The following is a 144,179-nucleotide window of genomic DNA, read 5'->3' on the forward strand; positions in this document are numbered from 1 at the left end:
TTTCTTGCTTAGGTCAGAACCGGCCATTCCTGATGTAGGTGAACATACCCCTTCTCCCTTTCCAGATGCTGCCTGATCTGCTGACTATTTCCCTCAAACACACCTTCCAAATAGTTGATTTTAGGAACCCAATCGCATTTTCTGGGGCACAAGAAATTCTGCCGATGCGGGACGCCACTCAAAGTGCTGGAGGAACTCAGCGGGGCAGGCAGCATCTGGGAAGAGGTCGACGTTTCGGGCCACATTCCTCCAGCATTTTGTGTGTGAGGCATCTGGTGGGGAATCACCTCAGATTGGGGGGCCCAATTAAATGTTCACGATGTTGACAGCTTAGTGTTCTAATTCCCACTGCTTAGCCTTGCACGCCTATTTTTTTAAAATATACTGTATAATTCTTCTCTTGCTACTTACCTTAATCCCCTTCTTCCCAGGTATTAAAGCCGCAGGAGAGGATTTGGGACGCATGCGTAGGTGTAAAGCCACTCTTTCGGCAAGGGTCGCCCCTCTTTCCCTGCTGTGGTCCGGGGTTCGTACTCTGTGCAGATTTGGGCGAATGGCGGGGAACGGGGGAGAGAAGGAACGCAGCCCAGCATTGGGAGAAGGAAAGATTAACCAGCAAACGGTAGACGCACTAGAGGAAAGCCAGGATCTTCAGGAAGGCACTGCGGTCAGGTTACCCCGCAACCCTTCAGAAGAATCGGAGTATCAAGTCTCTTTGTTTGTTAAGGTACATTCGCAGCAGCTTCCATTCCGCGTCGAGAACTAATTAATTTAAAATCTTAAACCTTCAATTTTGCACAGAAATATACTGAAGTATGTTTAGGAGGCTTTGCAAAGATTTAAAAGTCACTGGGGAATTTCCCGACAGATGTACTTGAATCCACTTTAATTTTAAGTATTTGCATTCTGAACGGAGCATATTCAACCCTGAGTGTTTGTATTGAAAACCCAGTCCCCGCGTTTTGTGTGGTAGGTTATGCGTTATTGCAAATATCAGTTTGCAAAAGCATGTTTCGACTCTTCTGTTTGCTGCATCGGCTTGTTGGCACATCCCGCCCCCCCCCCCCCCAATCATTTTTTTTTGGTGACCTCGTTGTAAATTGCAAAGTCGTCTGTCTGAAAGACAGCCCGAACACCTACAAGCCCCCCCCCCTCGCGAAGGCGGCCCCGCAGCATCAAAGGGGACAAATTAAAAGGTCACTTGACAACTGGAACATTTGTGTCAATGAAATGGTTTCCTGTAGCGTCTACAAGTCGCAGAAGAAGGAGAACATTAACTCTCAACTTCTGTTAAACTTGAGAGCACTGTTATACGACTGTTGCACTGTTTCCTAATCTGACAAGATGTACTCTTGACCTCACAGTCTACTGTGTTATGGAATCACACCTGACTCTGGGAAGTGAACTTTATCTGGAACTGTAACACTTTATTCTGCATTTTTCATTTATACTTATCATCTGTTATGAGCAGAGAGACAACATCTGCCGGAAGTAAATTCCTTGTATGTGTACAGGTACTTGGCGATTAAAGTCTGATTCTGATTCTGATTTTCTTATTGTCCTTTCCAACCTGGACACACTCCTGTTTTGATGGCAGTCAAGATAAGTTTTCACTCTACCTGGTATATGTGACAACAAGGTTAATTGTCATTTAACCATCACTTGGAGTGGTGGTGTGTCCATTGTATCCACTGATGACAGGAAGCCTGTGCAGGAGAGTTTTGAAAGTAGAAGAGCTGTTGAACTGGGGCAGTTCCACTCTCTTGACCTCAGGGGTTTGGGTCCAGTGGTACCAATAAGCATCACAAACTAGGCTCGTCCTTGGTTGCGGTAGATGACCATGAAGCCCTCTGTGCTGTGTCAATCCCTTCGCTTTCCACGGAGTGTTGCGGTACCGCCTTCCTGGCCGTTGGATCTCTCTGTAGAGCTCATCCGTCCAGTCCCCCGTAGCTGACTTTGCATGCTGGGACAGGCGTGTCCCTAGCTCACTGGGGCCTGAGGCCACCAGCTATCCTCACCAGATTTAGCCTGCAAGTTGAAATTATGTACCAGGGTGTGGTTGCTGTCAGATGCAAACAGCTGCTTGGAGCCACAGGTGAGAGCTGAGTGTCCAGTGGGGACCAAAGGTGAATGAGCTGCCTCAGAATGGACATGACAAGCACCTTCACCATTGGTGTTACCCCTCCCTGTACACCCCTATACACGCCACCCACAACAGTACAGATCCTCTGGGGCCAAGGTGCAAAACATAGTATCAATAGTTGCACACAGCATATATAATTATGATAGCAGAAAAATATACAGTTACAAAAAATGTAGGCTCAGAGCGTCCTGGCCCGTAGATTGATTGATGGTGCATTGATATTGTCCTGGAGCCATGATTCTGCAGGAACAAGCCTGCAGCAGTTCCTCATCGTGCGCAGTGCTGCTGCAGGCTAGTACAATCCAGCCTGTCTTCCACTGAGTGAACACTGGAGGGTAGCACTGATGGGGGGATGGGGGGGGGGCATCACCCAACATGGCATGGAATCCAGTAGCACACAGCCAGCTCCAGTGTCTACTTGCTTGGCAGCTGAGGCATGAGGGCACAACCAAGGCCACGCAGCTCCCTTGCCATCGGTCTTGTCATTGAACCAGTGAATCGGACTTGCAGTATTCTACATTACCGATGTCCAACAGGGTCTTGCAGTCACAACAAAAATGCCCAAGTCAGTCACTTGCACTGTCCATTGGACTGCGCACTGCCTCTGAGGCCTTCTGCCTTGGATGAAACAGATCGCAATAAGTCCATTTCCACAGCTATCAAGCTACTTGCTAGTGGGGTAGACTTGCAGTACTTGATGTTATTGATAACTAGCAGCGTCTTGTGATTGTGGACAAAGAATAACCAATTACACCGTTGGCTGGATCCAGAGAGGTCCCTGCATCTGAGTGTACCACCATCTCTCTGGAAATCAATTTACCCATTTACCAAATTAGAAGTTGGGACTGAGATCTTCCTTTAAGAAAAAAAGCAATTCTATAGTTTTTATCTAGTGCAGCAATCTCCTGATAATCTGCTTTTGCACTGTATGTAGATCCTATAGTTTGGCATCGGACTGACTGGTAATAATTGTTGCCCTCCCTTTCCACTCACTGGGACTCTGATCCCTCCCAGTTTACTTTCTTAGAAGTTTGCATTGGTTTGGCATGTCACAAAACTTTAGACAGACTTCTATTGATGCACAGTAGAAAGTATCCCAAGTGGTTGAGTGACCGCCTGGTACAGAAACACAAATGCCCAGAAACAGAGAATTCTACCAAATGTGGTGGATACAGCCCAGTCCATCACAGGTAAAGCTCACCCCACCATTGAATATATTTACATGGAACCCAGTGGCAAGAAAGCAGCATCCTTCATCAAAGACCCTCACCATTTGGGCCTTGCCCTCTGCTGACCACTATATTGGGCAGCAGGTATAGAAGCCTTGGGTTCCACATCACCAGGTTTAGGAACAGTTATCATCCTGCAACCATTAGGCTCCTGAAATGATGGGGATAACTTTATTCACCACTGCTCTGACCTGCTTCTATGACCTACAGACTCACTTTCAAAGACTATTTACAACTCGCGTTCTCAGTTTTAGCTTAAACCCATCATCCCTACTACAGCATAGGCTTCTGACAGCAACTTGTCAGTCCTCTGTCCTGGGCCAATCTTTCAAGTTGATCCCAGGTGTAGCCCATCAGAGATCCTCCCTGTCCCAGCAATGAAGTATTTTAGAGCTGCTGTTGGTATTTCTATAGCTCTGGGTTTGTAACGGGATGGGGTTGCTAGCCTCCTGCCCAACCCTCTTTCTTTCACAGTCAGGATTTGGACTGTCCATATTCTCAGTATTACTATATTATTTGCACAGTTTCCTTTCTTTTAAACATTTTTTGTCAGTCTTTGACAGTTTATGTAAAGTTTTTGTAAATTATGTTTCTTATTTTTTACCTGTAAGTGTTTGCAAGGAAATGAATTTCAAGGTAAGACATGCATACTTTGAGAAGAAATTTACTTTGACTTTGACGGTTGCTTGGCGCTTGGAAAATTTATCTTTATACTGTGTAATATTCTACGTGTGTATTAAATGTTATGATACTAATAAAAATAGCGTCCAATAGTCGTAGAGCACAGCAGCACAGAAACAGGCTCTTCAGCCCACCTACTCTGAAAAACTATCATTCTGCTTGGTCCCACCAACTTGCATTTAGACCATGACCCTACAAACCCCTCCCATTCATGTATTTATCCCAACTTCCCTTAAATGTTGCAATCAAATCCACATCCACTATTTCTGCTGGCAACTCGTTTCACACTTGTACTACTCTCTGAGCGAAGAAGTTCTCATTAAATATTTCACCATTTACCCTAACCTTTGACCTTTACTTTTAGTCTCACCCAACTAAAGTAGAAAAGGCATACTTACATTTACCATATCTATACCCTTCCTAATTTTGCATACCTCTTTCAAATCTCCTCTCATTCTCCTATGCTCCGGGCAATAGCATACTCAACTTTTCCCTATAATTCATGTTCTCATGATAACATCTTTGAAAGTTTTCTCTTGTGCTGTTTCAATCTTATTTATGGCTTTCCTGTATTTAGGTGACGAGAACTGCACACAATACTCCAAATTAGACCTCACCAATATCTTCTACAACTTTAAGTTAACAATGATTTATGAAGGCCGATGTGCCAATGGCACTTATACGAGCCTATCTACCTGTGACACCACTTCCAAGGGATTATTGATCTGTATTCCCAGATCCCTTTGTTCTGCCGCACTCCTCAGTGTGTACCGTGTTCACTGCCTTATCCTGGTTTGGCAAATCTAGTGTGTTCTGCGCACAAAGGTCCTGGGTATAAACAATTACCAGAGATGTACAGGCAGTACTATTCTGCAGGTCTGCATTGAAGGTTTTAAGACCATAAGACATAGGAGCAGATTTGGGCCATTTGGCCCATTGTGTCTGCCCTGCCATTTCATCAAGGCTGATCCAATTTTCCTCGCAGCCCCAATTTCCTGCCATCTCCCCATATCCCTCCATGCTCTGACCATTCATGAATCTATCATTCTCCGCCTTAAATATACGTAAAGACTTGGCCTGCACAGCTGTCTGTGCCAAAGAATTTCACAGATTCACTACACTTTGGCAAAAGAAATTCCTCCTCATCTCTGTTCCAAAAGGACAGCCCTCTATTCTGAAGCTGTGTCATTTGGTCTTAGACTCTTCTACAATAGGAAATGTCCTCTCCACAACCACTCTATCAAGGCCTTTCACTATTCAATATGTTTCAATGAGACCACCCCTCATTCTTCGAAATTTTAGTGAATACAGGCCCAGAGCCATCAAACACTCTTCATATGACAAACCATTCAATCCTGGAATAATTTTTATGAACCTCCCTTGAAACCTCTCCAGTTTCAGCACATCCTTTCTAATATAAGGGGCCCAAAACTGCTCACAATACTCCAAGTGAGGCCTCACCAGTTTTTTATAAAGTTTCAACATTACATCCTTGCTTTTATATTCTAGCCCTCTTGAAATGAATCCTAACATTGCATTTGCCTTTCTCACCACAGACTCAACCTGCAAATTAACCTTCATGGAATCCTGCAGAAGGACTCCCAAATCCCTTTGCACCTCAGTTTGTTGTATTTTCTCTCCATTTTGAAAATAGTTAACCCTTTCATTTCTCCTACCAATGTGCATTACCATACACTTCCCAACACTGTATTCCACCTGCTATTTCATTGCCTGTTCTCCTAATCTAAGTCCTTCTGTAGCTTCTCTACTTCCTCAAAGCTGGTTGCCCCTCCATCTATTTTCATATCATCTGCAAACTTTACAACAAAGCCATCAATCCGTCGTCTAAATCATTGATATAGAAGTCAAAAAGAATCGGTCCCAACGGAGACCCCTGTGGAACACCACTAGCCACTGGCAGCCAGCCAGAAAAGGCTCCATTTGTTCCTCCTCTTTCCTTCACGCCAATCAGCCACTGGTTAATCCACGCTAGAATCTTTCCTGTAATACCACGGGCTCACAGCTTGTTAATCAGCCTCATGTGTGGCACCTTGTCAAAGGCTTTCTGAAAATCCAAGTAGACAACATCAACCGATTCTCCTTTGAATATCCTGCTTGTCATTTCTTCAAAGAATTCCGACTGATTTGTCAGGCAAGTTTTTCCCCTGAGGAAACCATGCTGTCTATGGCCTATTTTATCTGTGCCTCCAAGTACTCTGAGTCCTCATCCTTAATAATCAACTTCAATATCTTCTCAACCACAGAGGTCAGACTAACTGGCCTATAGTTTATTTTCTTCTGCCTCTCTCCCTTCTTGAAGAGTGGAGTGACATTAGCAATTTTCCAATCTTCTGGAACCATTGCATAATCTTGTAATTCTTGAAAGATCATAACTAATGCCTCTGCGATCTCTTTGGCCACCACTTTCAGAACTCTGGGATGTACCCCATCTGGTCCGGGTAACTTATCCACCTTCAGCCCTTTCAGGTTCCCAAGAACCTTCTCTCTAGTTATGGTAACTTCGCACACTTCATTCCGACACCTGGAACTTACACCCTACTGCTTGTGTCTTCCACTGATGCAAAATACTTATTCAGTTTGTCTGCCATTTTGTTGTCCCCCATTAATACTTAGTGTTGGAGCATAAAGCCACTTCAATTCCACAGACCACTCCCACTCTGATATGTCTGTCCATGGCCTCCTCTACCGTCAAGATGAGGCCACATGCAGGTCGATGGAGCAATACCTTATCTCCTGCCTAGGTAGCCTCCTACCTGCCGTCATGAACATCCAACTCACAGACCTCTGTTGATACCCCTGCCCCCCCTTACCCCATTCCTATCTATAATTTTAGTCTGGTTCTCTTTCTCTCTTTCCCCCCTCACTACAATCTCCCCCTCAGCCCTACCTTTCTTTCTCTTTTATTTCCCATAATTCTCCACCTTCCCCTAGCCCATTTCCCTCCAGCCTATCACTTCCCAGCTCTCTACTTTATCCCTCCCCCCACTTCTTATCCCCCCCTTGACCATCCCATGTTACTTCACTCCAGATGAAGGGTTTCGGCCCGAAACGTCGTCACTACCTCCTCTCATAGAGGCTGTCTGGCCTGCTGAGTTCTGCCAGCATTTTGTGTTTTTATTTAATTCTTATAATATCTGTGAATGACTTTTTCATCATCTATTGTTATAAAAGTTTTGTTTTATTTCATAACCTGACGTCAGCCTTCCAGTAGTACCTTCTCAGATGCTGATGCATAGGAAGCAAGTCAGGGACAAATGGAGACACAAGGATTGGTACTGGTTTACTATTGTTACGTGTACCAGGATACAGTGAAAAGCTTGTTTTGCATACTGTTCATACAGATCAGATCATTGTACAGTGCATTGAAGCAGAACAAAGTAAAACAATAACAGAATGCAGACTAAAGTGTAAAGTTAACTGCGAAAGTGCAGTGTAAGTAAGCAATAAGGTAAAAGATCATCAGGAGATAGATTGTGAGGGCAAGAGTCCAGCTTCTCATATTTGGGAACTATTTAGTAGTCTTATAACAGCAGGATAGAAGCTGTCTTTGTGCTTTCAGGCTTTTGAAGAAATCATTGAAAAATTGAAACTAGATTTTTAAAGTTTTGTAGTGATGTGCTTGTTTATGGCGTTCCCCTTTTAAAATCTGCTAGTGTTTCTAAAAGCCCGCTTACCATCTGCTCCTTTGTGTTAACTTAATCTGGATTGCGACAGGGCATCATGCTGCACTCCCTTCCTGGTGACTTATAAAGAGAGACTAGAGATGACCTTTATTAGTCATATTTACATGGAAAAATCGAAACAAGTAGTGAAATGCGCATTTATGTCAATTAAAATCGGTCAGGATGGTGCTCCGGACTGTCCACAAATGTCACCACACTTCCGGCACCAATATAACATGCTGACAACTTGCTGACCTTAACCCATGCATCTTTGGATTGTGGGAGAAAACAGGAACACACAGAAGAAACCCATGTGGTCAAGGGGAGAATGTACAAACCTTACAGACAGTGGTAGAATTGAACCCCACACATGGTGATTGTTAGCAAATGGGCTAACTGCTACTCTCCTGTGCCGCTCCTGATACACTTGTTCCATGATTTTGTTTTAAATTTTATTTTTCCAGAATGAGAAGATGTAACCAAGATGACACTTTGAGAAGTGTCTCAAAAACTGTTTCTTGGCTTTCAGTCATTTACACTGTATATTAATAGCCGGAGGAAGAGGCAGAGGATAAATTATCCAAGTTTGCTGATGATCGGTGAAAAGTGGAGCAGTGATGAGGCCACGTGGGCTCATAGATAGCTTAAATGAGTGGGTGAAAGTTAGTCATGGTATTGATTTATTGTTGTAAAGTGCACCCAGATAAGAGTAAAAAACTGTCTTGCTGACTGCTCACACTGAGCAACATAGGGCATTGCAATATGTCAGGGGTGTCAAACTCATTTTAGGTCACGGGCCGGATTGAGAAAAATGCGACTTCATGCAGGCCGGATCAGTTGTGCACACGCACGTGCTCCCACAGCTATCATTGCCTTCATTTTTTCAACCTGCTCTCATGTGTCTCAGTCTCTGCTATATCTAAAATTGTTTCACTTTACGAATTTCGTTTTTTATGAAGCATTCTTTTTATGATTGGTATTAACTTACGGACGTAGATTACAAGAAAGTAGGCAACGACATGCTATTTCGGCTAAGATTGCTTTAGGAGCCATACCTTTTCCATTAATAAACCGTTTGAAATCAAGCATTAGCAAACACAAATGTAGACGTAAGGCAAGCGGGAGCAATGCACTGGCAGTGCATTGTGGGATTTGTAGTATTAGTGGTGCATGCAATATACCGGCGGGCCAGCTCTAATAGAAAAAAAATATTCATTAATGATATTCAGGAAATAAACCAGGGAAACCGAATAAACACTAAAAACCCTGAAAACCTGGTACCTGAATAAACTCAGCATTAGCCATATCCTACGCCAGGGGTCAGCAACCTTTACCACTGAAAGAGCCACTTGGACCCGTTTCCCACAGAAAAGAAAACACTGGGAGCCGCAAAACCCGTTTGACATTTAAAATGAAATAACACTGCATACAACGTTTTTTTTGCCTTTATGCTATGTATAAACAAACTATAATGTGTTGCATTTATGAAATTGATGAACTCCTGCAGAGAAAACGAAATTACATTTCTGCATGCAACAAAAACATTTTGAACTCCGAAAAAAAGATGTTGGGTTGAAAGTTACTTTTAAGTAAAATACTCAATGTCTATTTGAGTCCTTCTTGTATTTATGAAAAACGCCGAACTTAAATTTTCCGCCAGCAGCAAACCAAAAATAACGTCAGCCAGCTGTCATCCTGAAAAATGAAAGGACTATTTCACTGAACAATGAAAAAATATGAATATAAGTAAAATAATAGGCAATTAAAATATTTATCATACTTGGTTAATGGGATTTCTGCTCCTGGACCTCAGCGCACAGCGTCTGCACATCAGGGCTGTATGATGTCACCTTCATCTTTACACAGGATCGCAAGCTGTCATCTGTGAGGTTTTCAATATCACTCCATTTGTGTTTCTGAGCAAGAACGGCCTTCTGACGGGCAACATCTTCAAGGTCTGCTGTCAAGCGTCTAAACTTGGACACCCATATGTCTTTGTCGGCTATGTCGGCCAGTTCCATCTCAAGATCAGGTTGACTCACACCTGCCAATGCAGTCGTATTCAGTAGGGAAGGATCGATGCTTAAGGGAGTGACCGGGAAGGATAATGTGTTTTTTTCCTCTCTGAACTCACAGAAGCGTTTCCCAAACGATGTTTGCATTGCGATGATTGCAGAATGTAAATACTCCGAAATTATCATGTCGTGACCTTGTTTGAACTCTCAAATTGGGGAAGTGAGACAAAGTGCCTTTCTGTAAATCTCTGGCAAGCACTGTCAACTTGCGCTCGAATGCCAAAACATCCTCCAACATGTGCAGGGCTGTACGTCCTTTCCCCTGAAGAGCTGTGTTCAGCGTGTTCAGGTGCGCTGTCATGTCTACCATGAAGTGTAGCTTTTCCAGCCACTCTGGCTGTTCCAGCTCAGGAAAGGTGAGCCCTTTGCTGCCCAGGAAAGTTTTCACTTCTTCCAGACACGCGACAAAGCGTTTCAGCACCTTCCGTCTGGACAGCCAGCGATAAAAACACGTTGTAGCGGTGTCAGTAAACTGCAGTCAAAGATAGCTTTATTCGAACTAAACAGCCTTGCTTTTAAGCCTCCCTCAACCCAGCCCCCATGGACGCAGATGCTGCAAAAGACGCGTACTCACAAACCCCCGTAGGCTATCTCCCTTAGCCGGAATGCTGGCTAATTGTGAGCCGTTTCGGATGTGGCAGGAAATGTGTCGCTACACTTAGGTTGTACAAGATCACCATAATTACATTTCAAAAGCTAACAAACTAACATAAAATACATTTTAATTAAATACTGACCAATTATTTCCCAAAGCCACAGGGAGCCGCAGCACAGAGGTGAAAGAGCCACAAATGGCTCGGGAGCCGCAGGTTGCCGACCCCCGTCCTACGCCATAGGCGCTTCGATTACTGGGGCCAGCTTTAATAGTAATTAGATATTATCTCGTGGGCCAAAGATAATTCCACCGCGGGCCGGATTTGGCCCGCGGGCCTTGAGTTTGACATATATGCAATATGTCAATCCATGGCCTCGTCTACTGTCGTGATGAGGCCACACTTAGGTTGGAGGAACGACACCTTGTATTCCATCTGGGTAGCCTCCAACGTCATGACATGAACATTGATTTCTCAGACCTGGTAATGTCCCCCACCATCCCCTCCTTAACCAGTCTGCTTCCCCATTTTCTTCTCTCACCTGATCTCCTTGCCTGCCCATTGCTTCCCTCTGGTGCTCCTGCCCCCTTTTTCTTTCTTCCATGGCCTTCTATCCCCAGCTATCAGAGTCCCCCTTCTCCAGCCCTGTATCTGTTTCACCAATCAACTTCCCAACTGTTTACACTGATTCCTCCCCCCACCCCCCAGGTTTCTCCTATCGCCTTGTGTTTCTCTCTTCCCCCAACGCCCATATTTTAACTCTACTCCTCATCTTTCTTTTCCTCCAGTCCTGCTGAAGGGTCTCGGCCTGAAACGTCGACGGTACATTTTTTCCACAGATGCTATCTGTCCTGCTGAGTTCCTCCAGCATTTTGGGTGTGTTGCTTGGAATTGTACAGGATGTTTGTTGAGGCTCTTCTTGGGGTACAGTGCAGAGTTTTAGTTCTAGTTTGTAAACTAATTCCCTTTTTTAAGAAACGATGTACCAGCACAAGAGGTAGTCTAGAAGAGGTTTGTTACATACGCACAGAGCAAGATAATGGAGCAGTAGGATTAAACATTTTTACCGAGTTCTGCTAGCCTCTGTACAGGCTGGGCAATTTAGCACTGTGGGAGCTATGAACCAGGCCCACCGAGACAAGAAGATGTGCACTCGAAATCCCAAGTGGAACGAGAGAGCCATCAGTGCAAGGGAGGCCCAATTGCTTCACTACGCGATCAATTGGCTGCACGTGCACTTACCATATTCTCGCAATTAATCTGATACACTTACAGATTCACTTTGCTAAACCCTGAGATTGAAATGTCCTGTCATGATTTAAAAAGAAATGTAAACCTGTGTTCTTTGGAGTTTGAAAGAATGAAGGATGACCTGAAGAGACCCTAAGGGTTTAACAAGGTGGATGTTGAGATGTCTTGAATGAGGAGACATGATTACCAGAGCAGCATGTTATGGTTAGCACAATCACCGCTCGGGTTTCGATTCCACCACTGTCTGTAAGGAGTTTGTACGTTCTCCCCATGACCTTGTGGGTTTCCTCTGGGCACTCTGGTTTCGTCCTGCATTCCAAGGACCTATGGTTAGGCACAGTGAGTTCTGGGCGTGTTATGTTGGCTGTCCAGTCCTTGGACTGTGTTGGTCGTTGATGCAAAACGATGCATTTCATCATTTGCTTCAATATATGTAGCAAGTCTTTACAAGCAACACACACAAAATGCTGGAGGAACTCAGCAGGCTAGGCAACATCTATGGAAAAGAGTACAGTCGACGTTTTGGGCTGGTGAAAAAAGGTGAGGAATCAGAGTAAGAAGGTGGGGGAAGGGAGGAAGAAGCACAAGGTGAGAGGTGAATCTGGGAGGGGGGGAAGTAAAAAGCTGGGCTAATGGTGAAAGAGATACAGGGCTGGAGAAGGGGGAATCTAATAGTAGAGGATGGAAGGCCATGGAAGAAAGAAGAAGGGGAAGGAAAACCAGAGGGTGGTGATGGGCAGGCAAGGTGATAAGGTGAGAGAGTTAAAAGAGGATGGGGAGTAGAGAAGGGGGATGTCATTACCGGAAGTTCAAGAAATCGATGTTCATGCCATCAGGTTGAAGGCTACCTGGACAGAATATAAGGTATTGCTCCTCCAATTTGAGTGTGGCCTCATTTTGGCAGTAGAGGAGACCATGGACTGACATATTGGAATGGGAATGGGAAGTGGAAATAAAATAGGTGGCCACAGGGAGATCTTGTTTTATCTTTAAAGAGAAGTAATTGAAGTGTATGGGGAATTTCTTCTTGGTGAATCTAAGGAATTCTCTAAGCCAGGGTATTGTAAAGATTAATGGGGGTAATGTGGATGTTGGAAATGCTGTTCGGAAGTTTGTAGATGACAGAACTGGTGGTAGTGTCATTGAAGAGGAAGGTAGTCTTCAGCTACAGAGTTAAATTTATGAGTTGGTACGATGGGCAGAGCAGTGGCAGATGGTGAGGCATTTTTGGGAGAACCAAGAAGGCTAAAACATACACAGTGAATGACCATAATTCAGGAAAAACAGAGTTCCTGAAGACAGCAGCACTTTTAGATAACAAAGTAATTAAGGCATTTGGGATACTTGCCACTTGTAGCAAGGTACAAAGTAAAATTATTATCAAAATACATACACAGTATGTCACTGGGTGGAGATATGACTCTACCAAAGGTGTGTAAGGTGCTCCTTCCCTCCACTAGCCTACAGGTCACCCTTGGGCAAGGTATAGCACCTTATGTAGCTCCCCCACCCCGATCAGGGTCATGTCAAGTCATGGAGCAGCTGGTGCTTATCACGTCCTGCTTATGTGACTACTGACGACAGGCAGACACTCTCTGAAGAGTGTTAATAATGGCTGTGTTGCAAAGATACTGTCCAGAAGACGATGGCAAACCACTGCTGTAGAAAAAATTGCCAAGAACAATCATGGTCATGGAGACCACAGTTGCCCACGTCAGTATGAAACGGCACATGATGATGATGATATGTCACCAAATACTACCCTGAGATTATTTTTCTGGCAGGCATTCAAGGGCATAAGATATAAAGACGAGGCAGTGGTAGAACTTCAGTGAATACAGGGGTCTGTGTTGGGGCCGCTTCTTTTTACGTTGTATATCAACGATTTGGATTATGGAATACATGGCTTTGTGGCTAAATTTGCCGATGATACAAAGATAGGTGGAGGGGCCGGTAGTGCTGAGGAAACACAGAGTCTGCAGAGAGACTTGGATAGATTGGGAGAATGGGCAAAGAAGTGGCAAATGAAATACAGCGTTGGAAAGTGTACGGTCATGCACTTTGGTAGAAGAAATAAACCGGCAGACTATTATTTAAATGGGGAGAGAATTCAAAGTTCTGAGATGCAACGGGACTTGGGAGTCCTCGTGCAGGATACCCTTAAGGTTAACCTCCAGGCTGAGTCGGTGGTGAAGAAGGCGAATGCAATGTTGGCATTCATTTCTAGACGAATAGAGCATAGGAGCAGGGATGTGATGTTGAGGCTCAATAAGGCACTGGTAAGACCTCACTTGGAGTACTGTGTGCAGTTTTGGGCTCCTTATTTAAGAAAGGATGTGCTGACGTTGGAGAGGGTTCAGAGAAGATTCACTAGAATGATTCTGGGAATGAGAGGGTTAACATATGAAGAACATTTGACTGCTCTTGGACTGTACTCCTTGGAGTTTAGAAGAATGAGGGGGGACCTCATAGAAACATTTCGAATGTTGAAAGGCATGGACAGAGTGGATGTGGATGTGGATGTGGATGTGGATTGTTTCCCATGGTGGGGGAGTCTAGTACGAGAAGGCATGACTTAAGGATTGGAGGTTGCCCATTCAGAACAGATATGCAAAGAAATTTTTTTAGCCAGAGGGTGGTGAATCTGTGGAATTTGTTGCCACGGGCGGCAGTGGAGTCCAAGTCATTGGGTGTATTTAAGGCAGAGATTGATAGGTATCTGAATAGCCAGGGCATCAAAGGTTATGGTGAGAAGGTGGGGGAGTGGGACTAAATGGGAGAATGGATCAGCTCATGATAAAATGGCGGAGCAGACGATGGGCTGTATGGCCGACTTCTGCTCCTTTGTCTTAAGGTCTAATATTAGGCCACAGTTAGAATGCATCTCTGGTCACTACACTTTAGGAAGGATGTGATGGTCTTGATAAAGGTACTAGGATGTTATCTGGGATGAAGCATTTCACCCAGCAGGAGAGGCTGGGATTGTCTTCCTTGTAGAGGAGGGGAGGGGAGGAGACTGACTGAGGTTTGCAGAATTTTGAGGGACATAGGTATGTAGTTCAAGATGGTGAGAACAGTTTTTCGTCTGTGGAGCTGAATCAGCTGCCTTGGCAGCAGAGCTGTGGGTATAGGAGGTGTTGTCAAAACAGCCTAGCCGAGTGATTGCGGTACCTTTTATCCTTTATTCTTCCCGCTAATTGGTCTGTTCCTTTGCCTGAGTCAAGGAGCACTGGCAAATGATTAGTGAGGTGGCACCCTGCCCATGTCATCATGACCACTCTTCAACTGTGTTCCCACTAATGAAGCACAGGCAAGTGTTTCCTGGTAAATACAATAGATTAGCTTATCAACTCTATGTCAAAGAAACCGGCTGTTTGCAAATGATTAATAGGTGCCAACACAGACAGGATGAAGTTATGGCGCCTGATTTGCCATGTATTGTGAATATTGTAGTCAGCCGTTCACAAAGTGGGAGATAAATTAAGCAACTATTTTGTATCTGCTGCAGGAATAAGACATAGAAAACTTTCTCTAATTAGCGGAAAACAGAAGACAAAATTGAGTTTAATGTCATATATCAACGGTAGCAATACACTCACTGGCTGCTTCGTTAGGTACAGGAGTGGAACCTGGTGTGATATGCTGCTGCTGTAGGCCATCCACTTCCAGGTTCAAAGCAACACTCACAAATGCTGGAGGAACTCGGCAATCAAGCAGCATCTATGGAAATGAATAAACAGTCGATGTGTCAGGCCGAGACCCTTCTTCAGAACTGGAAAGGAAGGAGAAAGACACCAGGATAAATAGGTGAGGGAGAGGAAAGATGTTAGCAAGAGGTGATGGGTGATGCCAGGTGGGTAGGAAGGACTTGGGAGGAAGGACTCTGATAGGAGAGGAGAGTGGACCATAGTTGAAAGGGAAGGAGGAGGAGACCTAGGAGAAGTGATAGGTAGTTGAGAAGAGGTGAGAGTGGGGAAGAGAAGAAGAGGAGAGGAGGGAAGCAAATTTTGTTTACCAGAAGGAGAAATTGATACTAATACTATCACGTTGGAAGTGACCCAGATGGAATAGAAGGTGATGCTCCTCCACCCAGAAGGTGGCTCCATCTTGGAACACGAGGAGGCCATGGACCAATATCTCGGAATGGGAATTGGAATTAAACTGCTTGGCTACTGGGAAGTAACGCTTTTCTCGGATGGAGTGGAGGTGCTCGTTGAAGCGGTGCCCCAATTTACGACGGGCCTCACCAATGTAGAGGAAGCTATGTTGGGAGCACCCGAACACAATAGATGACTCCAGCAGATTCACAGGTGAGTATTGCCTCACTTGGAAGGACCGTTTGGGCCCCTGAATGGAGGTGAGTTGGCAGGTGTAGAACTTGGGCTGCTTGCAGGGGGAGATTAATGGGGAGGGGCAGATGGCCAAGGGAATTGCAAAGGGAGGGACTGCTGTGGAAAACAGAAAGGAAGGAAGTAAAAATACGTTGAGAGGTAGGATCCCTTTGGAGATGGCGGAAGTTGTGCAGGATGATGTATTGGATGCAGAGGCTGATGGAGTGGTAGGTTAGAACAAGAGAAATTCTATCCCTGTTAAAGTGGCAGGAAGATGGCATGAGGGCGGATCTTCAGGAAATGGAGTAGATGCAGCGCCAATAGTTGAGGGAGGGAAACCCCACTTTTTTAAAGAAGGCATACATCTCTGATGTCCTGGAAAAGAAAGCCATGTCCTGGGAACAGATGTGGTGGAGGTGAAGGAACTGAGAAAAGGGAATAGTATTTTTGCAGGAGATTAAGTTAGGAAAAGGTGTAGTCAAGCTAACTGAGGGAATCGGTAGGTTTATAAAAGAAATTGGTTGACAGTTTGACTCCAGAGATGGTGAAGGAGAGATCAAGGAAGAAGGAGGAGTGTCACAAATGGACTAAGTGAATTTAAAGGCAGGGTGGAAGTTAGGGGCAATATTGATGAAATTGAAGAGCTCAGCATGGGTGCACGATGCAGCATTAATGAAGTCGTCAATGTAGCGGATGCAGAGTTGGAGAACATTACTGGGAAAAGCTTGGACCATGGACTGTTCCACATAGCCAACAAAGAGGGAGGCATAGCTGGGGTCCATACAGGTGTACATTGCTATCCCTTGAGTCTGGAGAAACTGGGAGGGGCCGAAACAAAAATTGTTGAAGGTGGGGACCAGTTCTGCCAGACAGAGAGAGTGTTGGTAGAGGAGAAGTGATCGGTTTTGATACTGAGAAAGAAGTAGAGAGCTTTGAAGCCTTCTTGATGGGGATAGAAGTGTATAAGGACTGAACATCCATGGTGAAAATGAGATGGTCAGGACTAGGGAACCGAAAGTTGCTGAGGAGGTTGAGAGTGCGATCAAGGTCACAGATGGGAAGGGATTGAACCAAGGGGGATAGAATGGAGTCGAAGTATGAGAACATGAGTTCTGTGGGGCAGGAGCAGGCAGCAAAAATAGGCTTATCCAGACAGTCAGATTTTTTTGGATCTTGGGGAGCAGTGCGGGGTAAGGGAACTATGAGCTTGGTGGCAGTGGATGGGTGTTCTCCAGAGTTGAGGAGGTCAATGATGGTGTTGGGGTCAGTTTTCTGATGGGTCTGAGTGGGGTCCTCCTCACGAGGTAGGTAGGAGGAGGTGTCTGAGAGTTGCCACCTGGCCACAGTGAGATGGGATCAGTGTGCCATAGTACAGCAGCACCCTCTTTGTCTGCAGGTTCAATGGTAAGGTTGGGATTGTCTCAGAGTGGAAGGTTGGAGGGAATGGTGAAGACAGGGCAAGAATTAGAGCTGGGATCAGAGGTGGGGAAAGAGAGTTGGTGTTGCCCAAGCAGAGAGGAGGGTTGGGGTGTTCAGGAAAGGTGGCGTGGGAAAAAAATGGAAGCTCCAATGACCCAAGAAGTGACAGTGGAGCCTGAGAGTCACAGGGTTCGAGAATAGTGGTGGGAGAAGGAGAGCCTGGGGAGCCAGCAGCAGTGAGTAAAGTCCCAGCCTAGAAATGTTGACTGTCCAGGCTGGAGCCGGAGCCAGGTTCGATGTGTTGTGTGCTCAGAGATGCTCTTTTGCCACCATTGTGGTTACTGTTGCCTTCCTGTCAGCTTGAGCCAAGCGGGCCATTCTCATCCTACTTCTCTCATTAACATTTTTGTCCACAGAACTGCCACTCATTGGAAGTTTTTTTATTTGTATTTCACACCATTCTCAGTAAACTCTGCACTGTAGATGTCCAAAGTAAATATGTTATCAAAGTCCTAAATGATGGATGCTGCTTTTCTGCGAAAGCACTTCGCGGAAATGTGCTCAGTGGTGGGGAGGGCTTTACCTGTGATGGACTGGGCCAGATCCACTGCTTTTCAAGGGCATTAGTGTTCCTATACCAGGCTGTGATTTGGCCAATCAATATACTCTCCACTATATGAATGTTTGTAAAGTTTTGGATGTCAGACCGAATCTTCACAAACTTCTAAGGAAGTGGAGGTGCTGCCGTGCTCAAAATCAGATTTAATATTACTGGCATATGTTGTGATTTTTGTTAATTTTACAGCAGCTAGAGAGTGAAATACATGATAAATATAGAGAAGAAAAAGACTGAGTATATGTATTAGTAAAATTAAAATATTTAGTGCAAAATAACAGAAATAAAAAAGTAGTGAATGGTGTTCATGGGTTCAGTGTCCATTTAGAAAATCGGATGGCAGAGGGGAAGAAGCTGTTCCTGAGTTGCTGAGTGTGAGTCTTCAGGCTTCTGTACCTCTTTCGTTTTAGTTTTAGTTGACAAAGCAAATCTCCTCAGACTCCTGTACTGTCTTGCCTTCTTTATGGCTGCATCAACATGTTGCATCCAGGTTAGTTCCTCAAAGATATTGACTGCCAGGAACCTGAAATTGCTCACTCACTGCACTTCTAATTCCTCTGAGGATTGGTTTGTGTTCTCTGTTCTTACCTTTCTGACGTCCACAGTCAGCTCTTTGATGTCTTACTGGTGTTGAGTGCAAGGTTGTTTCTGCGACACCACTCAACTAACTGGCATATGTCGCTCCTGTACGATCTTTCAGCCAACAATCATTGTATCATCAGCAAATTTATAGATGGCATTTGAGCTATGCCTAGCCACGCAGTTATGTGTGTAGAGAGAGTAGAGCAGTGGGCTAAGCACACATCCCTGTGGTGCACAGGGTTGATTATCAGCGAAGTGGAGATGTTCCTTCCAGTCTCCATAAATTGTGGTCTTCAGGTTAGGAGATCAAGGATCCGGTTCCAGAGGGAGATAGAGGCCTATATTCTATAGCTTTTCGATCAGGACTGTAGAAATGATGGTGTTAAATGCTGAGCTCTAGTCAATAAACAGCATCCTGACATGGGTATTTGCATTGTCCAGATGATCCAAGGCTGTGTGACCAAAGTTGCTGACCCCATCTTCCTCTGGTCCCCCTGATGATGACTGGCACGTAGACCTCTGAGTTCCTCATCCTGAAATCAATAATCTGCTCCTTGGTCTTACTGACATTCAGTGAGAGGTTGTTGTTGTGGATCCACTCAGCCAGATTTTCAGTCTCCCTCCTATATGCTAATTTGTCACCACCTTTGATTCAGCATGCTTCAACATGCCGTTGATTAGATATTTACATTAACAAGGTGGTGTGCCTAATAAATTAATCACTGAGTATGTGTTATATTATCACATCAGACCGAGATGTGCTGTCATGCTGAAAATTGTGGGCATGGTATATTGGCGCCAGAGTGTGTGGCAACTCTTGTGGGTCGCTCCCAACACATCCTTGGGTGTGTCGGTTGTTAAACAATACATTTCACTGTATGTTTCGACGTACATGTGATAATTCTGAATCTGATGAAGTCATGCTATGGTCACAGTTGCAGATCCTGCTATCTGCCAGGGTCGTGGGGGAGCTGTACAGATGAGTGCTGCACCAGTTACCTCCACCTCTCACAGTTGCGAGCGAGTGTTTGGGTTGCGGCAAAGCTTTCTCTGGTCCACTTGGCAATGTTGTCTGCCCCTTTTTCTTTTCCCCTGCATTTTGTCACGTGGCCATACCATCTCAGGTTCCTCTTCTTTACTGTGGACAGTAGATCTTCATAGTGTCTCGTGCTGGTTGATGGTTCTTCGTACTTCGCTGTTTGAGACATGGTCTGCATAGGAGATACCAAAGAGCTTTCTTTTTATTAATATCAACATATTAAAAAACAGATATTGATAAAGAATTATTGGGATTATATTGTCAATAGTTTACATACATGAATATATACTCAATTGGTGCAAGGGAATTAAGTCTCCCAAAATCATACATAGTACAAATATGATAGGCACAAAGTAAAGAGAATTGGAATAACAATAAGAAAAAAAGAAAAAAAAAAACAGAAAAAAATTATATATATACCCCCCAAAAAACTAAACTATCCAAGGCTAACCACTAACAAAAAAAAGGAAATGAAAAAGAAACTTGGGCTGTTTATAATATCTCAAAAAAAGAAAAAGAACCTTAAGTGTCATCAGCTCCGTTCCCCGAAGAGCTTTCTGAAGCATCTCTTTTCTACTGCCTGGATCTCCTTTTGCCATTCTACTGTCAAAGTCCATGATTCACGTACATGCAAGAAAATGGAGAGCACAAGTGCAAGCAGGAGTTCCAACTTGGATCTGAGAGCGAGGTTATTGTCTCTCCGGATGGTTTTTAGTTTAGCTAGCATTGCTGGTGTTTGGGCTATCCTTGCAAGGACTTCAGGCTTTGATTCACCAAGATACTTGAACCGTTTAACAGTTTCTCGTTCTTGCCCGTTGACTGTTTATCATCAGCTTAATTTTCTCTGGGCTGATCGCCATACATCTGGTAGATGTATCATTCAGACAGTTCACAAGGCAGGCCAACTCATCCTCACTTCCTGCCAGCCTATCAGTGTCACTGGTGAACCTGAGGTTGATTATGATCTGTCCACTGATGCTGACAGTGTCTTCCAGGGTATCTTGTACTATTTGCTGTTGAACAGCATGGGTGAAAGGAGGCAGCCTTGTTGGATTCCATTTGATGTGTGAAACCACTCTCCAACTGTGTCTTGAGCAAGTACCGCACTGCTAGCTTTGGTGTAGAGCTGCTCGATGGTTTGGATTATCTTCTGGCCCAGGTTGTATCTTCTCATCATGGCCCAGAATGCATCATGCCACACCCCATCGAATGCCTTCTTGAAGTCGGTGAACACACGGAAGATGTCCTGTTGATGTTGGCTGTATTTCTCGCAAAGTACTCGGAGGTTGAATATCTATTCTGTTGTACTTCTTCCACTTCTGAATCCAGCCGGCTGCTCGGCGATTGTCCAGGGTGTTGGCCATTCCCCGGTCTGACAGATTTTGTTGCAGATATTGGTGAGAATGTCTATCAATGTCTCTCCTCCATGTTTTATCAGCTCAGCCAGGATGTTGTCTATTCCTGTAGCTCTCTCTTTCTTCAGCGATCTTGTGGTTGCTTCTACTTCCCACAGAATTGGAAAGTCATCATCGTTTGATGAGTCCGGCTTGCAAGTACGCTTGGGTCTCCTTGGTTAGATGGTTGTAAGAATCACCTCCATCTAGTGCCCTCCTTCTTCCCTTTCTCCCGTGGTCCACTCTCCTCTACTGTCAGAGTCCTTCACCTTCAGCTCTTTATTGGACAAGTTGCACAATCCACGTCAGGGCTACATAAGAAGGGCTATGTTTTAATCGGGGGTGGGGGTCGGGGGGGGGGCGATCGAGATGAGTTTTGCGGCAGTTTCTCTGAGTTGAGGAGCGACCAATCAGCAAGAGGGATTCATTAGAAAGAGCCATTAAGAATAATTCAAGTACAAGCAGAGCAGCCATTCTTGTGAGTGCGCCAGTGTTTAGAATAGCTTTGGCTCATCAGCCTAAGGTAAGATCAGGCTTTGGTGAGGTACAGTATCTCGGAAGTTGCTCTCTCCCTGTCCTTGTTTGTTCATTCCTCATCTGTAGGGTTTTTTTTTAGATGAGTGAGAATGGCCCCAGGGGAAGTGTTTTGCACTCTGTGTGGGATGTGGGAAGTCTGGGAGATCTTTAGTTTTCCAGGTAAACACATCTGCCGCAGGTGCACCGAGTTGCAGTTCTTGAGAAATTGTATTAAGGAACTGGAGCTGCAACTTGATGACCATCGACTCATACGGGAGAATGAAGAGATGATAGACAGGAGCTACAGGGAGGTAGTCACCCCTAGGTTGTAGGAGACATGTAATTGGGTGACTGTCCGGAAAAGGAGGGGAAATGCACAGAGAGTGCAGAGTACTCCTGTGGCTATTCCCCTCGATAATAAGTGTACAACTTTAGATACTATTGAGGGGAATGACCTGCTTGGAGTGGGGGGAGTGAGGGTGAGTCACTGTGACACGGTCCCTGGTATTGAGTTTGGTGCTGTGGCTCAGAGGAGCAGAGAGGTGCAGAGGACTGCAATGTTGATAGGGGATTCCTTAGTCAGAGGAACAGAGACGAGATTCTGCGGGTGCGATTGAGTCATCCGGATGGTATATTGCCTTCCTGGTGCCAGGATCATGAATGTCTAGGATCAGGTTCATGCATTCCAAAGGGTTAGGGTGAGCAGCCTTGAAGTCTTGGTGCATATTGGCACCAATAGCATAGGTAGACGAGATGAGGAGGTCCTGAAGAGAGATTAAAGGGAGCTGGGTAGAAAGCTGAGAAACAGGACCTTCAGGGTAGTAATCTTTGGATTGCTGCCTTTGCCATGTGCCAGTGAAAGTAAGAATAAGATGATATGGCAGTTGAATGCATAGCTGGGGAACTGGTATATGGGACACGGGGTCAGATTTATGGATCATTAGGATCTCTTTTGGGGAAGGATCACACCTGCATCCGAGGAGGACCAATATCCTTGTGGGCAGATTGCCTAAAGCTGTTTGGGTGGGTGTAAACAAATTTGACAGGGGGATGGGAACCAGAGTGATAATGCTAAAGATGAGGTAGTTGGTTTACAAACGGGGGTAATGTGCAGTGAGACTCCGAGCAAGGAAAGACTGATGACAGAGCAAAGCTGCTGTCAATAGGATGAGTTGCAATGTAAAAGGTGGACAAAATCGAAAAGAGTGAATACGGGACAAAGGTATTATATTTGTGCTCAATATACAGAATAAGGTTGGAGAACATGTGGCACAGTTGCAGATTGGCATGCATGATGTTGTAAGCATCATTGAATCATGACTGAAAGAAGAAACGGGGATGGTGCCGGAGGATTGGCGTATTGCTGATGTGGTTCCATTATTTAAAAAGGGTTCTAAGAGTAAACCTAGCAATTATCAGCCTGTAAGTTTGACGTCAGTGATGGGTAAATTAATGGAAAGTATTCTTAGCGATGCTATATATAATTACCTGGATAGACAGGGTCTGATTAGGGACGGTCAACATGGATTTGTGCGTGGACTGTCATGTTTGACAAATCTTATTGAATTTTTTGAAGAGGTTACTAGGAAAGTTGATGAGGGTAAAGCAGTGGATGTTGTCTATATGGACTTCAGTAAGGCCTTTGACAAGGTTCCACATGGAAGGTTAGTTAGGAAGGTTCAGTCGTTAGGTATTAATATTGAAGTAGTAAAATGGATTCAACAGTGGCTGGATGGGAGATGCCAGAGGAGTAGTGATGGATAACTGTTTGTCAGGTTGGAGGCTGGTGACTAGTGGTGTGCCTCAGGGATCTGTACTGGGTCCAATGTATGTCATATACATTAATGATCTGGATGATGGGGTGATAAATTGGATTAGTAAATATGCAGATGATACTAAGATAGGTGGAGTTGTGGATGATGAAGTAGGTTTTCAAGGCTTGCAGAGAGATTTAGGCCAGTTAGAAGAGTGGGCTGAAAGGTGGCAGATGGAGTTTAATGCTGATAAGTGTGAGGTGCTACATTTTGGTAGGACTAATCAAAATAGGACATACATGGTAAATGGTAGGGCATTGAGGAATGCAGTAGAACAGAGCGATCTAGGAATAATTGTGCATAGTTCCCTAAATGTGGAATCTCATGTGGATAGGGTGGTGAAGAAAGCTTTTGGTATGCTTGCCAATATAAATCAGTGCATTGAGTGTAGGAGTTGGGATGTAATGCTAAAATTGTACAAGGCATTGGTGAGGCCAAATTTGGAGTATTGTGTACAGTTTTGGTCACCGAATTATAGGAAAAATATCAACAAAATAGAGGGAGTACAGAGGAGATTTACAAGAATGTTACCTGGGTTTCAGTACCTAAGTTACAGAGAAAGGTTGAACAAGTTAGGTCTTTATTCTTTGGAGTGTAGAAGGTTGAGGGGGGACTTGATAGAGGTAATTAAAATTATGAAGGGGTTAGATAGAGTTGACCTGGCTTGGCCTTTTCCACTGAGAATAGGGGAGATTCAAACAAGAGGACATGAGTTGAGAGTTAAGGGGCAAAAGTTTAGGGGTAACACAAGGAGGAACTTCTTTACTCAGAGAGTGGTAGCTGTGTGAAATGAGCTTCCAGTAGAAGTGGTAGAGGCAGGTTCGATTTTGTCATTTAAAAAACATTGGATAGGTATATGGACAGGAAAGGAATGGAAGGTTATGAGCTGAGTGCAGGTAGGTGGGACTAGGTGAGAGTAAGCGTTCGGCATGGACTAGAAGGGCCGAGATGGCCTGTTTCCGTGCTGTAATTGTTATATGGTTATATGATTATAGGGTTAGTAAAGAAAAAGAGCCCATTTTAAGAGAAAAGTCTAAAGTGCACGTTTGGAGCTCACAAATATGGCCATTCATCAACCATCGACCTCCTCCGAGTGTTGCCGACCTTTGGACCCCCGCTCCCGGTCCACTCCGCCTGGTGATCTCCCAGCTCTCTCTCCACATGCGTCTTCCTTCTCCTCTTGCCAACCAAAAGCTTGTGAAAATCTCTCTTCCAGAATCATAAGAAACAACAACATTTCTCTCATTGGATGCCTCCCCCAACATTCCAGACTCTGTTAACTCCAGTCACAACACAAACACTGCTGCTACAGATAGAGCATTAGATTGGCAGTGAAACCTTATAGCACGTTACAGATGGAATACAGTGTCGGGAAGTGTATGGTCATGCATGTTGATAGAAGAATGAAGGGTTGACTATTTTTTGAATGGAGAGAAGGTACAAAAAACTGATGCGCAAAGGGGCTTGGGAATCCTTGTGCAGGATTTCATAATGGTTAATTTGCAGGTTGAGTCTGTGGTGAGGAAGGCAAAGGTGATTTTAGCATTCGTTTCAAGAGGACTAGAATGTAAAAGCAAGAATGTAATGTTGAGACTATAAAACACTGGTGAGTCCTCACTTGGAGTATTATTTTGGGCCCCTTAACTTAGGATGTGCTGAAACAAGAGAGGGTTCAAAGGAGGTTCACGAAAATGATTCCAGTTTTGAATGACTTAAGCGTTTGACAGCTCTGGGTCTGTATTCACTGGAATTCAGAAGAATGAAGTGTGACCTCTTTGAAACCTATCGAATGGTGAAAGGCCTTTATAAAGGGGATGTGGAGAGGACATTTCCTATTGTGGAAGTGTCTAAGACCAGAGGACACAGCCTCAGAATAGAGGAATGTCCTTTTAGAACTGAGATGAGGAGGAATTCTTTAGCCAGTGAGTGATGAATCTGAGGAATTCATTTCCACAGGCAGCTGTGGAGGCCAAATCTTGATGGTATATTTAAGGCAGAGGTTAATAGATTCTTGATTGGTCAGGGTATGAGTGGATACAGGGGTGAGGGGGTGGGAGGCAGGAGATTGGAGCTGAGAGCAAAAATGGATCAGCCATGATGAAATGGCGGAGCAGACTTGATGGCCAAATGGCCTAATTCTGTTCCTATGTCTTATGGTCTTTACCTCTTCCACCTATCGCCTCCCAGCTTCTCATTTCAGCCTACCCGCCACCTACTTAACCCCAGACCTGGTCTCATCAATCACTACCAGTTTGTACTCCTCCCCCTATTCTTACCTCCTTATTCTGAACTTTGCCCCCTTCCTTTCCTGTCCTGATGAAGGACCTCATCCCGAGAGATCAACTTTTATTCCTCTCTATACATGCTGCCTGACATGCTGAGTTCCTCCAGCATTTTGTGTGTGTTGCTCTGGATTTCAAGAATCTCCTGTGTTTAAAAAAAAATTGTATAACATTCTCCTGAGTCAAATACATAAGGTTAGGTGTTGGCACAGTGATACCTTGCTGAAATGGTCACAATCTCACTTGGGCTGCATTCTTGAGAGTTTATGTGCCTGTGCACCGGAAGACAGGAAGTATCTATTTCTGTAATTCAGTGTCACTATTTATTAATGATTGGGGGTTTTCTTTGCAACCCCACTGAACTGGATTGGTTATGAGTTCCTTTCTCAATAGGAAATGTGTAGAACACTGACCCCAATATCTCACTTGGTGCAAATTACTCATCCAAACCTCATCTTTGTTTGCAAAAGATCTCTCGACGATATTTAGAAGCGGTGAATCAGTAATAAATTGAAGTTCAACACTGATTTCAATGTACATGGGAGAATTGTAATCAAGCTAAACTCGATGTTGGGTCTTGGAGATGAGGGAGCTTCTAACTGAAACACTGGATGTTCTTCAGTCATGGAGAATTACAGCACAGAAATGGGATCAGGTCCTCAAGCTCATCTAGCCCATGCCGAACCATTTACTGCCCAGTCTCAGAGTGGGATGTGAAGGTTAGGGATATCATCTAGTTGTTGTTTGTCCCCAATCCTACAATGCGATATGCACTCAGTGGCCACTTTATTACGTAGAGGACTGTACCTAACAATGTGGCCATAGGACAGTGTGGTCTCCTGCTGCTGTAGCCCATCCTAATCAAGATTCGATGTGGTGTACATTCAGAGATGCTCCTTCTGCACTCGTTATTTGAGTTACTGTCCTCTTGTTAGCTTGAACCAGTCTGGCCATTCTCCTCTGAACTCTTCTCATTAACAGGGCGTATTTACCCACAGAACTGCTACTCGCTGGATTTTATTTTTGTTTTTCGCGCCATCCTCTAAGCTCTAGAGATTCGTGTGTGAAAATCCCAGCAGATCAACAGTTTTTGAGATGTACAAACCACCCTCTCTTCCACAGTCAAAGTCACTTAAATCACATTTCTTCCCATTCTGATGTTTGGTCTGAACAACAACTGAACCTCTTGACATATCTCCATGCTTTTATTCATTGAGTTACTGCCATATGACTTGCATTAATGATCAGGTGTATTTAAGGTGGCCACCGCTTGTTCCAGAGACCCCATCCTATAAAGATGAGTTCCTTTGGTTTCAGGGTATTTGAAGAGGGGCAGTTTTCTGCTCTCCCTGGTCTCTGAGTCCTTTCAGCATTATTTATTTCTAGCCTTATTATTTATTAAGACCATAACGCCATAAGTTATAGGAGCAGAAGCAGGCCATTTGGCCCATTGAGTCTGCTCTGCCATTCAATCCTGGGCTGATCCAATTTCTTCAGTCATCTCCACTCCCCTGCCTTCTCCCCATACCCTTTGATGTCCTGGTTAATCAAGAACCTACCTATCTATGCCTTAAATACACCCAATGACTTGGCCTCCACAGCCGCTCGTGGCAACAATTTCTACAGATTTACCATCCTCTAACTAAGTATTTTGTTCGCATCTCTGTTCTAAATGGATGTTCTTCATTCTTGAAGTTGTGCCCTCATGTCCTAGACTCCCTGACCATGGGAAACAACTTTGCCATATCTAATGTGTTCAGGCCTTTTAACATTCAGAATGTTTCTATGAAATCCCCCCTCATTCTCCTGAACTCCAGGGAATACAGCCCAAGAGCTGTCAGACGTTCCTCATTCATTCTCGTGAATCTTCTCTGAACCTCTTCAATGTTAGTATATCCTTTCTAAAATAAGGAGCCAAAAACTGCACACAGTACTCCAAGTGTGGTCTCATGAGTGCCTTATAGAGCCTCAACATCACATTCCCACTTGTGCACTCTATACCTCTAGAAATGAATCCCAACATTGCATTTGCCACCTTCACCACCAATTCAACCTGGAGGTAAACCTATGGGGTATCCTGCACAAGGACTCCCAAGTCCCTTTGCATCTCAGAACTTTGAATTCTCTCCCCATCTAAATAATAGTCTGCCCGTTTATTTCTTCTACCAAAGTGCATGATCATACACTTTCCAACCTTGTATTTCATTTGCCACTTCTTTGTCCATTCCCTTAAACTATCTAAGTCTCTCTGCAGAGACTCTCTAAGTCTAATGCTCTCTGTTTACTCAACACTACCTGCTCCTCCACCTATCTTTGTATCATCGTCAAAGTAGCCACAAATCCATTAATACCATAGTCCAAATCATTGACATACATTGTGAAAAGCAGCAGTCCCAACACTGACCTCTGTGGCACTCCACTCGTAACCGGCAGCCAGCCAGAATAGGATCCCTTAATTCCCACTTTCTGTTTTCTGCCAATCAGCCAATGCTCCACCCATGCTAGTAACTTCCCTGTAATTGCATGGGCTCTTATCTTATATGCCTTATGTGTAGCACCTTGTCAAAGGCCTTCTGAAAGTCCAAGTACATCACATCTACTGCATCTCCTTTGTCTACCCTGTTTGTAATTTCCTCAAAAGTTTGCAGTAGGTTAGTCAGGCAGAATTTTCCTTTCTGGAAAACATTCTGGCTTTGACCTATCTTGACATGTGCCTCTAGGTACACTGTAATCTCATCCCTAATATCTATAATTAACAAACAAAACACAACATTTGCACTTGGGATGGAGCCTGCTGTATTTTCAGTTGACTTTGAGAGGTTTAGAGTTGAGGAATAAATCTCAGCTTTGATATAATATGTTTCTTGATAAATTTAGTTTATTTGTGTTTGATGCTAACCCCACCTACATTGCCTGTTAGCCTCTCTAAACAGATGTAATTAAATTGTAAATTGACCAATATATCCAAGGATTTTCTTAATATATAAGTTATGGACATGTCTACCCATCGCATCCCAAATTATGAGCAGGAATGATCCAAGGTTCAAGAATATTGATTATCAAAGAATGTGTAAATTATACATCCTTTAGATTTGCTTGCTCACAGGTAGCCACAAGGCAAGAAACCCAAAAGAATACAATTTAAAGAAAAGAAAGAATAAAAATAAAAGACCACTTGATGCGAAAGAGAAGGAAAAAATATATAATTCTTGCAAACATTTGAAGCAAACAACAGCAGCAGCATTCTGAACCAAAACTGATTTTGGATATTCTACAGAAATGTGATTTAATAGAAAATTACTTCACTGTACTTTAAGGACAGGAACCCATTAAAAAAAATTAAATCATTAAATAGATACACCTTCAATTATTTTGCCTTCTCCATGATCAGAGGGCCCTGATGAAAGAACGAGATAATGAGATACGGTCCCGTGCAAAAGTCTTAGGCACATTTATATAGGTAGCAGAGCGAGCTTGTAAATCTGGCAGGAGCGAAGGATATTGGGAGGGCATTCACTTGGTCCCAGAGGCTGAGTGGTCCACCAGAAATGTACTAACTTTTGCAGCTGGTAGAATTGCCTTCCAGCAGCACCAGAGGCCTGGGTTTAATCCTGACCTGATGTTGTTTATGTGGATTTAGTGCACAGGTTTCCTCTGGGTGCTCCAGTTTCCTTCATAATGTAAAAACGTGTGGATTGGCAGGTTAATTAGTTACTGTGAGTTTCCCCTATTGAGTAGATGAGTGGTAGAAGCTATAGGAAATTTTAAGTTCAGTTTATGTTAGTTTAGGTGGCAGGGTGGGGATGAGTCTCTGCCAAATAGGGGTGTGAGGCACTCCTTCCCTTTGTTAGCCTGCAGGGTACCCTTGGGCAAGGCGTGGCACCTGCTTGCCACCCCCCCCGGTCAGGGGCATGTGGATGAACAGCTGGTGGATGGTTGTATGAGCAGCTGGCGCAGATCACGAGTCCTGGTGATGCGACCACTGCCGCCAGGCAGACAGTCTCTGAAGAGTATCTTAATGACTGGGGTCACCCATCTTGTACAGACACTGCCCAGAAGAAGGCAGTGGCAAACCACTTCTGTGGAAAAATTTGCCAAGAACAATCATGGTCATGGAAAGACCATGACCACTCACATCATATGACATGGCATGGCATATAACGAACAAATGATGTTACTGTGTTGCTCCTCAGTGTATGTGGAGTAAAATAATTGACTCCAGTGTGGACAAGAAATGAAAATTAAGTGGCTTTTTTAATCTCTGTGAAGATTAGAAGATCAGCCAGCTGGTGGTATAATGGCATCTGCACCAGACTTGGGGGTGAGTGGTCCTGAGTTAGAATTCAGCTTCTCCTTCCATCCGTAGAGGCTTGAACGTTGTGCTCGCCACGTGGCCTCAAATGGTGAAGAAATGACAAGGTTGCCACCCAATATGCCATAAGGTGTGGAAAGGAACAACAAACAGGATTAAGCAAAAGGTGATTGTAGATGGGTCATATTCTGCATGGAGGTCGGTGACCAGTGGTGTGCCTCAGGGATCTGTTCTGGGATCCTTACTGTTTGTGATTTTTATAAATGACCTGGAAGAGGAAGTGGAGGGATGGGTGAGTAAGTTTGTTGATGACACAGACTTGGAGGTGTTGTGGATAGTGTGGAGAGAGAGGTCAGAGGTTACAGTGGGACATTGACAGGATGCAAAACTGGGCTGTGAAGTGGCAGATGGAATTCAACCCAGATAAGTGTGAAGTGGTTCATTTTGGTAGGTCAAATATGATGGCAGAATATAGTATTAATGGTAAGACTCTTGGCAATGTGGAGGATCAGAGGGATCTTGGGGTTCGAGTCCATAGGACACTCAAAGCCACTGTGCAGGTTGACTCTGTGGTTAAGAAGGTGTATGGTGTATTGGCCTTCATCAATTGTGGAATTGAATTTGGAGCCGAGAAGTAATGTTGCAGCTATATAGGACCCTAGTTAGATCCCACTTGTGCTCAATTCTGGTCACCTCACTACAGGAAGGATGTGGAGGCCATAGAAAGGGTGCAGAGGAGATTTACAAGGATGTTGCCTGGATTGGAGCATGCCTTATGAGAATAGGTTGAGTGAAGCTGGTCTTTTCTCCTTGGAGTGATGGAGGATGAGAGGTGACCTGATAGAGGTGTACAAGATGATGAGAGGTATTGATGAGAGGTGGATAGTCAGAGGCTTTTTCCCAGGGCTGAAATGGTTGCCACAAGAGGACACAGGTTTAAGGTGCCGGGGAGTAGGTACAGAGGAAATGTCAGGGGTAAGTTTTTATTTTTTATTCAGAGAGTGGTGAGTGCATGGAATGGGCTGCTGGCAACGGTGGTGGAGGTGGATATGATAGGGTCTTTTAAGAGACTTTTAGATAGGTACATGGAGCTTAGTAAAATGGAGGGCTATAGGTAAGCCTAGTAATTTCTAAGGTAAGGAGGTGTTCAGCACAACTTTGTGGGCTGAAGGGCCTGTTTTGTGCTGCAGGTTTTCTATGTTCTATGTTTTCTATTCGAAGATGGCAATAGCAGAAGAACTTCTAAAGAATGGCATTCGTGTAGGATTAGGGTAAATAGGTATTTAATGCTCAGCTTGTTGTTTGCCCAAAGGGCCTGTTTCTGTGCTGTATGTCTATGACATTGTAATCTAATCTGTTTGTCAGTCACGTATGACTGAATCAGCATACAGCAGGGAGATTGGAAACTTGGCTGAGTGGTGTAATACCTCTCAACCAAAGTCAATAAGACCAAGGAACTGATTATAGACTTCAGGAGAGGGAAACCAGAGGTTTATGACAGTATTCATTGAAGGTTCAGAGGTAGAGAGGGTCAGTAAGTTTAAATTCCTGGGTGTCACTATCTCAGAGGACCTGTCATGGACTCATCCTATAAATATAATTGCCAAGAAAGCACAACAGTACCTCGACTTCCTCAGGACTCTGTGGAGGTTTGACATGTCTTTGAAAACTTTGACAAACTTCTATGGATGTGTGGTGGAAAGTGTGCTGACTGGCTGCATTACGGCCTGGTATGGGAACACCAATGCCTTTGAGCAAAAAATCCTATGAAAGGATAGAACCCTCCCAACGATTGAGCACATCTACATGAAACGTTGCTGTAGAAAAACAGCATCCATCGTCAAAGATCCTCACCACCCAGGCCATGCTCTTTTCTTGCTGTTGCCATCAGGTAGAAGATACAAGTGCCTCAGGACTCACACCACCAGGTTCAAGAACTACCCCTTAGCCATCAGGCTCTTGAACAAAAGGGGATAGCTACACTTATTTAAAGACATTGTTATATTGTTATTCCATGCTCTTTATTGCTATTTATATCTGCATTTGCACAGCTTGTGTACAGTTAACAATTCCTGATGTTTATAGTTACTGTTACAAAGTATGCCTGCTGGAAAAGAATCTGAGTTGTATGTGGTGACATGTATGTACTCTGATAATAAATTTTACTTTGAATTTGTATGACCTAGAGATGCTGGCAAGAATAATACTTGTAACATTATAATATCTATTTGCATTTGAATTCATATACTGTATGTGTCACACAATTAAGATGATTTGGGTGACATTTAACATCTTGGCTGCTTGGACTACATAACCCACAGGATGTTCAGGCTTGAGTGAGCTGCAGTCCTGTCGCAGCTTGTTTGTTCTGGGTGCTCCATCATCATTCTGTCGTGTACAACATGAACCTTCCTTTGTTCTTGAAGCAGCACGATGCTTGCTTTTCCTTTGGAATAATGTAATGCTTACAGAGCGTGAATTATGATGACATGCCAGGGTAGGTTCAATGCATTTGTGACAGTATTTCTTTTGTAAGTGTGTGAGGACTATGTGATGTGGGAGATCCCCCTGTGTTTTACACAGGGCACTTCACCTGAGGGCTAGAAGTTTCCCATTAAATGTTAGAAACTACAAACACTTCCTTACCATAGGAAACATCTACATTACCAAGAACTTTCAACATTTGATGGGTTTCAGTGAAATCCAACACCCCCCCCATTCTTCTGAATTCCAGTGAGAACAGGCCCAGAGCCCTCAATTGCTGCTCATACGGTAACCCTTTTATTCCCAGAATTATTCTCATTAACCTCCTCTGAACCCTCTCCAATGTCAGCAATCTTTCTTATTAAGGGGCCCAAAACTGTTGACAATTCCTCTAAGTGAGACCTTTCCAGTGACATTACACCCTCACTTTTAAATGCCAGTCTTCTAGAAATGAATGTTAACGCGGCATTTGTCTTCCTCACCAGCAACTCAAACCTGCAAATTAAACTTTACAATGCAGACCATTTGTAGGATGAAGAGAAATCAAAAGGACTTCCATTAATTCTAAGGTGAAAATATTCCTTCACTTTTATGTTTTGTTTTATGCTTAACGTTTCCCCACAAAAAAAAACTTCAGAATTCTAGTTACTAAAATTTTCAGAGAAAGAAAAGCACACAACAGTTAAAAGTGGAAGAAAGGCATTATTCAGAAAATCATTATTTCACCAGCTAGTTATGTTAACAACATGGCTGTTAAGCTTCTGAATACAAAGCATATAATAGCAGTTTTTCATGTTTTTAACCTACACCGTGAGGCTTAAAGTCAGAAACAATCATTGCTCTCATCGAGTGTGTGTGGGAAGAGAGCTTGATAGACATTTAGTTTTGGAAGCATGAAAGAGAAATACAGAATGAGGCACTTTAATTGAGATAAATAAGGCTGGCAGTAAATCACAAGTTCTTCAAAGACATTTTCTTACACAGAAGGAAAAGTACATGAATATATTCATATTGGAATACTTTTGAACCTGGTTGTTGGAAATCACATTAGCAACTCGTGTTTGTTCATTGTTTTGTTTGACCTTTGAATTTTTTGTTCAAACCAATTGCATTTTTCATTGTGTGAGAGAATGCCTTGTAGATACTCAGTGGCCACTTTATTAGGTACCTCCTGAACCTATTAAAGTGGCCACTGAGTGTACAGTATTGTTTAAAAGTCTTGGGCCTACAATATGACCTAAACTCCAAAAATCACTCTAACATATGTGTGTGTGTGTGTGTGTGTGTGTGTGTGTGTGTGTGTGTGTGTATATATACAGTTTTAGATGATATGGCCTCCACAGATCCCTGATCTCAACATCATTGAAGTTGTCTGGGATTACCTGGAAAGACACAAGCAAGTAATTCAGCCAAAGTCGGAAAAAGATCTGTGGCAAGTTCTCCAAGGTGCTTGGAACATTCTACCAGCCGATTTTCTTATAAAACTGCATGACTGTGTACCTAAGAGAATTGATGCAGTTTTAAAGGCAAATGGTGGTCACACCAAATATTAATTTAATTTAGTTTCTTAATGTTTACTGTTTATAAAAAATTTTTGAGACTTAAAAGCTTTTCATTATTTTGAAAGCATCTTTGCTTTACAGATTTTTTTTCTTCACAAGTGCCTGAGACTTGCACAGTGCTGTGTATTCATGGCCTTCTGCTGCAGTAGCCCATCCACTTCAAGTTTCAATGTGTAGGATGTTCAGAAATGCTCTTCTGCACAGCACTGCAGATGGTTACTTGAGTTACTGTTAGCTTGAACCACTTCGGCCATTCTCCTCTGATCTCTCTCATTGACAAGGTGTTTTTGCCCACAGAACTGCTGCTCACCGGGTGCTTTTTTTTTGCATCATTATCTATAAACTCTCTAGAGGCTGTTGTACATGAAAATCCCAGGAGATCGGTAGTTTCTGAGATATTCAGACCATCCCATCTGCCACCAAAAAAAAATCATTCCACAGTCAAAGTTACTTAGATCACATTTTTTTTCCCACTCTGATGTTTGGTTTCAACAACAACTGAACCTCTTGACCATGTCTACGTGCTTTTATGTGTTGAGTCTCTGCTGCATGATTCATTAGAGTCATAGAAAAGCATGGCACAGGACAGGCCCTCCTGCCTATTCAGTCTGTGTAAAGCCATTTAAACTGCCCAGTCCCATTCACCTGCACCCAGGCCAGAGCTGTCCATACCCCTCCCATCCATGCCCCTATCCAAACTTTTCTTAAATGTTGCAATTGGGCTTGCATAAGCCATCTGCACTGGCATCTCAACTGATTAGATATTTGTATTAATGAGCAGGTGTACCTGGTAAACTAATTGTTAATTAACAAAGTAATAGAAAGCATGCACTCATACCGTGCTTCTCTTCATGGTGTTAGTGCATGCTAATTGGTTAATCATGCATAAAATAATGGGAGCCAGATAGCTTCTTTTCCCTTTGACACTAATTCAGGAAGCATAAATTTAAAATGAGCGGTGCAGTACTTATAGATATTGGCTTGGAGCAGCAGGAGGAGAGGATTCAGCCTTTTGAGTTTGTCATCAAGAAGATTATAGTTAATCAGACTGTAACCTCAGTTCTGCATTGTTGGCTACACTCCGTAACCTTTCACTTCCTTGCCTCTCAATTGTGTATTTAGAATATCCCAAGAATCTGCTTACTCTGTCTTTTGAGTTCCAAAGGCGCTCAATCTTTGAAAGCGTCAATTTTACAATATCTCAGTCACAGATGCGTGACTCCTTATCTTATAACAAGTGTTCCCTTATTCCAGATTCACGGTAGGAATTAATTCTCTCCACACTCGTCCTGTCAAGACTCTTCCGAATCAGGTTTAATATCACTGACATATGGCGTGAAATTTAATTTTGTTGTAGCAGCAGTACTGTGTAATACGTACAAGTATTATAAATTACACTAAGAAGTATATGTATATAATTAAGTAATGCAAAAATAATCAGGTAGTGTTCAAGGGTTGGTTCATTGTCAGTTGAGTAATCTGATGTTGGAGAGGTAGAAGCTTTTGCAAAAAAGTTGAGTGTGTGTCTTCAGGCACACACTCAATGGTAGCAATGAGAGGAGGACACATCCTGGGTGATGAGGGGTGGGGGGTCGTCGGGTTTAATGAAGGATGCTGCCTTTTTGAGGTATTGCCTTTTGATGCTGTCTTTCTTGCACCCTTCTAAACTCCAGTGCATGCAAGCAGGGGAAAAAGAACAAATTGCTGAGGGAACTTAGTAGGTCAGGCAGGACCTGTGGAAATAAATGGAAATGGGCGGCACGATAGTGTAGTGGCTAGCGTAATGCTGTAAGTTTGGGGTTCAGTTCCTGCTGCTGTCTGTAAGGAGTTTGCCCGTTCTCTCTGTGACTGTGTGGGTTTCCTCCTGGTGCCGCAGTTCCCTCCCACATTCCAAAGGGGTTAAAGTTGGTAACTTGTGGGTGTGCTATGATGTGTTGGTTGCTGATGCAAATGTAGCATTTCACTGTCTGTTTCAATGTAGATGTGACAAATAATGAAGCTAATCTCAGGTCTGGCAGCACTGTGGAGGAAAATGGACAGTCTACATTTCAAGCTGAGACCATTTATTTCTTTTTGGTCCAGATTCCAGCATCTGCAGACTCTTGCTTCTGTAGAGCCGGGGTTCCCACCCTGGGGTTCATGGACCCCTTGCTTAGTGGTATTGGTCCATGGCATAAAAAATGTTGGGAACCCTTGTTCTGGTGGGCGTAAGCTTTACCTGTCCACCCCTTCCTCAAAAGCAAACTGCTATTCCATGTATTAATCTAGTAAACTTTCTCTGAATGGTTTCCAGTGCTTTCACATTCTTCCTTACATAAGGAGGTCAAGAACTATTCACAACTCCAGATATGGCTCAAATATAAGACCATAGACATAGGAGCAGAATTAGGCCGGTCAGCCCATTAAGTCTGTTTATCATTCCATCATGGCTGATTTATTATCCCTCTCAACCCCTCTTTTCACTGTAACATTTGATTCCCTTACTGATCAAGAGCCTATCAATCTCTACTTTAAAAATACCCAATGACTTGGCTTCCTCCACCATCGATGGTCCCAAACACATCTCATGGCCAGCTCTGACAGTGGGCTATGTGCTCTTGGGTTCATCTTCAGGCTGTTGCAATGGCGAGAAATAAGCAATTAAACCTCCATGAGATTTTGAACCCTTTACATCTATATTTGCATCATTTTTTGCTATAAGATTGGCTGAAGACCAATAATTGACATCATCATCTCCACCGATTCAGCTTGACACCCACACACATATTTTATCAAGTTTGCTTCAGGTCTTGTCCGTTGAATGCTGCTCTGTACACTCAGCAACTGTGTGTCTCTTGAAATATGATGGCAATACAAATTCACATGCATCTCCATATTTATTTGAGGGAGGAATGAAGGTGACGGAAGTTGCAATGAGTCTTCCTTGATGCTGACCACTATTTGAGCAAAAAGAGTTTGAGAGTTACAGTTTGATAAGCCTGTTTGGTTTATTTAGCTGTGCTTTCCCACAGCATGGCTGCATCTAACTCGATGGCAACTGACTACACCTATCCGGAGATTGAATTGTTTGTCAAGGTAAGTCTTGATAAATAAAAAGCAATTTGAAATTGTTTTGATGTATGTGAACTATTTTATGGAATTTTGTTTCGAGTAGGTTCAAGAACAGTTACTATCCCTCAACCATAAGGCTCTTGGGGGAAAAAAGGGGATAACTACACTCATCTATTGAGTTATTCCCACAAGCTATCACCTCACTTTAAAGACTTTCTCTTGTTGTTTCATGTTCTAGTTATTTGTTGCTATTTATTTATACTTGCATCTGCACAGTCTGTTGTCTTCAGCACCCTGGTTGATCTAGCATTGAGTCTTGTTATTATTCCATAGATTTGCTGAGTATGCCTGCAGGAAAATGAATCTCAGGGTTGTTTGTAGTGACATATATATATCCTGCTAATAAAATTTACTTTAAACTTTAAATGTCATGCTTTGTTCAAACGTTAGCAATGTCCATCAGCGACTAACATGCTTACAGAAGGACTAGTTGGCTGTTAACATACCTCAGTGCTTTAGTTGCTAAAGGAGTTGACTTTGGAGAAAGCATAAGGATTACTTAGAGCAACAGTTTAACGATGGACTTCCTCCTCGCCTGTCATCTGCCAGCTTGTACTAGTTCCCCTCTCACCCATATTTTTATTCTGGCTTCTGCCTCCTTCCTTTTCAGTCCTGGTGAAAAGTCTCAGCCAGAAATGTCAACTTCTCATTTCGCTGCATAGATGCTGCCTGACTTGTTGACTTCCTGTGGCATTTTGTGTGCGTTGCTCAGGATTTCCCAGTACCTGCAGACCCTCTTGTCCTAACCTTGCCTTGTTTTATTTCTGAGATGATAGCACGGGCTGCCTTGGTCATTGACACTTGTATTTGATCTCAAATTGCATTTTTGTGATTCCTTTTAATTTGAAGTTTAATTATAATCTTTTTATTGTGAGTCTTCTCTTTGCAAGGAACGCCAACTTATTTTAAGGATCATTTGTGAGCTTCACAGAGATCTAAAGCAGAGGAAGCTTTAAAAAGTCATGGATATGTTGACTGGAAATCCCTGCCATTGCATCTAAACTACCGTTCAGTTATAAATAGACCTGATCAAAGAAAGGCTGTGGGTTTTATTCCCCAGGAGAACATTGACAAACCAGATTTTAAATGGTAAACTGGTAATTTAATCACAATTGCTAATATACTAATTAATTAAGGTGATATAACTCCCTGACGCCACCCAGGTCTCATCAAGTGTAAAATGTGAGTACCTTCATGCAGTTTCCTTTTTAACTTGTGTTATAAGTGCACCTTATTATTTGTCAGTTTATTTGTGGTGACAGTACTTTATGTGGTGTGTGTGTTTGTTACATGTACTGTGATTATTTATTTATTGTGATACAGCACAGAATCGGCTGTTTGAGAAAACCCACTTCCCCTCCCCCGGCCTAAATATGGGACAATTTACAGAGTCCAATTGACCAACTAACTGGTATGTCTTTGGCATGTGGGAGGAAACAGGAGCACGTGGAGGAAACCCATGGGGTAATGGAGAGAATACAGCCTCCTTAGAGACAGTGGTGGGAATGCACCTTGGAGTGTTGTTTCGTTTGTCAGCATGCGTGTGTAGGGTTGAAGGACAATATATTGAACTTGAACTATTTGCTAGAAAGGGATTGGTGCTGCAGATAGTGCAACTGTGTTACAACTTTAGTGGCATGGGTTCGATCCTGATCTCAGGTGCTGTCTGTGTGGAGTTTGTCTGCTCCCCTTGTGCCCATGGATCACACAATGTGGAAAAATTAACTGGAAATTCTGTCTGAAATACAGTAATATTTCCAGAGATGACTGGACGACCAGCAACTTACTCACTCAGCAACATTTTCCATTTTAATGAAATTTTCCTAGAACTGCAAGCCTCCATTTTGTATTTGGATGAATGTTAAAAATTATTTTTCACAATATAGACTTTTCAGTCCATTGAGTCAAACCATTGAGCCATCCCACCTTCCCATTTATCCCTTGTATTATATTCACAATTGGTCCTGAATCCTTTGGCTACTCATTTACACCAGGGGTAATTTGAAGTAACCAGTGGATCTGCACTGTGGGATACAGGTGCAAACTGGAACGAGCAGAGGAAATGTGCACACAGACCACTCCAGCACACAGCAGAGTGCAGGATTGAACCAGGTCTCCAAAGCTGCTACACCACCTTGACTTATCACAATCAGAATCAGGTTTAATATCACCAACATACAGTAGGTCGTGACATTTGTTAACTTCGCGGCAGCAGTACAATGCAATACAGGGTAAATGTAGGAAAAAACTGAATTACAGTATATACTGTATGTATAATAAGTACTTTCAGTAAGTATTGCAGAAATAGAAATAACAAAGTAGTGTAGTGTTCATGGGTTGAATATCCATTTAGAAATCGGATGGCAGAGGGGAAGAAGCTGCCCCTCAGTCATTGAGTGTGTGCCTTTAGGCTTCTGTTCCTCCTTCCTGATGGTAACAATGAGAAGCGGCCATGTCCTGGGAGGTGGGGATCCTTAATGATAATTCCTTAATGACTTATTAGTGAGTTCAGCTGAATTATTTAAGCTTTCTTTTGTAAAGACAGCACAATTCTACAAAACAAGAGACTTGATGCTGGAAATACTGGGACACAAGGGACTGTAGATGCTGGAAATGTGGACCAGTGCACATGGTGATACTGGAGGTACTCAGCAGGTCAGGTAGCATCGATTATACTGATCAGGTATAATAGTTCGCAATGAACTTCAGGCTAAGTTGTGTTATTCAAAATCTCTTTTTACACTAGCCCTCAAAAATGACCATGTATTCTAATGTAGGAAGGAGTGGACTTCAACATTCTTGTAAGACATTGTGAAAATGAATTTCTGTCTATATTGGCAATTTGAGATTACTACATGTGTTATATTTTTGACAAAACAGGCAATGTCCCTACATTCAGCAGCACTGATTTTTTTTTCATTTGTTTTTAACACAGTTAGGTATTCTTTGTTTGTCTAGGTTTGTCTAGTCTTAATGAAGTGTCCTGGCCTGAAACATAGTTTGCTTGTTCCTCTCTGTAGATGCTGTCTGTCCTGCTGAGTTCCTCCAGCATTTTTTAATTTGTTACTCTGGATTTTCAACATTCACAGAATCTCTTATGTTCATAAAATACTTATTTTGGTAGAGCTACACGCCATGGCCACTGTTGTTACTGTGTACGAGAGACAGTGAAGCTTGGTGGATATAGAAGTATTTATTTAATCAAATGAGCAGACATCAGACTGAAGAATAAGCCTCCCTGATCCAATATCACACAACATTTTTATATGCCAAAGATCAAAGGTAACAGTCAGGCAACTCTATAGTTACAAGGCTTGCCTGCAGAAGGCAGAGGGTTGTGGTGGAGGGAGTACATTCAGATTGGAGGGTTGTGACTAGTGGTGTCCCACAAAGATCAGTTCTGGGACCCCTACTTTTCATGATTTTTATTAACGATCTGGATGTGGGGGTAGAAGGGGGGGTTGGCAAGTTTGCAGATGACACAAAGGTTGGTGGTGTTGTGGATAGTGTAGAGGATTGTCAAAGATTGCAGAGACATTGATCGGATGCAGGAGTGGGCTGAGAAGTGGCAGATGGAGTTCAGCCCAGAGAGTTGTGAGGTGCTACATTTTGGAAGGACAAACTCCAAGGCAGAGTACAAAGTAAACGGCAAGATACCTTGGTAGTGTGGAGGAGCAGAGGGATCTGGGGGTACATGTCTACAGATCCCTGAAAGCTGCCTCACAGGTAGATAGGGTAGTTAAGAAAGCTTATGGGCTGTTAGCTTTCATAAGTCGAGGGATAGAATTTAAGAGTTGCGAGGTAATGAATGCAGCTCTATAAAACACTGGTTAGGCCACACTTGGAGTACTGTGTCCAGTTCTGGTCACCTCACTATAGGAAGGATGTGGAAGCATTGGAGAGGGTACAGAGGAGATTTACCAGGATGCTGCCTGGTTTAGAGAGTATGCATTATGATCAGAGATTAAGGGAACAAGGGCTTTACTCTTTGGAGAGGAGGAGGATGAGAGGAGAGATGATAGAGGTGTACAAGATATTAAGAGGAATAGATAGAGTGGACAGCCAGTGCCTCTTCCCCAGGGCACCACTGCTCAATATAAGAGGACATGACTTTAAGATAAGGGTGGGAAGTTCAAGGGGGATATGAGAGGAAGGTTTTTTACTCAGAGAGTGGTTGGTGCATGGAATGCACTGCCTGAGTCAGTGGTGGAGGCAGATACACTAGTGAAATTTAAGAGACAACTAGACAGGTATAATGAGGAATTTAAAGTGGGGGTATATATGGGAGGCAGGGTTTAAGGGTCGGCACAACATTGTGGGCCGAAGGGCCTGTACTGTGCTGTACTGTTCTATGTTCTACATGTAAACACAACACTTCCCTATACCGAGATCATCACACCAACACTCCAGACACCCAAAATCACCCCTGTCTCTGAAATGCATTCATGCATATGCAGACATCTCAGGCCAATGAGTCTTTCTTTGTTTCCAATCGACCCAGTCTGCAGCTCCAAGAACACCATTATACTGAGCTCCATTTTAAACTCTTATCTACAAACTACATTCAGATCTGAAGATTGATTGCTGTTGAAATTAATATTTGCTCTATTCCATATCTCCAGAATACATGCTAACAGCCACTTTATTAGGTATTTCCTGTACTTAGTGCAATGGCCGCTGAGCATATATGTTTGTGGTTTTCTGCTCCTGTAGCCCATCCACTTCATGGTTCAATGTATTTTGTGTTCAGAGATGCTCTTCTGCACAACACTGTTGTAATCCCTGGTTACTTGAGTTACTGTCGCTTTCCTGTCAGCTTGAACCAGTCTGGCAATTCTCCTCTGACCTCTCTAATTAACAAGGTGTTTTTGCCCACAGAACTGCCGCTCACCGGATGATTTTTGTTTTTCGCACCATTCTCTGTAAACTCTAGAGACTGTTGTGCGTGCGAATCCACCGAGATCAGCAGTTTCTGAGAAACTCAAACCACCCTGTCCTGGCACCAACAATCAATCCATGGTCAAAGGCAACCAGGTCACATTGCTTCCCCATTCTAGTGTTTGGTCTAAACAACAACTGAATCTCTTGACCATGTCTGCATGCTTTCTTGATTGGTTGATTAGATATTTTCATTAACGAGCAGGTGTACATCTGTACCTAATAGAGTGACCACTGAATGCAGAACATAGAGCATGCAAAGGGCCTTCAGCCTTCGATGTTGCACTGAACTAATTAAACTAGTAATTAAACTCCTAACTAAATGATGCACCATCAATAACTCTCTGAGACGTGAGGCAAGATATCAGCTTTTATTGACTGGAAGAAAGAACAAGCAGTGAGTGACCACCATACTACATCCTGGAGACTGAGGGCCGGGCTCAGGCCTCAATCGCCTTTATACCGGGGTCTGTGGGAGGAGCCACAGGAGCAGTCAGCAGGGGGCGTGTCCCGACAGGTATATGTAGTTCACCACACTAAACTAACCTCTTCTATCTACAGAAAGCCCATATTCCGCCATTCTCTGCCCATTCATATGCCTATCGAAGAACACCTCTTTTGTACCAGCCTACACCAGCTCCACTGGCAGCGCATTCCAGCGACCCACCAAAAGAAAAGGCAACTTGCTTAGATATTTGTATTAATGAGCAGGTGTACAGGTGTGCCTAATAAAATTAGCCACTGAGTGTACAAGTGTTGCTTGAACAGCTTCTGGTTGGCGAAAATATCAAGCATTGAATGTTGATTTGCTGTAGGCTCCTTAATTTTTCTGTTAGTTACCCAATTGACAGGCATTCAGAAAATCTCCAAAAAGGAAACTTCCTGACCCATTTTTTTTGTTGTTGTGTTCTATAGGCTGGTGGAGACGGTGAAAGCATTGGAAACTGCCCATTCTCCCAGCGGCTCTTTATGATCCTTTGGCTTAAGGGCGTGATATTTAATGTCACCACAGTCGACCTGAAGAGGTAAATGTCTTATAAGTATTCAGACCAATTTATTCTCCCTGTAAATGCCAGTTAGGTTTTAACAGAGTGGATTCAGAACTAAATCAACATTTCGACCATATAGTTATATAAGAGCAGAGATGTGCCATTCAGCCCATCAAGTCTGCTCTGCCATTCCATCATGGCTGATTATTATCCCTCAGAACTTCATTCTCCTGCCTTTTCCCTGTAGCCTTTGACACCCTTACTAATTAAGAAACTATGAAACTCCACTTTAAATACACCCAATAACTTAGCAATGAATTGCACAGAGTCACCACTTTCTAGATGAAGAAATTCCTTCTTATCTCTGGTCTAAAGGGACATTGTATGCTGAGGCTGTGCACTCTGGGCCTAGACTACAGTACTATAGGAAACATCCTTTTTCAATCTTTCTATTAATATCAACATACTGAGATAACAAAACTTGATACATAATTATTGGGATTACAAAATTAAAATGAACATAGAAGGATACATAAACAATAAGTACAATAAAATTAAGTCTCCCAAAATCATACATGATACGAATATAATATGAACAGGACAAAAAAAACAATCTAGGTATAACAATATGGAAAAAACAGAAAAAGAAGGAAAAAAATTACCCCAAACAAACCTTAAAAAAAAGAACTACTGTAACAGCTAACCACTAACTTAAAAAAAAAGAAAATGAAAAGAAACATGGGCTGTTTATAATATCTAAGAAAAGACAATCATCAGTGTCAGCAACTTCGATCCTCTCTACATGTATATAATCAGAAACAGAAAGAAATAGGTTTAGAAAAGGGTCAAATTACATCATATGAAAATATTGAATAAATGGCCTCCAAGTCTCTTCAAATTTAATAGAAGGATCATGTATGACACTTCTATTTTTTTCCAAATTTGAACATAACATAGTTTGAGAAAACCAATGAAATGTGGTAGGGGGATTAATCTCTTTCCAATTCAACAAAATAGATCTTTTAGCCATTAATGTAAGAAAAGCAATCATCCGACAAGCAGAAGGAGATAAATGAATTGATTCTATCATTGGTAAACCAAAAATTGCGGTGATAGGATGGGGTTGCAAATCAATACTCAATACCGTAGAAATAATATCAAAAATATTTTTCCAATATTTTTTCAAAGACTGACATGACCAAAACATATGAATTAGAGAGGCTGTCTCAAAATGACATCTGTCACATATAGGATTTATATGGGAATAAAAACGAGCCAATTTATCCTTGGACATATAAGCTCTGTGCACAACCTTAAATTGTATCAACGAATGTTTGGAACATATAGAGGATGAATTAACTAGTTGAAGAATTTTTTTTCCCCATTTCTCAATAGGAATAGTAATTCCCTTTCCCAATCATTCTTAATTTTATAAGAAGCCTCTGAACGTATTTTCATTATTATATTGTAAACATTTGATATTACACCTTTCTGAAAAGGATTTAATTCTAGAAATTTCTCCAAAATACCCATAGAATCCAGATTTGAAAAGGTAGGAAGTACAGTGTTTAAAAAGTTCCTAATCTGTAAATATCTAAAAAAAAGGGATCTGGGCAAATTATATTTATTAGATAATTGTTCAAAAGACATGAAACAATTATCCAAAAATAAATCGGAAAATAGCAGTATACCTTTAGTCTTTACAAGTTAAATAGGCTTGGTCCATAATAGAGGGATGAAAAAAGAAATTAGATACAATAGGAATTGCTAAAACAAATTGATTCAACCCAAAAAATTTCCGAAATTGGAACCATATAGGTAGAGTGTACTTAACTATCGGATTGTCAATTTGTTTATGCAATTTAGAAAAAGCAAAGGGAAGAGAAGTCCCTAAAATAGAACCCAATGAACACACTGTACAGATTTAGTTTCCAAATTACCCAATGAGGGCTTAGAGATAAATCCAAATCCCAAAACCAACAATTCAAATATCGGATATTAATTGCCCAATAATAAAATCTAAACTTTGGCAATGCCAGTCCACCTTTTTTAGACTTATGTAAATACCTTTTACCTAACCTAGGATTTTTATTCTGCCATATATATATGAAGAAATTTTTGAATCGACATTGTCAAAAAAGGATTTGGGAATAAAAATTGGTACTGCTTGAAATATATATAAGAATTTAGGTAAAATAATCATCTTAATAGCATTAATCTGACCTATCATTGATAAAGACAGTGGTGACAATTTAGTAAACAAACATTTAATCTGATCAATTAAGGGTAAAAAAATTAGCCTTAAATAAATTCTTATGTTTTTTTGTAATTTTAACCCCTAAGTATGTAAAATGATCAGTAACTAATCTAAAAGGTAAATTTCCGTAAATTGGAACCTGCATATTTAGGGGGAACAGGTCACTCTTAATAAGATTCAATTTATAGGAAACATTCTTTCCGTACCCATTCTGTCTCGGCCTTTCATTTATTCTTATGGAGATGTATTTCCTTGCAATATCTGAAATGATTTGTGGAAAACTTAACAGGATCCAAGTTTATTTACTTTGTGAAGCATTCAGTGATATATGTCAATTGAATTAACAATGAACACGTTCAAGGGCGAGTTGGGGACAGCTTCCAAATGTCACCACGTATTCCAGCACCTGCATCGCATAGCCAGAATGCTTAGCTGAACAATACAGAACACAAAACAGAATACAACAAGTAGCAAAAGCAAATATTGCTCTCTCCCTTCCACACCCATACACAGTCCTCTAACTCCAAAACAGTCCATATTCTCCAGCTTCCAGTGGACCCAGATTTGATGTGGACGTGCAGGCATTGAGCCTTCGACTGCCCCAGCAGACTCGCAGAGGTTCAAAGTCTCAGGGCTTCCGGCCTCAATTTCTGGATCTCCGATTCAACCCATGGGCCTCGATTCCTGTTTGGAGATGCTTTTTGCACAGTATGAGTATAGCTGACTGCATGGTGTGGATTGAGCTCCTCCGAAGTGCTCTTCAGCGTAAACAAGTTCCACTAAATTTGCTAAGTGTTCAGTACAAAATGTATGAAAATTACTTCTTTGTACTTCTTGACTCAAGCCTTTTAGAACATAGAACAGTACAGCACAGGAACAGGACCTCGGGCTCACAATATTGTACCGAACCAATTAAATTAGCTATCAAATGGCCAACTAAACTAATCGACTTTGTCTACACAATGTCCATAGTCGTCCATTTCCCTCACATTCATGTGCCCATCTAAATATCTTGTAAAAAATCCCTCTGCCACTATCCTAGGCACCCCCTCTTAGTGTAAAATCTTGCCCCTCACATCTCCTTTGAAATTACTTCATCTCACTTTAAATGTATGCCCTCTGGAATTAGACATTTCAATCCTTGGAAAAAGATATTGTCTACTCTATCAATGCCTCCAATAATATAATGAACTTCTATCAGATCTCCACTTGTCCAGAGAAAACAACCAAAGTTTGTCTAAAGTATATACCCTCTAATTCAGGCAGCATCACAGTAGACTTCTTCTGCACCCTCCCCAAAGTTTTGACATCCTTCCTACTGTGGGGTGACCAGGACTGTCTGCAATACTCCAGATGTGGCCTAACTGGAGTTTTATAAAGCTGTAGCATAACTTCCTGACTTTTGAACTCAATGCCTTGACCAATAAAGACAATCATGCCATATGCCACCTTAAGCACCTTATCAACCTGTGTAGCCACTTACAGGAAGCCATGAACTTGGACCCCAAAATCAGTCTGCTCAGTACACAGTTCGGGATCTTGCCCTTAACAGTGCACTGTGTCCTTACATTTGACTGACCAAGGTGCAATGCTTCATCTTTGGCTTGATTATCTCCACCTATACCTTCAACTGATCTGTCTGGAGATTGTTTGAGCGATCCAGTGAATCGCTGTCTTCAAGAAGATTACAGCAAGCAAGTGCGTACTCACATGGTCTTAAGGTGAAGAAACTTCAAGATGAGCACGAGTCAATGTTTAACTCAATTTTGCCAATTAACGTGTCCATTATTGGTGATGAAACTGTTGAGGAAGATTTGGGGCAAATGCTGAAGGTGAATGAGAGTACAGAGCTGACTGCCTTCCCTTTGTTCACTGCTGCGAAGGTGTCTTTGAGCGGCCTATCACTGCACGGCGTGCTGTGGCAGATGAGTAGACCTCTGTGCTTGTGGTGTCTCTCTCTTTCATTGATGAAGGAAGATGTTACTGTGGTTCTGCGTTATGGATTGGACTATTGTGTTTATGGACTGTGGACTTTCTCAGACTTAATGTTTTTATATACTTCATTTTTTGCCCGTTTCTTTCTGTTTTGTTGTGCGAGGGGAGGTAGTTTGGGGTCAATGTCCTTGTTGCATTTCATGTGGGGGAGGTGGAGTTTGGCGGATAGTGGGCTTGATGCTTCTCTCTGAATGAGTCTCATGTTCTTTCTTTGTCTCGTCGCTATCTGGAGAAGATGAATCTCAGAGTTGTTCTTCTCAATAAAATCAATTAAGTTAGTAAGACATGATTTGCACCAAGCAAAACTGCACTGGCTCTCCCTAATTAGGCTATGTCTATCCTTGTCTCTTGCTACCCTGAAGCTTCAGGAGTTGTGGTCACAGTTCTCTAACTGCTCAACCACTGGAAGGTCAGTGACCAGGCCAGGCTCGTTACTAAACACCCAGTTCAGTATAATTCCTCCTTTTGTTGGACCATCTACATATTGATTTAAAAAACCCTTGTGAATGGACCTACCCACAAAGACTCATTATGTCCAAAATGTCCCCTCTGAATGCAGTTGTGTTATTGTTCCTGATTAGTAGTGCAACTCTTTCTCCCCCTCCACGTCACCTCCCTCTCTGTCTTTTCTAAAACATCAAAAGTCTGGGACATTAAGCACTGATTCCTGTCCCTTTCTCAACCAAGTCTCTATAATGGCCACAACATCGTAGTTTCAAGTACTGATCCATATTCTATGTTCATCACCTTTACCCATAATACTCCTAGTATTAAAATACACATACTTCAAACTATCTGTTCCATCGTATCTAATACTTTGTTCCTGCCCATTTTTACTGGGCCTGTCATCTATCTTCTCCATCCCTCCCCCTTCTGACCTGCTTCTCTGGTTCTCATTTCCCAGTCAAACTAGTTTAAACCTTCCCATGGAGCACTTGCAAACTTCCTGGCTGGGATAGAGTCATAGAAAAGTACAGCACAGAAACAAGACCTTCGGCCCATCTAGTCCATACTGAACCATATAAGCTGCCCACTCCCATCGACCTGCAGCAGGAACACAGCCTTCCATACCCCTCCCATCCATGTACCTATCCAAACTTCACTTGCGTGTAGAAATCGAGCGTGATTTCGAAGTTGGTTCCCCTCCGGTTTAGATGCACCTATCCCTCTTGTACAGGTCACCCCTGCCCCAGAAGACGTCCCAATGATCCAAGAACCTGGAGCCCTGCCCCTGGCACCAGTTACTCAGCTGCTCATTCATCTGTACTGTCATCCTATTCTTTCAGCTTTAATTTTTGTCGTGCCCGGCTCTGCTGAGGGTTAATGCATTGAGACAGGTGGTTATAACTTGTCAACAACTAGTAGAAGGCAAGATAGATGTATAATGTTGAGTTAAATATATATCTGTTCTTCTTTGGCCTGAACTTATGAGTTTGATGATTCTGGCTTGTGGAATGTGACAGATCTGCCGACGTGGGTTTGGCATGTTGACTAGAGCATAGAACACTGAGCACGTATAGCACGGTACAGGCCCTCTTGGACCACAATGTTGTGCCAGCCTTAAAACCTACTATAAGATCGAGCTAACTCTTCAATATTCCTCCTCAATATCCCTCCATTTTTCTTTCATCCTGTGCCCGTCTGAGAGTCTCTTAAATCTCCCTAATGAATCTGCCTCTACCACCACCTCCGCTGGTACATTCAATGCAGCCACTACACTCTGTTCTTAAGAAAAAAAAACCTACTTCTCTTCTGATAGCCCCTCTGTACTTTTCTCCGCTCACCTCAACACTATGCCTGACAATATTAGCCAGTTCTGCTCTGGGGGAAAAATCTTCTGCTGTATACTCTAGCAGTGTCTCTTACCATCTTATACACCTCTATCAAAACACCTCTCATCTTCCTTTGCTCCAAAGAGATTAGTCCTAGCTTCTCCTCATGTGACATGTTCTCTAACCTAGGCAGCATCGCAGTAAATTGCCTCTACACCTGAAATTATCATTTAATGATTCTGGCTCGCAGAAAGCTTCTCTCTAAAGCTTCCACATCCTCCCTATAATTAGGAGACCAGAACTTCAAGTGATCTAGCCAGATTTTTATAGAGCTGTGAAATTAACTTGCAGCTCTTGAGCTCAGTCCTCCGACTAATGAGGACCAACACTCCATACCCCTTCTTACGCACCCTATTAACTTGCATGGTAACCTTGTGAGGGATCTGCAGGTGTGGATGCTAGATCCTCCTGTTCCTCCACACTGCTATAAATTCTGCCGATAACCTTGTACTTTACCTTAAAGTTTGACTTTCCAAAGTGAATCAGTTCACACTTTTCTGGATTAAACTCCATTTTCTACTTCTCAGCCCAGCTCTATATCCTGTCAATGTCCTGCTATAACCTCGTACACTGTCCACAACACCACCGCCATTTGTGCAATCTGCAAACTTGCTAACCCGCCTTCCCACTTCCTCATCCAAGTCATTTAGAAAAATCGCAAAGGGTCGAGTGGTCGCGGAACAGATCCCTGCAGTACACTGGGCTCTAGGCAGAATATGCCTCGAGACTGGTTTGTATCAGAACTAAATACAGTCTAATGTGTTTAATGAACTTGATTTCCAACTTTAAAAGCTGAAGAGCAACAAGTAAAATAAACATATGGAAAGATGCAAAGCTGCAAGCCAATTCCTCTTGCCTGAAGCGCAAAGACCCGAAATGAAAAGACACCGTATTTGTCTCAGTATCTCCAGACAAATTCTTGTTGTGTTTGATGACATGGCTTAGAAGGGGGAGCACTTTTCAGACAAATGCAAGCGTATATTATCGTGCTTTGTGAAACAGAGTGCAGGAAATATGTTGTATCTTGAATAGTCACAGGCAAATTAGAATCGTTACTACTTTTAAATTCTGTTGTTTAAATTGACTCTTCTTTTGAAGCATAATGTATTCCAAGTCACTTGAAGTCACTTTTTTTTAAAGCGTTAGTTAGATTTGCCTCTACAAATATGACAACACTACAAGAAACACTTTCATTAGTATAATCGAACTTGTGCTGTATTCTGGCTTCTTCCCCCTTCCTTTCCAGTTCTGATGAAGGGTCTCGGCCCGAAACGTTGACTGTTTATTCCTCTCCAGAGATGCTGCCTGACTGGCTGTTTGTGTGGACTATATTGAGAAAATAGCCCCATGCCTTTCTGTAGCTTCTCAGTCACTCTTGCTTTGACTCTTGTGTCTCACTCCCAGCGGTTTGGGTTGCAGGTCAGAACTTTGAGAGCAGTGGTTCTCAAGGGGCATGGTAGTTGAACGGAAAACGAGGTGCCTCTTATTACCACAATCAGGGATAAGGTACAGGAGCCAGAGGACACATCCTCAATGCTTTAGGATCAGTTTCTGCCCCTCCCATCAGATTTCTGAAAGGGTAATGATGCATCCCATGAACACTACCTCAAAATTTTTGCTGCCTTTTGCACTTATTTAATGTATTTTTAATATATATTTCTTATTGCAATTTATAGTTTTTAACATATGGTACTGTAATGCTGCCGCAACACAGCACACTTTACGACATATAGCAATGATATCAAAGCTGATTAGGATTCTGCCGTCTGTCAGCAAAAGTTCATCTTTCTTACAAAGGAGAGTAGTGACACCTAGCGATGGTGTCTGGTAATTGCTCTGGTCGAAGTATTTTGTTTGGTTTCCCAAAGCCCGGACATGTTCCTACCCGTTCTCTTGAATTATCCTTTAAGCTGCTCTTTATCATTGAGGCCACTGAGTCAATACAAGTTAAAACTTTATTTTGAATTGAGCAAAAATGTTGTTAAAGAAGGTAATTCTCCAGACTCTCTGCACCTTAATGTCATAATGGTTTTCTGTTTATGCATTTGAATGTGTGGATGTAGAATTTCATTTGGAAAGGATGTTCAAATATTGTGCAGTGCCTTTCACTCATCATAATAACATTTATGTGTGATTCTTACAGAGGCTTGGTCTAACATTTCTCTAATCTGGGATAAATTTGGGCATGGAAATCACTGTTAAGACCAGTGTAAGATTTTGTGGAGTTTCCAAAAATGAAACTGTTTAAGTGCAATTTGAAAAGAATTGGTTAATTATTGACGGTTATTGTTGGGTTTACTGAAAAATCCTTGTAAGTGCATTGATTGCTGATTGGAGTTACTGGACAGAGACTCCCAGAGTTACACAGCCCCTTGGCACAGTTCATCCATTCTAACTGAGTTTCATACCTGAGCTGCCTGATCTGAGTTTGTGTGTGAGTGGCTAGTCCGATTTGCCTGTGTTTGGTCCATATTCCTTTATACCCTTCCTATCCAGGCACCCGTCCAATGTAGGAATTGTACCTGCCTCTACCACTTGAACGTGTCTGTTCATTCTACATCCTCAGAGTGGAAAAAATTGCTTCTCAGGTCCTTTTAACCTTTCCCCTCTCACCTTAAATATATACTCTCTAGTTTAGACTCCCCTCCCTGGTGAAAGGTTCCTTAAGGTTGTTATAGTTGGGGGTGATAATGGAGACAAGCTCCCTCTACCTATTAAATGCTCCAATGGCGTGCGCCTCAAATAGTCTAGGACAACCAAGTCCAACTCTTGGCCCTCATGTGTGACTTAGAACCATTTCTACTGATAGGAGAAGGAGGTGATGGCGGGTTACTGGTGCCTTAAAACCAGTTGCTTAGGGCAGATGGGGCTCGTCAGCCCTGGTTAGCAGCTCATATAGGGGAAGGGAGACCCTAACTTCAAACCAGCTATACTCAGTCCTGGAGAAGGCTTTGGGAGTAAACCCCGAGGGGAAAATCCAGAGCTGGAGTCCCTAAGGCAGTTCAATGTTGACTGGCAACTCCTGCGATGCTGCTCTTACCAAACTGTATTGTCACTACCGTTAGAACCACAGAACATCACAGCACAGAAACAGGCCTTTTGGCCCTTCTTGGCTGTGCCGAACCATTTTTCTGCTTAGTCCCACTGACCTGCACCTGGCCCATATCCCTCCATACACCTCTCATCCATGTACCTGTCCAAGTTTTTCTTAAATGTCAAAAGTGAGCCGCATTCACCACTTCATCTGGCAGCTCATTCCACACTCCCACCACACTGTGTGAAGAAGCTCCCCCCAGTTTTCCCTTTAAACTTTTCCCCCTTCACTCTTAACCCATGAATTTTTTTTCTCCCCTAGCCTCAGTGGAAAAAGCCTGCTTGCATTCACTCTATCTATACCCATCATAATTTTATACACCTCGATCAAATCACTCCTCATTCTTCTATGCTCCAGGGAATAAAGTCCTAACCTATTCAACCTTTCTCTGTAACTCAGTTTCTCAAGTCCTGGCAACATCCTTGTAAACCTTCTCTGCACTCTTTCAACCTTATTAATATCCTTCCTGTAATTATGTAACAAAACTGCACACAATACTCCAAATTCGGTCTCACCAATGTCTTATACAACCTCACCATTACATTGCAACTCTGAAACTCAATACTTTGATTTATAAAGGCCAATGTACCAAAAGCTCTCTTTATAACCCTATCTACTTGTGATGCCACTTTTAGGGAATTTTGTATCTGTACTCCCAGATCCCTCTGTTCTACTACACTCCTCAGTGTCCTACCATTTACCTTGTATGTTCTATCTTGGTTTGACCTTCCAAAGTGCAGTACCTCACACTTGTCCCCATTAAACTCCATCTGCCATTTTTCTGCCCATTCCTCCAATTGGTCCAAATCTCTCTGCAAGTTTTGAAAACCTTCCTCACTGTTCACTTACACCTCCAATCTTTGCATCATCAGCAAATTTGCTGATCCAACTTGCCACATTATCATCCAGATCATTGATATAGATGACAAATAACAGTGGACCCAGCACTGATCCCTGTGGCACACCACTCGTCACAGGCCTCCACTCAGAGAAGCAATCCTCCACTACCACTCTCTGGCTTCTCCCATTGAGCCAATGTCTAATCCAATTTACTACCTCTCCATGTATACCTAGTGACTGAATCTTCCTATCTAACCTCCCATGCGGGACCTTGTCAAAGGCCTTACTGAAGTCGTATATACAACATCCACTGCCTTCCATTCATCCAGTTTCCTGGTAACTTCCTCAAAAAACTCTAATAGATTGGTTAAACATGACCTACCACGCACAAAGCCACGCTGACTTTATCTAATAAGTCCCTGTCTATCCAAATACTTGTAGATCCTATCTCTTGGTATTCCTTCCAATAATTTACCTACTACCAATGTTAAACTTACCGGCCTGTAATTTCCCTGCTTACTTTGAGCCCTTTTTAAACAATGGAACTACATGAGCTATCCTCCAATCCTCTGGCACCTGACCCGTGGATATCGACATTTTAAGTATTTCTGCCAGGGCCCCTGCAATTTCAACACTAGTCTCCTTCAAGGTCCGAGGGATTACCCTGTCAAGTCCTGGGGATTTATCTACTCTGGTTTGCCTCAAAACAGCAAGCACCTCCTCCTCTTTAATCTGTATGAGTTCCATGACCTCCCTACTTGTTTGCCTCATTTCCATAGACTCCATTCCAGTTTCCTTAGTAAATACAGATGCAAAAAACCCATTTAATATCTCTCCCATTTCTTTTGGTTCCATACATAGCCGACCACTCTGATCTTCAAGAGGACCAATTTTATCCTTTACTATCCTTTTGCCCTTAATATACCTGTAGAACCTCTTGGGATTATCCTTCACCATGACTGCCAAAGCAACCTTTGGGTTCCTTTGTTCCTTTGGGTTCATCAGATGCGTGGAGAGGGAACTTGCTACATGAGCAGCAGCTTGTTCCCCATATTGTACTGCCCAGGCTTGGTAATCTGGACAGCTAGGACCCAATATCTGGTCAACTCTGACCAATTGGGGCCCTCACCTAGTGAAAAAGATAACCATCCTCCCTCTCTCTGCCCCTCATTCTTTATAAGTTCTACAAGGTCACCTCAGCTTCAGCATATCAATGGGTCAATAATGATAGGTCAACAACTTGTAGATTTGTAAGTTCTGAAACTTAATCACTAGTAAAATCTTAGTATGCAACTCTAACAAAGATGTCATAACACATGGAGATACACGAGACTGCAGATGCTGGAACTGTAGCAAAATAAAGTTCTAGAAGAACTCAGTGGGTCAGTCAGCATCTGTGGAGGCAGAAGGATATCTGATGTCACAAGAGAGCCTATAGAGAAGAGGTTTAACACACTGACACAGTGGTCCCAAGATAACAACCTCTCCTTCAATGTCCAAAAAACAAGAGCTGATCAAAGATTACAGGAGGACACAGACTCAGCCCCAATCAGCATCAATGGGATTGCAATTGAGAGGGTGAGTAGTTTCAAGTTCCTCGGTATGCACATAGAAGATCTTACCTGGACTGTACACACTGGCTGTGTGGTTAAAATAAAAGCAGGACAGCATCTCTTCCACCTCAGGTGACTGAAGAAGTTTGGCATGTGCCCCCAAATCCTCAAGACCTTCTACAGGGGCACCATTGAGAGCATCCTGCCTGGCTGTATCACCTCCTGGTACGTGAACTGCACCAACCTTGATCTCTGGGCACTGCAGAGAGTGGTACAGATAGCTTAGTGAATCTGTGGATGTGAACTTCCCTCCACCGAGGACGTTTACGGCAGCAGGTACATAAAGAAGGCCTGGAAGACCCTCAGAGACACCCGTCACCCCAGCTATATTTCAGCTGCTTTTGTCAGGTAAACAGTACCCCTGCATTAAAGCCAGGACCAACAGGCTATGGGACAGCTTCTTTCTACAAGCCATGAGACTTATAAATCTACATGTCTGTACATTGTGACGGAGTCATAACGCAAAGGTTTTTACTCCCTCCCGTTGTGGGACGGATGTAAGATTTAAGTAAGTTCAAATTCAAACATATTAATTAATATAGTTCAGGGATTTCAAACCTTTTTTATGCCATGGACCCCTACCATTAACCAAGGGGTCTGTGAAGCCCAGGTTGGGAACCCCTACATCTTTCAAATGATTTTTGGTGGGAGTTTTATAAAGAGAAGTGAGAAGCAAGTTCCTTGGCTCAGGTTCAATTTCCTTCTGCCTCTTTGGATCAGCAAGAGACAATTTTCTGTACGAACGAGGTGACGTTGGCCTCTTTGCTCATGTTTCATTGATCACAGTCATATTAGTTATGTAAGTGAGAGTAGAGAGACTTTGTGCAGTAAAGTTGAGAATCGCATTGTTTCTCATCAGGAAGCCTGCCGATTTGCAAAATCTGGCTCCTGGCACCAATCCTCCATTTCTGACCTTCAATGGAGAGGTGAAAACAGATGTTAACAAGATAGAAGAGTTCCTGGAAGAAAAGTTGGTGCCACCAAGGTGAGTCTCCATGCATTTCAGATTCAGGTTTGTTTATTTATCATGTACATCGAAACATACAGTGAAATGTGTCACTTGTGTTAAAGGCTAACACAAGCTAACAATGCGATGGACAAAGAAAGACCATAGTAGAGAGGCAGGACATTGAAGCTTCGGTGTTTGTTTGTTTATTTATTTAGTGAAATACAGTACGGAAAAGGCCCTTCTGGCCATTCAAGCCGAGCCACCCAGCAACCTCTGATTTAACCCTAGCCTAATCACAGCGCAATTTACAATGACCAGTTAACCCACCAACTGGTATGTCTTTGAAAGTGGGAGGAGATTGGAGCACCCAGAGGAAACCCACGTGGTCACGGTGATAACATATAAACTCCTTACGGGCAGTGGTGGGGGTTGAACCTGGGTCACCTGTACTGTAAAGCATTGTGCTAACCACTACACTACTGTGCTTTTTCTGCAATTAAGTGGGTTTAGTGCTCCAGTATACCACCCCCACCCCAAAAATTGTGACTTAGCAGATCAAAAATAGTACATGGTATAGCACAGTGCAGATCCTCTAACTCAGGGGTCAGCAACCTTTACCACTGAAAGAGCCACTTGGACCCGTTTCCCACAGAAAAGAAAACACTGGGAGCCGCAAAACCCGTTTGACATTTAAAATGAAATAACACTGCATACAACGTTTTGTTTTGCCTTTATGCTATGTATAAACAACCTATAATGTGTTGCATTTATGAAATTGATGAACTCCTGCAGAGAAAACGAAATTACATTTCTGCATGCAACAAAAACATTTTGACCTCCGAAAAAAAGACGTTGGGTTGAAGGTTACTTTTAAGTAAAATACTCAATGTCTATTTGAGTCCTTCTTGTATTTATGAAAAACGCCAAACTTAAATTTGCCGCCAGCAGCAAACCAAAAATAATGTCAGCCAGCTGTCAACCTGAAAAATAAAATGACTATTTCACTGAACAATGAAAACATATGAATATACGTAAAATAATAGGCAATTAAAATATTTATCATCCTTGTTCAGGTTGACTCACACCTGACAATGCAGTCGTATTCAGTAGGGATGGATCGATGCTTAGGGGAGTGACCGGGAAGGATAATGTGTTTTTTTCCTCTCTGAACTCACAGAAGCGTTTCCCAAACGATGTTTGCATTGCGATGATTGCAGAATGTAAATACTCCGAATTTATCATGTCGTGACCTTGTTTGAACTCTCTCAAATTGGGGAAGTGAGACAATGTGCCTTTCTGTAAATCTCTGGCAAGCAACGTCAACTTGCGCTCGAATGCCAAAACATCCTCCAACATATGCAGGGCTGTACGTCCTTACCCCGTTGAAGAGCTGTGTTCAGCGTGTTCAGATGCGCTGTCATGTCTACCATGAAGTGTAGCTTTTCCAGCCACTCTGGCTGTTCCAGCTCAGGAAAGGTGAGCCCTTTGCTGCCCAGGAAAGTTTTCACTTCTTCCAGACACGCGACAAAGCGTTTCAGCACCTCCCCTCTGGACAGCCATCGATAAAAACACGTTGTAGTGGTGTGCTACATGCAGTCAGTAAACTGCAGTCAAAGATAACTTTATTCGAACTAAACAGCCTTGCTTTTAAGCCTCCCTCAACCCGCCCACCATGGGCGCGGATGCTGCAAAAGACACGTACTCACAAACCCCCGTAGGCTATCTCCCTCAGCCTGAACGCTGGCTAATTGTGAGCCGGTTCGGATGTGTCAGGAAATGGGTCGCCACAATGTCTTATTTAGATTGTACAAGATCACCATAATCTTCAAATTTAGATTTACATTTCAAAAACTAACAAACTAACATAAAATACATTTTAATTAAATACTGACCATGTAGCGGTGTGCTACACGCAGCGCTAAAATTATGACACGGAGTCGGTAACTGCAGTCGAAGGAAAAAACTTTATTCGAAATCTTCAGCCTCACTTTTAAGCCTCCCTCAACCTGCCCCCCATGGCGCAGAGGCTCCAAAGCTCTGTGCTCGCAAACCCCCGTAGGCTATCTAATTGTGAGTCGGTTCGGATGTGCCAGGAAAAGGGTCGCCACAGCCAATTATTTCCCAAAGCAACAGGGAGCCGCAGCACAGACGTAAAAGAGCCACATGTGGCTCCGGAGCCGCGGGTTGCCGAACCCCGCTCTAACTCATGATGTTTTGCCAACCTTTTAACTTCAAGGTCAGAAAAGAAGTGGCCCCAGTAGTCTCAGTCAGTGAATCTTCTGTCTATGCTATTATCTCCTGTAAAACATAGGCTCTTGCATTGTTACGCAGCCCCATGTGTGGCAGCAACTCAAACTGCAGGTTAACCTTGAGGGAATCCTGTGCGAGGTCTTCCTCATCCCTTTGTGCCTCCGATTTCTGAATTTGCTCCCCACTTGAAAGAAGCCCGTGCTTTTTATTCCTTCTTCCAAAGTGCATGGCCCTACACTGGAAATGCAGACAGACAGCTACATGGCAAAGGCATTACAGCAAAAGGAATGGGAGAAGGGTGGACCACTCAGCCCTTCGTACCTGTACCTCCATTGAATGAGATAAGTCTTGTCTGTAAGCTGAATGCCACCTTCCGACACCATCACTGGATCTCTCGATTCCCATAGTTCTCATAAGCACCACTGTTTAACTTTCAATTTTATCTTCTCAAGAACTGAGAAAAGTTGCCCATGGACATAAACTGTAAAAACAAAAGGTGAAAGAAAGAATAGGTAATTATAAGTGCCATGACATCTCAGGGCAGGATTAGATCATTTGGCCCATCAGGTTTGCTCTGAATACAGTGGTGCTGAAGACACAGAGAGAAAGAACAGAGATGCTAACGAAAAATGGTAAGTGGCATTTTTTGTCTGAGAACAATTGCTCGATGCAAAACGCAAAGTATTTCAATCACCACTGTGTCCAGTGGTTCATGGGAGCTGGAAGGGTAATATATCGGTGACTCTTCCTGAGGACAGGTGGAACTGAACGGGTGATGTCTCGGTGACTCTTCCTGAGGACGGGGGAGCTGAAGGGGTAACGTCTCGGTGACTCTACCTGAGGACGGGGGAGCTGAAGGGGTAATGTCTCGGTGACTCTTCCTGAGGACAGGGGGAGCTGAAAGGGTGATGTCTCGGTGACTCTTCCTGAGGACAGGGGGAGTTGAAGGGGTGATGTCTCGGTGACTCTTCCTGATGACAGGGGAGCTGAAGGGGTAATGTCTCGGTGACTCTTCCTGAGGACGCGGGAGCTGAAGGGGTAATGTCTCGGTGACTCTTCCTGAGGACAGGGAGCTGAAGGGGTAATGTCTCAGTGACTCTTGCTGAGGACAGGGGGAGCTGAAGGGGTGATGTCTCAGTGACTCTTGCTGAGGACAAGGGGAGCAGAAGGGGTGATGTCTCGGTGACTCTTCCTGAGGACGCGGGAGCTAAAGGGGTAATGTCTCAGTGACTCTTGCTGAGGACAGGGGGAGCTGAAGGGGAGATGTCTCGGTGACTCTTCCTGACGACAGGGAGCTGAAGGGGTAATGTCTCGGTGACTCTTCCTGAGGACAGAGGGAGCTGAAGGGGTGATGTCACGGTGACTCTTCCTGAGGACAGGGGGAGCTGAAGGGGTGATGTCTCAGTGACTCTTCCTGAGGACGGGGAGCTGAAGGGGTGACAAGGGGTGATGTCTCGGTGACTCTTCCTGAGGACAGAGGGAGTTGAAGGGGTGATGTCTCGGTGACTCTTCCTGACGACGGGGCAGCTGAAGGGGTAATGTCACGGTGACTCTTCCTGTGGACAGGGAGCAGAAGGGGTGATGTCTCGGTGACTCTTCCTGAGGACAGAGGGAGCTGAAGGGGTGATGTCTCGGTGACTCTTCCTGTGGACAGGGAGCAGAAGGGGTGATGTCTCGGTGACTCTTCCTGAGGACAGAGGGAGCTGAAGGGGTGATGTCACAGTGACTCTTCCTGAGGACAGGGAGCTGAAGGGGTGATGTCGCGGTGACTCTTCCTGAGGACAGAGGGAGCTGAAGGGGTAATGTCACGGTGACACTTCCTGAAGACAGGGGGAGCTGAAGGGGTGATGTCTCGATGACTCTTCCTGAGGACAGAGGGACCTGAAGGGGTGATGTCTCCGTGACTCTTCCTGAGGACAGGGAGCTGAAGCGGTGATGTCTCGGTGACTTCCTGAGGACAGGGAGCTGAAGGGGTAATGTCTCGGTGACTCTTCCTGAGGACAGGGGGAGCTGAAGGGGTGATGTCTCGGTGACTCTTCCTGAGGACAGGGGGAGCTGAAGGGGTGATGTCTCGGTGACTTCCTGAGGACAGAGAGCTGAAGGGGTGAATTCTCGGTGACTCTTCCTGAGGACAGAGGGAGCTGAAGGGGTGATGTCTTGGTGACTCTTCCTGAGGACAGAGGGAGCTGAAGGGGTAATGTCTCGGTGACTCTTCCTGAGGTCTGAGGGAGCTGAAGGGGTGATGTCACAGTGACTCTTCCTGAGGACAGGGAGCTGAAGGGGTAATGTCTCTGTGACTCTTCCTGAGGACAGGGGGAGCTGAAGGGGTGATTTATCGGTGACTCTTCCTGAGGACAGGGGGAGCTGAAGGGGTAATTTCTCGGTGACTCTTCCTGAGGGCAGGGAGCTGAAGGGGTGAAGTCTCGGTGACTCTTCCTGAGGACAGGGGGAGCTGAAGGGGTGAAGTCTCGGTGACTCTTCCTGAGGACAGGGGGAGCTGAAGGGGCGATGTCTCAGTGACTCTTCCTGAGGACAGGGGGAGCTGAAGGGGCGATGTCTCAGTGACTCTTCCTGAGGACAGGGGGAGCTGAGGGGGTAATGTCTCGGTGACTTCCTGAGGACAGGGAGCTGAAGGGGTGATGTCTTGGTGACTCTTCCTGAGGACAGAGGGAGTTGAAGGGATGATGTCTCGGTGACTCTTCCTGACAGAGGGAGCTGAAGGGGTGATGTCTCAGTGACTCTTCCTGAGGACAGAGGGAGCTGAAGGGGTGATGTCTCGGTGACTCTTCCTGAGGACAGGGAGCTGAAGGGATGATGTCTTGGTGGCACTTCCTGAGGACAGAGGGAGCTGAAGGGATGATGTCTTGGTGAATCTTCCTGAGGACAGAGGGAGTTGAAGGGGTGATGTCTCAGTGACTCTTCCTGAGGACAGGGGGAGCTGAAGGGGTCATGTCTTGGTGACTGTTCCAGAGGACAGGGAGCTGAAGGGGTAATGTCTTGGTGACTCTTCCTGAGGGCAGGGAGCTGAAGGGGTGATGTCTCGGTGACTCTTCCTGAGGACAGAGGGAGCTGAAGGGGTGATGTCTCGGTGAATCTTCCTGAGGACAGGGAGCTGAAGGGGTGATGTCTCGGTGACGCTTACTGAGGACAGAGGGAACTGAAGGTGCGATGTCACAGTGACTCTACCTGAGGACAGAAGGAGCTGAAGGGGTGATGTCACAGTGACTCTTCCTGAGGACAGAGGGAGCTGAAGGGGTGATGTCTCAGTGACTCTTCCTGAAGACAGGGAGCTGAAGGGGTGATGTCTCGGTGAATCTTCCTGAGGACAGGGAGCTGAAGGGGTGATGTCTCGGTGACGCTTACTGACGACACAGGGAGCTGAAGGGGTAATGTCTCGGTGACTCTTTCTGACGACAGGGAGCTGAAGGGGTGATGTCTCGGTGAACCTTCCTGAGGACAGGGAGCTGAAGGGGTGATGTCTCGGTGACGCTTACTGACGACACAGGGAGCTGAAAGGGTAATGTCTCCGTGACTCTTCCTGAGGACAGGGAGCTGAAGGGGTAATGTCTTGGTGACTCTTCCTGAGGACAGGGAGCTGAAGGGGTGATGTCTCGGTGACTCTTCCTGTGGACAGGGAGCAGAAGGGGTGATGTCTCGGTGACTCTTCCTGAGGACAGAGGGAGCTGAAGGTGCGATGTCACAGTGACTCTTCCTGAGGACAGAGGGAGCTGAAGGGGTGATGTCACTGTGACTCGACCTGAGGACAGAAGGAGCTGAAGGGGTGATGTCTCGGTGTCTTCCTGAGGACAGAGGGAGCTGAACGGGTAATGTCTCGGTGACTCTTCCTGAGGACAGAGAGCTGAAGGGGTGATGTCTCGGTGACTCTTCCTGAGGACAGGGAGCTGAACGGGTAATGTCTCGGTGAATCTTCCTGAGGACAGAGAGCTGAAGGGGTGATGTCTCGGTGACTCTTCCTCAGGACAGAGGGAGCTGAAGGGGTAATGTCACGGTGACTCTTCCTGAGGACAGAGGGAGCTGAAGGGGTTATGTCTCAGTGACTCTTGCTGAGGACAGGGGGAGCTGAAGGGGTGATGTCTCGGTGACTCTTCCTGAGGACAGAGGGAGTTGAAGGGGTGATGTCTCGGTGACTCTTCCTGTGGACAGGGAGCAGAAGGGGTGATGTCTCGGTGACTCTTCCTGAGGACAGAGGGAGCTGAAGGGGTGAAGTCTCAGTGATTCTTCCTGAGGACAGGGAGCTGAAGGGGTCATGTCTTGGTGACTCTTCCAGAGGACAGGGAGCTGAAGGGGTAATGTCTTGGTGACTGTTCCTGAGGATGGGGGAGCTGAAGGGGTAAGGTCATGGTGACTCTTCCTATGGACAGGGAGCTGAAGGGGTGATGTCTCGGTGACTCTTCCTGAGGACAGAGGGAGCTGAAGGGGTGATGTCTCGGTGACTCTTCCTGAGGACAGGGGGAGCTGAAGGGGTGATGTCTCGGTGTCTTCCTGAGGACAGAGTGATCTGAAGGGGTAATGTCACGGTGACTCTTCCTGAGCACTGAGGGAGCTGAAGGGGTGATGACTCGCTGACTCCTACTGGGGACAGAGGGTTGAAAGGGTCATGTCTCGGTGACTCTTCCTGAGGACAGAGGGAGCTGAAGGGGTAATGTCACGGTGACTCTTCCTGAAGACAGGGGGAGCTGAAGGGGTGATGTCTCGATGACTCTTCCTGAGGACAGAGGGAGTTGAAGGGGTGATGTCTCGGTGACTCTTCCTGAGGACAGGGGGAGCTGAAGGGGTAATGTCTCGGTGACTCTTCCTGAGGACAGGGAGCTCAAGGGGTGAATTCTCGGTGACTCTTCCTGAGGACAGAGGGAGCTGAAGGGGTGATGTCTTGGTGACTCTTCCTGAGGACAGAGGGAGCTGAAGGGGTGATGTCACAGTGACTCTTCCTGAGGACAGGGAGCTGAAGGGGTAATGTCTCTGTGACTCTTCCTGAGGACAGGGGGAGCTGAAGGGGTGATTTATCGGTGACTCTTCCTGAGGACAGGGGGAGCTGAAGGGGTAATTTCTCGGTGACTCTTCCTGAGGACAGGGGGAGCTGAAGGGGTGAAGTCTCGGTGACTCTTCCTGAGGACAGGGGGAGCTGAAGGGGCGATGTCTCAGTGACTCTTCCTGAGGACAGGGGGAGCTGAAGGGGCGATGTCTCAGTGACTCTTCCTGAGGACAGGGGGAGCTGAGGGGGTAATGTCTCGGTGACTTCCTGAGGACAGGGAGCTGAAGGGGTGATGTCTTGGTGACTCTTCCTGAGGACAGAGGGAGTTGAAGGGATGATGACTCGGTGACTCTTCCTGACAGAGGGAGCTGAAGGGGTGATGTCTCAGTGACTCTTCCTGAGGACAGAGGGAGCTGAAGGGGTGATGTCTCGGTGACTCTTCCTGAGGACAGGGAGCTGAAGGGATGATGTCTTGGTGGCTCTTCCTGAGGACAGAGGGAGTTGAAGGGATGATGTCTTGGTGAATCTTCCTGAGGACAGAGGGAGTTGAAGGGGTGATGTCTCAGTGACTCTTCCTGAGGATAGGGGGAGCTGAAGGGGTCATGTCTTGGTGACTGTTCCAGAGGACAGGGAGCTGAAGGGGTAATGTCTTGGTGACTCTTCCTGAGGATGGGGGAGCTGAAGGGGTAAGGTCATGGTGACTCTTCCTATGGACAGGGAGCTGAAGGGGTAATGTCTCGGTGACTCTTCCTGAGGGCAGGGAGCTGAAGGGGTGATGTCTCGGTGACTCTTCCTGAGGACAGAGGGAGCTGAAGGGGTGATGTCTCAGTGACTCTTCCTGAGGACAGAGGGAGCTGAAGGGGTGATGTCTCAGTGACTCTTCCTGAAGACAGGGGGGAGCTGAAGGGGTGATGTCTCGGTGACTCTTTCTGACGACAGGGAGCTGAAGGGGTGATGTCTCGGTGAATCTTCCTGAGGACAGAGAGCTGAAGGGGTGATGTCTCGGTGACTCTTCCTGAGGACAGAGAGCTGAAGGGGTAATGTCTCCGTGACTCTTCCTGAGGACAGGGGGAGCTGAAGGGGTGATGTCTCGGTGACGCTTACTGACGACACAGGGAGCTGAAGGGGTGATGTCTCAGTGACTCTTCCTGAGGACAGAGGGAGCTGAAGGGGTGATGTCTCGGTGACTCTTCCTGAGGACAGAGGGAGCTGAAGGGGTAATGTCTCGGTGACTCTTCCTGAGGTCTGAGGGAGCTGAAGGGGTGATGTCACAGTGACTCTTCCTGAGGACAGGGAGCTGAAGGGGTAATGTCTCTGTGACTCTTCCTGAGGACAGGGGGAGCTGAAGGGGTGATTTATCGGTGACTCTTCCTGAGGACAGGGGGAGCTGAAGGGGTAATTTCTCGGTGACTCTTCCTGAGGGCAGGGAGCTGAAGGGGTGAAGTCTCGGTGACTCTTCCTGAGGACAGGGGGAGCTGAAGGGGTGAAGTCTCGGTGACTCTTCCTGAGGACAGGGGGAGCTGAAGGGGCGATGTCTCAGTGACTCTTCCTGAGGACAGGGGGAGCTGAAGGGGCGATGTCTCAGTGACTCTTCCTGAGGACAGGGGGAGCTGAGGGGGTAATGTCTCGGTGACTTCCTGAGGACAGGGAGCTGAAGGGGTGATGTCTTGGTGACTCTTCCTGAGGACAGAGGGAGTTGAAGGGATGATGTCTCGGTGACTCTTCCTGACAGAGGGAGCTGAAGGGGTGATGTCTCAGTGACTCTTCCTGAGGACAGAGGGAGCTGAAGGAGTGATGTCTCGGTGACTCTTCCTGAGGACAGGGAGCTGAAGGGATGATGTCTTGGTGGCTCTTCCTGAGGACAGAGGGAGTTGAAGGGATGATGTCTTGGTGAATCTTCCTGAGGACAGAGGGAGTTGAAGGGGTGATGTCTCAGTGACTCTTCCTGAGGACAGGGGGAGCTGAAGGGGTCATGTCTTGGTGACTGTTCCAGAGGACAGGGAGCTGAAGGGGTAATGTCTTGGTGACTCTTCCTGAGGGCAGGGAGCTGAAGGGGTGATGACACGGTGACTCTTCCTGAGGTCAGAGTGAGCTGAAGGGTCGATGTCTCCGTTTCTCTTCCTGTGGACAGAGGGAGCTGAAGGGGTGATGTCTCAGTGACTCTTCCTGAGGACAGAGGGAGCTGAAGGGGTGATGTCTCGGTGACTTCCTGAGGACAGAGGGAGCTGAAGGGGTGATGTCTCCGTGACTCTTCCTGAGGACAGAGGGAGCTGAAGGGGTGATGTCTCAGTGACTCTTCCTGAAGACAGGGGGGAGCTGAAGGGGTGATGTCTCGGTGACTCTTTCTGACGACAGGGAGCTGAAGGGGTGATGTCTCGGTGAATCTTCCTGAGGACAGGGAGCTGAAGGGGTGATGTCTCGGTGATGCTTACTGACGACACAGGGAGCTGAAGGGGTAATGTCTCCGTGACTCTTCCTGAGGACAGGGGGAGCTGAAGGGGTGATGTCTCGGTGACGCTTACTGACGACACAGGGAGCTGAAGGGGTGATGTCTCAGTGACTCTTCCTGAGGACAGGGGGAGCTGAAGGGGTGATGTCTCGGTGACTCTTCCTGAGGACAGAGAGCTGAAGGGGTGATGTCTCAGTGACTCTTCCTGAGGACAGAGAGCTGAAGGGGTGATGTCTCGGTGACTCTTCCTCAGGACAGAGGGAGCTGAAGGGGTAATGTCACGGTGACTCTTCCTGAGGACAGAGGGAGCTGAAGGGGTTATCTCTCAGTGACTCTTGCTGAGGACAGGGGGAGCTGAAGGGGTGATGTCTCGGTGACTCTTCCTGAGGACAGAGGGAGTTGAAGGGGTGATGTCTCGGTGACTCTTCCTGTGGACAGGGAGCAGAAGGGGTGATGTCTCGGTGACTCTTCCTGAGGACAGAGGGAGCTGAAGGTGCGATGTCACAGTGACTCTACCTGAGGACAGAAGGAGCTGAAGGGGTGATGTCTCAGTGACTCTTCCTGAAGACAGGGAGCTGAAGGGGTGATGTCTCGGTGAATCTTCCTGAGGACAGGGAGCTGAAGGGGTGATGTCTCGGTGACGCTTACTGACGACACAGGGAGCTGAAGGGGTAATGTCTCGGTGACTCTTTCTGACGACAGGGAGCTGAAGGGGTGATGTCTCGGTGAACCTTCCTGAGGACAGGGAGCTGAAGGGGTGATGTCTCGGTGACGCTTACTGACGACACAGGGAGCTGAAGGGGTAATGTCTCCGTGACTCTTCCTGAGGACAGGGAGCTGAAGGGGTGATGTCTTGGTGACTCTTCCTGAGGACAGGGAGCTGAAGGGGTGATGTCTCGGTGACTCTTCCTGTGGACAGGGAGCAGAAGGGGTGATGTCTCGGTGACTCTTCCTGAGGACAGAGGGAGCTGAAGGTGCGATGTCACAGTGACTCTTCCTGAGGACAGAGGGAGCTGAAGGGGTGATGTCTCAGTGACTCTTCCTATGGACAGGGAGCTGAAGGGATAATGTCTCGGTGACTCTTCCTGAGGGCAGGGAGCTGAGGGGGTGATGTCTCAGTGACTCTTCCTGAGGACCAAGGGAGCTGAAGGGGTGATGTCTCGGTGACTCTTCCTGAGGACAGAGGGAGCTGAAGGGGTGATGTCTCGGTGACTCTTCCTGAGGACAGGGGGAGCTGAAGGGGTGATGTCTCGGTGTCTTCCTGAGGACAGAGTGATCTGAAGGGGTAATGTCACGGTGACTCTTCCTGAGCACTGAGGGAGCTGAAGGGGTGATGACTCGCTGACTCCTACTGGGGACAGAGGGTTGAAAGGGTCATGTCTCGGTGACTCTTCCTGAGGACAGAGGGAGCTGAAGGGGTAATGTCACGGTGACTCTTCCTGAAGACAGGGGGAGCTGAAGGGGTGATGTCTCGATGACTCTTCCTGAGGACAGAGGGAGTTGAAGGGGTGATGTCTCGGTGACTCTTCCTGAGGACAGGGGGAGCTGAAGGGGTAATGTCTCGGTGACTCTTCCTGAGGACAGGGAGCTGAAGGGGTGAATTCTCGGTGACTCTTCCTGAGGACAGAGGGAGCTGAAGGGGTGATGTCTTGGTGACTCTTCCTGAGGACAGAGGGAGCTGAAGGGGTGATGTCACAGTGACTCTTCCTGAGGACAGGGAGCTGAAGGGGTAATGTCTCTGTGACTCTTCCTGAGGACAGGGGGAGCTGAAGGGGTGATTTATCGGTGACTCTTCCTGAGGACAGGGGGAGCTGAAGGGGTAATTTCTCGGTGACTCTTCCTGAGGGCAGGGAGCTGAAGGGGTGAAGTCTCGGTGACTCTTCCTGAGGACAGGGGGAGCTGAAGGGGTGAAGTCTCGGTGACTCTTCCTGAGGACAGGGGGAGCTGAAGGGGCGATGTCTCAGTGACTCTTCCTGAGGACAGAGGGAGCTGAAGGGGTAATGTCACGGTGACTCTTCCTGAAGACAGGGGGAGCTGAAGGGGTGATGTCTCGATGACTCTTCCTGAGGACAGAGGGAGTTGAAGGGGTGATGTCTCGGTGACTCTTCCTGAGGACAGGGGGAGCTGAAGGGGTAATGTCTCGGTGACTCTTCCTGAGGACAGGGAGCTGAAGGGGTGAATTCTCGGTGACTCTTCCTGAGGACAGAGGGAGCTGAAGGGGTGATGTCTTGGTGACTCTTCCTGAGGACAGAGGGAGCTGAAGGGGTGATGTCACAGTGACTCTTCCTGAGGACAGGGAGCTGAAGGGGTAATGTCTCTGTGACTCTTCCTGAGGACAGGGGGAGCTGAAGGGGTGATTTATCGGTGACTCTTCCTGAGGACAGGGGGAGCTGAAGGGGTAATTTCTCGGTGACTCTTCCTGAGGGCAGGGAGCTGAAGGGGTGAAGTCTCGGTGACTCTTCCTGAGGACAGGGGGAGCTGAAGGGGTGAAGTCTCGGTGACTCTTCCTGAGGACAGGGGGAGCTGAAGGGGCGATGTCTCAGTGACTCTTCCTGAGGACAGGGGGAGCTGAGGGGGTAATGTCTCGGTGACTTCCTGAGGACAGGGAGCTGAAGGGGTGATGTCTTGGTGACTCTTCCTGAGGACAGAGGGAGTTGAAGGGATGATGACTCGGTGACTCTTCCTGACAGAGGGAGCTGAAGGGGTGATGTCTCAGTGACTCTTCCTGAGGACAGAGGGAGCTGAAGGGGTCATGTCTCGGTGACTCTTCCTGAGGACAGAGTGACCTGAAGGGGTGATGTCTTGGTGACTCTTCCTGAGGACAGAGTGACCTGAAGGGGTAATGTCACGGTGACTCTTCTTGAGGACAGAGGGATCTGAGGGGGTAATGTCTCGGTGTCTTCCTGAGGACAGGGAGCTGATGGGGTGATGTCTCGGTGACTCTTCCTGAGTACAGGGAGTTGAAGGGGTAATGTCACGGTGACTGTTCCTGAGGACAGAGGGAGCTGAAGGGGTGATGTCTCGGTGACTTCCTGAGGACAGGGAGCTGAAGGGGTGATGTCTCCGTTTCTCTTCCTGTGGACAGGGAGCTGAAGGGGTGATGTCTCGGTGACTTCCTGAGGACAGGGAGCTGAAGGGGTGATGTCTCCGTGTCTCTTCCTGTGTACAGGGAGCTGAAGGGGTGATGTCTCGGTGACTCTTCCTGAGGACAGGGAGCTGAAAGGGTCATGTCACGGTGACTCTTCCTGAGGACAGGGAGCTGAAGGGGTGATGTCTCCGTGACTCTTCCTGAGTACTGGGAGCTGAAGGGGTGATGTCTCGGTGACTCTTCCTGAGGACAGTGGGAGCTGAAGGGGTAATGTCTCGGTGACTCTTCCTGAGGACAGTGGGAGCTGAAGGGGTAATGTCTCGGTGACTCTTCCTGAGGGCAGTGGGAGCTGAAGGGGTAATGTCTCGGTGACTCTTCCTGAGGACAGGGAGCTGAAGGGGTGATGTCACCGTGACTCTTCCTGAGGACAGAGGGAGCTGAAGGGGTGATGACTCGGTGACTCCTACTGGGGACAGAGGGAGCTGAAGGGGTGATGTCTCGGTGACTCTTCCTGAGGACAGAGGGAGCTCAAGGGGTGATGACTCGGTGACTCCTACTGGGGACAGAGGGAGCTGATGGGGTGATGTCTCCGTGACTCTTCCTGAGGACAGGGAGCTGAAGGGGTGATGTCTCGGTGACTTCCTGAGGACAGGGAGCTGAAGGGGTGATGTCTCCGTGTCTCTTCCTGTGGACAGGGAGCTGAAGGGGTGATGTCTCGGTGACTCTTCCTGAGGACTGAGGGAGCTGAAGGTGTGATGACTCGGTGACTCCTACTGGGGACAGAGGGAGCTGAAAGGGTCATGTCTCGGTGACTCTTCCTGAGGACAGAGGGACCTGAAGTGTTGATGTCTCGATGACTCTTCCTGAGGACAGGGGGAGCTGAAGGGGTGATGTCTCGGTGACTCTTCCTGAGGACAGGGAGCTGAAGGGATGATGTCTCCGTGACTCTTCCTGAGGACAGGGAGCTGAAGCGGTGATGTCTCGGTGACTCTTCCTGTGGACGGAGCTGAAGGGGTAATGTCTCGGATACTCTTCCTGAGGACAGGGAGCTGAAGGGGTAATGTCTCGGTTACTCTTCCTGAGGACAGAGGGACCTGAAGGGGTGATGTCTCGGTGACTTCCTGAGGACAGGGAGCTGAAGGGGTGATGTCTCGGTGACTCCTACTGGGGACAGAGGGAGCTGAAGGGGTGATGACTCGGTGACTCCTACTGGGGACAGGGGGAGCTGAAGGGGTGATGTCTTGGTGACTCTTCCTGAGGACAGGGAGCTGAAGGGGTGATGTCACCGTGACTCTTCCAGAGGACAGGGAGCTGAAGGGGTGATGACTCGGTGACTCCTACTGGGGACAGAGGGAGCTGAAGGGGTGATGTCTCCGTGACTCTTCCTGAGGACAGGGAGCTGAAGGGGTGATGTCTCGGTGACTCTTCCTGAGGACAGGGAGCTGAAGGGGTGATGTCTCGGTGACTCTTCCTGAGGACAGGGAGCTGAAGGGGTGATGTCTCGGAGACTTCCTGAGGACAGGGAGCTGAAGGGGTGATGTCTCCGTGTCTCTTCCTGTGGACAGGGAGCTGAAGGAGTGATGTCTCGGGTGACTCTTCCTGAGGACAGGGAGCTGAAGGGATGATGTCTCCGTGACTCTTCCTGAGGACAGGGAGCTGAAGGGGTGATGTCTCGGTGACTCCTACTGGGGACAGAGGGAGCTGAAGGGGTGATGACTCGGTGACTCCTACTGGGGACAGAGGGAGCTGAAGGGGTGATGTCTTGGTGACTCTTCCTGAGGACAGGGTGAGCTGAAGGGGTGATGTCTGGGTGACTCTTCCTGAGGACAGAGGGAGCTGAAGGGGTGATGTCTCGGTGACTCTTCCTGAGGACAGAGGGAGCTGAAGTGGTGATATCTCGTTGACTCTTCCTGAGGACAGAGGGAGCTGAAGGGGTGAAGTCTCAGTGATTCTTCCTGAGGACAGAGGGAGCTGAAGGGGTAATGTCTTGGTGACTCTTCCTGACGACAGGGAGCTGAAGGGGTGATGTCTCGGTGACTCTTCCTGAGGACAGGGAGCTGATGGGGTGATGTCTCCGTGACTCTTCCTGAGGACAGAGGGACCTGAGGGGGTAATGTCTCGGTGTCTTCCTGAGGACAGGGAGCTGAAGGAGTGATGTCTTGATGACTTCCTGAGGACAGAGGGAGCTGAAGGGGTAATGTCTCGGTGACTCTTCCTGAGGACAGAGGGAGTTGAAGGGGTGATGTCTCGGTGACTCTTCCTGAGGACAGGGGGAGCTGAAGGGGTAATGTCTCGGTGACTCTTCCTGAGGACAGGGAGCTGAAGGGGTGAATTCTCGGTGACTCTTCCTGAGGACAGAGGGAGCTGAAGGGGTGATGTCTTGGTGACTCTTCCTGAGGACAGAGGGAGCTGAAGGGGTGATGTCACAGTGACTCTTCCTGAGGACAGGGAGCTGAAGGGGTAATGTCTCTGTGACTCTTCCTGAGGACAGGGGGAGCTGAAGGGGTGATTTATCGGTGACTCTTCCTGAGGACAGGGGGAGCTGAAGGGGTAATTTCTCGGTGACTCTTCCTGAGGGCAGGGAGCTGAAGGGGTGAAGTCTCGGTGACTCTTCCTGAGGACAGGGGGAGCTGAAGGGGTGAAGTCTCGGTGACTCTTCCTGAGGACAGGGGGAGCTGAAGGGGCGATGTCTCAGTGACTCTTCCTGAGGACAGGGGGAGCTGAGGGGGTAATGTCTCGGTGACTTCCTGAGGACAGGGAGCTGAAGGGGTGATGTCTTGGTGACTCTTCCTGAGGACAGAGGGAGTTGAAGGGATGATGACTCGGTGACTCTTCCTGACAGAGGGAGCTGAAGGGGTGATGTCTCAGTGACTCTTCCTGAGGACAGAGGGAGCTGAAGGGGTCATGTCTCGGTGACTCTTCCTGAGGACAGAGTGACCTGAAGGGGTGATGTCTTGGTGACTCTTCCTGAGGACAGAGTGACCTGAAGGGGTAATGTCACGGTGACTCTTCTTGAGGACAGAGGGATCTGAGGGGGTAATGTCTCGGTGTCTTCCTGAGGACAGGGAGCTGATGGGGTGATGTCTCGGTGACTCTTCCTGAGTACAGGGAGTTGAAGGGGTAATGTCACGGTGACTGTTCCTGAGGACAGAGGGAGCTGAAGGGGTGATGTCTTGGTGACTCTTCCTGAGGACAGAGGGAGCTGAAGGGGTGATGTCACAGTGACTCTTCCTGAGGACAGGGAGCTGAAGGGGTAATGTCTCTGTGACTCTTCCTGAGGACAGGGGGAGCTGAAGGGGTGATTTATCGGTGACTCTTCCTGAGGACAGGGGGAGCTGAAGGGGTAATTTCTCGGTGACTCTTCCTGAGGGCAGGGAGCTGAAGGGGTGAAGTCTCGGTGACTCTTCCTGAGGACAGGGGGAGCTGAAGGGGTGAAGTCTCGGTGACTCTTCCTGAGGACAGGGGGAGCTGAAGGGGCGATGTCTCAGTGACTCTTCCTGAGGACAGAGGGAGCTGAAGGGGTAATGTCACGGTGACTCTTCCTGAAGACAGGGGGAGCTGAAGGGGTGATGTCTCGATGACTCTTCCTGAGGACAGAGGGAGTTGAAGGGGTGATGTCTCGGTGACTCTTCCTGAGGACAGGGGGAGCTGAAGGGGTAATGTCTCGGTGACTCTTCCTGAGGACAGGGAGCTGAAGGGGTGAATTCTCGGTGACTCTTCCTGAGGACAGAGGGAGCTGAAGGGGTGATGTCTTGGTGACTCTTCCTGAGGACAGAGGGAGCTGAAGGGGTGATGTCACAGTGACTCTTCCTGAGGACAGGGAGCTGAAGGGGTAATGTCTCTGTGACTCTTCCTGAGGACAGGGGGAGCTGAAGGGGTGATTTATCGGTGACTCTTCCTGAGGACAGGGGGAGCTGAAGGGGTAATTTCTCGGTGACTCTTCCTGAGGGCAGGGAGCTGAAGGGGTGAAGTCTCGGTGACTCTTCCTGAGGACAGGGGGAGCTGAAGGGGTGAAGTCTCGGTGACTCTTCCTGAGGACAGGGGGAGCTGAAGGGGCGATGTCTCAGTGACTCTTCCTGAGGACAGGGGGAGCTGAGGGGGTAATGTCTCGGTGACTTCCTGAGGACAGGGAGCTGAAGGGGTGATGTCTTGGTGACTCTTCCTGAGGACAGAGGGAGTTGAAGGGATGATGACTCGGTGACTCTTCCTGACAGAGGGAGCTGAAGGGGTGATGTCTCAGTGACTCTTCCTGAGGACAGAGGGAGCTGAAGGGGTCATGTCTCGGTGACTCTTCCTGAGGACAGAGTGACCTGAAGGGGTGATGTCTTGGTGACTCTTCCTGAGGACAGAGTGACCTGAAGGGGTAATGTCACGGTGACTCTTCTTGAGGACAGAGGGATCTGAGGGGGTAATGTCTCGGTGTCTTCCTGAGGACAGGGAGCTGATGGGGTGATGTCTCGGTGACTCTTCCTGAGTACAGGGAGTTGAAGGGGTAATGTCACGGTGACTGTTCCTGAGGACAGAGGGAGCTGAAGGGGTGATGTCTCGGTGACTTCCTGAGGACAGGGAGCTGAAGGGGTGATGTCTCCGTTTCTCTTCCTGTGGACAGGGAGCTGAAGGGGTGATGTCTCGGTGACTTCCTGAGGACAGGGAGCTGAAGGGGTGATGTCTCCGTGTCTCTTCCTGTGTACAGGGAGCTGAAGGGGTGATGTCTCGGTGACTCTTCCTGAGGACAGGGAGCTGAAAGGGTCATGTCACGGTGACTCTTCCTGAGGACAGGGAGCTGAAGGGGTGATGTCTCCGTGACTCTTCCTGAGTACTGGGAGCTGAAGGGGTGATGTCTCGGTGACTCTTCCTGAGGACAGTGGGAGCTGAAGGGGTAATGTCTCGGTGACTCTTCCTGAGGACAGTGGGAGCTGAAGGGGTAATGTCTCGGTGACTCTTCCTGAGGGCAGTGGGAGCTGAAGGGGTAATGTCTCGGTGACTCTTCCTGAGGACAGGGAGCTGAAGGGGTGATGTCACCGTGACTCTTCCTGAGGACAGAGGGAGCTGAAGGGGTGATGACTCGGTGACTCCTACTGGGGACAGAGGGAGCTGAAGGGGTGATGTCTCGGTGACTCTTCCTGAGGACAGAGGGAGCTCAAGGGGTGATGACTCGGTGACTCCTACTGGGGACAGAGGGAGCTGATGGGGTGATGTCTCCGTGACTCTTCCTGAGGACAGGGAGCTGAAGGGGTGATGTCTCGGTGACTTCCTGAGGACAGGGAGCTGAAGGGGTGATGTCTCCGTGTCTCTTCCTGTGGACAGGGAGCTGAAGGGGTGATGTCTCGGTGACTCTTCCTGAGGACTGAGGGAGCTGAAGGTGTGATGACTCGGTGACTCCTACTGGGGACAGAGGGAGCTGAAAGGGTCATGTCTCGGTGACTCTTCCTGAGGACAGAGGGACCTGAAGTGTTGATGTCTCGATGACTCTTCCTGAGGACAGGGGGAGCTGAAGGGGTGATGTCTCGGTGACTCTTCCTGAGGACAGGGAGCTGAAGGGATGATGTCTCCGTGACTCTTCCTGAGGACAGGGAGCTGAAGCGGTGATGTCTCGGTGACTCTTCCTGTGGACGGAGCTGAAGGGGTAATGTCTCGGATACTCTTCCTGAGGACAGGGAGCTGAAGGGGTAATGTCTCGGTTACTCTTCCTGAGGACAGAGGGACCTGAAGGGGTGATGTCTCGGTGACTTCCTGAGGACAGGGAGCTGAAGGGGTGATGTCTCGGTGACTCCTACTGGGGACAGAGGGAGCTGAAGGGGTGATGACTCGGTGACTCCTACTGGGGACAGGGGGAGCTGAAGGGGTGATGTCTTGGTGACTCTTCCTGAGGACAGGGAGCTGAAGGGGTGATGTCACCGTGACTCTTCCAGAGGACAGGGAGCTGAAGGGGTGATGACTCGGTGACTCCTACTGGGGACAGAGGGAGCTGAAGGGGTGATGTCTCCGTGACTCTTCCTGAGGACAGGGAGCTGAAGGGGTGATGTCTCGGTGACTCTTCCTGAGGACAGGGAGCTGAAGGGGTGATGTCTCGGTGACTCTTCCTGAGGACAGGGAGCTGAAGGGGTGATGTCTCGGAGACTTCCTGAGGACAGGGAGCTGAAGGGGTGATGTCTCCGTGTCTCTTCCTGTGGACAGGGAGCTGAAGGAGTGATGTCTCGGGTGACTCTTCCTGAGGACAGGGAGCTGAAGGGATGATGTCTCCGTGACTCTTCCTGAGGACAGGGAGCTGAAGGGGTGATGTCTCGGTGACTCCTACTGGGGACAGAGGGAGCTGAAGGGGTGATGACTCGGTGACTCCTACTGGGGACAGAGGGAGCTGAAGGGGTGATGTCTTGGTGACTCTTCCTGAGGACAGGGTGAGCTGAAGGGGTGATGTCTGGGTGACTCTTCCTGAGGACAGAGGGAGCTGAAGGGGTGATGTCTCGGTGACTCTTCCTGAGGACAGAGGGAGCTGAAGTGGTGATATCTCGTTGACTCTTCCTGAGGACAGAGGGAGCTGAAGGGGTGAAGTCTCAGTGATTCTTCCTGAGGACAGAGGGAGCTGAAGGGGTAATGTCTTGGTGACTCTTCCTGACGACAGGGAGCTGAAGGGGTGATGTCTCGGTGACTCTTCCTGAGGACAGGGAGCTGATGGGGTGATGTCTCCGTGACTCTTCCTGAGGACAGAGGGACCTGAGGGGGTAATGTCTCGGTGTCTTCCTGAGGACAGGGAGCTGAAGGAGTGATGTCTTGATGACTTCCTGAGGACAGAGGGAGCTGAAGGGGTAATGTCTCGGTGACTCTTCCTGAGGACAGGGGGAGCTGAAGGGGTAATGTCTCGGTGACTCTTCCTGAGGACAGGGAGCTGAAGGGGTGAATTCTCGGTGACTCTTCCTGAGGACAGAGGGAGCTGAAGGGGTGATGTCTTGGTGACTCTTCCTGAGGACAGAGGGAGCTGAAGGGGTGATGTCACAGTGACTCTTCCTGAGGACAGGGAGCTGAAGGGGTAATGTCTCTGTGACTCTTCCTGAGGACAGGGGGAGCTGAAGGGGTGATTTATCGGTGACTCTTCCTGAGGACAGGGGGAGCTGAAGGGGTAATTTCTCGGTGACTCTTCCTGAGGGCAGGGAGCTGAAGGGGTGAAGTCTCGGTGACTCTTCCTGAGGACAGGGGGAGCTGAAGGGGTGAAGTCTCGGTGACTCTTCCTGAGGACAGGGGGAGCTGAAGGGGCGATGTCTCAGTGACTCTTCCTGAGGACAGGGGGAGCTGAGGGGGTAATGTCTCGGTGACTTCCTGAGGACAGGGAGCTGAAGGGGTGATGTCTTGGTGACTCTTCCTGAGGACAGAGGGAGTTGAAGGGATGATGACTCGGTGACTCTTCCTGACAGAGGGAGCTGAAGGGGTGATGTCTCAGTGACTCTTCCTGAGGACAGAGGGAGCTGAAGGGGTCATGTCTCGGTGACTCTTCCTGAGGACAGAGTGACCTGAAGGGGTGATGTCTTGGTGACTCTTCCTGAGGACAGAGTGACCTGAAGGGGTAATGTCACGGTGACTCTTCTTGAGGACAGAGGGATCTGAGGGGGTAATGTCTCGGTGTCTTCCTGAGGACAGGGAGCTGATGGGGTGATGTCTCGGTGACTCTTCCTGAGTACAGGGAGTTGAAGGGGTAATGTCACGGTGACTGTTCCTGAGGACAGAGGGAGCTGAAGGGGTGATGTCTCGGTGACTTCCTGAGGACAGGGAGCTGAAGGGGTGATGTCTCCGTTTCTCTTCCTGTGGACAGGGAGCTGAAGGGGTGATGTCTCGGTGACTTCCTGAGGACAGGGAGCTGAAGGGGTGATGTCTCCGTGTCTCTTCCTGTGTACAGGGAGCTGAAGGGGTGATGTCTCGGTGACTCTTCCTGAGGACAGGGAGCTGAAAGGGTCATGTCACGGTGACTCTTCCTGAGGACAGGGAGCTGAAGGGGTGATGTCTCCGTGACTCTTCCTGAGTACTGGGAGCTGAAGGGGTGATGTCTCGGTGACTCTTCCTGAGGACAGTGGGAGCTGAAGGGGTAATGTCTCGGTGACTCTTCCTGAGGACAGTGGGAGCTGAAGGGGTAATGTCTCGGTGACTCTTCCTGAGGGCAGTGGGAGCTGAAGGGGTAATGTCTCGGTGACTCTTCCTGAGGACAGGGAGCTGAAGGGGTGATGTCACCGTGACTCTTCCTGAGGACAGAGGGAGCTGAAGGGGTGATGACTCGGTGACTCCTACTGGGGACAGAGGGAGCTGAAGGGGTGATGTCTCGGTGACTCTTCCTGAGGACAGAGGGAGCTCAAGGGGTGATGACTCGGTGACTCCTACTGGGGACAGAGGGAGCTGATGGGGTGATGTCTCCGTGACTCTTCCTGAGGACAGGGAGCTGAAGGGGTGATGTCTCGGTGACTTCCTGAGGACAGGGAGCTGAAGGGGTGATGTCTCCGTGTCTCTTCCTGTGGACAGGGAGCTGAAGGGGTGATGTCTCGGTGACTCTTCCTGAGGACTGAGGGAGCTGAAGGTGTGATGACTCGGTGACTCCTACTGGGGACAGAGGGAGCTGAAAGGGTCATGTCTCGGTGACTCTTCCTGAGGACAGAGGGACCTGAAGTGTTGATGTCTCGATGACTCTTCCTGAGGACAGGGGGAGCTGAAGGGGTGATGTCTCGGTGACTCTTCCTGAGGACAGGGAGCTGAAGGGATGATGTCTCCGTGACTCTTCCTGAGGACAGGGAGCTGAAGCGGTGATGTCTCGGTGACTCTTCCTGTGGACGGAGCTGAAGGGGTAATGTCTCGGATACTCTTCCTGAGGACAGGGAGCTGAAGGGGTAATGTCTCGGTTACTCTTCCTGAGGACAGAGGGACCTGAAGGGGTGATGTCTCGGTGACTTCCTGAGGACAGGGAGCTGAAGGGGTGATGTCTCGGTGACTCCTACTGGGGACAGAGGGAGCTGAAGGGGTGATGACTCGGTGACTCCTACTGGGGACAGGGGGAGCTGAAGGGGTGATGTCTTGGTGACTCTTCCTGAGGACAGGGAGCTGAAGGGGTGATGTCACCGTGACTCTTCCAGAGGACAGGGAGCTGAAGGGGTGATGACTCGGTGACTCCTACTGGGGACAGAGGGAGCTGAAGGGGTGATGTCTCCGTGACTCTTCCTGAGGACAGGGAGCTGAAGGGGTGATGTCTCGGTGACTCTTCCTGAGGACAGGGAGCTGAAGGGGTGATGTCTCGGTGACTCTTCCTGAGGACAGGGAGCTGAAGGGGTGATGTCTCGGAGACTTCCTGAGGACAGGGAGCTGAAGGGGTGATGTCTCCGTGTCTCTTCCTGTGGACAGGGAGCTGAAGGGGTGATGTCTCGGTGACTCTTCCTGAGGACTGAGGGAGCTGAAGGTGTGATGACTCGGTGACTCCTACTGGGGACAGAGGGAGCTGAAAGGGTCTTGTCTCGGTGACTCTTCCTGAGGACAGAGGGACCTGAAGTGTTGATGTCTCGATGACTCTTCCTGAGGACAGGGAGCTGAAGGAGTGATGTCTCGGGTGACTCTTCCTGAGGACAGGGAGCTGAAGGGATGATGTCTCCGTGACTCTTCCTGAGGACAGGGAGCTGAAGGGGTGATGTCTCGGTGACTCCTACTGGGGACAGAGGGAGCTGAAGGGGTGATGACTCGGTGACTCCTACTGGGGACAGAGGGAGCTGAAGGGGTGATGTCTTGGTGACTCTTCCTGAGGACAGGGTGAGCTGAAGGGGTGATGTCTGGGTGACTCTTCCTGAGGACAGAGGGAGCTGAAGGGGTGATGTCTCGGTGACTCTTCCTGAGGACAGAGGGAGCTGAAGTGGTGATATCTCGTTGACTCTTCCTGAGGACAGAGGGAGCTGAAGGGGTGAAGTCTCAGTGATTCTTCCTGAGGACAGAGGGAGCTGAAGGGGTAATGTCTTGGTGACTCTTCCTGACGACAGGGAGCTGAAGGGGTGATGTCTCGGTGACTCTTCCTGAGGACAGGGAGCTGATGGGGTGATGTCTCCGTGACTCTTCCTGAGGACAGAGGGACCTGAGGGGGTAATGTCTCGGTGTCTTCCTGAGGACAGGGAGCTGAAGGAGTGATGTCTTGATGACTTCCTGAGGACAGAGGGAGCTGAAGGGGTAATGTCTCGGTGACTCTTCCTGAGGACAGGGAGCTGATGGGGTGATGTCTCGGTGACTCTTCCTGAGGACAGGGGGAGCTGAAGGGGTGTTGACTCCGTGACTCTTCCTGAGGACAGGGAGCTGAAGGGGTGATGTCTCGGTGACTCTTTCTGAGGACAGAGTGATCTGAAGGAGTAATGTCTCGGTGACTCTTCCTGAGGACTGAGGGAGCTGAAGGGGTGATGTCTCAGTGACTCTTCCTGAGGACAGAGGGAGCTGAAGGGGTGATGTCTCAGTGACTCTTCCTGAGGACAGAGGGAGCTGAAGGGGTGATGTCTCAGTGACTCTTCCTGAGGACAAATGGACCTGAAGTCGTGATGTCTCCGTGACTCTTCCTGAGGACAGGGAGCTGAAGGGGAGATGTCTCGGTGACTCTTCCTGAGGATAGTGGGATCTGAAGCGGTGATGTCACGGTGACTCTTCCTGAGGACAGAGGGATCTGAGGGGGTAATGTCGCGGTGACTTCCTGAGGAAAGGGAGCTGAAGTGGTGATGTCTCGGTGACTCTTCCTGACGACAGGGAGCTGAAGGGGTAATGTCTCAGTGACACTTCCTGAGGACAGGGGGTGCTGAAGGAGTGATGTCTCAGTGACTCTTCCTGAGGACAGAGGGAGCTGAAGGGGTGATGTCTCAGTGACTCTTCCTGAGGACAGAGGGAGCTGAAGGGGTGATGTCTCAGTCACTCTTCCTGAGGACAGTGGGAGCTGAAGGGGTGTTGTCTCGGTTACTCTTCCTGAGTACAGTGAGCTGAAGGGGTGATGTCTCAGTGACTCTTCCTGAGGACAGAGGGAGCTGAAGGGGTGATGTCTCGGTGACTCTTCCTGAGGACAGCGGGAGCTGAAGGGGTGATGTCACGGTGACTCTTCCTCAAGACAGAGGGAGCTGAGGGGGTAATGTCTCGGTGACTTCCTGAGGACAGAGGGAGCTGAAGGGGTAATGTCTCCGTGTCTCTTCCTGTGGACAGTGAGCTGAAGGGGTGATGTCTCGGTGACTCTTCCTGAGGACAGAGGGAGCTGAAGGGGTGATGTCTTGGTGACTCTTCCTGAGGACAGAGTGACCTGAAGGGGTAATGTCACGGTGACTCTTCTTGAGGACAGAGGGATCTGAGGGGGTAATGTCTCGGTGTCTTCCTGAGGACAGGGAGCTGATGGGGTGATGTCTCGGTGACTCTTCCTGAGTACAGGGAGTTGAAGGGGTAATGTCACGGTGACTGTTCCTGAGGACAGAGGGAGCTGAAGGGGTGATGTCTCGGTGACTTCCTGAGGACAGGGAGCTGAAGGGGTGATGTCTCCGTTTCTCTTCCTGTGGACAGGGAGCTGAAGGGGTGATGTCTCGGTGACTTCCTGAGGACAGAGGGAGCTGAAAGGGTGATGTCTCCGTGACTATTCCTGAGGACAGAGGGAGCTGAAGGGGTGATGTCTTGGTGACTCTTCCTGAGGACAGGGAGCTGAAGGGGTGATGTCTCGGTGACTCTTTCTGAGGACAGGGGGAACTGAAGGGGTGATGTCTCGGTGACTCTTCCTGAGGTCAGAAGGAGCTGATGGGGTGATGTCTTGGTGACTCTTCCTGAGGACAGAGGGAGCTGAAGGGGTGATGTCTCGGTGACTTCCTGAGGACAGGGAGCTGAAGGGGTGATGTCTCCGTGTCTCTTCCTGTGTACAGGGAGCTGAAGGGGTGATGTCTCCGTGACTCTTCCTGAGTACTGGGAGCTGAAGGGGTGATGTCTCGGTGACTCTTCCTGAGGACAGTGGGAGCTGATGGGGTAATGTCTCGGTGACTCTTCCTGAGGGCAGTGGGAGCTGAAGGGGTAATGTCTCGGTGACTCTTCCTGAGGACAGGGAGCTGAAGGGGTGATGTCACCGTGACTCTTCCTGAGGACAGTGGGAGCTGAAGGGGTGATGTCTTGGTAACTCTTCCAGAGGACAGGGAGCTGAAGGGGTAATGTCACGGTGACTCTTCCTGAGGACAGAGGGAGCTGAAGGGGTGATGACTCGGTGACTCCTACTGGGGACAGAGGGAGCTGAAGGGGTGATGTCTCGGTGACTCTTCCTGAGGACAGAGGGAGCTCAAGGGGTGATGACTCGGTGACTCCTACTGGGGACAGAGGGAGCTGATGGGGTGATGTCTCCGTGACTCTTCCTGAGGACAGGGAGCTGAAGGGGTGATGTCTCGGTGACTTCCTGAGGACAGGGAGCTGAAGGGGTGATGTCTCCGTGTCTCTTCCTGTGGACAGGGAGCTGAAGGGGTGATGACTCGGTGACTCTTCCTGAGGACTGAGGGAGCTGAAGGTGTGATGACTCGGTGACTCCTACTGGGGACAGAGGGAGCTGAAAGTGTCATGTCTCGGTGACTCTTCCTGAGGACAGAGGGACCTGAAGTGTTGATGTCTCGATGACTCTTCCTGAGGACAGGGGGAGCTGAAGGGGTGATGTCTCAGTGACTCTTCCTGAGGACAGGGAGCTGAAGGGATGATGTCTCCGTGACTCTTCCTGAGGACAGGGAGCTGAAACGGTGATGTCTCGGTGACTCTTCCTGTGGACGGAGCTGAAGGGGTAATGTCTCGGATACTCTTCCTGAGGACAGGGAGCTGAAGGGGTAATGTCTCGGTTACTCTTCCTGAGGACAGAGGGACCTGAAGGGGTGATGTCTCGGTGACTTCCTGAGGACAGGGAGCTGAAGGGGTGATGTCTCGGTGACTCCTACTGGGGACAGAGGGAGCTGAAGCGGTGATGACTCGGTGACTCCTACTGGGGACAGGGGGAGCTGAAGGGGTGATGTCTTGGTGACTCTTCCTGAGGACAGGTAGCTGAAGGGGTGATGTCACCGTGACTCTTCCAGAGGACAGGGAGCTGAAGGGGTAATGTCACGGTGACTCTTCCTGAGGACAGAGGGAGCTGAAGGGGTGATGACTCGGTGACTCCTACTGGGGACAGAGGGAGCTGAAGGGGTGATGTCTCCGTGACTCTTCCTGAGGACAGGGAGCTGAAGGGGTGATGTCTCGGAGACTTCCTGAGGACAGGGAGCTGAAGGGGTGATGTCTCCGTGTCTCTTCCTGTGGACAGGGAGCTGAAGGGGTGATGTCTCGGTGACTCTTCCTGAGGACTGAGGGAGCTGAGGTGTGATGACTCGGTGACTCCTACTGGGGACAGAGGGAGCTGAAAGGGTCATGTCTCGGTGACTCTTCCTGAGGACAGAGGGACCTGAAGTGTTGATGTCTCGATGACTCTTCCTGAGGACAGGGAGCTGAAGGAGTGATGTCTCGGGTGACTCTTCCTGAGGACAGGGAGCTGAAGGGATGATGTCTCCGTGACTCTTCCTGAGGACAGGGAGCTGAAGCGGTGATGTCTCGGTGACTCTTCCTGAGGACAGGGAGCTGAAGGGGTGATGTCTCGATGACTCTTCCTGAGGTCAGAGGGAGCTGAAGGGGTAATGTCACTGTGACTCTTCCTGAGGACAGAGGGATCTGAGGGGGTAATGTCTCGGTGTCTTCCTGAGGACAGGGAGCTGATGGTGTGATGTCTCGGTGACTCTTCCTGAGGACAGGGAGCTGAAGGGGTGATGTCTCGGTGACTCCTACTGAGGACAGAGGGACCTGAAGGGGTGATGTCTCGGTGACTTCCTGAGTACAGGGAGCTGAAGGGGTGATGTCTCGGTGACTCCTACTGGGGACAGAGGGAGCTGAAGGGGTGATGACTCGGTGACTCCTACTGGGGACAGAGGGAGCTGAAGGGGTGATGTCTTGGTGACTCTTCCTGCGGACAGGGTGAGCTGAAGGGGTGATGTCTGGGTGACTCTTCCTGAGGACAGAGGGAGCTGAAGGGGTGATGTCTCGGTGACTCTTCCTGAGGACAGAGGGAGCTGAAGGTGTGATGTCTCGGTGACTCTTCCTGAGGATAGAGGGAGCTGAAGGGGTGATGTTTCGGTGACTCTTCCTGACGACAGGGAGCTGAAGGGGTGATGTCTCGGTTACTCTTCCTGAGGTCAGAGGGAGCTGAAGGGGTGATGTCTCCGTGACTCTTCCTGAGTACAGGGAGCTGAAGGGGTGATGTCTCGGTGACTCTTCCTGAGGACAGGGAGCTGAAGGGGTAATGTCTCGGTGACTCTTCCTGAGGACAGTGGGAGCTGAAGGGGTGATGACACGGTGACTTTTCCTGAGGTCAGAGGGAGCTGAAGGGTCGATGTCTCCGTTTCTCTTCCTGTGGACAGGGAGCTGAATGGATGATGTCTCGGTGACTTCCTGAGGACAGAGGGAGCTGAAGGGGTGATGTCTCCGTGACTCTTCCTGAGGACAGAGGGAGCTGAAGGGGTGATGTCTTGGTGACTCTTCCTTGAGGACAGGGAGCTGAAGGGGTGATGTCTCGGTGACTCTTCCTGAGGACAGGGGGAACTGAAGGGGTGATGTCACGGTGACTCTTCCTGAGGTCAGAAGGAGCTGATGGGGTGATGTCTTGGTGACTCTTCCTGAGGACACAGGGAGCTGAAGGGGTGATGTCTCGGTGACTCCTCCTGAGGACAGGGAGCTGAAGGGGTGATGTCTCGGTGACTCCTCCTGAGGACAGGGAGCTGAAGGGGTCATGTCTTGGTGACTCTTCCTGAGGGCCAAGGGAGTTTAGAGAGATGACCCAAAGCATCCTTGTCGGGGTGAAACAACCAGTAATCTGACACCGGCCTGACGGAGATTCTGTAGTCTAAGGTTGCTCCGTTTGTGTTGGAGAGTGTAATTTACTGATCTATTGATGATTCCAGTTTCAGTTGAGGTGAACCTGCACAGTTAAGTTTGCATATTGACGGGCTCTTGAGTTTAATTGATAATTGTGCAAATGCACAAATTCCTAACATTCCAAAATCAAAATGCCACTGATGTTGCACGTCTGAAATAAAATCACAAAGTACTTAGAGGTTGAGTGGTATCTGTGTAAAGAGAAACAAAGTCAGTCTCTCCAGCTGACAAAAAGATTATTGACTTGAAAAAATGAGCTCTCTCTAGCCGCTGCCTGATCTGCTGAGTATCTTTGGAATTTTCTGTTTAATATTCCCAAATATTACCTGGGTGATTAATGCATTTGTCAAAAACTCATCATTATTTCTCCCGGGAGACTTATCACTCTCCTGTCATGCCCACAAATCACTAGCCCTAGCTCGTACGTCTTTTGGAATGTGGGAGGTAGCTGGAGAACTGGTAGGAAATCCACACAGTCATGGTGAGAACATATAAGTTCCTTGTGGACGGTGGCGGGAGTTGAACCCCGACCCTATAGCTGATGCTGTAAAGCGCTACACTACTTTACCAAGAGCAATCTTGGTCGTGGAAAGGCCACGATCGCCCATGTCAATGACATGCCACCTGGAACGAACAAACTGAGCCACCGTGATCACTGATGGCAAATTGTAAAAAGCCAATGAGTGAGTTTAGAGAGATGACCCAAAGCATCCTTGTAATTGCATGGCTGAATGTATAACATGCGTTTATCTCCTAGGTATCCAAAGCTTTCTGCCAGGCATCCAGAGTCTAATTCTGCAGGAGCTGATGTTTTTGCCAAGTTCTCAGCTTACATTAAAAACACGAGGAAAGACATAAATGAGAGTAAGTATCATTGCTGCATTTGGGAGAAATGATAAAATAATGCACAGCAGGTCAGTCAGCATCCATTAAGCAAAAGGTTGTTTTGTTTTTCACTGACCAGAACCATGCTTGGTAAAGAAAGTTCAAAGTTTTTAAAATTCAATCATTTTGGATAAATCTAAGACTTTTATTGGAACAAATTACTGGAGTACAACTCCCACATAGTCCAATATTATTTTTATTAGGAGACATTGAAGGAACAATACCGAAACTTAAATTGAGTAAGTATCAGAAAAAATTTATAAAAATTGCATTGGCAGTAGCCAAAAAAGTTATCGCAGTTACTTGGAAATCTGATTTATATTTAACTATGGATCATTGGAATAATGAAATACATAGTTGTATTCCACTTGAAAAAATTACATACGATCTATGAAATGAATATGATATATTTTTGAAAATTTTGCTCCCAATCGAAAGATAGGATTAAATACATAGGTCCTTTGAAGATAAAATTATAAAGTAATTGGGGAAAGTAAAAATAAAAATTAAAATTATTTTGAACTCCATGAAGCATGTGGGGATCCTCCGATATCCAGGCAATCTTTCTCTTCTTTCTTTAGACAAGGGTTAAGGGGAGGGGGGAGGGTTAATATTTTTTCTCTCTCTTACTATTTTATCATTACATTTATTCTTTGTAATTTTCTAAAAAATTATAAATAAATAAATAAATAAATAAATAGAAAGTTCAAAGTAAAATTTATTATCAGAGCACATACATGTCATTATATACAACCCCAAAATTCTTTTACTGTGGGCACACTTAGCAAATCTATAGAACAGTAACAGGATCTGTAAACTGTAAACAAACTACAAATGCAGTTATAAATAAATAGCAATAAATAACGAGCATGAAATAACACGATAAAGAGTCCTTAAAGGAGTGTAGTTATCCTGTTTTGTTGATTGAGAGGTAGTAATGTTCCTGAGGCTCTTGTACCTTCTACCTGAAGGCAGTAGCAAGAGAAGAGCATGGCCTGGGTAGTGAGGATCTCTGATGATGGATGCTGCTTTGCTGTGGCAACATTTCATGTAGATGTGCTGAAAGGTTGGGCGGGTTTTACTCGTGATGAATCCACCTCCCTTGGTAGCATTTTCTGCTCAAATTCATTGGTGTTCCCATACTGGGCCGCAATGCAGCCAGTCAGCACACTCCCCGTGCACATCTGTGGGGGTTTGCCAAGGTTTAAGATGACTTGCTGAATCTTCACAGACTCCTGAGGAAGTAGAGGTGCATTCTTTTCACCTAGAGAAGTGGGATGCTTATGTGAGGATGCTGTTCTTGGACTACAGTTCAGTGTTCAACACCGTAATTCCATCCAGGCTTGACAAGTAGCTCAGAGACCTTGGCCTTCATCCTGCATTATGTAGCCAGATCCTGGATTTGCTGTCAGATCACCAGCAGGTGGTAAGAGTGGGCTCCCTCACCTCTACCCCTCTGACCCTCAACACAGGAGTTCCCTGTCCTGTGTTCCAAGCCCCCTCCTTTACTCTCTGTTCACCCATAACTGTGTCGCCACCCACTGCTCTAATCTGTTAATTAAATGTGCTGATGATTCTACATTGATTGGCCTAATCTCAAATAATAACGACGCAGCCTATAGAGAAGCGTCACTGTATCACTCTGATACAGTGGTGTCAAGTAAACAATCTCTCCCTCAATGTCGCAAAAATAGTGGAGCTGGTTGTGGATTACAGGAGGAATGGAGACAGGCTAGCCCCTATTGACATTAACGGATCTGTGGTTGAGAGGGTGAACAGCTTTAGGTTGCTCGGTATGCACATTACTGAGGACCTCATGTTGTCCATACATACTGGTTGTGTGTTTGAAAAAAGCACAACAGCACCTCTTCCACCTCAGATATTTGAAGAAATTCGGCATGAGTCCCCAAATCCTGAGGACTTTCTATAGAGGCACAATTGAGAGCGTCCTGACTGACTGCATCAGTGCCTGGTATGGGAACCGTACTTCCCTCAATCGCAGGATTGGTGCTGTCAGCCCAGTGCATCTGTAGGTGTAAACTTCCCACTATTCAGGACATTTACAAAGGCAGGTGTCACCAAAACACCAGGAGAGTAAGTACCATTGCTGCATTTGGGAGAGATGATAAAATAATGCACAGCAGGTCAGTCAACATCCATTAAGCAAAAGGTTAGAACTATGCTTGGTAAAGAAAGTTGATCCTCTTGAAGGATCATTGAGGACCTGAGTCACCCCAACCACAAACTGTTCCAGCTGCTACCATCCGGGAAACGGTACCGCAGCATAAAAGCCAGGACCAACAGGCTCCGAGACAGCTTCTTCCACCAGACCATCAGACTGATTAATTCATGCTGACACAATTGTATTTCTGTACTTTATTGACAGTCCTGTTGTACCTGCAAATTACTATATTTGCACATTGCACATTCAGATGGAGATATAGCTTAAAGATTTTTACTCCTCATATGTGAAGGACATAAGAAATAAAGTCAATTCAATTCAGTTCAATAATATTTGTATGATGGGTCGAAGAGAGTTCCTCTGAGATAGTGACAGCCAGGAATTTAAAGTTACTGAACCCTCTCCAACTCTGACCCTCCAACGATTATTGCCTTATGGACCTCTGGTTCCCCTCTCTTGAAATCTAGAATCACTTCCTTGATCTTATTGACATTGAGTAGAAGGTTCTTGTTATTACACCACTCAGCCAAATTTTCAATCTCCCTCCTGTATGTTGATTCATCACCACCTTTGATAACAACCCACAACAGTGGTGTCATCAGAAAACTTGTATATGGTGTTGGAGCTGTACTTAGTCACACTGTCATAGGTGGAAAGCAGGTAGAGCAGGGGCTAAGTACACATCCCTGCCGTGCTTCTGTGCTGACGGAGACTGTGGAGGAGATGCTCTTGCCAATTCAGATTGACTGGGGTCGACAAGTGAGGAAATCCAGGATCCAATTGCACAAGGAGGTTTTGAGGGCCAGGTCTTGGAGTTTACTGATAGATTTTGAGGGGATAATTATGTTAAATGCCGAGCTGTATTGATAAAGAGCATCCTGATGTATGCATCTTTACTGTCCAGATGTTCCAGGGTTGTGTGAAAAAACAGAGATTGCATCTGCTGTAGACCTGTTGCTCCAGTAGGCTAATCAGAGCAGATCGAAGTCGCTACTCAGGTTGGAGCTGATAGGCTTCAACACTGGCCTCTCAAAACACTTCATCACTGTGGATGTAAGTGCCATAGGGTGATCGTCATTGAAACAGGTTACTACGCTCTTCTTGAGCACCAGTACAATTGAAGCCTGCTTGAAGTAGGTAGGTACTACACACTAGTGAAGTGAAAAGTTGAAGATATCCATGAATACACACAGGTCTTCAGTACATGGCCTGGTATTCCATCTGGACCAGATGTTTTCCTTGAATTCACTCTCTTGAAGGCACATCATCTTCAGATACTGAGATCAAAGGATCATTGCGAGACATGGGGGTGCCCGATGGTTCCTCCCTGTTTTGGTGATCAAAGTGAGCGTAGAAGGCATTGAGCTCATCCAGATACGAAGCTTTGCTGTCCCCCATGTTGCTTAGTTTAACTTTGTAGGAGTTTATGGCATACAGACGCTGCCACAGTTGTCAAGCATCCTCATTGATTCCAGTCTAGTCTGAAATCTCCACTTTGACCGAGAGATGGCTTTCCAGAGATTATACCAGAAGGTCAAGAATTGAAAGGCAAGCTATGTAGGTGATGCTGAGTGCTGCTGTTAGATATGTGGGTTATGACTGAAGGAAAAAAAAATGACTGGAGTAGTGTAGCACTTTCATGCAAGGGTGTTTATTTGGTGCATCAAAAATGAAACTTACCAAAATTAGTGAAAAGAAAGCTGCCAATATTATCCAATAACACTTCCATACTTCGTCCAACATGAACTCCTGGCAGCCCTTCCCCCCCCTCCCCCTTCCTGTCCCCCAGCAGTGAGCTCTGTTTATTAGGCACCAGGGCATATTATGTTGAATTACCCCCAAAGTTAACTTAAGACTACACATGTTTTAGAATATGATGCACCCCACAATGCAGTTACAATCAGATTACAAAATAAACAGAAGTATCAACCTTAAATACCGTATACAGACACATATGCACATTTTCACATCCCCATTGCTAAAGAAATGGAATATTCTAGGTGTATGGTGGGAAAGGCAACATAAAGCCAATCCATTATGTAAAATATACCAAGGAAGACAATGACTTGGGCACCCTCAGTAGAATGACAAGTCAGTGTCTGTGTGTATTTGTGCACAGGTGAGTGTGTAAATGTGCATGTGTAAGGAGTGCATTTACCGAGCTCTCTCTGTCACAGACTATTGAATGGTTCCCTAGTACAAGAAGGGCTCTTGACTTCATAATCCGCCTCATGATCTTGCACCTTTACTGTTTACCTGCACCTCACTTTCTCTGTAGCTGCTGCACTTTATTCTGCACGGTTATTATTTTACCCTGTTCTACCTTAATGCATTGTCTAATGATCTGATCAGTATGCAAGATGAGCGTACTGTATCTCAGTACTTGCGACAGTAAAAATCCAAATCCATTTCTGACCTGGGAGAAGGGTACTGGCTGTTCTCTTTATCTATGCCTTTTATCAGAAACACCTCTATCTAATTACTTCTCATACTCCTTCAATCCAACGAGAAAAGCCCTTGCTTGTTCAGACTTTCCTCATAAGACATGCTGTCTAATCCAGGCTGTATCCCGGTAAATCTCCTCTACACCCTCTCTAAGGCTTCCGTGTCTTTCCTATGATGAAGCAACCAGAACTGAATACAATATTCCAAGTGTGCTTGAACCACTGACTAAGATTGATTAAATTTGATTGATTGTATTAATAAAAAGTATCTCAGAATTTCAAAACGTAAACACGAGGAAATCTGCAGATGCTGGAAATTCAAGCAACACACATAAAATGCTGGTGGAACACAGCAGGCCAGGCAGCATCTATAAGGAGAAGCACTGTTGATGTTTCAGGCCGAGATCCTTCGTCAGGACTAACTGAAAGAAAAGATAGTAAGAGATTTGAAAGTAGGAGGGGGAGGGGGAAATCCAAAATGATAGGAGAAGACCGGAGGGGAAGGGGTGAAGCTAAGAGCTGGAAAGGTGATTGGCAAAGTGATACAGAGCTGGAGAAGGGAAAGGATCATGGGACAAGGGGCCTCGGGAGAAAGAAAGGGGGTGGGGAGCACCAGAGGGAGATGGAGAACAGGCTAAGAGTCATGAGCAGAGAACTTTTTCGCCAATCACCTTTCCAGCTCTTAGCTTCACCCCATCCCCTCCTGTCTTCTCCTATCATTTCGGATTTCCCCCACCCCCTCCTACTTTCAAATCTCTTACTATCTTTTCTTTCAGTTAGACCTGACGAAGGCCCGAAATGTTGACAGTGCTTCTTCCTATAGATGCTGACTGGTCTGCTGCGTTCCACCAGCATTTTGTGTGTTCTCCGAATTTCAGCAAGGTTTTTATACTTTGATTTAGCACAGTGCCACCTGGTGGTTACAGTTATATGCTGATATTATCCACTATTTGACTCTGCAGTCATTCTTGCCTGTTTGATGTGATGGTTGGTTGACTGTTTTGTCAACCACTCCCCCATCCCAGCCAGAATACCATATTGTTCCATTATTTAAAAGCACAGAAGACCAATGGAGTTTGCACTTGCAGTGAAGTAGGATAAGAGGAGACTTGATAAAGGTGCATGGGATGTCAAGAGGGATAGATAGAGTGGATAGCCAACATTTTTTTCCTAGAGTAACAATGGTTAATGCCAGAGGACATCCTCTTAATGTGACTGAAGACAAATTTAGGGGAGAAGTCAGAGGTAGGTTTTTTACAGTGTTGGGATGTACTGCTGGGGGTGGTGATAGAGCCAGATATGTTAGGGTCGTTAAGAAGATTCTTAGATAAGCACATGGATGAAAGAAAAATGGTGGTAGGGTTATGGACTGTATAGGAGCGGTTTAGATTGCTCTTGGAGTAGGTTAAAAGGATGGTACGGCATCAATGTTGTATGTTGTTGGCTGGTGTGGGCGGAGATGTAATGTGAAAGGATAGAAACAAACTAAGTAAGTCGCAATATCATTCAAGAAAGGAAGGTGGGAGTGTAGACTGTATAAAAGCAAACTAAATATTAAACAAAAAATCTGAAATTAATTTATTTTCCCAGTCAGAAGCATGCTGAAAAAGTTTATCCCTTTTGCCAATCAACTTTCCAGCTCTTAGCTTCATCCCTCCCCCTCCTGTCTTCTATCATTTCGGATCTCCCTCTCTCCATCCCACTTTCAAATCTCTATCTCTTCTTTCCGTGTTAGTCCTGACGAAGAGTCTCGGCTCGAAACGTCGACTGTACTTCTTCCTATAGATGCTGCCTGGCTTGCTGCGTTCCACCAGCATTTTGTGTGTGTTGCTGAAAAAATTTACAAGCTTTCCCTCCCTTTACTGTCAAAACAAATTTCACATTAATATTCAACATTCAAGTTTATTTGTCACATGTACATTGAATTTTACTGGACAGTGAAACGCATCATTTGTATTAACAGCCAACACACCTGCAGGTGTGCTGGGGACTGGACACAAATGTCACCACACATTCTGGCGCCAACATAGCATCCCACAGTGCTTGGCAGAACAACACAGTACACGGCAGTGCAGGGGAATGGATCAGCCATGGAGCAGACTCAATGGGCCAAATGTCCTAATTCTGCACCAATATTTATTGATAGTATGGTCTTGCAGCAAGCAACAAAACAACAACAGCAAAAACAACACGAGTGAATCTGCAGATGCTGGAAATAAATAAAAACACAAAATGCTGGCAGAACTCAGCGGGCCAGACAGCATCTATGCGAGGAGGTAGTGACGATGTTTTGGGCCGAAACCCTTCATCAGGAGTGAAGTAACATGGGATGGTTGAGGGGGGGATAAGAAGTGGAGGGAGGGATTAAGTAGAGAGCTGGGAAGTGATAGGCTGGAGGGAAATGGGCTAGGGGGAAGGTGGAGAATTATTGGAAATGAAAGACGAAGATAGGTAGGGCTGGGGGAGATTATAGTGAGGGGGGGAAGAGAGAGAAAGAGAACCAGACTAAAATATAGATGGGGATGGGGTAAGGGGGGGTGCAGGGGTATCAACAGAGGTTTGAGTTGGATGTTCATGCCGGCAGGTAGGAGGCTACCTAGGCGGGAGATGAGGTATTGCTCCATCGACCTGCGTGTGGCCTCATCTTGACGGTAGAGGAGGCCATGGACAGACATATCAGAGTGGGAGTGGTCTGAGAAACTGAAGTGTGTGGCCACAGGGAGATCCCGCCACTGCTGGACTGAGCGCCGGTGTTCAACGAAACGGTCTCCCAGTCTGCGGCGGGTCTCCCCAATGTATAAATGGCCACATCCAGAGCACCGGATACAGTATATCACCCCAGTTGACTTGCAGGTGAAGTGGTGCCTCACCTGGAAGGACTGTCTGGGGCCTGGGATGGTGGTGAGGGAAGAAGTGTGGGGGCAGGTGTGGCACTTCTTCCGTTTGCAGGGATGAGTGCCCGGAGGGAGGTCAGTGGGGAGGGATGGGGGGGATGAATGGACAAGGGAGTCATTTAGGGAGCGATCCCTGCGGAAAGCCGAGAGTGGGGAGGAGGGGAAGATGTGTCTGGTGATGTGATCACGTTGGAGGTGGCGGACGTTACGGAGGATTATACGTTGGATCTGTAGGCTGGTAGGGTGATAGTTGAGGACCAGGGGGACTCTGTCCCTGGTGGGCTGGCGGGGGGATGGGGTGAGGGCAGAGGTGCGTGAAATACGGGAGACGCGATGGAGAGCAGAGTTGATAGTGGACAAAGGGAAGCCCCTTTCTTTAAAAAAGGAAGAGACATCTCCTTTGTCCTAGAATGAAAGGCCTCATCCTGAGAGCAGATGCGGCGGAGGTGGAGGAATTGAGAGAAAGGGATAGCATTTTTGCAGGAGACAGGGTGGGAGGAGGAATAGTCTAGGTAGCTGTGGGAGTTAGTAGGTTTGTAGTAGACGTCGGTGGATAGGCTATCTCCAGAGATAGAGACAGAAAGATCTAGAAAGGGAGGGAGGTGTCAGAAATAGACCAGGTGAATTTGAGGGCGGGGTGAAAGTTGGAGGCGAAGTTAATGAAGTGGACGAGCTCAGCATGTGTGCAGGAAGCAGCACCGGTGCAGTCATCGATATAACGCAAGAAAAGAGGAGGACAGGTACTGGTGTAGGCTTGGAATGTAGATTGACCGGTGTAGGCTTGGAACAAGCCCTGTTCCTGCATCTTTCCCACCGACATGCCGACCCCAGGACAGTTCTCCAGTGGATATAGTGACCATATAAGTCAGTGATAATAATTCTGAGTCTGATTCACCTGTCAGTTGTAGTTTTTTGCAGGTTTGGAAAAAGCCTTGCTGAAAGCTCTGAAGAAACTGGACGATTACTTAAACACACCTTTACCTGAAGAGATAGATGCTAACAGCACAGAGGAAGAACTTTGTTCCCGTAGGAAATTCCTTGATGGAGATGACTTGACCTTGGCAGATTGTAACCTCCTGCCAAAGCTTCACATTATCAAGGTTTGTCTTGTTTCATTTTCAAACTCGAGTGGGGTGGGAGATGGATTTTGAGAATAATTGATTTGAAGTTTATGTGGCACTGAGAATGCTGCAGGAACTCAGGACCCATCAGAGGATCTGGACAAATACCACACTGTTGTTACAGACTTTATAAAAGCAATTGTAAATGAGTGTGTCCCCTCAAAATCATTCTGAATCTTCCCCAAGCAGAGGCCCTATTTAAACCATGAATTCTGCAATCTGCCGAGGGCCAGATCAGTTGCATTCAGGTTGGCAACCAATTTAAATACAAGAGGTCTAGGTGCGATTTCTGGAGAGTCATCTCATGTGTAAAGTGACAATTTTGGACCAAACTTGAGTCACTGGAAAGGAAGCCCGACAGCTGCGACAGGGCTTGAATGCTATCACCTCTTCCGGTCCAGGTGGTGCTTGCATGCAACACTTCTTCTGGATAGATCATGAAACCATTTTTCATCACTACTTTTACGTCTTTTGCATTTGTTTCTTGTCTTGAATGTAATTCTGGGGAACTGTCGGAGCCTTTGCTTCGCTGTTTGGAAATTGTTTGGGTGCTTCAATGGTCTGCTGTCTCCGAGATTCCGGGAGGCACAGACAGTGTGAGCAAACCTCATAGTGAGCAGGCTGCAGGGTAGTGTGCAAGCCGATGTTTGACCCCACCTCACTGATGAAAGCTTCCATTGTTCACTGCTTAAAGTGACGAGGGTAAGTGAAACATCAAGGCGAGTGCGGAAGTTTGGAGATGGTTTGGGTGTTTCAGCACCCTGCTGTCTCCGAGACTCCTGGAGGCAGGGACAGTGTGAGCAAACCTGGAGGTGAGCAGGCTGCAGGGTAGCATGCAAGCTGAAGTTTGACCCCATTTTCTGATTATATTTTCCATTGTTTGCCGATCAGAGTGACAGGCGATTGAACCACCAAGGCAAGTGCAGAAGTTTGGAGATCGTTTGAGATCCCAGCGCTTTGCAGTCTCTGAGTGGATTCCTGGAGGCAATGTCTGTGAACCTTGTAGTGGGCAGGCTACAGGATGGGGTGCGTGCTGATGTTTGGCTCCATTTCACTGATGAAAGCTCCCATTGTTTGCTAACTAATGCAATGGGGGCAATTGAAACAAGTGCGGAGGGTGAGCGCCAGCTGCCTGTCTATTGATCAGTTGCTGTGTACCGAAGAGGGAAAGTTGTGCTGCAGTGTCTGGGCCAGAAAGCATCATTCACAGGTTTTCTGCTTTTTGGAATTGGACTTTGGACTATAGACTATTTTTCAGTCGTATGGTATTATTATATTCTATTTTCTCACCTGATCTCTTGGGTTTTTTTTGTGCAGGAGGAGGGATTTAGGGGCCGATGTGCCTGATCTGTTTTGCTTGTTTTTTTTGTGGGGGAAGGAAGGATTTGTGGGTCGATGTACCTGTTCCGTTTTTGTTCATTTCTTTTTGCTGTGAGGTGGGATTTGGAGGTTGACGATTTCTTTTTCTTTCTTGGTTTCATGGCTACCAATGGTTTCATGGAATTTCAGAATTGTATAATTTGATTTTAAAAAATGATGGTTTGAGCCTCCTACACAGTGAAATCAAGTGACATACAGCAGAGAAAACAAACTTTCTGCCCAGATGAGCTCAACGTCTTTTATGCTCACTTTGACCGTCAAAAATAGAGGCACCTTCACAAACTCTCACAACCCTGACGACCCTTTGATTTCAGTGTTTGAGGCCGACGCGAGAGCATCTTTCAGGAGGATGAACCCACAGAAAGTAACCGGCCTAGACAGAGTACTTGGCTTGAGTACTAAAGACCTGTGTGGGCCAACTGGCCCGACGTGCCTGATCCATTTTTTGGATCTTTAACCTCTCAACTTTGTCAGTCTTGGATTTGCACCTGCTTCAAACAGGTTTCAGTTATACTGGTATTATACTAAGAATAATGTGGTAGTTTGTCTCAATGACTACAATCCGGTAGCACTTACATTCACTGTGCTGAAGTGCTTTGAGAGGTTGGTGATGAAACGTATCAACTCCTGTCTGAGAAGAGACTTGGATACATTCCAATTTCCCTGCTGGAGTAACAGGTCATCAGCAGATGCCTTTTCATTGTCTCTTCACTCAATCCTGGAGCATCTGATCAGCGAAGAGGCGTACATGACAATGCTCTTCATTGACTACAGCTCGGCATTCAATAGTATCAAACCCTCAAAACTAACCAATAAACTTCAAATCCTAGGCTGTAATACTTCTTTGTGTAACTTGATCCTCGATTTCCTCACTTGCAACAACGTCCCCTCCACAATTTTCCAGCAGCTCTGGTGCTCCACAAGACATTGTGCTTGGCCCCCTGCTCTACTCGCTTTACACTTATGACTGTGTGGCTAAGCACAGCTCCAATGCCATATTTAAGTTTGCCAATGACACCACTGTCATTGGCTGAATTAAGGATGGTGATGGATCAGCATATAGGAGGGATATTGAAATCTGGCTGAGTGATGTCATAACATCAGCATCTCGCTCAGTGTCAGCAAAACTAAAGAGCTGATTATTGACTTCAGGATGAAGAAACTGGAGGTCTGTGAGCCAGTCCTCATCGAGGGATCAGAGGTGGAGAGGACCAGCAATTTTAAATTCCTCTGTGTTATCACCTAAGTACAATTATGAAGAACGCATGGCAACACCTCTACTTTCTTAGAAGTTTACAAAGTTTTGGTATGTCATCTAAAACTTTGACAAACTTCTACAGATGTGTAGTGGAGAGTACATTAACTGGTTTAATCAGAGCCTGGTACAGAAACACCAATGCTCTTGAATGGAAAAGCCTACAAGAAGTAGTGGATACAGTGCAGTCCATCACGGGTACAGCCCTCTCCACCACTGAGCACATCTGCACGAAGGAGAGAAGCATCCATCATCAGGGACACCCACCATCCAGAACATGCACACTTCTCACTGCTGCCATCAGGAAAAAGGTACAGGAGCTTCAGGACTCACACCACCAAGTTCAGGAACAGTTATTACCCCTCAACCATCAGGCTCTTGAACCAGAGAGGATAACTTCACTTGCCCCATCAGGAAACTGTTCCCACTGAGCAGGACTCACTTTCAATGACTCTTCATCTCATATTCTTGATACTTATTTATTATTATTAATTCTTTCTCTTTTGTACTTGCACTGTTTGTGTTCTGCCCCGTTGGGTGTGGCCTTTTAATGATTCTGTTGTATTTACTGATTGTCTGCTAGTAAATGAATCTCAATATGCTGACATAGAGGTACATTGATAATAAATTTGCTTTGAACTTTGAACTCAGCAGATCAGGCCAAATCTATGGAGAAGAATAAACAGTCAAGACTTTGGGCAGAGACCCTTTATCATGACTGGATAATAAGGGTGAAGAAGCTAGACCAAGAAGGTGTTAGGTGATAGGTGAGATCAGGTAGATGGGGGAGGGAGGAAGAAGAGAGAAGCTGGGAGTTGATAGGTAGTAAAGGTAAAGGGCTGAAGAAGAAGAAGAAGAAGAAGGAATCTTTTGCATACTAGGGGAATTAAGGATTATGGAGAAAAGGCAGGCAGGTGGAGATGAGTCCATGGCCAGATCAGCCATGAGCTTATTGAATGGTGGAACAGACTACTCCTGCTCCTACTTCTTGTTCTTAAGTACTGATAGAAGAAGACAATGGACCATGGGGAAAAAGGGAAGGAGGAAGGACACCAGAGGGAGGTTATGGACAGGTCAGGAGAAGAAAGGGGTTCGAGATGAGCCAGAAATAGGAAGGGGAGAAATTACTAGAAGTTAAGGAAGTTGATGTTCATGCCATCAGGTGTAATGTATTCACCTGATGAGAGAGGTCAGAGGAGAATGGCCTGTTTGGTTCAAGCTGACAGTGACTCAAATAACAGTGGTTATGCAGAAGATCACCTCTGAATGCATGACATGTCAAACCTTGAAGTGGATGGGCTACACCAGCAGAAGACCACAAGCACGTGCTCCGTGGTCACTTTACTGGGTACAGGAGGTACCTGATAAAATAACTGAGTGTTTATTTTGACAGAAAATTGGTTTATGTTGTTTTCACACCTATAAGAAATTAAACTTACTGTTTTTTTTCCTTCATGTAGATTGTAGCAATGAAATATCGAAATTTTGAAATCCCGAAAGAAATGACTGGAATATGGAGATACTTGAAGAATGCTTATGAGAGGGATGAATTTGTAAATACGTGTCCTGCTAATCGTGAGATACAAGTTGCGTACCTGGATGTTGCAAAGAGAATGAAGTAAATCCGTTTATAAAGCTTGGAATATACGCTTGAACTGTGTGATTCACTGCCTAGCAGTGAATCAAAATCCCTCCATTTCAAACAAAATGTATTATAAAGGGTTAATTTTTGTGCTTGTTCAATATCTTCACCACCGCTGTGGCCTTGAGCGTATGTGAACTGGTCATGGGAGTTTGATTGGAGCCGTGGGATATAATTCAACAGTGAGATTGCAAGACTATGGGAATGCAGCTGTGAGAACACAAAATCAGGTGAACACAGGGCTGGGACCGTGAAGTGTAGTGTCAAGTGATGACTGGTTCCAGGTTGCTGGTTTGAGCTGGTGTTAACGTATCGGTCCACTTACTGCAGTGTTTCATATTGGTGGAATGGTTATAAAATGGCTGGGGCCTTCAGAGTAGTTCTTCGAGGCCTCAGAGACAGGCTGGTCGTGAACAGTGCCGGTGATTGGTAGAACGGGAGTGGTGCTGCAGTAAAAGGGCCCGTGCATACCTAGTTAAGTATGTTAATGCTTAGTCTGTTCTGTCCTAATAAACATAATTTTCAGTAGATAATTGATGTTTGTGTCTATCTGTCTATCCAAGAAACTTTTGGTATAACGAAACAAAAAGGGGCAAACTTTTCATCTTTTTTTACTTTGAGATTTGTACTTAGATGCAGGACTGTACAAAGGTCTTGGGCACATATATGTAGCTAGGGTGACTAAGACTTAACATGGTACTGTAGAATTTTTACGTATTGCTGTCTATAGCTGCTGCAAAAAAACCAAATTTCGTAACTTATGTGAGTGGTGATAAACCTGATTCTGATACGGGTTTCTATTGTGGACTGAGAGTGGGAAAGGGGCAGGGAGAGGGGAATCATGGTTGGGAAAAGGGAAGAGGAGAGGGGGGGGGGAGTGGGAAGCACCAGAGAGACATTCGGCGATGATCAATAAACCAGTTGTTTGGAATCAAATGACCTTGCCCGGTGTCTCAGGGCTGGGTGTATCTGCACCCACACCACCCCCTGTCTCTGCCACCTGGCCCACCCACCTCCTGCGGGGCTCTACCCTCACCATTCCCAACATCCTTTGCTCCTGCCAGATTTGCAACCTCACTCTCCACTCCATGTTGCCAAACCCAGGACTGTGCAAACATCTTGGGCATATGCCTAAGATGCCTGCTCAGTACTGTACATTTTAACAGGCACCCTCAACAGTAGTAGACTGCCATAATGTTAATCATTTTAATTTCTGGAGGCCAGATCTGTCCAAAGAAATGAGGGTTTTCCCCTGATCATATAGATTTCCTCACACGTCTCAAAGTGATATGTGTTGTGGTCAGTCGGTCGTGGGCGTGTAATGCTGGTGTTGGAAGCATCGTGGTGCCTGCCGGTTGCCTCCAGCACGACCTTGGGCTGTACTGGTCATTGACGCAAATGACACATTTCACTGTGTGCTTTGGTGTACATATGACAAATAAAGTTAATCTTTTAAATCTTATTTCTTCCATGTAGAGAGAGTACATTTGCTCCAAACACACAGTCAGTGCATTCCAGATTTCAGCACACCCAAAGGTTACAGGAGAAGGCAGGAGAATGGGGTTGAGAGGGATAACCAATCAGTCATGATGGAATGGCAAATGGTGGAGCAGACTTAATGGTCTGGATGGCCTAATTCTTCCCACATGTCTTGTGGTCTTGTGGCACTAAGTCTCTTCTCAACCTCCTCTGTTCTAAGGGAAATGAACTAAGCCCAATCTGGTCTCTAAAGCGCGATATGAAATTAATTTAACATCCGTCATCCAAGCCCGAAGACTCACAAGCTAACCGATATTCTGACTGCTTGCAGAGCTATTCCATCTGTTTCCCCTGCTTCCACAGTAGCCCGTTCACACATCATTTTTTTTTCCTGAAAGTGGTGTTGCGAGTTGCTCTGTTGTAGAAGGACAGACTGAAGTCGCCCTTGTTAAAAGCCATGCAGTATCCAACATGCATTTTTCTGTAGAGATCAACAGAAGCAGAGAAGGCATCACAAGATGATGGATCCTTCAAGGTTCAGAGTACCACGCACTGTGCCAACCGTGTATGAAACATTTTGTGCACCAAGCAGGAAAACGTGCTGTTTCGTGGATACCCGTGGCGCATGCTCCCAGTGCAGCCTCTATTTTCTGCATCACGGAAAATGCCAATATTCATTAGTTTAACATTCCTTGCTCTCATTTAGACCAGGGGTTTCCAATGTGGGGTCCATGGACCCCATGCATAGTGGTATTGGTCTATGTGATTTTAAGAAAAGGTTGTGAACCCCTGATTTCGACCTTTCTATGAGTCTTGGCAATTAAATTGCCTGGAGACCCTGCAAACAAACAGTGTGGGTTCAATCCCGACCCTCAGTGATGTCTCTATTGGGCTTGTCCATGTGATTGTGTGGGTTTCCTCCCATATTAGTGAGTCGGTGGGTTTAGTTGTAAATTGATTGGTGAACAGTGGAGCTGAGTGGAGTTGTTGGGCCTGTGGGGAGAATATGGTGGGATTATTTCAAATAGGTGCTTTATGGTTGATGAAAACTTGCTGAGGTGACTGGCCTGTTTCTATTCTATATTGCCAATTCAAATAAAATTCTAGATTCTAAAATAATCAATGTGTTACAGTGGCAGCTGCAAAATTAGGGTTCCTGCCACTGTCAAAATCAGGGGTTCCCAATCTTTTTTTTTATGTCATTGACCAATATCATTAAGCAAGAGGTCAGTAGACCCCAGATTGGGAACATTTGGTCTATACACAAACAAGAGAAGATCTGCAGATGCTGGAAATCCAAGTAAAACATACAAAATGCTGGAGGAACTCAGGGTCTTGGCCCAAAACATTGACTGTACTTTTTTCCATAAATGCTACTTGGTCTTCTGAGTTCCTCCAGCATTTTGTGTCTCACCCCTGGCCTATAAGGAGTTTGTATGTTTTCCCTGTGACTGCATTGGTTTCTTCAGGGTGCTGTAGTTTCTATCCACATCCCAAAGACGAATGGATAGGATTGGTAAGTTGTGGGTGTGGGCTGCCCCCAGCACAACCCTGGTTTATGTTGGCCATTGACACAAAGCGGTACATTTCACTGTATGTTTCAATGCACGTGACAAACAAAGCTAATTTTTAATGGCATCCACCAATTGTGGGGTTCAGAGACTAAGCCAGCACTGATCGACCTAATTTTCCTTGTCTGCTACTGAGTGTATGTTGTCCTGGGACTGGAGTTGCGTCGAAGTCAGAGCTAGTAAGAATAGCAAGTTTCCTTTCCATTGGTAAAACAAGTGGTGTTTTATGAATGATTTCCTGATCTGTAGTCTGCATGCAAGTTCTGTGTAAAGTTCGAAAAGTCTGATGAATATAAAGACTGTTAAGCCAAAAAAATTTTTTTTTTCTGTGATTCAGAAATAGAGGTTTATGTGAAATAGCAACTCTCTTGCTCGATCTATGAAGCATTTATACAGGGCACATAGATGGTGTAACCTTTTTATTTGAAATTTAATTATTTACAGAGCATTCCTGTGGGCTTGCAATGTGTCCCATTGGGGACATTTGCAAAACAATTCCAACATGATGCTCAGGGCTGGTCTGTAATCCATGAAGGATGAAGAACTAGCGAAGAAGTGAAGATTGGGAATTAGCAGGGAAAGGTCATCAAACTGAGAGAGCTTTCAGCTGGTTGTATTTCAAACTGCCGAATTACTATGTGCACCATCTGTACAGCTGAAGGGGGCTGCTAGTGTTTGATGCTTGAATAGTTGATTTCTTCCTAGCTCAATGAAACTATGACCAGTGGACATGTATTGAACATGAATAAATAATATTTTCCATTTTGTTCCTTGTGTTTAATTGCTTGAGTCGTGCATGGTTTTCTCATGCATTAACCATTTCTGCCTTGGGGAAAAGTGACTGGCTGTCTACTTTCTCCATAATTTCTTATCACCAGGTTACACTTCTATCAAGTCTCCTCTCGCCCCCTTCGCTCCAGTTACTCTCCAGGTGTGTTTTGTTTTATCAGCAATGGGCAGCAGTGCTACACCCACCCATTCACCTCCACTCAGGGCCCCATACAGTCCTTCTGAGTTAGGCAACACTTCCCCCGTGGATCTGTTAGGGTGGTCTATTGTATCTGGTGCTCCTGATGCGGCTTCCTCCACTTTCTCGAGATCCAACGTAGACTGGGGAACTGCTATGTCGAGCACCTTAGCTCTATCTGCAAAAAGCAGGATTTTCTAGTGACCAAGCATTTTAATTCCTATTCCCATTCCCATTCTGACATGTCAGTCCATGGCTGCCTCTTCTGCCATGATGAGGCCACTCTCAGGTTGGAAGATCAGCACCTTGTATTCCATGTAGGTAGTCTCCAACCTGATGGTGTGAACATTGATTTCTTCAACTTCTGGTAATTTTTCCCCTTTCTCTGATCTTCATTTTCCCACTCTGGTACCTCCCCTTACTTTTTCTCCTCACCTGCCTATTATCTCCCCTGGTGCCCCTCCAGCTTCCCTTTCTCCCATGGTCCACTCTCTTTTCCTATCAGTTTCCATTTTCTCCAGCACTTTACCTTTCCCACCTATTACTTCCCAGCTTCTTTCATCATCCTTCCTCCCCCACCTGGCTTCACCTATCACATTCTAGTTTGTACTCCTTTCCCTCCACCCCAACCCACCTTATTCTGGCATCTCCCCCCTTCCTTTCCAACCCCGATGAAGTGGCTTGGCCTGAAATGTCAACTGTTTATTCCTTTCCGTTGACGCTGCCTGACTTGCTGAGTCCCACCAGCATTTTATATTTGTTGTTCGGGATTTCCAGCATCTGCAGGATCTCTTGTGTTTGCATTTTACTTTGTGCTTTTACTTGCTAATGCAGAAATGCAGCAGGGAGTTTAATGGTGCAACGCGAGAAGGTCAGGCTGAGTGGAATTTCCTAGAAGGGAAGGGGCCTTTCCTAGGAGGCCAAGATATCTCAATCACCTTCCTGATAATTAGCTAAAAACAAGTTCCTTACCTGCCTGTTTCTTAAGTCAGTATGGTGTTGTACAAGTGAAAAATAAGGAGGGGAATAAAATAAGAGAAACAAATTGAACTAACAACAGTAAAGGTTGTTGCAACTGTTCTTTACCTATCATTAATTGGTTTCTATAGCAATGAAAGGATAAAGTAGTGATATATCCCTCAGACATCTCTGGGCCATTTTGTTTTACATGGACAGCTTTATGGTTCTTGGAAGATTATATCTTGGTGTTGGGGAGAATTGTCTTCATGATCACTCTCCAGCTTGGTTTCAATGGAGGAGCTGAGATTTCATTGCCTAAGTCAACTGAAGTGTCGTCGGAAGTCTTCACAAAGGAATCCTTTCAGTTTGAATAGTAAATGTCAGGATTTGTTACCAAGGAAAGCACCATGAAATTCTAATGTTAATTCTAATGTTAATATAAATTAATGTACGGTGCAAAGTGTTGGATAAAGCAAATTAGCTAATAAAAAGTAAACATTTATTTCAATAAGATATTATAAGTACACATTTAACTATATTATTGGAGTAACATTTTTACACAAGACAAGAAGAAATCTTATTAGACTTTCAGTGCTCTCAGTTGAAGATAGTATTGAAAGCTTAAATGGTGAAACTTTCCGTCAGATATTTTAGTTGCTAGGTTGCTGTCCAGGTCCATTCCAAGTGCAGTGAAACTCAGTTGCAATACTTCCAGAAACAAGCTGCAAAGTAAAGAGAATGATTTTTGAGTAATTTGTATTCTGGGTTTAAAATATTTTAATCCCATTATTTTATAAAAAGTAGTGAATACGGCACCAGTCCATCACGGGTAAAGCTCTCCTAACCATTGAGCACATCTACATGAAGCACTGTCGCAGGAAAGCAGCAGAGACCCAGGGCATGTTCTCGTCTTACTGAAGTGAATGTTCACTTTTTATTAGCTGCCATCAGGAAGAGTGTACAAGAACCTCAGGAGTCACACCACCAGATTCAGGGATAGTTATTACCCCTCAACCATCAGGCTCCTGAACCAGAGGGGATAACTTCACTTGCCCCATCACTGAACTCTTCCCACAACATATGGACTCACTTTCGGGGACTCTTCATCTCATGTTCTTGATATTTATTGCTTACTTATTATTATTAATGCTTCTTTTTGCATTTGCACAGTTTGTTGTCTTTTGTCTTCTGCACTCTGGTTGAATGCCCTAGTTGGGCAGCCTTGCATCAATTCTGCTATGGTTATTCTATAGATTTGTTGAATATGCCTACAGGAAAATTAATCTCAAGGTTGTATATGGTGACATATATGTACTTGACAGTAACATTTACTTTGAACTTTAAAGTTGATACAAATTATTCATAGTATTCCCTGTTAGTTTTTAAAATTTAATATAAAATTTGAGAAATATATCTTAGACAGCACAGTTACAATCTTGAGGAGCAAGTTTCACAGGGACCCAGAAACCCACTTCCTTCAGGTTCCTGTACAAGTTTCACGTCAGCTGGATTTCAGATTTCAAAGTTCAAAACAAATTCATTTTCTCAGTATGTATATATCACCACATGTAGCCCTGAGATTAATTTTCTTGCAGTCATTCAGAGTAGAACAGAGAAATACAATAGGATCAATGAAAAACTACACACAAAGACCGACGAACAGCCAATGTGCAAAAGAGGACAAACTGTGCAAATAAAGAGAAATAATAGAGAAACGATGAGTTGTAGAGTCTTGGAACGTGAGTCCATAAGTTGTGGAATCGGTTCAGAGTTGAGGTGAGTGAGCTAAGGTATCTATGCTAGTTCAGGAGCCGGACGATTGAAGGGTACTAACTGTTCCTGAACCTAGTGGTTTATGACCTAAGGCTGTTGTACCTCTTTCCCAATGGCAGCAGCAAGAGGAGAGCCTGTCCTGGATGCTGGGGTTGCTAATGACAGATGCAGTTTTCTTGTGCCCACATTCCTTGTAAACGTGCTCAATGCAGTGAAGGGCTTCTCCTGTGATGGACTGGGCTCTGCCCACCACTTTTTAAAGTCTTTTACATTCTTGGACATGAGCGTTTCCATTCCAGGTTGCATTGAACCAGTTACGATATTCTCTAAGCATCTAGAGAAGGAAGTCAAAGTTTTAGATGGCAGACCAAATCTGCACAAGCTTCTAAGAAAGTAGAGGAGCTGTTGAGTTGCCTTTTTGGTGGCACTTACAGGACAGTAACACCAAGGAATTTAAAGTTGCTGTTGTCTCCACCTCCAATCCCCTAAAGAGGACTGGCTCATGGTTTCTTCCTCTTGTAGTCAGTCATCTTGTTGGTTTTTGCTGATGTAGAGTGAGAGGTACCATTCAAACAGAATTTAAATGGCCATTCCTTTATTGTCACAGGGTCTAAATCCTGGAGCTTCCTAACCAACAGTATTGTGGGAGTAGTTTGACCAATAGAACTCCAGAAGCTCAAGATAGCTCACCACCATTTTCTCAAGGGATCTTAGGAATGGGCAAAAATGCTGACTTTGCCACCGAAACACAGATCTCAATAAATAAATGAGGTCTATCCCATCCCAGGAGCTTTGTTGGGTAAAGGAAATTGGACAAATGTGGAATTATGAGAAGGGTTTTATTTGAACAGAAGCAAAACACTCCATAAAAATATTCAGCAAAAATCAGAAATTGATTATTGTTTATGTTCAAATATACAAATTTGGGAGTGGTACAGTAGTGTAGCAGTTGGCGCATCAGTTTACAACTCTAGTGTCTGGGATTCACTTCCTACCGCTGTCTGAAAGGAGTTTGTACATTCTTCCCATGAGTGAGTGAGTTTCCTCTGGTGCTTCGGTTTCGTCCCACATTTCAAAAACATACACGTTTTTCACATGGGTGTTATTGGTTGGTGCAGGCTCACTGGGCTGCTGGGGCCTGTTACTGTGCTGTATATCAATTAAATTAAAGCGAAGAAGGGACCTTTAAAGCCACAAATCTATTTACAAAGTTTAACTATGAAGTTACTGAATGAGAACATGGGTTGTGGAATCAGTTCAGAGTTGAGGTGAGTGAGGTAGTGGTTTCTTTATTTGTTTCACAGGTCCTATTATATTTTTTTGCAGCAAAACTGGATGTGAATTGGCACTGCCTTCTATCTGAAATGTATCTTGCAGTGCATGTTGGAAAATATTCAGAGAGGAAAACAGAGTAAATGTTTCAGGCCTGAAATGTTAACCCTAGTTATTCTTCACAAATGCTGAGTAACTTAAGTATTTTACATTTTTGCCCCTTGCTTTAAAAATAGCATAATGTTTTTTCCTCTCCAATATTACATTTGAGCTTACGGGGACATTAGTTTTAAGAATTACATTCTGTCTTCACATCAATATGATTTTATATCCTCTCCACCCACCCCCCCACGTTTTTATTCTGGCATCTTCCCCCTTCCATGTCAGTCCTGAAGAAGAGTCTTGGCACAAAACATCAGCTGTTTCTTCCTCTCCACATATGCTGCCTGACCTGCTGAGTTCCTCGGGCATTTTGTATGTGGTGCTGCTAATATGGTTTTAAATATTTTATTCAGAAGGCTACAATGGTTGCAGTTTTTAAAGTAATTTTACAGGAGTTTGAAGATTCAAATTCAATGATTCAGAAACAGCTCCTTCCCCTCCACCATCAAGTTTCTGAACTGTCCATTACCCCATGAACCACACTTGGTTGTTCCTTTTATTTCCATTAATTATTTTGTAATTTATTATGTCTTTGTACTGCACTGCTGCTGTAAGACAACAAATTTCATGTCATGTAAGTCAGTGGTGATTAAGCTGAGTCTGACTTTGATCCTAAGTAGTCTGTAAGATAACTTAAACTGTTTTGTGACATGGTTATATGAAATTGCCTAGCCCGGAAGAGCACCTTTGAAGCAAACTATAAACATTAAAAGGAATTACAATGTCAAAATATTTAAAAGTAACAGATTGTTATGAATGTCTACAACCAGATGGAAATGGTCTTTCAAAAGGAATTAGCATGGGACAAGAATCATTGCTCCAATTACACACTGGGTTCTACCTGTTTTATCAGATAGATGCTAATTTAATTGAGGGACAATTCTGAAGTATTTCTCTCTGTTCACTATGGGTAACTGGGTGTACGAGGTGTCCAGGGAGGAGCAGCATCTCTGGTGAAGGGACTTATGTCCATTCTCACCTTTGGGCCCCACAGGATACTCAGCTCTTATCTGTGGTTCCAAGTAACTATTTGAACACAACAGCAGCCACACCAGGGTATAACAGGCAGGCTAGACCAGCTGCGTTGGGCCTCGCATCCCGCTGGGATAGAGACATGCCTGTCTTAGCGTCCTAAGTCAGCTCCAGCGGAGTGGGCAGATGAGATCTACAGTGAGATCCAACATGCATGAAGGTGGTACTGCAATGCTGCAGTGGTGTAATGAGGCACAGAAGCAGTCAAGGTCATCCACCACAACCAAAAATGACTCCAGTTGCGCTGACTGCTTGTACCACTAGACCCAGACTTCTGAGGCCTGGAGAGTGGAATTGCCTCAGTGCAATGGCTTTTCCACTTTAAAAACTCCCAGCAAACATTTCCTGCCATCACCAGATATGATGGACAAATACCGTAGTCAGTTTTTTAAAAAATTGCTTTTGGAGATGCAGTATGGTAGCAGAGTTGGTGAGTTCATGTCACCCCGTTACACCCGTGTGACCAATTAACTCAAACCTGTTCATCTTCGGAATGTTGGAGGAAACTAGAGCATCTGGAGGAAACCCACGTGACCACAGGGGAGAACGTACAAGCTCCTTACAGACAGCAGCAGAATTGAACCCAGTTCGTTAAGCGCTGTAATAGTGTTATGCTAGTCACTACGCTACCATGCCAGCCCATTGCTATTTGGTGTTCCAGTACTCCAGCATATGACAATACTCTGAGAAAGTCGATTATCCATATACCGTAACCAGCAAAGTGCCGTTACCAAAAGCTTCCTTCTTGAAAACACTATATTGCTATTAAAACAAAATAAAAACTTCACTCAATATTAAAAGTTTCTTCTCCTAGGCAGTTAAACTGATCAACGATTCTAGTCAACTCCCCCCCACACCTGTTACCTCAGTTACTATGTATTACTGCACCGTTAAACACTTTAAACCACTTTTTATAAAGCTGGTTACATTTTAAATACATACTGGTATTTATGCTCATCTTACTCCATATCTGTGCTTCTAACATTTAAAATATAATCTTTATAATTGTTAAATGTTTTTTTGTGCCCTACCTAGAACAAAACAGCAAATTCCAAAAAAATGTGTGAATGTATATGGGGATTAAAGTTGATTCTTAATCTTTGATCCTTGTAGCACATCACGTCTCCTTTACCTTGACACCCTGATGAATAACTTTAGCTGAAAAATGCCTCTGAAATGCCCAATGGAGAGATGTTAAGGTGATAGACCGGCTAGTAGCAATAAAGGTCATCCTAAAGGATACAAATTTCCAAATATTAGGATATCCTAAGAGGGAACTAAAGATTTTAAGATTCAGCAAAATGTTACCAAGCCAAGATGTGAGAAGTGAGAGCAAGGAAACAAATGACTATCCAGTGAAGATGGAAGGTAGTGGTTGATGGGACTTATTCTAGCTGGAGGTCTGTGTTAAGTAGTGCTCTGCAGGGATCAGTACTGGGAAGTCTGCTCAACAACCTTGTCAGTAGGAGGGAACATACACCCGTCCAGATTGGGGATTAGAAGTGGAAACATAGAAACATTGAAAACCTACAGCACAATACAGGCCCTTCAGCCCACAAAGCTGTGCCGAACATGTCCTTACCTTAGAAATTACCTAGGGTTACCCATAGCCTTATATTTTTCTAAGTTCCAGGTGCCTATCCAGGAGTCTCTTAAAAGACCCTATCGTATCTGCCTCCACCACCGTCACTGGCAGCCCATTCCACACACTCACCACTCTGAGTAAAAAAAAAACTTACCCCTGATATCTCCTCTGTACCTACTTCCAAGCACCTTAAAACTATGCCCTCTCATGCTAGCCATTTCAGCCCTGGGAAAAAGCCTCTGACTATCCACACAATTAATGCCTCTCATTATCTTGTACACCTCTATCAGGTCACCTCTCATCCTCCGTCGCTCCAAGGAGAAAAGGCCGAGTTCACTCAACCTATTCTCATAAGGCATGCTCCCCAATCCAGGCAACATCCTTGTAAATCTCCTCTACACCCTTTCCATGGTTCTCACATCCTTCCTGTAGTGAGGCAACCAGAATTGAGCACAGTACTCCAAGTGGGGTCTGACAGGGTTCTACATAGCTGCAAGATTACCTCGGGGCTCTTAAACTCAATCCCACGATTGATGAAGGTCAGTGCACTTTATGCCTTCTTAACCACAGAGTCAAGCTGTGCAGCAGCTTTGAGTGTCCTTTGGACTTGAACCCCAAGATCCCTCTGATCCTCCACACTGCCAAGAGTTTTACCATTAATACTATATTCTGCCATCACATTTGACCTACCAAAATAAATCACTTCATACTTATCTGGGTTGAACTCCATCTGCCACTTCTCAGCCTAGTTTTGCATCCTATCAATGTCCCACTGTAACCTCTGACAGCCATCCACACTATCCACATCACCCCCAACCTTTGTGTCATCAGCAAATTTGCTAACCCCATCCCTGCACTTTGTCATCAGGTCATTTATAAAAATCACAAAGATTTGGGGTCTCAGAACAGATCCCCGAGGCACACCGCTGGTCACCGACCTCCATGCAGAATATGACCTGTCTACAACCATTCTTTGCCCTCTATGAGCAAGTTAGTTCTGAATCCACAAAGCAATGTCCCCTTGCATCCCATGCTTCCTTATTTTCTTGATAAGCCTTGCATGGGGTATCTTGTCAAATGCCTTGCTGAATCCATATACACTACATCTACTGCTCTACCTTCATCAATGTCTTTAGTTACATCCCCAAAAAATTCAATCAGGCTCGTAAAGCATGACCTGCCTTTGACAAAGCCACACTGACTATTCCTAATCATATTATGCCTCTCTAAATGTTCATAAATCTTGCCTCTCAGGATTTTCTCCATCAACTTACCAACCACTGAGATAAGACCCACTGGTCTATAATTTCCTGGGTTATCTCTGCTCCCTTTCTTGAATAATGGAACAACATCCACAACCCTCCGATCCTCTGGAACCTCTCCCATCCCCATTGATGATGCAAAGATCATCGCCAGAGGCTCAGCAATCTCCTCCCTCGCCTCCCACAGTAGCCTGGGGTACACCTCATCCGGTCCCAGTCAGCAATTTCAAGTTCATGGGTGTCAATATTTCTGAGGATATAACCTGGACCCAAAATATAAATGCTTCTACAAAGAAGGCAACACAGCAGCCATATTTCATTAGGAGTTTGAGATTTGGTATGCCACTGAAGATATACTCAGAAATTATTACAGATGTACTGTGAAGAGCATTCTGACTGGCTGCATCACCGTCTGGTATGGGGGGCGCAGGGGGGCTACTGCTCAGAATCAAAACAAGCTGAGAGTTCTATGCTCAGTCAGCTCCATCATGGGCACTAGCCTCTGTAGTATCCAGGACATCTTCAAAGGAGCGGTGCCTCAAAAAAGTGGTGTCCACCATTAAGGACCCCCATCATCTAGGTTATGCTCTGTTCTCATTGCTACCATCAGGGAGGAGGTACAGAAGCCTGAAGGCACACACTCAGTAGTTCAGGAACAGCTTCTTCCCCCTCTGCCATTGGATTTCTGAATGGACATTGAACCCATGAGCATGACCTCATTAATTTTTATTTCTATTTTGCACCACTTATTTAATTTACCCATTAAATATATAACTATATATTTCTTGTAACTCACAACTTTTTTCTATGAAAAGACAATAAATTTCAAGACATATGCAGTGATATTTAACCTGATTCTGATTCTGTTTGTGATGTATGTGAATGACCTGGTTGAGAATGCAGATGGGTGGGTCAGTAAATTTGCAGATGATACAAAGATCGGGGGTATTGTAGAGAGTGTAGATGACTGCAAAGAACACAGTGGGATATAGGTCAGTTGTAGGTGGAGAAATGGCACATGGAGTTTAACCCGGCTAAATGTGAAGTGTTGCATCTAAGTAGGTCAAATGCAAGGAGACAGTACACTGTTAATGGCAAGATCCTTAACAGTGTTGATCAGCAGAGGGATCTATCGGATCCATAGTTTATAGTTCCCTAAAAGAAGCTACACAGATTGATAGGGTGGTTAAGAAGGTGTATGGCATGCTTGCCTTTATTGGTTGAGACATTGATTTTAAAAGTCAGGAAGTTACATTCATGCTTTACAAAATCTAATTAGGCCACGCCTGGAGGACTGCTTACAGTTTTGGTCAACCTAATGTAGGAAAGATGTCGAGGCTTTGGAGAGGGTGCAGAAAAGGTTTACCAGGATGCTGCTTGGATTGAAGGGCATGAGCTTCATTGAGAGGTTGAACAAACTTGGGTTGTATTTTCTGGAGCAGAAGAGGTGGGGGGGGGGTGGTGGCGAAGATCTGAGAGAGGTTTATAAGATTATGAGAGGTATAGATAGAGTAGACAGACAGAATCTTCTTTCCTAGGGTTGAAGTGTCTTCTACCAGAGGGTATGCATTGAAGGTGAGGGGTGATATTTCAAAGGAGATGAAAGGGACAGGATTTTTGCACAGAGAGTGGGTGGGTACCTGGAATGTGGCACCTGGGGTAGTGGTAGAGTCAGAAATGTTAGGGACTTGCAAGAGATGTTTTGATTGGCACATGAATGTGAGAAAAAAGGAAGGATATGGACATTGTGTAAGCAAAGGTTAGTTGGCCATTTGATATTTAATTTATTTGGTTTGACACAACATTGTGGGCTGAAAGGCCTGTTCCTGTGCTGTACTGTTTTATATTTTATATACATGACAAGTATGTATTGTCTTAGCAGTTACCTCTGGTTACACGCTTCCAGTCAGAACCATCCTCCACCTCCTACCACCAAACCAATTCTGGATCCAGTTTGTCAACAAACCCTGGATCCTATATGCTCTAACCTTCTGTTTAGGATGTTGTCAAAAGCCTTGAGAAAGTCCATATACCACCCTGCCTTTATCAATTTATCGATTAGTGAGAGCATGAAGGGGCACGGGGAGAAAGCAGGAGATTGGGGCAGAACTGTTAACTGACATCTGTTTGAAGGGTATGCATATTGAAGACATCTAGGTTGTGCTGTTTGATCATCTGCACACCCAGCTTTAGGAAATGATGTCGCTTTACTGTGATGTAGTATGGAGACCTATCTCAGTAAGAGGTTATCGATATGAGAAGGTTGCTATGAAGGCCTGCTGGTTTCACAAACCTCTCCTGTTGGTCTTCCTCGAAGTTTGCTTCTTCGTTTTCTTAGATTCCTTTTCTTTCAAAGGACTTGGAGCGAGTAATTCTTCTTTCGTTTCTTTTTCACTGATAGCAGGAGAAGTACCTTCTAGAAATTCTTCCACAGCTCCCTGTGCAACAAGCAAGCCAAAGAAACCATGTAAGATTGGAAGGGAGGATTTGATAGAGGTATACAAAATTATGAGGGGTATCAATAGGGTTTTATCAATGAAGCAAGGTGAGACTAGAACTAGAGGTCATAGGTCAAAAGGGAAAGGTGAAATATTTAAGAAGAACCTGAAAGGGAGCTTTTACACTCAGAGGGCAGTGAGAGTGTGGAACGAGCTGCCAGCAAAAATGGTAGATGCAGGTTTGATTTCAACATTTAAGAGAAATTTGGATAGCTACATGGACGTGAGGGGTATGGAGGGCTATGGTCCAGGTGTGGGTTGATGGCACTCGGCAGAGTAACAGTTCACAGACCAGACGGCTGAAAAGCCTACTTCTGGATATACAGAGGGCTTAGAATTGAATACATAATTTTAAAAAGGTGAGGGTGATTAATTTGTGAAATAGAAGGGCAAAACTAGAGAAGAGGACAGCAAGGAATTTAGGACAGTTGTAGCGAGCTCATTGGAGAAGAATGAGGCCTCCTCAGGTGGGAACCTGCCTGTGTTTGTGAATAGGTGGAAAGGGACTAGCTGTTGTACTTGTGTTGTTCTGTAGCCCGTTGGACATTGTGGACATGCTTGTTGGCATTGGAATGTGGGGCAACACTAGTGGACTACCCCCAGCACATCTTTAGGTTGCGTTAGTTGTTAATGCAAATGATGCATTTCACTCTTTTGATGTACATTCTGGACTAGAGGGCATGTCTTATGAAGGTGAGTTGAGTGAGCTGGAGTGTTTGATTTGGAATGAAAGAGGATGAGAGGCATAAATCGAGAGGAAGTAGCTATTAACAGGACAAAGTTTTAAGGTGATTAGAGGAAAATATAGGATTGATGATGGAGATAAATTATTTACACAGACAGTGGTGGGTGCATGGAACACGTCTCATGGACAAAAGCAGAATGGAGAGTTGCGTTGGAAGGAAGAGTTAGAAGAAGTGAACATGTTGGTACAACATTGTGGGCCAAAGGGCCTGTATTGAGCTGTAATATTTTACGTTTTACTGTATGTTTGAGGTACCGTATGCGTGATAAGTAAATTAATCTGAAAAAAGAATGGATGATTGCAAGTGGTAGCACAAACTCCTGTGGAAACTAGCTAAACCTGCCGTAAACACAGCTTGGGTGGTGGTGGTCTCATTTTCCCATACTGGGCCAATGAATGAAGAAGTCCATTAAGGAATGCAGCAAATACATTCTGGCTTTTACCAGTTAAATACACACAACTGACCAGAATTGTAAACTCTGAATCTATGGTACCCTTAACCATAATTTAGTTAGTGATTTTAGTTTTGACCACATAGTTTATCCACTCAGTTGTCATTTGTTGCTCCACTCTATCTGGTGACTCCACAATATTCTTTGGTTTTATTGCTGAAAAGCATTGGTCAGACCATTACAGAAGGACTTAGACAAATTAGGAGAATGGGCAAAGAAGTGTCATATGGAATACAGCGTCGGGAAGCGTACGGTCATGCACTTTGGTAGAAGAAATGAAAGGGTTGATTATTTTCTAAATGGAGAGGAAACACAAAAAAAAAATGAGGTGCAAAGGGACTTGGGAGTCCTTGTGCAGGATTCCTTAAAGGTTAATTTGCAGGTTGAGTCTGTGGTAAGGAAGGCAAATGCAATGTTAGCATTCCTTTCAAGAGCACTAGAAAATGAAAGCAAGGATTTAATAGTGAGACCTTACAAATCCCTAGTAAGGCCTCCCTTGGAGTATTGTGAGCAGTTTCCTGCCACTTATCTAGGAAAGGATGTGCTGGCATTTGAGAGAGTCCAGAAGAGGCACATGAGAATTATCCCGGGAATGAAAGGGTTAATATACGAGGAGTGATTAATGGCTCTGGCCCTGTACTCCCTGGAGTGAATGAGGGACAAGTTACAATTTCTCATTTCAGTTATGAATGTCTTAATTAGCTAATTAGTTCCATGGAATCTGTTAATGTGATGAATCAGTTTAGGGCCCCTTATCTAAGAAAGCATCTGCTAGCTCTGGAGAGGGTCCAGGGAAGGTTCACAAAAATTACCCGGGGAACGAAAGGGTTGATGTATGGGGAGCATTTCATGGTACTGCACCTGTTAGTGGTGGAGTTTAGAAGAATAAGAAGTAAGGTGGGGGTGGGATCTCATTGAAACCTATTGGATGTCGAATGGCCTAGATAGAGTGGATATGGGAAGGATTTTTCCAGTAATGAAAGCATCTAAGATCTTTGGAGCTCCTGATAGCTCCTAAGTCTTATGTCTGATAGTCATCATTATGAGCACACTCTGTGACCTTATGTGTGCATCCCATATTATTTTCCATTGCATTTTAATCTAATTGATAAATTAATCTGAATGAGCCCCAACACACAAAGTGCAGATACAATCTTCTGTTGTGAACTTGACTACGTGTATTAAGGATTATACTTGTCTCAGCATTCATAAGAAGGTTCCAGCACCATTGCCATCACTGAATGTTACACTCTGGACCATTGTCCTTCAAGGATTAATCATATTTATTCTTAAAGCACTTCTAAGACACAGAAAGGATAAACCACCAGAAACTAGGAATCCCAGGGGTACAGTTTTGTGCAAAAGTCTTTGACACATATATATAGAAACATAGAAAACCTACAGCACAATACAGGCCCTTCAGCTCACAAAGTTGAGCCGAACATGTCCCTACCTTAGAAATTACTAGGCTTACCCATAGCCCTCTGTTTTACTAAGCTCCATGTATCTATCTAAAAGTCTCTTAAAGGACCTTATTGTATCCGCCTCCATCACTGTTGCCAGCAGCCCATTCCACACACTCACCACTCTCTGAGTAAAAAACTTACCCGAGACATCTCCTCTGTACCTGCTCCCCAGCACCTTAAACCGGTGTCCTCTTGTGGCAACCATTTCAGCCCTGGGGAAAAAGCCTCTGACTATCCACACAATCAATGCCCTCATGAACTTATACACCTCTATCAGGTCACCTCTCATCCTCCGTCACTCCAAGGAGAAAAGGCCGAGTTCACTCAACATATTCTCATAAGACATGTTCCCCAATCTAGGCAACATCCTTGTGAATCTCCACTAGGGTGCCTAAGATATTTGCATAGTACTGTGGGAGGGAGATTGAGAATTTGGCCCACTGATGTAATAACACCAACCTCTCACTGTATGTCAATAAGACCAAGGGACTGATTGTAGACTTCAGGAGAGGGAAACCAGAGGTCCAAGAGCCAGTACCCATTGGAGGATCAGAGGTGGAGAGGCTCAGTAACTTTAAATTTCTTGGTATCACTATCTCAGAGGACCTGTCCTGGACCCATCATAAATGTGAAGAAAGCACAACAGTGCCTCTACTTCCTCAGGAGTCTGTGGAGGTTCGGTATGTCATCAAAAATCTTGGCAAACATTTACAGATGTGTGGTGGAAAGTGTGCTGACTGGCTGCATTACGGCCTGGTATGGGAACAGCAATGCCTTTGAACAAGAAATCCTACATGAAGTAGTGGATTTGGCCAAGTACATCACTAGTAAAACCCTCCCAATCATGGAGTACATCTATGTTGCCATGGAAAAGCAGCATCCATCATTAAAGAACCTCACCACCCAGGCCATGCTGTTTTTCACTACTGCCATCAGGCTCTTGAATAAAAGGAGATAACTGCATTCATTTAAAGACTCTTTTATCTTGTCCTTTATGTGTGTTATTTTTTGCTATTTATTTATATTTGCATTTGCAGTTTGTTGTCCATTGGTCCTGTTTACAGTTACTTTTCTATAGATTTGCTAAGTATGTCTGCAGAAGAAAGAATCTTGGGGTTGTATGTGACGACATGTATGTACTCTGATTTTAAACCTTACTTTGACTTTGACTGTAGTAATTTTATGCATTGCACTATACTGCTGCTGCAGAAAAAAAGAACGAGTTTCATGACATATGTGAGTGATGATAAACCGGATTCTGATACGGGTCTCTATTGTGAACTCAGAGTCAGAATGAAGCAGGGAGAGGAGAATGAAGTTTGGGAAAGGGGGAAAGGAGAGGTCAGGAAGTGGGAAGCAACAGAGAGACATTCCATAATGGTCAGTAAACCAGTTGTTTGGAATCAAATGATCTTGCCTCATGTCTTAGGGCTGGATGCACTTGCATTTGTGCCACCCCCACCCACACTTCTCTGCCACTTGTCCCACACCCCTCCCACGGTGCACCACCCCTTTCCCAGCAAACTTCCCAGCAAACTTTGCTCCCGCTGGATTTACAAACTCGCTCTTCACCCCACGTTGACACATTCAGCATTGTGCAAAAGTCTTAGACACTCTCCCTATTTATAAGTGGGCCTAAGTCTTTTGCACAGTACTGAACACTGTGAATTGTTTCTGTACACTATATGATACTAACCTACAGAGCAGATACTCTATGACCTGGCTTGTTGATTTTACTTCAATTTAATATTTTATAGTGAATATGTTGTAATGCAATGGAAAATAACATTTGATAGAAGTGCAACGTCATAAATGGTTTCTTGAATAGTGTGGTGACAATTAAATGTGAAGCTGAAAGGTAAAGAGGACAGGTGCCATGGCAACGTAACAGTTAGTGTGATGTTATTACAACTTGGGGCACCGGGGATTAGAATTCAGTTCCGTCACTGTCCGTGAGGAGTTTGTACATCCCCCCGTGACCGCATGGGTTTCCTCTGAGTGTTCTAGTTTCCTCCCTCAGTCCAAAGATGTACTGGTTGGTAGGTTAATTAGTCACTGCGAATTGTCCTGTGATTAGGCTCGGGATAAATAGGTGTGTTGCTGGGCGATGTGACTCATTGGGCTGGAAGATCCTGTTGTGCACTGTTTCTCCAAATAAAAAATAAGTATTGTGAAGTGGATTCTCAAAATTGTCAGATGCAGTGGAGCGGTAATTAACACCTGAGTGGATAAGCCAGGCGCAAGCTTCAGTGCAACAGGACTCTGGTCAGCAGTCTGCACACATTCATCCAAAATGGCTGCTTAATGTCTTACCGTGTCACCTTTATTGTCAGCTCTCTTCCCACTGGCTGCAATAAATCAGAAAGACAAAAATTTACACTGAATAATGCTGTTTGCACAAACATACCCTTTAATTGCCTTCTTTGCTGAGAGTGGTGTCACCTCTGACTATTATTGAACTTTCTTTCAACTATTTTCCCCATTGGAGTTTTAACATCATTCATCTCCTTGCAGCCATTTCTTGCTGGATAATTTCTCAGTTATCTGTTCTGAGAAAAGCCAATCATACAGAATGCTATATGCTGGCAAGAGGCAAAGTATTTAAATTTATTTATAGCTACCACTTCTGATTTAAACCATTTCGGCTGGTCACTTCTTGCCATGCAAGCCATCCCATCTCGTATTCACCCCCACTAGTGCTTGACCTGCACAGTATTTCCAGGATTTTTGGATTTGTCTATTTCTGGATCATTTAATCCCATTTCATGCTAGTGTTGGACTTCTATGCAATGGTATGATTTAAAAAAAAATTTCAGTGCAATTACTACAAAGGTAAGGTGTAATAACGATCAGTCAGCTTAAATACTTTAAGGGAAATTTTTGCTTGATCAAATGGATTGAATTTTCCAATGAGCAAACAAAGTGTAGATGCTGGTAATGTCGTAGATGTAATTTATGTAGACTTTCCAAAGGCCTTCAGTAAAGTGCCTACATATCAATGTTAGATGATTTTGAATCTGGAGACACACAAGTTGTAAAATGGATTACCTGTTGACATCAGGATAGAAATCAGAGATTGGAAGTAAGGGGTAACTATTCATAGTGGAGAAACCTGTGTAATAGTGTTCCAGAGGGACTGGTAATAGTACCAGTTTACAACTTACATTGGTGATTCAGAGAGGTAAGAAATGAGTAATCAGCTTTATTTGTTGCATAAAATACTGTATGTCATTGGTGTCAAATCAAATCAGTGATGATTGTGCTGGGCTGCTTACAATTGTTATCACGCTTCTGGTGTCAACATAGCGTGCCCATAGCTCACTAACCCTAACCTGTATGTCTTTGGAACGTGGGAGGAAACTGGGTCCCTGGAGTAAACCCAAGCAGTCATGGGAAGAACGTACAAACTCCTTACAGGCAACTGCAACAATCAATGGTCATTGGTGCCATAATAGCATTATGTTTACCGCTGTGGTACTGTTCCAGGCAGAGGCCAAACACGAACCAGCCGGAAACCCGGAATGGCTAATCTGCAACCCAATTGTATGGGCACTGACTTCTTTTACTACATGTAACCTGCAGCCTCTGTGCTCCTCTCTCTCTCCTTCTGATATTCTGACACTGGATGTGCTGGTGCTGGAGAGGGTTCAAAGGAGGTTCACAAAAATTGTCCTGGAATTGTAAGTCTTGTCATATGAGGAACATTTGATGGCTCTGGGCCTGCACTCATTAGAATTCAGAAGAATGAGGGGCGACCTCACTGAGATCTATTGAATGTTGAAAGGCCTCAATAGAGTGGATGTGGACAGGTTGTTTACAAAGGTGAGGGAGTCTAAGAACAGAGGACATGGCCTCAGAACATGGGGGCATCCTTTTAGAATGGAGATGAGGAGGAATTTCTTTGGTCAGAGAGTGGTGAATCTGTGGAATTCATCGCCACAGGTGGCTGGAAAAGCCAAGACTTTATATTTAAGGCGGAGGTTGATGGATTCTTGATTGGTCAGGGCACAAAAAGATATGGGGAGAAGGCTGAGAGGAAAATTGGATGAGCCTTGATGAAATGGCGGAACAGACTCGATGGGGAAAATGGCCTAATTTTGCTCCTATATCTTGTGGCCTTATGGTCTTATTACAAGTATTCTCAGATCCTCTCACCTCAATTTTTACCAAATTATTCCCCCTGCCTCCATTTTCATCCCCCTCCCCTGGGTCTCTGGAATGTGTTGACGGGAAGACTTCCCTCTAGGTGCTCTGCTTCCCTCGCATGTGGTAGATGGAGAGAGCTGAGGATCTGAAAAGTCATGCTGAACCTGCATCAAACATAAAGAACCCCATCCAGTGCTCTTTGCCATGTTATAAAAAGAATATGGACACACTAGAGAACTCCATTTCAAGTCAATTGCTATGTTATAGAGGGTGAAGAGCAGATGCTCAAAGATGATAGTAGAAATGTGCGATGTATACATCAGGATGGGATAATCAGGCTGGAGATCTGAGCTGAGAAAATAGAAGTCTGCAGAATTATGGAAGGTTTTGCTGAAATGAGTGCAGAGAGAATGTTTCCACTTCTAACCCGAGGCCATCAAAATGATCAAAGAATCCAACAGTGAATTCAGAACAACACACACAAAATGCTGGAGGAGCTCATCATGTCAGGAAGGGGGAAGATGCCAGGATACAAAGATGAGGCATGAAAAAGAACCTGATAAGAGAGGAGAGTGGACCATAGGAGAAAAGGAAGGAGGAGGGACCCCGGGCAGAAGTGTTAGGCAGATGAGAAGAGATAAAAGTTCAGAGTGGGGAACAGAGGAAGATGGAGGGTGTGAAGTTTTTACCGGAAGGAGAAATCGATTTTCATGTCATCAGGTTGGAAGCTACCCAGGCTGCTCCTCCACCCTAAGGGCAAGAGGAGGCCATGGACTGACATGTCAGAATGGGAATGGGAATTTTGGAATTAAAATGTATGGCCACTGAGAAGTTTTGCTTGTGGTGGATGGAACAGAGGTGTTTAACAAAACGGTCCCCTGATTTATGACAGCTCACCCCAATATAGAGGAGGCTGCATTGGGAGCTCTGATTCAGATGAAAAGTCTTTCAGAGTACGTGCACTTAAGGGGAGACTGGATGCATTGGAGATGGGGATGGGATAGAGGGTTACACTGATAGATTTAAGGGTGGAATGCTTGGGAGGAGGCTTGAGTGGAGAATAAGTGCCAATGGATTTCTTAGACCCAAGCAGCTTGTTGTTCTGTTGCTAATTTCTCTATGCAATCCATCTAGGTCTATACTTCTTGATCTCTCAGTAAATCAACTAGCATAATCAATGACCCCACCCACCCGGGACATTCCCTCTTCATCAACTCCCATCAGGCAGAAGGTACAAAACCCTGAAAGCATATTCCATCTGGTTCAAGGATAATTTGCTGTAATCCAATTTTCAAGACCTTTTGTACTATAAAATGGATTGTTGGCCTCACAATCTGCCTCGTTGTGAACTTGCAATTTATTATTTACCTGCTCTACACTTTTTCGGCAACTTTTAGATTTTATTCTGCATTGTTATTGTTCTACCTTATTCTAGCTCAATGCATTGTGTAATGATTTGATCTGTATGAACGGTTTGCAAGTCAACCTTTTCATTGTATCTCAGTAGATGTGACAATAATAAGCCAATATCAGTATAAATTCATAGAATCATACAGTGCTACAGCACAGAGGTTGACCCTTTGGCCCATCTAATCTGTGCTTCACTGTTATTCTGCTTGGTCACATCAACCAATACCTGGACCATAGCCTCCCATCTATGTGCTTTTCCAAATGTACACTATGTATGATCATGGTCTTCTGTGGCTGTAGCCCATTTACTGGAAGGTTTGATGTAACGTGCATTCAGAGATACTTGTCTGTATACCAACATTGTAACGTGTGGTTATTTGTGTTACTGCGGCCTTCCTGTCTGCTAGAACCAATCTGACCATTCTCCTCTGACCTCTCTCATTAACCAGGTGCTTCTGCTCACAGAACTGCCACTCACTGGGTGTTTTTTTGTTTATTGCAAAATTCTCTGTTAACTCTAGAGACTGTTGTGTGTGAATATCCCTGGAGATCAGCAATTTCTGAGCTACTCGTACCACCTGGTCTAGCCCCAAAATCTTTCCATGATCAAAATCACTTAGATCACATTACTTCCCTGTTCAGCTGTTTCGTCTGAATAATGGCTGAACCTCTTGACCATGTCTACATGCTTTTATGCATTGAGTTGCTGCTGCATGATTAGCTGATTAGATATTTGCATTAATGTGCAGGTGTACATGTGTACCTAATACTCAATTGGGAACAAGAGGGTTAACATATGAGGAACATTTGACTGCTCTTGGACTGTACTCCTTGGAGTTTAGAAGAATGAGGGGGGGTACCTCATAGAAACATTTCGAATGTTGAAAGGCATAGACAGAGTGGATGTGGCAAAGTTGTTTCCCATGGTGGGGGAGTCAGGTACGAGAGGGCATGACTTAAGGGTTGAAGGGCGCCCATTCAGAACAGAGATGCGAAGAATTTTTTTAGCCAGAAGTTGGTGAACCTGTGGAATTTGTTGCCATGAGTGGTAGTGGAGCTCAAGTCACTGGGTATATTTAAGGCAGAGACTGATATGTATCTGAGTAGCCAGGGCATCAAAAGTTATAGTGAGAAGGGAGGGGAGTGGGACTAAGTGGGAGAATAGATCAGCTGATGATAAAATGGCAGAGCGGACTTGATGGGCTGAATGGCCAACTTCTGTTCCTTTGTCTCATGGTCTAATAAAGTGGTCGCTGAGTGAAGCCCTCTTACTGAGTGTCCCTGAAACATTATGATGTGCCTCACATAAAAATGAAGAGCAGCAGTTGTTATGCGTATTGATCTATGTACTTAGAATGTGATTTGATGTGCATGTGATGAGAACCAACCACATTCCAGTTGTCATGCATCCCTTGTGAAATGATGAACTCTACTACACGCCCCCTTCAATTTCCACTGTGGATCTTTTCAAATTCCTTCCTTTATGTGGTTCTGTATCACAGTAATGGGCTTGAAATGGAGCTCTTTCAAGAACTTAAAACAAATTTTCTTCAGTATTTACTTATTCTTAAATCTTCAAGTGAATTAAAATTCGAGACTGTTTCCAATGTCTTGCTTACTCCCTGAGTGACATCTTAGGCCATCTGAATTCGATATTTTGAACACTTTTATAAGATACATCTCTAAATTTTTCAAGCAGCTCAAAAGATCATGGAACTGTACAGCACTGGAATAAGCCCACCATGTCACACTAACCTGTGGCACCCTTCCTTACTAATCTCATATCACAGTCCTTTGTCTGCAGCTTTCTATGCCCAAGTGATTCAAACTTCTACCTGGCCACTTCTGTCAGTGACGCAGGTTCAGTCACTCTGTCAAGGCAGTGCGTTTCAGACACTTTTCAGGATGAAGAAAGCCCCTCTCAGTTCCTCTCTAAATATCTTCCCCCTTACTCTAACTTTATGCCCTCCTGTTTTATCTCCCTCTACCACAGAGAAAAGTTTCCTGCAATCCACTCTATTTATGCTGGTAGCATGAAGTTTAGCATAACACTATTCCAGCACCAGTGATCGGGGTTCAGTTCCTGCTGCTGTTTGTAAGGAGTTTGTACTTTCTTCCCGTAACCACATGGGTTTCCTCCAGGTGTTCCCACTTTCCAAAGACGTATGGATTAGTAAGTTAATTGGTCTCATGGGGTAAACTGGATGGCATGGGGAGCCTGTTGCTGTGCTGTACTTATTTAGTGATGTAATATAGTAACATGATCTATGTTAATTAAATTAAATTACTATGCCACTCATAATTTTTATATACCCCAGTCACATCCCCTCTTAACCTCCTCTGCTCCTGGGAGAACAAATCACCTCTAATTGCTCCTCATAACTGAACTACTTCATCCAAGTGTATCATCTCCTCACCTTTCCAGGGTCTTTCACATCCTTCCTGAACATCACTGACCAGAACTCCATATAGATCTCCAGCTGAGGTTTGTCCAAGTTGGTTCTGGCACTGTTGTATTCAATGCGCCAACCAGTGCAAGCCAGTGTCCTATCTGCATTCTGGCCACATTATCTACCCTGCAGTGCCTATTTCTAAAACCTATGGACATGAACTCCAAGATCCTTCTGTTCCTCGACACTCCCAAAGACTCCACTATTCATAGTGTACACCCTAAACTTATTAGTGCTTTCAAAATGCATCACTTCATATTTGTCTGGATTAAACGTTATTTGCCACTTTTCAACCCGTTCTACCAACACTTTGCAGCCTAGGAGACAGATGGAATATAGTGTGGGAAAGTGTACAGTCATGCACTTTGGTAGAAGGAATAAAGGCATGGACTGGTTTCCAAACAGGGAGCAAATTCAGAAATGGAAGGTGCAAACAGATTTTGGAGTCCTTGTGCAGGATTCCCTAAAGGCTAACTTGCAAGTTTTAGTGAGGAGTGAGGAAGGCAAATGCAATGTTAGCATTCCTTTTGAGAGGATTAGAATATAAAAACAAGGATGTGGTGCTGAGGCTTTATAAGGAATGGTCGGACCTCATTTGGAGCATCGTGAGAATTTTTGGGCCCCTTATCTAAGAACGGATGTGCTGGCACTGGTGAGGGTTCAGAGGAGATTTATGAGAATGATCCTGGGAATGAAAAGGGTGAGAGATGGGGAGCGTTTCATGTCTCAGGACCTGTACTCTCTGGAGTTCAGAAGAATAAGGGGGATCTCAATGAAACCTATTGAACATTAAAAGGTCTGGAAGGAGTGTTTCCTGTTGTGGGAGGATCTTGAACTACTGAGAACTTCATGTTGTATATTGTATACATACTCTGATATTAAATTGAACTATTGGACCAGAGGGCACAGCCTCAGAATAGAAGGACGTCCCTTTAGAACGGAGATGAGGAGGAATTTCTTTAGCCAGAGGGTAGCGAATTGGTGCAAATGGCTACCACAAATGGATATGGAAGCAAAGTCATTGGGTAGAGTTGAAGCAGAGGTTGATCGATTCTTGACTAGTAACGGCATCAAAGGTTGCAGGGAGAAAGCAGGTGAATGGGGCCGAGAGGGATAATAAGTCAGCCAAGATGGAATGGAGGAGCAGACTTGATGGGCTGAATGGCTCAATTCTGCTCCCATGTCTAATGATTTTATTGCCTTATGGTCACTCACTTATTGGACTTCACTGGATTCTCCATCCAAGAACAGATTGGGCAGTAGCACTTTTATCACCTTTGCAAGATACATGGGTCGCTCCTTCTACCCTGTCATATACTGGTCACCCCTTCCGGTCACCCGGTGCTCTCCCTTCCATTCCAGCCCCTACTTCCCATATCCTTCCCTAAATTCCACCCACCCCCTCTATAGTCCTCTTAAGGTTGAGAGTTGGTACCAACAGCATCACTCTGCTGATTTTGCGCTTCGCGCTTAAATTATTATTGTCCTGTGTACTTTTCACTTTGTGCGCTTCACGTGAGCGAGCAATTTCATTGCAGCCTGCTGTATATGACAATAAACTAATTTAATCTAAGATAGACTGGCTGTTGTTTAAAGTAAGCGCACGCAGGCTCATCAAACTCAGGGAGACAAGCTAAATTAGATTGTTCTGCGCTTCAGAGAGACATCCAAGATCTCTCTGGAACACTAAACAAGCAAATCTATTCATATCAGCTCTGATGCTGACAGATCTCGTTACACCATCCCTTTCTCTCTCTCTCTCTCTCTCTCTCTCTCTCTCTCCCCCCCTCTCTCCCTCTCCTCCATACGCACCTCTGCTTCGTGCTAGCTGGGGTCGCAGTCTGCCTCTGGCGTCCGTCCGCGGCTGATCGACAGTCGTCAAGAAACTCATAATATTTCCTCGTCCTTCGGAGCTGGCTTCATCCCTTGAATCGATTCCCACAATTTCTGTCAAACACAAGCGCACACAACGAAGTTAACTATTTAGACTTTGATTGAGGGCGCTCACACCTATCATTATTCATTTCCCCCCGAAGCGTTCCCCGACCATTGAGGAAATTATAACTGTGTATCTCTGCGTCCATTCAGAAAGAGAATCAAAACGCGTCAATTATCACTACCATTGTTTCGTTGCAGAAGTGCAGTGCAGGACATAAAGAAAACTACTATAAGTTGCAATAAATGGAAAGCTAGATAGACAGAGATAGATGGATAGATACAGATAGATAGAGACAGAGAGATAGATGGATAGGTACAGATAGATAGAGACAGACAGATAGATGGATAGATACAGATAGATAGACAGAGACAGACAGATGGATAGATAGATAGATAGACAAACAGATAGATGGATAGATAGATAGATAGATAGACAGACAGACAGATTGTGCAAAAGATGATGGACCGTTCAGAACTTCGATGGCAGAAGGGAAGAAACTGTAAAGTTCTAAATATTTAAAAGTTAATTCCCCGTTGTAAGACATGAATTTTAAATCACTTCTGATTCCAAAGGCAGTGAACCGGGACTTACCCTGGCGGCGCTCAGTTTGGTGAAGTGGCCGCGGTAATGATTTACAATGAGCCACTATCCCAGCGATGATGATGAGACTCGTTAAAGCAGCCGCTTTCATTGTACCTAGAGCCTTGTTTAGCCTCTAACTCACTGTTCGCCCCTCGTCAAGGGTTGTCAATGCTTCGGTCTCCCTCAACTTACCATATTTAAAGCCCTGGCAGGGAGAGAGAGAGTGAGGGAACATCTCAATCAAACCTCACTCCACAAATCTGCACCTTGACATTTGGCGAGTTTTTTTTTTACCATTTCTGTGGTTGGCATTGTTACACGTTGGAAGTCCAGTTTCCAGCGTCACACCTCTTGTGTGTAAGCAAAGTAAACACATTAAATTTCCGTTATCGCTGCTTGGACAGGGCGAGCTCGCAAATACTTAGGCGAGGTCTCTTTCATGCGCGGGAGAAAGATCGCCGAATCTCTTCCGATTGACATCGTTAATGTTCACGTTAATTGCAAATACTTCTTCTTCGACCCCAAAACTTTTGGGTGACGTTAGCGGTTGGCATAGCAAGCATGGAGGGCAAACAGAGTAAAGAGCAAATCTCAACGGGGGCATTCCAGTCACCACACCAAAATTAAACTGGAATCGGAGGCGAGAGTAGAAAGGACACTAAATATCAGACGTTACCAGAGTTCACAGTCAATCGCCTTCAGGTGCAATTCCCCGAGTATTATCTTCAAAATTAATTTTGGTGGAATAACGTGATACTAAAAAGATTTATAGAAAGACAAACGGGATTTGGAATAACTAAAGACTGAATTCTTTTCCCACAGGAGGGAGAAATATTAATTTAAGATGAAAATCTGTTTAATTATGATGTGCAACGTCCAATGCAGGATACTGGTCAGGTTATGCAGGTAAAATGCTATTGATGGACGAAGTTAGAAGATTGTTATTCTAGTCACAGGCTTCCTAATTTTATTATTTTTTATTTAGAGATATGGCATGGTGTCAGGCTCTTCTTACTCTGGAATAGGACTGTGTGTTTCTCCATATCTAAGTTACTCTTAGTTTTATATAATTCTCTAATATTACCTGGGTGGTGGGGTGAAGATACATCTCTACCAGTGGAGGCGCAGAGCGCTCCTTCCCTCCGCTAGCTTGCAGGTCACCCTTGGGCAAGGTATACCATCTACTTAGCCCCCTCACCCAATCAGGGTCATGTGAACTCAGGGGAACAGATGATGGAGGGTTGTATGAGCAGCCGGTGTATATCTCAAGTCCTGGTTATGCAACCACTCACTGATGCCAGGCAGACAATCTCTGAAGAGTATTGATAAAGGCTGAGGGTCACCCATATTGTGAAGACACTGCTCAGAAGAAGGAAATGGCAAACCACTTCTGTAGAAAAAATTGCCAAGAACAATTTTGGCCATGGTAAGTCTATAATCGCCCTCATCATATAACTTCACACACAATGGATGAATGATAATATTACTCCTCATTTTCCTATGCTCTAATGAATAATGTCTTGGCCTTGTCAGCTTAGTCCTCCAATCCTGTTATAGCTCTATAAAACCCTGGTTAGACCACACTTGAATATTCTGTTCATTTCTGGTCACTTTAGAGAGGGTGTAGAGCAGATTTCCCAGGATGCTGTCTGGTCTAGAGGGCATATAGGTTGATTTAACTAGGGCTTTTCTCTTGGGAGAGAAGGAGATTGAGAGGTGATACAGGTGTATAAGATGACAAGAGGCATAGGAAGAGTGGACAGCCAGAGACTATTCCCAGAGAAGGCATGACTAATAGAAGGGCACATAATTTTAAGGTGATTGGAGGAAAGTATGGCGGGGGGGCATCAGAGGTAAATTCTTTATACAGGGGGTGATGGGTGCATGGAATGTCCTGGTAGGATTGGTGGTTGAGGCAAGTACATTAGGATCATTTAAGAAACACATGGAAGATAGAAAAGTGAAGAGTTATGTAGGAGGGAGGGGTTAGATTGATCTTAGTGTAGAATAGAGGGTCAGCACAACATCATGGGCTGAAGGGCCTGCAGAGTGCTGTAATGTTCTATGTCCTGGCTCATGCACTCTTTCCAGTTTAATGGTAGCTTTCCTATAACAGGGTGACCAAAACTAAACACAATATTCCAAATGTGACCTTGACACCATTTTGTACAACTGTAACAGAGCTGTAACACAGATTTTAATACTGAATGCCCTGACTGATGAAAACCAGCATGCCAAAATCCTTCTTCCCTACCCTGTCTACCTGGAACACCGCTTTCAAGGAACCATGTAGATGCTTGTTGTTTGACCAAGTGCTAATACTTATAATAAGGTGCCTTCTGTACTGAAACAGTCTTGCAATGAAGATGAATGCATCCCTGTTGCGGTGGTGGGGTGGAGATAAGTCTCTATGATAGGAAGTGTAAGGTGCTCCTACCCTCTGTGTAGGTCACCTTGGGTACGATGTATTACCTGCTTAGCTCCCGATCATGGTCGCGCAAAGCTGTGGGAGCAGGTGGTCGATGGTCGTATAAGCAACTGTTGCATATCACAAGTCCTGGTCGTGCAACCACTGATGCCAGGTGGACAATTTCTGAAGAGTATTGATAATGGCTGGGATCACCTGCGTTGGAAACACACTGCCTAGAAGAAGGCAACGGCAAACCAGTTCTGTAGAAAAATTTGCCAAGAACAATCATAATTGTGGAAAGACCATGATCACCCATGTCATATGACAGGGCACATAATGAATGAATGTGTCATCTTAATTCCTAGTTTTGGATACATGATATCTTTCAGTGCCTTTTGCACAAGGACATCAAGCTCACCAGAACTTCACACTTTTCAGTTCTTCACCATTTAAAATTTTCCACGCTTTTTACTGTCCCAGTTGCTATTCTCCCTTTCCTGTTGCTCAGTTAATTTGCCATTCAGGCTGCGACACTTACTTTTATTCCAGTAGATTCACTTTTGAGGAAAGACTTTCAGATGCATTGTGACAATCTGTACATAGCACATCAAGAACAGATTTCTCATAATCTCTCTCTCTCTTACTTCATCAGAAATACTCCCTCAAGCGAGATGCAATATGCCTTTTCCAAATGCGTGCTGACTTCCACAGATCAGTTCATCGTTAATTCTGCTCCTTTTTACTGTTTTATGCTTATGAAAACACAGTTGAAGGCCACTTAGCCTATTTATCTGTGCTACACGCACAAAGGAGTGGTGGAGTGGTGATACGTCTTTGCCAAAGGACATGTTAAAGACTCCTTCCCTCCGCTGGCCTGCAGGTCACCATTTGGGCAAGGTGTAGCACCTGCTTGGCCTCCTGATCAGGGTCACGTGAAGCCATGGGAGCAGGTGGAGGATGGTCGCATGAGTGGCCGGTGCATATCTCGAGTCCTGGTTATATGACCACTGACATCGGGCAATCTCCGGGCAGTATTAATAATGGCTGGGATCACATTGCCCAGAAGAAGGCAAAGGCAAGCCACCAGTGTACAAACATTTGTCAAGAACAATCATGGTCATTGAAAGACCCAGATTGCCCAAGTCGTATGACATGGCTCATGACGAATAAACAAGCACACTCAAGGTCCTGTGTGTTGCTCAAGATTTCCAGCATTTGCACAAGCCCTTGTGTTCATCTGTGCTTGCCAGATTCTAAGGGAAAACTTTAACGAATACCATTCCCCTCCCTTCATGTCCTGTATCTTCTGTTCGCACACATACACATCACCACACTTTTGATTCTTCCTGTTTCTTTTCCAAGGGAAAATTCTATTAATTGATTCCTGATGTCGCAGTAGTGTAGCGGTTAGTGTAACACTGTTACAGCTCGGGGTGTTCCGGAGTTTGGAGCTCAATTCTGGTGTTGCCTGTAAGGAGTCTCTATACATCCTCCCCATGGAATGTGTGGGTCTTCCACCGGTGCTCCGGTTTCATCCCACAGTCCAAAGGCGTACCAAGTAGGCTAATTGGTCATTGTAAATTGTCCCGTGATTAGGTTAGGGTTAAATTGGACGTCAGCGGTTCCTAGAGTGCTGCAGCTTAAAGGGCCAGAAGGGCCTCTTCTGTACTGTATCGCTAAATAAATACATAAACAAATTCACTTATTCACCCTTTTATATATCTGTTTGTTTGTTTGCCTATTTATATTTCAAGATACTGCATGGTGACAGGCCCTTCCCACCCGACATGCCCATGCCACTCAGTTGCTCCCATGTGATAATTAAACCTACCAACCTGTATTTCTTTAGAATGTGGAAGGAAACGGTAGCACTTAGAGGAAACCCACACGGTCATGGAGAGAATGCATAAGCTCCCCTACAAACAATATGGAATTGCCCACATTGGACACTTGATGATGTAGTAGTATTACGCTAAACACTAAACTACCATGCTTCCTCTTCCAATCTGCAACCAAATAATTCACTGGCATGTCATTTGGAACATAGGAAACAGCCAGAGCACTGAGGAGAACCACAGCACAGAAAGAGGCCCTTCCACCCATCTAGTCCTTACTGAAACATTAATCTCCTCGTCCCATCCTGCTACACCCACACCATAGCCCTTCTTACCACTCCAATCCAACTACCTATCCGAATTTCTCCTAAATGTTGAAATCGAACCTGAATCCACCACTTCCACTAGCAGCTCATTCCACACTCTCACCACCCTCTGAGTGAAGAAGTTCCCCCTCATGTACCCCTTAAACATTTCACCTTTCCCTCTTAATCACTGTCTGGTATTGGGGGGGGGGGGCTGCTGCACAGGACTGAAAGAAGCTGCAGAGGATTGTAAATTTAGTCAGCTCCATCTTGGGTACTAGCCTATGAAGGACGCAGGACATCTTTAGGGTGTGGTGTCTCAGAAAGGCAGCGTTCATTATTAAGGACCTCCAACACCCAGTGCATGCCCTGTTCTCATTGTTACCATCAGCAGGAGATACAGAAACCTGAAGACACACTCTCAACGATTCAGGAACAGTTTTTTCCCTCTCCGTCCGATTCCTAAATGGACATTGAACCCTTGGACACTACCTCACTTTTTTAATATATAGTATTTCTGGTTTTTTTTGCACAATTTTTAATTTATTCAATACACTTATACTATCATCTATCTATTTATTTATTTATCTATCTATCTATCTATCTATTTATTTATTTATTTATTTATTTATTTTTCTTACTATTATGTATTGCGTTAAGCTGCTGCTAATAAATGAACAAATTTCACATCACATACCGGTGATAATAAACCTGATTCTGATTCTGATTCTAATCCATGACCTCTGCTTTTCGTCCCATCCAACCTCAGTGGAAAAGCCTGCTTGTATCTACACCCCTCATAATTTGTATACCTCTATCAAATCTCCCCTTATTTTCCTATGCTCTAGGGAATAAAGTCCTACCTTGTTCAATCCTTTCCTCTGACTCAGATGCTCCAGTACCAGCAACATTCTTGTAAATTTTCTCTGCACTCTTTCAATCTTATGGATGTCTTTCCTGTAGGCAGGTGACCAGAACTACACACATCACTGCAAATTAGGCTTCACCAGCATCTTAAACAACTCAACATAACACCCCAACTTTTATAATCAGCACTTTGATTTATGAAGGCAAATGTGCCAAAAGTTGCCTTTATTCCCCTGTCTACTCATGATGCTACTTTCAAGGAATTATGGATCTGTATTCCCAGATCCCCCTGTTTTACCACATTCATTAGTTCTCTAACATTTAGCATTGTAAACCCTGTGCTGGTTTGTCCTTCAGATGTAAAACCTCGCACTGCTCTATATTAAATTCCATCTGCAATTTTTCAGCCCATTTTCCCAGCTGGTCAGATTCTGCTGCAAGCTTTGATAGACTTCTTTACTATTACACCTCCCAGTCTTGGTATCATCTGCAGATTTGCTGATCCACTTGACCACATTATCGTCTAGATCACTGATACAGAGGACAAATAACAATGGACGGACCCACACTCATTCCTGCAGCCCATCACTTGTCACAAGTCTCCAGTCAGCAAGGAAAACATCTGCTACCACTCTCTGGTTTCTCTCACAAGGCCAATGCCTACTGCAATTCACTACCCCATCGTGAATACCAAGCGACTGAACTTTCTTGACCAGCTTCTCATGTGGGACCTTGCCAAAGGCCATTGTGTTGCTTTCTTCAACCTTCCTGGTAACTTCCCGAAAAAACTCTAAAAGATTGGTTACTATGCACAAAGCCAATCTGACCATCCCTAAACAGTCCCTGTTTATCTGGTCCCTTAGAATACTTTCCAATAACTTACCCACTACTGATGTCAGACTCACCGGCCTAAAATGTCACAGCTTATTTTTAGAGCCTTTCTTAAACAACAAATAACATTATCTATCCTCCGGCACTTCATCTGTTGCTAAGGACATTTTAAATATCTCTTCTAGGGGCCTTGAAATGTTGGCACTCACCTCCTACAAGGTCAAAGGGAACACCTTCAGGCCCTGGGATTTAAACACCATAATTTGCCTCAAAGCGCAAACATCTCCTCCTCTGTAATCGGTATATGGTCCATGACCTTGCTGATGTTTTGCCTCGGTTCCACACATAGATGACCTCTCTGATCTTCAAGAGGACCAATTTTTCCCCTAGGGATTCTTCTGCTCTTAATATATTTTTAGAAGCTCTTGGGATTCTCCTTCACCTTGTCGGCTCAAGCAACCTCATGCCTTCTTTACACCCTCCTGATTTCCTTCTTACGTGTTCTCTTGCATTTCTTATACAGTACTCTGTAATAATCTTAGACACATATATGGATGCCTAAGGCTTTTGCACAGTACTGTATTTGTCAATGTAGAATGGAGAGCGAGTTTGTAAATCTTGCGCTGAAATACACAGGACTCAGAACATCAGTTCCACCACGCTCAACCTTTCGATTCCTGACCTTGTATGTAGATTTAACAACATCTTTCCTCACATCCAGAAAAACTGCACCATCTTCTCTAGATCTCTGGTTTTCCCACCCCCTGCAAATCTAGTTTAATGCCCCCCTCCCTCCACTTATCATGCAGCACTAGCAAACGTTCTTACAAAGATATTAGTTCCTCCTCCAGTTGAGGTGCAAACTATCCCACTTGTACAAGTCTCAGCTTTCCTGTAAGGGAACCTAATGATCCAAAAATCTGAAGCCCTCCCTCCTGCACCATATTCTTAGCCACATGCTGAACTGGATGATTTTCCAACTTCTAGCGTCACTAGTATGTGGCATGGGTAGCAATCCTGAGATCATAGCCAGTGGACCTGTCCTTTCACTTAGCACTTAATTTCTTGAACTCACTTGGCAGGACCTCCTCACCCATGTCATCAGTTCTGACATGAGCCATGACCTCTGGCTGCTCACCCTCCCACTTCAGAATGCTATGGACACAATCTGTGATGCCTCTGATGCTGGCACCCAGGAGGCAACATATCCTCCAGGAATCTTGTTCTCATCCATAGTACTTTCTCTCTGTTCCCCCAAGCAATGAATCTCCTATCACTAGAGCTCACTTCCCTTCTGAGCACCAGTGCCAACATCCTGACCTCTATGGCCTTCCTCTGCTAGGTCATCCCACAAACAGAATCTAAAGAGGTATATCTATAATTGAGGGGGAAGGTACTCTGTACTGGCTTCCTATCCCTTTCCTACTCCTGAAAATCACCCTGTGTGGTGAACTATGTGCCGGTCGGGACACGCCCCTGCTGACTGCTCCTGTGGCTCCTCCCACAGGCCCCTGTATAAAGGAGATCTGAGGCCTGATGCTCGGCCTCAGTCTCCAGGACATTGTATGATAGACACTCACTCCTGGTTCCTTCTTCCAGTCAATAAAAGCCGATATCTCGCCTTACGTCTCAGTGTGAGTTATTGATGGTGCATCACCCAGTTACCTCTGTCCTGCTACTTGGGTATACTGAACTCCCTGTACATCCTGTCTATCAACTCTTCAGCCTCCTGAATGATCTAGAATTCACCCAGCTCCAAATGGTCTGAGAGAAGCTGTAGTTGGACACACTTTTCTCACAGTCTTAGCCGTCAGGGATACTGGAGGTCTCCCTGCCTTCCCATGTCCCGCAAGAGGAGCATTCAACTAACCTGCTGGCATTCCCACTGCTCTAAATGTGTAATAAGAAAGAAAGAACAAAGAAGTAAACAAAAACAAATATCTACTTACAGGCTCGGCCTCCTTCACTGAATCCTCTTTGAGCCAAAGCCTGGACTCTACCCTCTAACACTACTCGACTCACAAAAAGGCTGCATAGCTTAAAACAGACTTCCTTTCATTGGACCTTGGCATGCGCCTAATTACGCACACTCCAACATCTCCTGGTGATGTGTGGTACACAGAAAATCTGGCTGAGTGGTGCCGCAACAACAGCCTCTTACTCAATGTCAGTAAGACCAAGGAGCTGATTATGGACTTCAGAAGAAGGAAACCAGAGGCCTATGTGCCAGTCCTTATTGGAGGATCAGAGGTGGAGAGGGTCAGCAACTTTGAATTCCTCGATGTAATTGTTTTGGAGGGCCTGTCCTCAGGCCCAGCATGTAACTGTAATTACAAAGAAAGTACAGCAGCTCCTCTACTTCCTTAAGAGTTTGCGGAGATTCGTGATCATTTAAAATTCTGACTATAGATGCACAGTGGAGACTATCCAGACCGACTGCATCGCAGCCTAGTATGGAAACACAAATGCCCATGAACAGAAAGCCCACAAAAGGCCATGCTCTCCTCTCACTGCTACTATCAGGATGAAAGTACAGAAGCCTTAGTTTCCATGCCTCCTGGTTCAGGAATATTTATTATTCCTCAACCTGAACCAGCGTGGATAACTTCACTCACCACAACAATGAACTGATTACTGAACGCAACCTTTCGAGGATTCTACAGCTCATGTTCTCAGAACTATTTTTGTTTGGGTATTGTTACTCGTTTCTTTTTGTATTTGCACAATTTGTCGGTCTTTGTTTTGAAGTTCGAAGTTCAAAGTTCAAAGTACATTTATGATCGAAGTATGTATGCTATATGCAGCCCTGGAAATTATCTCCTTACAAAGAAACCCGATTGAACTCGTTAAAAAAAGACTGTCAGATACCCATTGTGCAGCAAACAACAAATATTGCAAACAATAAAAGTAAGTAATGCATGTAGATTTCCTTTGATTCTATTCTACTTCTTTGTTCCACTGTGAATATTGGCAAGAAAATGAGTATCAGGGTAGAACCGGTGACATACTTGTACTTAGATAATAACTTTAATTTCCATTTTTGAACTTTGTTTCATATTTCCAAAGTTTGCAATCTTGATAGACAAAGGGGATGCTTAAAACATTTTACAAGTTCATAAAGTTTGATTTGAGACCACATAGATCATGGTGACCAGACGTTGGACTGACCAAAAACGGTGAAGGGACTGGGTGATAAAACATTCTTTCCTTCTGAAGCATCATACACATTCGGCTTCAGCTGAACTATCACCAATTCTGAAACGTAAGTTATAGAGCAAAGTCAGTTTCTAGAAGTCTGTAATTGTGAACTTGTCCCATAATGTGCAGATTATATAGCAGTACTAACAGAAGGAAATAAAAAAGAGGTTTGTACTTCATTGCAAATTTTATACTTAACATTAAAGTTAAGAATCTTTTAACCAAAGAGAAACCCTTCAACATCTGTATGAACGTAGTTTTATTTTGCAGCGTAACCATGGAACAGCTGGACTTACAATGACGTCAATATGATGTCACTACCTTTGTCATTCCATTCTTAAGTTAATAGATGGCAAATAGACATCTAGGAGGGAGACCACTATGTCTGGAAAGCCATCAATGGTTTCAAACAATGAAACAGTTTGCAAACAGTTGAAATGAACGTAAGAGACACAACTGAGGCCAGGGAAAGCGGATGCTGAAACAAGATTATGGGTGAAGCAGAGACTGTGTGATTCAACAGTGAACCACTTTGGACAGCTTTGTGTTTTATGTTCCCAGTGAATATGTCTGGCGTTGAACAAGACAAGACCTTAATGGTTCAAAGCAATCTGTAAATCAGAAATGAATCTGGAGGGATTAAATGACAAATTAACGAGAATGCAAGTTGGAAGGCGTATTAAGGAGATTAGGGAACCAGTTACTTTTTCACATTTCAGATGTGGATGTATTAATTAGCACGTTAGCTCCATGGAATTCAATAATCTGTTAATTTGATGAGCAGTTTTGGGCTCCTTATTTATGGAAGGAAATGCTGGCACTGGAGAGGATCCAGAGAAGATTCACAAAAATGACCCAGGCACTGAAAGAGTTTGCATGTGAGGAGCATTTGATGGCTCTGCACCTGTATGTGCTGGAGTTTAGAAGAATGAGGGGGGAATCTTATTGAAACATCTAATATTCAAAGGCCTAGATAGAATGAACTGGATGTTTCCTGTAGTAGGCGGAACCAGAGGGCTCAACCTAGAATACAAGAATGTCCTTTCAGATTAGAGGAGGAATTTCTTTGCCACTGATGGCTGTGGAGGTCAAGTCATTGGGTACATCTAAAGTGGAAATTGTTAGGTTGTCAAAGGTTATGGGGAGGAGGCAGAAGAACATGGTTGAGGCATAATAAATCAGCCGTGATTGAATGGTGGAGCAGACTTGATGGGCTGAATGGCCTAATTCAGCAGCTATGTCTTTGTTTCCTTTGGTCAAATGGTCTAATTGAAAATCTTTTATTCACCACCTGAATACAAAAGCAAGGAGGCCAGATTAGACAGGTTAAGCCACCAACAGACCACTGGATCCAGGCTAGACATTTTACTATATAATGTATGTACTTACATCTTGCTACTATGATAGGATCAGAAGCTGTAGAAGAGATTTACAAGGGTATTCTGGGGTGAGATGATTATATTTATGAGGAGAAGCTGACTAGGCAGGTGAAATTTTCTTTGGTACTAAACAGACTGATGAGAAATTTAACTGATGCCGGTAACAAATCAAAAATGCCCCATTTCGCCTGGCAAAGCGGCATAGAATGCCAAGAGGCATAGAATAAGGAGAAAGATCAGAGATATCGTGATTCAAGATCAAGACTCAAGATTCAAGTTTATTTATCATGTGTACATTGAAAAATACAGTGAAATGCGTCATTTGCATTAACAAACACACCGAGGATGTGCTGGGAGCAGTATGCCCACCACACTCATCAGTGCAACAAAAAACATAATGAAACACAATACAACACACAGTAAAACAGCCCCTTTCTTCCTTCCCAGCCACATACACAGTCCTCTAATGCCAAGATAGTCTGAAATCTTCGACCTCTAGCTCTATCAGACTTGGATTCAGATTCAGAGTTTGGGGTTTCGACTACCTAAGTGGATGATATTCTACTCAGTCGGTGGGCACCGCCTGAAGATGAGGTGGAACAACTGGAAGACTAGATCTGTAACCTACGAAGCTCTGGACCAAGAACTAGTGAAATGGGATTGACCTAAAGTCCAATTTTGGCCACTGTTGATAGGATAGATTGAGTGTCTTCCTCCATGCAATCAAGTTCTATTATTCAACAGGACAAAGGACAAGACCAGTGTGTATTTTCTATCCCTAACAGCCTTTGAGGGGTGGAAGCTATCCTCTTGAACAGCTGTGTCCATTATCAAAGTAAACATTTATTCTCGAAATTCAAAGTAAATTTATTATCAAAGTGCATATATGTCACCATAGCTTACACTGAGATTCATTTTCTTGCAGATGTTCACTGTAGAATAAAGAAATGAAAAACTACACACAAAAAAAGACTGCCAAACAACGAATATGTGAAAGAGGACCAACTGTACAAAGGCAAACAAATACAAATAATAAAAATTTGGGAGGACAGTTGTGGAACAGTGGAATACTTTCAAAGAGATTTTTCACACTGCTCAACTAAAGTATATATCAAGCTCATGTGTACAAAGTCGCAAAGAGTGGTGGGAGACTGGAGGATTGGGAAATCTTTAAAAAGCACCAAAGAACAATTAAAGAAGAAATAAGGAAAGGGAAGATAGAGTATGAAAGTAAATTAGCACAAAATACAAAAACAGATAGCAAAAGTTTTTATAAATATATAAAGTGGAAAAGAGTGGCTAAAGTCCCTTGGAAGATGAGAAGGGGAAATTGATATTGGGTGATAAGGAAATGGCTGAGGCATTCATTGTGTCGGTCTTCATGGTGGAGGACACATCTAATATGCCAACGAACGATGTTATGGATGAAATGGGAGGTGAGGACCTTGATAAAATCACTGTTATTAAAGAGATAGTGATGAGAAAAAATTAGAGGGCCTGAAGGTAGATAAGTCCCCTGGTCCTGATAGGATTCATCCCAGGGTGCTGCTGGAATTGGTGGAGCTTATAGTAGATGCTTTGGTAATCATTTACCAAAATTCTCTAGACTCTGGGTAGGTCCTGGCAGATTGGAAGACAGCAAATGTCACGTCACTTTTTTAAAAAGGATGTAGGTAAAAGATGGGCAACTATAGGCTAGCTAGCTTAACATCTTAGTCGGGAAAATGCTCAAAGCTGTCATTAAGGAAGAAATAGCGAAACATTTAGAAAGGAGTGGTTCCATTAGACAGTCACAGTATGGTTTTAGAAAGGGCAGGTCCTGTTTGACAAACTTACTGGACTTCTTTGAGCACATAATGAGTACAGTGGATAGAGGGAACAGGTGGATGTCATATACTTGGATTACCAGAAGGCTTTCGATAAGGTGCCGCACAAGAGACTTATAAATAAGATATGGATGCATGGAGTCAGAGGAAGTGTATTGGCATGGATGGTGGATTGGTTAACTGATAGAAAGAAGAGAGTTGGTATAAATGGGTGTTTCTCCGGTTGGCAGTCAGCGGTGAGTGGGGTGCCGCAGGGGTCGGTGCTGGGCCCGCAGCTGTTTACCATTTACATTGATGATTTGGAAGAGGGGACTGAGTGTAGCATAGCAAAATTTGCTGATGACACTAAACTGAGTGGAAAAGCAAATTGTACAGAGGATGTGGAGAGTCTGCAGAGGGATACAGACAGGTTAAGTGAGTGGGCTAATGTCTGGCAGATAGAATACAACATTGATAAATGCGAGATCATCCACTTTGGAAGGAATAATAGAAGAGCAGATTATTATTTAAATGGTGAAAGATTGCAGCATGCTGTTGTGCAGAGGGACTTGGGAGTGCTTGTGCATGAATCACAAAAAGTTGGCTTGTAGGTACAACAAGTTATTAAGAAGGCAAACGGAATGTTGGCCTTCATTGCTAGTGGGATTGAATTCAAGAGCAGGGAGGTCATGCTGCAACTATACAGGGTACTGGTGAGACCGCACCTGGAATACTATGTGCAGATCTGGTCTCCATACTTGAGGAAGGATATACTGGCTTTGGAGGCAGTGCAGAGGAGGTTCACCAGGTTGATTCCAGAGGTGAACGGGTTAACTTATGAAGAGAAATTGAGTCACCTGGTCTATACTCTCTGGAATTCAGAAGAATGAGAGGGGATCTTATTGAAACATACAAAATTTTGAAAGGGATAAGTAAGATAGAAGTAGGAAAGTTGCTTCCATTGGTAGGTGAGACTAGAACTAGGGGACATTGCCTCAAGATTCAGGGGAGAAGATTTAGGATGGAGAGGAGGAGAAACTGTTTTTCCCAGAGAGTGGTGAATCTGTGGAATTCTCTGTCCAGGGAAGCTGTTGAGGCTTCTTCAGTAAATATACTTAAAATACAGTTAGATAGATTATTACATAGTAGGGGAATTAAGGGCTATGGGGAAAAGGCAGGTAGATGGAGCTGAGTTTATGGACAGATCAGCCATGATCTTATAGAGTGGCAGGGCAGGCTTGATGGGCCGGATGGCCGACTCTTGATCTTATTTTGTATGTTCTTAAATAATAAATAAAGAAAGGAAGTACACTGAGAACATGAGTTGTAGAGTTCTTGAAAGTGAGTCTATAGGTTGCGGAGTCATTTCTGCATCGAGATGCGTGAAGTTATTGACGCTGGTTCAGGAGCCCGATGGTTGAAGGGTAATCACTGTTCCTATACCCGGTGGTGTGAGCATGGTAAAGATATTCCACAGTATTGTTGGTTAAAGAGGATTGGGGTTTAGAATGAGTATTGATGAAGGTGCAGCTTTTAATTCCAAGGATGGTAGCAACTTGACTCTTCTGTTGGTGGTGGATGCCTTTGTCCTTTTTGAGTTTGGAAGTGACGTTAAACAAATAGTGTTCAAGTGAATTGTATTTTGTGGGTGGTCCACACTTCCTTTCTGCAATGTGTCAGTAAGTCAACTGCCCTACTTTCTCCTGGTCTTGTGGAAGATTTTGTTTATCGGAGTTGTCTGGTCCTTTCTGCCAATCAGTAACAGGACTGATATTTCATGTCAGTCCGAAGGGTAAAATTTGTCAATGATAACGAGATTTAGTTGGGATCTGCAATTGTTTAGGGTCCTCCTGATTTTGAGATGTCTATCAACCATATTGTGGATATTATGAGGATGAGATTACCACTCCTATCATTCTGTAAATTCATCGTTATCCGTCATTTCAGAGGCTCCTAACCAGGGGTTCATGGACCCCTCAGTTAATGGTAGGGAGTCCATGGCTTATAAAAGGTTGGGAGCTCCTGATCATTATTCATCAGATTTATTATTAAGGACTCTATCATCCTCTTCTCATTGCTATGATCAGGGAGCTTGTATAGGAATCTAGGGTTTTTAGGAACAGCTTCTTCCCCTCCACAATCATATTTCTGAATGGACATTGAGCCCCTGTACACTGCCAAACTTTTTTTGCTCTCTTTCGGTACTACTTAGTTAATTAAATTATTATATATACTTCCATTATAATTTACAGATCCTTAATATGAGGGGGAACTTCTTTACTCCGAGAGTGGTAGCTATGTGGAACAGCTTCCAGTAGAAGTGGTAGGGGCAGGGTTGATTTTGTCACTTAAAAAAAATTGGATAGGTATATGGACAGGAAAGGAATGGAGGGTTATGGGCTGAGTGCAGGTAGGTGGGAGTAGGTGAGAGTAAGTGTTCGGCATGGACTAGAAGGGCCGAGATGGCCTGTTTCCGTGCTGTAATTGTTATATGGTTAACATTTTGCACTGTACATCTTCGGCAAAGCAACACATTTCACAACATATGCCAGGAATATTAAATCTGATTCTGATTCAAATTCTCTGCATTCTGTTGAGGTGAATTGGGTTGCATTGTCACACACCTATTTCTGAGGAAACCTTTGTCCTGCCAGCAGGTTTCCAGGGGCTGTGGTAAATGTTGTGACTCTCACGCCTTTCATCCTTCTGATGTATGGAAACTTGGAGCAGCCCACGAACTGGGATAGCATTCTTGGTTGTGCGTGGACAAATCAGCTCACACAGTATGCCACAGTCACGGTCTCTGTTGTGTATTTCTGTACTTCTGACATACACAGCAAGTTGACACCATTCTCCCTGTACCTTTGTGGAGGTCAACCTAGTATACAGCTGTTCTTGTTGTTGGCTCACGTTTCCCAGCACCCATCTGGTGTTTGTGTGCTTCCTTGCATCTGTTTGGGTATGAGTCTGCAACCAACCAGTAAAGCTCTGTCTTCTACTGAGGCCTCATTGCTAATTGGCCATTACAGTTGCTCATATTTCTTATCTATATATTTTTTAAACAGAGGCTATTTGGCCCATCGAGCCCATACCTGTTATCACAGTATTCTCATCCATCTTGTTCCTGGGTAAAGCCCTCCCAACCATTTACCACATCTACATGAACCAGGAAAGCAGCATCCATCATCAACGATCCTCACCACCCAGGCCAGGCTCTTCTCTTGCTGCTGCCATCAGGTAGAAGGTACAAGAGCCTCAGGACTCACATCACCAGGCTCAAGAACAGTTACTACCCCTCTACCATGAGGCTTTTGAACAAAAGGGGATAACTACACTCATCTATTGAGATGTTTTCACAACCAATGTTCTCACATTAAGGACTCTCTATCTATTATTTCATGCTCTCGTTGTTTATTATTGTTTATTTATATTTGCATTTACACTGTTTGTTGTCCTCTATGCTCTACATTGATTCTATTTACAGTCACTGTCCTATAGATTTGCTGAGTAAACCCACAGGAAGAAGAATCTCAGGGCTGCACGTGGTGACATGTTTGCACTCTGATAATAAATTTTACTTTGACCTTTGCTGCTGCTAACATCTAGCCATAAATTTACTCAGGTCCCCTGCTTATATTTTACACTAGGGATAAATTATGGTAATACTACTTTCCTATCAGATGCCTTTTTTTCAATCCTTTGCCTCTTCCACTTATCACATCCTAGCTTCTTATTTCATCTTCTTCCCCCTTCCTTGTGTGCTTTCAGCTATCACCTGCTCAGCTTGAACCCCTCCCCCTCCCCCTTCTTCTTATTTTGGCTTTCTCCCCCCCCTTTTTTTCCAGTCCACAATGAAGAGACTCAGCCGGAACTGTCAACTGCCCTTTAGAAAGTGCCGCCTGACCTGCTGAGTTCCTCGGGCATTTTGTGCATGTTGCTCTGAATTTCCAGCATCTGCAGGGTCGCTTGTGTTTATGATACATTATGGTCCTCAGGTCTACCGTGTGTAGATGCAAGAAATCCTGCACCTCTCCAGGTGGAGTTTGTCCATTCTCCCGTGTGGATTTTACCAGGAATGAGGGAGCAACCAGGGGAAAACCCACACGGTCACAGAGATGTAGAGAGGATGCTTCCTGTAGTGGGATCATGTAGGATCAGAAGGCACGGCCTCAGGATGAAGGGATGTCTGTTTGGAACAGAGGTGAGGAGGAATTTCTCTAGCTGGATGATAGTGAATCTAGAAAATTCATGGCCACACAGAGCTGCGGAGGCCAGGTCACTAGGTATATTTAAAGCTGAGATTAATAGGTTCTGATTAGTAAGGGTATCAAAGATTGCAGGAAGAAAGCAGGAGAATGGGATTGAGAGGGATAATAAATCAGCCATGGTGGAATGGCGGTGCAGACTCAATGTGCTCAATGGGTTAAACCGGCTCCTATGTCTTATGGTCTTCTCTACCCAGATAGCGTGGGAGGTTGCTGGAGCTATGAGACAGCCGCACTAACTGCTGCACCACAGCGCCACACATTCTTTGTTTCATCCTGAAATGCCACCACTAAATCAGCTGCTAAGAACGCATCTGAATCTCCTCGATCCTGTCAGTCCTTCTGCGCTGGTACTCAGGTTTGTCATGTGCTGTCTCTTCACACAGCCATCACTCCTCTCTCACTCCTGTGGCAAGAATTGAGATAGCACGTTTTAAAGACGAGCTTTATTTGTCACGTACAGTGACACACACAGATTGCTGGAGGAACTCAGCAAGTCAGGCAGGGGAATAAACGTTTCGGGCAAGACCCTTCATCAGGACTGGAAAGGAAGGGGACAGAATATGTGGGGGGAGGGGTGGAGTACAAGCTGGTAGATGATAGCCAAGGGTGGGTGGAGAGGGAGAATGAATTAAGAAGCTGAGAAGTGGAAGAGGTTAATGGCTGAAGAAGAAGGAATCTGATTGGAGTGGAGAGAGGTCCATGGGAAAAAAGGGAGGAGGAGGGGAACCAGAGGCAGCCGGCCTTTTCTGTACTGATGGATCTTTCCCAAAAGCAGTTCAATAGCAGTTTTTAATTCTTAAGCACCTCCAAAATTTCATCTATTTCCCAAACATTCATGAGTCGGAAGTGAAGAAAAAGTCCAAAAAAAGTTATTGCAGATACTGGAAATCTAATGAGGAGTCATCACCCTGAAGCATTGACTCTGTTTCCATGCCCCCCCCCCCCACAGATGCAACCTTTTTGTTAATGAAAGTATCTAATCAGCTAATCATGTAGCAGCAACAATGTTTTAAAGCATAAGGAAATAGTCAAGAGGTTCATTTATTGTTGAGAGCAAACATCAGAATGGGGAACAAATGTGATCTAAGTGACTTTCACTGTAGAATAATTATTGGTTTCAGGTGAGCTGGTTTAAGTATCTCGGAAACTGTTGACATCCTAGGATTTTTGCACACAGCAGTCTCTAGCGTTTACAGAGAATGTTGTGAAAACAAGCAAACATACGGTGAGCAGCAGTTCTGTGGATGAAATGAGAGGTCAGAGAAGAATGGGCAGACTGGAATGCAACAGCAACTCAAATAACCACGTGTTACAACAGTGGTGTGCAAAACAGCATCTGTGAATGCACGACAGGTTGAACCTTGAAGTGGATGGGCTACAGCAGCAGAAGACCACGAACATACTACACTCAGTGGCCACTTTATTAGGTACCCCCAGTACCTAATAAAGTGGCCTCTGAGTGTATATTAAGTCTTAAATCCTTGGCTTACACAGTGTTTATTTTCAGATTACAGTCCACGTGCTGCTGAGACAGAGCATATGACTCGTACTCAGTGAGTTGGATCAGTGATGAAGTATAAGCCCACATGTATGCTTATACGTGTAACAATGTAGACCCAGGTCCCTTTTCCTTCTTGGTATGATACAACAGGCAAGGAACAATCTTCAAGGTGAAGGGTTTTCTGATAAAGCGTAGGATCACAGATTGTGTTCTCAATGATAGAATCACTAATCACTTGCCTGAGCAGATGTAACATCCTAGAATATCAGTCAATAAATACACTGCTGACTCAGTCACCTTAAACCAGTGACGTAGAGAACTGTGTTTAACTTCACTCGCTTTGACACTGAGTAGTTCCCATAACCTATGGACTCAGTTTCAATGGCTTGGTCTCAGTATTATATATTTATTTATTACTTTTTCCTTCTTTGTATTTGCACAGTTTGTTGTCTTTTGCACACTGGTTGAATATCCAAGTTGGTGTAGTCTTTCATTGATTCTATTATGGTTATTATTTTATTAATGATTTATTGACTGCAAGAAAATGAATCTCAGGGTGGTATATGGCGACATATATGTACTTTAATAATACATACACTTTGAACTTTGAACTTTATTCCTTCTGCCAATGTGCATGACCATACACTTCCCTGCACTATATTCCATTTGCCATTTCTTTTCCCACATGCCCAATCTGCTTAGGTCCTTCTGCAGGCTCCCTGATTTCCCTACGCTACCTGTCCCTCTGACTATCTTTGTATTGTCTGCTAACTTGGCCACAAAACCACCAGAAGCCATCCAAATCTTTGAAGATGTCTTTACGTAAAGGGACTGAGAGAGAAAAGATTGTATATAATCTGAAAGCTTGCAATACTGCTCCTT

At 45.1% G+C, this 144,179-nt stretch overlaps 1 protein-coding gene across 1 annotated transcript; it reads left to right on the plus strand.

The window, feature by feature from the left end:
• The first annotated feature begins 470 nt into the window (after positions 1-470).
• LOC132393530 (chloride intracellular channel protein 4-like) lies at positions 471-100,916 on the plus strand. The gene is made up of 7 exons (XM_059968911.1): positions 471-727; positions 42,971-43,080; positions 55,535-55,660; positions 84,102-84,208; positions 92,668-92,849; positions 96,966-97,123; positions 100,642-100,916. Exons 1-7 carry the CDS (start codon positions 554-556, stop codon positions 100,721-100,723), a joined length of 939 nt encoding a protein of 312 aa, XP_059824894.1. The 5' UTR covers positions 471-553; the 3' UTR covers positions 100,724-100,916.
• Positions 100,917-144,179: the final 43,263 nt, after the last annotated feature.

The sequence above is a fragment of the Hypanus sabinus genome, chromosome 4, assembly GCF_030144855.1.
Source record: "Hypanus sabinus isolate sHypSab1 chromosome 4, sHypSab1.hap1, whole genome shotgun sequence".
In the NCBI taxonomy this organism is placed as follows: Eukaryota; Metazoa; Chordata; class Chondrichthyes; order Myliobatiformes; family Dasyatidae; genus Hypanus; species Hypanus sabinus.

Excerpts from the sequence above, each read along its gene's own strand:
- LOC132393530 (XM_059968911.1), top strand. The coding sequence starts at position 554 with ATGGCGGGGAACGGGGGAGAGAAGGAACGCAGCCCAGCATTGGGAGAA. Across the intron at positions 43,081-55,534 it reads ACCACAGTCGACCTGAAGAG|GAAGCCTGCCGATTTGCAAA; the intron begins GTAAATGTCTTA and ends GTTTCTCATCAG. Across the intron at positions 55,661-84,101 it reads GAAAAGTTGGTGCCACCAAG|GTATCCAAAGCTTTCTGCCA; the intron begins GTGAGTCTCCAT and ends TTTATCTCCTAG.